This window comes from Rana temporaria, chromosome 11 (assembly GCF_905171775.1).
Source record: "Rana temporaria chromosome 11, aRanTem1.1, whole genome shotgun sequence".
Taxonomy (NCBI): Eukaryota; Metazoa; Chordata; class Amphibia; order Anura; family Ranidae; genus Rana; species Rana temporaria.
Genome location: NC_053499.1, coordinates 135,757,297 through 135,901,475, shown reverse-complemented (window position 1 = coordinate 135,901,475; position 144,179 = coordinate 135,757,297). Strand labels below are relative to the sequence as shown.

General features: G+C 46.1%; 1 protein-coding gene across 1 annotated transcript; it reads left to right on the top strand.

Moving 5' to 3' along the window:
• Nucleotides 1-65,443: 65,443 nt before the first annotated feature.
• Nucleotides 65,444-143,160, top strand: VAT1L (vesicle amine transport 1 like). The gene is made up of 9 exons (XM_040329194.1): nucleotides 65,444-65,778; nucleotides 99,238-99,367; nucleotides 109,257-109,472; nucleotides 116,213-116,355; nucleotides 117,131-117,234; nucleotides 129,901-129,956; nucleotides 134,899-135,093; nucleotides 136,677-136,760; nucleotides 142,595-143,160. The coding sequence occupies exons 1-9, from the start codon at nucleotides 65,552-65,554 to the stop codon at nucleotides 142,691-142,693; spliced, it is 1,254 nt and encodes a 417-aa protein (XP_040185128.1). The 5' UTR covers nucleotides 65,444-65,551; the 3' UTR covers nucleotides 142,694-143,160.
• Nucleotides 143,161-144,179: the final 1,019 nt, after the last annotated feature.

Here is a 144,179-nt window from a genome sequence, read left to right as displayed (position 1 = left end):
TCTTCTACTCTTCTTGTTTTTTGCTTCTTCTCTTATTTTTTATAATAATATGTATGAGGATGATTTCCTTGGTTTATTACATCCTCAATCTGTTCTACTTTGGAAAGATATGTTTATATAAGCATATTTGTAGTATTCCCTCTTTCCCCTTGGGAATTTGAGTCGGTTGAAAATTTTGGGAATATACTTCCAAATACCGGTTTTATCCAGTTTTGATTTTTGGAGAGAGGATGGATTGTGGGAATTACTATACTTCTTCGACACAGATTGATCCCATTTGGGAGGTAGACATGTTCTTTACATCTATCCTTTTCGTAGATTCCAGATTTAATCTGGTATATGCGACATTTTATTTATTATATTAAATGGTATTAAGAGATTTGAGAATTCCTAGACATATGGGAATTTTTCTTCTCTTTCTTTTTTTTATTAGATATGTATTGTTACTTTGGATGATTTTATTCTTTATCCCTATTTACGTGATATTAAGCTTATAGGCTTGCTAGGTGTAGAGGGAGGATAGTAGATAGGGAATATTTGGTATGAAATGTATTCTATTAATTATATTTATAGATATCATTGATGTATATTCTGCTATTTTATTTTTATTGTATCTTATTTAAATTGAAAATAAACTTAAAACTTGAATGAAAAAAAAAAAAGAAATTAAGAAAAAATCTTTTTTTTTACAAAATTTTCGTTCTTTTTTCATTTATAGCGAAAAAAATTAAAACCGCAGAGGTGATCAAATACCACCAAAAGAAAGCTCTATTTGTGGGAAAAAAAGGACAACAATTTCATTTGGTTAAAGTGTTGTATGGCTGAGTTATTGTCATTCAAAATGTGAGAGCACCGAAAGCTGAAAATTGGTCTGGTTATTAAGGGTGTTTAAGTGCCCAGTTGTCAAGTGGTTAAATAAAAGAGGAAGCAATTCAAATGTAAATATACCAAATTTTTATTGGGTGTTTATGAAAGTAGAATTATGGACCTATACATATTTTTTCCTTTTCCAACTATATATATATATACTAGGATTAATCCAAGAGTCCTTTGGTAAAATCAATTGGCCAGAAGTGAAGATCTAGTGATCGTCTCACCCATTCGCTGACACACTTTTGACCAAGAGATTACAAGCCTGCCCACCACGGCAAGGTAGACTCTTCTAGGGCAGGATCTACACTGACTACACTAAGCTACCCTACTGGATGCTAGTCATCCTTTTTCTAATGTTGGGTGTAGGTCTGTAGTACGGCCTCATCCTATAATCTGTGTGTGCGATCTACTCTCTCCTAATTTGGTTGTGTGTGTGTGTACATCTATCTAAAGCATGGAGCGCTCAGTTTATTTACATCTGGACATCCTGGCCCAGATTCAGAAAGAGATACGATACGGTATCTCTGAGTTCCGCCGGTCGTATCTTTGCGACTGATTCAGTTACGCATAGATATCCCTAAGATCCGACAGGTGTAAGTGTCTTACATCGTCGGATCTTAGGCTGCAATTCCAGGCTGGCCGCTAGGTGTCGCTTCCGTATTTTTACGCAAGGAATATGCAAATGAGGATTTACACCGATTTAGAAACGAACGACCGCCCGGCGCTTTTTTTTTACGTCGTTTGCGTTCGGCTTTTTTCGGCGTATAGTTACCCCTGCTATATGAGGGGTAGCTAATGTTAAGTATGGCCGTCGGTCCCGCGCCGAGTTTTGAAATGTTTACGTCGTTTGGGTAAGTCGTTTGCGAATACGGCTGGACGTAATTTACGTTCACGTCGAAACCAATGACGTCCTTGCGACGTAATTTAGAGCAATGCACACTGGGATATTTTACGAACGGCGCATGCGCCGTTCAAATAAAACGTAAAAAACGCGGGGTCAACACATATTTAAGTAAAACACGCCCCCTACATCCCCATTTGAATTACGCGGCCTTACGCCGCAACACATACGTTACGCCGCCGTAACTACGGGCGCAAGTTCATTCTGAATACAGAACTTGCGCCCAAATATGGGGGAGCCAGGCTGATTTGTCTTGCGGCCCAGTCTACCTCATAAGACTGGCGCTACACTGGGGCTAGACGCTACAATCAGGATCATTGGTTCCCCTTCTCAGTGGTGTCTGGGGAACTCACCTGAGAGCTAGACGCTACAATCAGGATCATTGGTCCCCTTCTCAGTGGTGTCTGGGGAACTCACCTGAGAGCTAGACGCTACAATCAGGATCATTGGTCCCCTTCTCAGTGGTGTCTGGGAAACTCACCTGAGAGCTAGACGCTACAATCAGGATCATTGGTCCCCTTCTCAGTGGTGTCTGGGGAACGCACCTGAGAGCTAGACGCTACAATCAGGATCATTGGTCCCCTTCTCAGTGGTGTCTGGGAAACTCACCTGAGAGCTAGACGCTACAATCAGGATCATTGGTCCCCTTCTCAGTGGTGTCTGGGGAACGCACCTGAGAGCTAGGACGCTACAATCAGGATCATTGGTCCCCTTCTCAGTGGTGTCTGGGGAACGCACCTGAGAGCTAGACGCTACAATCAGGATCATTGGTCCCCTTCTCAGTGGTGTCTGGGGAACGCACCTGAGAGCTAGACGCTACAATCAGGATCATTGGTCCCCTTCTCAGTGGTGTTCTTTAATCCGAGGTATTAAAAGAAAATCTCTCTTATACCTATACATTCATACATTTATACATATATTTATACTATATATTTTTTTTTTTTTGTTTTTTTTTTTTTTCTTAACTACTATAAAACTACTATAATAATTATACAAGTATACTATAGGAATCATTACCATTTCATTACCCTGAAAGTCTTTAAAACTCTTCAAGGTCAATGATATATACATTACCATTTTGATCGACCTGAATGTCGAACCTGTACCTGAGCCTCTCCTCCATGTTGGTGAAAATGAGTGATGGCGGGGACAGATGAGTGAACGGGGGGGGGGGGCAGATGAGTGAATGAGGGGGGCAGATGAGTGAAAGGGGGGTAATATGGGGGGGAGTTGAGTGAACGGGGGGTGATGGGGGGGAGATGAGTGAATCACTCATCTGTCCCGTCCCCCCCTCACTCATCTACCCCCCATCATCCTCCCCCCGTTCACTCATCTGCCCCCCCCCGTTCACTCATCTGCCCCCCATTCACTCATCTGTCCCTCCCAATCACCCCCCATTCACTCATCTACCCCCCTTTCACTCATCTGTCCCCCCCCATCACTCATCTGCCCCCCCATTCACTCATCTGCCCCCCATCACCCCCCCCCCCAATTCACTTATCCGCGGTATTAAAAGAAAATCTCTCTTATCTATACATTTATACATATATTTATACTATATTTTTTTGGGGTTTTTTTTTTTCTTTTTTTTTTCTTAACTACTATAAAACTACTATTATAATTATACAAGTATACTATAGGAATCATTACAATTTAATTACCCTGAAAGTCTTTAAAACCTTTCAAGGTTAATGACCGGCATATTATCATTTTGTTCGTCCTGAATGTTGAACCTGTACCTGAGCCTCCCCTCGATGTTGGTGAACCACGTATTACCACTTTCATCAACCTCAATATCAAACCTGTACGCAGTCAGCTCTTCAAAGTCAATGAACCACATAATACCATTTCCATCATTGTAAAACTCAAACCTGTAAAATAACCTTCCAATAATGTACCACACATCACCATTTTCATCAGCCTCAGTTTCAAACCTTTCGTCAATCAAGTTGGCGATGTTGAACTGGATTCTGCGGTCCGGTTGGGGGATGGGAGCTCGGCACATTGGACAGGTTGCACTCTCCTCCATCCACCGTTGAATGCAGGCCATGTGGTATTCATGAGCGCAGGTGAGGATGGCTGTTTCTTCTCCAACCTGATAACCTACAAGACATATAGCACATGTTACCTGCTCCTCGCCACGCGGCTCCATGGCCGGCGGCGGTGCTGGGACATGTTCAATGGGCCTGACGCGATCTCTGGGCGAACGGCTCCTGGGTGGGGTCTCCTCTCGCCTCCGCCGACGTCGGGATCTGCATCTCCTCCGGTGGGCGGTTGGTGAGTCGCCGTCCCGACGTGATGGACGAGGCATTCTGAAGACCTGAAAAGGCAAAAAAAATCTAATTTTAATAAGAATATTATAATAAGAGTTAGTAATAGTGATAAATATCAATAAAAATTATACAAGTCGCGGTTATTCGCCGTAAGTCGCTGAAAATCGCAGTGAAATACAGGAGATAGCTCTCTGAATGTCACTCCGGCAACTTACTAAGGAGAAGTGAGCTGAGAGGTCCTCAGACTGAAGTGATCAACAACCTGTGACCAATCACAGCGCCTCACACTGAAGTAAACCCCTCACACCAACAGTCATATAACACAAACCCTTATCAATTTTATATCATTTTATTGATTTTACTTATAATTAAACATTTTTGGGTGATTTTAATGGTTATTATTGAATTTGGCCACAAGATGGCGATCTTCTCTCCTCTGGCTGTAATACCGATCCCCGCCATAGATGTCTCCTATCCCGAATGCTGTGTTTCTATGGTTTCATCATCAGCCATCGGCCATATTTATTACTGGATATCTCTATGAATGGTGAGGAGAGACTGTTACTGAGGGGGAGAGGAACGGTCCTGGGGGGCAGAAATGGCGGCTGGGGGGAGCAGAGCTGTGAAGGTGAGGAGGAGAGTCGGGGGGAGCAGGGGAGACCCCTAATCATCCCCCCAGCCCTTTAAGTGCCCAGCAGTGGGTCACACGCGCCGCCGGCGGCTTGCGCGCGACTGGGTCTGAATCTCCGTGACCACGGGACCCGATCGCAGCCGGTGTCCCGCGATCGGGTCACAGGAGCTGAAGAACGGGGAGAGGTGAGCGTAAACAAACCTTCCCCGTTCTTCTCTACAAGACATATAGCACATGTTACCTGCTCCTCGCCACGCGGCTCCATGGCCGGCGGCGGTGCTGGGATTTGTTCAATGGGCCTGACGCGATTTCTGGGCGAACGGCTCCTGGGTGGGGTCTCCTCTCGCCTCCGCCGACGTCGGGATCTCCTCCGGTGGGCGGTTGGTGAGTCGCCGTCCCGACGTGATGGACGAGGCATTCTGAAGACCTGAAAAGGCAAAAAAAAACAAATTTTAATAAGAATATTATAATAAGAGTTAGTAATAGTGATAAATATCAATAAAAATGATACAAGTCGCGGTTATTCGCCGTAAGTCGCTGAAAATCGCAGTGAAATACAGGAGATAGCTCTCTGAATGTCACTCCGGCAACTTACTAAGGAGAAGTGAGCTGAGAGGTCCTCAGACTGAAGTGATCAACAACCTGTGACCAATCACAGCGCCTCACACTGAAGTAAACCCCTCACACCAACAGTCATATAACACAAACCCTTATCAATTTTATATCATTTTATTGATTTTACTTATAATTAAACATTTTTGGGTGATTTTAATGGTTATTATTGAATTTGGCCACAAGATGGCGATCTTTTCTCCTCTGGCTGTAATACCGATCCCCGCCATAGATGTCTCCTATCCCGAATGCTGTGTTTCTATGGTTTCCTCATCAGCCATTGGCCATATTTATTACTGGATATCTCTATGAATGGTGAGGAGAGACTGTTACTGAGGGGGAGAGGAACGGTCCTGGGGGGGCAGAAATGGCGGCTGGGGGGAGCAGAGCTGTGAAGGTGAGGAGGAGAGTCGGGGGGAGCAGGGGAGACCCCTAATCATCCCCCCAGCCCTTTAAGTGCCCAGCAGTGGGTCACACGCGCCGCCGGCGGCTCGCGCGCGACTGGGTCTGAATCTCCGTGACCACGGGACCCGATCGCCGCCGGTGTCCCGCGATCGGGTCACAGGAGCTGAAGAACGGGGAGAGGTGAGCGTAAAGAAACCTTCCCCGTTCTTCTCTGTGGCTTGTCACTGATCGTCTGTTCCCTGTTATAGGGAACAGACGATCAGTGACGTCACACACCCAGCCACGCCCCCCTACAGTAAGAAACACACAATAGGACACACTTAACCCCTTTAGCACCCCCTAGTGGCTATCCCCTTCACTGCCATTGTCATTTTCACAGTAATCAGTGCATTTTTATAGCACTTTTCGCTGTGAAAATGACAATGATCCCAAAAATGTGTCAAAAGTGTCCGATGTTGCCGCCATAATGTCGCAGTCAAAAAAAAAATCGCTGATCGCCGCCATTAATAGTAAAAAAAATGATTAATAAAAATGCCATAAAACTATCCCCTATTTTGTAACATTATAACTTTTGCGCAAACCAATCAATAAACGCTTATTGTGATTTTTTTTTTACCAAAAATATGTAAAATACGTATCGGCCTAAACTGAGGGAAAAAAATGTTTATATATATATTTTGGGGATATTTATTATAGTAAAAATATTGAATTTTTTTCAAAATTGTCGCTCTATTTTTTTTTATATCGCAAAAAATAAAAACCGCAGAGGTGATCAAATACCACCAAAAGAAAGCTCTATTTGTGGGGGAAAAAAGGACGCCAATTTTGTTTGGGAGCCACGTCTCACAACCGCGCAATTGTCAGTTAGAGCGACGCAGTGCCGAATCGCAAAAAGGGGCCAGGTTACCTGCATAATGGTCCGGGTCTTAAGTGGTTAAAAGGGTTTACTGCAGGGCACATATTAACGCAAAAGGGGAAGCTGCCCCGGGCCCAGCTATTTTTGTGGGGTGCAAAGCAGCTGCCCCTTGAGCCCAGGGGTTGCTCATGGCTACAGGGGCCCATGCTGCCTCCCTATCATATCAGTGTAGCTGAGCGCTCTCCCCTCACACTGCTGCACAGAACACTACAGGTCTCGGGTTTGCTGTGCTATCACAGGGAAAAGGCGCAGCTGCAGGTCGTCTGTGCGCTCGCAACCTGCTGCCCCCCCCCCCCTTCCTGTCAGCAGCCAGCTCTGTCTAATCGCTGCTCGCTCGCTCTTCCCCCTCCCTCCAGCCAATGCTGTATCCTGGCCTAGGCCAACAAGGCCCAGGCCTAGGGCAGCACTTTGCAGGGGGCAGCACGGAAAGAGTCCCCGCTGGCTTGCCCTACACTGTTAGTGTAACACAAGCTGCTTCTAATTCTGACTGTCCTCTCATCCTGGACCACAAACCTTCCTCACTGTGCCCTATGTTTTCTGCTGCACCATTGGCATGTGATATCTTCTCAGTCCTCTCCATAAAATGATCAGAAATTTCTGCTGAATGTGGAACTATAGGCAACACTTTATTTTTCATTCTAGATAGAGTGGCGGGAGGGTTAGAGCCCCTGTCTGTTTATTGTTTACCATCCCTGTCCCATTGCAGAGATTTCCCTTCACTTCCTTCCCCATAGCCAAACAGGAAGTGATAGGAAATCTATGCAAATTAAGGGAATCCAATGCCCCTCCCCCAGGCCCAAGAACTAGTGTCCCCACTCTTATACAGAAAGGGGTGTGGCCTTGCCAGGAAGGGGTGGGTCATATTTAAATTAGGGGGTGCACGAGTTTAGTCAGGCCTAGGGCAGCACGAAACCTAAATACACCACTGCCTCCAGCTAAGCAGAACAAGCTGCCAATCAGAAGAGACCTGAGGGGCATGAATGGGACATGTAGTCTCAAGGAATGGCCTGTTCACAGAAGTCCATGGGGCCTGGACTCGGAGGAGGGAGCAACATCCACCAGGGCGGCGCAGTGTTATGGGGAGAGTTGGTGAGTGGTACAGTTACAACCCCCCCTCCCCCCCACGTGAGAGACTGAGCTGCTGAAAAACCACCAAGCGAGTACTATGTGGGGGAGACTGGAAGAGTGGGAGGACTGCCAGGATATAGACCTTGCTGCAGTGCCTACTGGAGATGCCACAGGCAACCGAGCAGTGAGCTGTAATGATGTGCTGTTATCTCGAGCAACCATTAAGTGGTAACCTATAGCAACCAATCACTGACCGGTAATGTGCAGGGACTTTTAGCAACTAAGCAGCCGTAATGTGCGCCGTTACATCTAGCAACCAGTTATTGAGTGGTAATGATGTGCTGTATCCTCTAGCAACCAATCTCAATGGCTGCCTGATCTGCTGTAGTAATCTGATTCTGAGTCTAGCTGCTCTCCTAGCAGGTGGGGAGCGAATTTGCATGACACGTGGGGTAGGGTTGCCACCTGTTCAGGATTCACCCGGACAGTTGGGGTTTGGAATCATGCGTCCGGGTTTCACACTGTCTGAGACCCGGACACATTATTCAGACCGGACTAAGTCTCCCCCTCCCCCTTCTCTCTCCTGCCTCTAAGTAAGTAGGCCAAGGTAAGTCAGGGTTCTTAGAGCACTCGTTACATCAGAGCTCCCCATTTGCACCAGAGGCCACAGTCCTCCCCCTTACATCAGAGTCCTTGCCGTACACCAGAGCATTCCTTACATCAGAGTCCCCAGAGTTCTCCCTTACATCAGAGTCCCCAGAGTTCTCCCTTACAGTGAAATGGTAACTCTGGGGATTCAGATTTAAAGGGGTAACTCTGGGGACTCTGAAAAAAAAAATTGACGTCCATTTTTCCCCACAAATAGAGCTTTCTGTTGGTGGTATTTGATCACCTCTGCGGTTTTTATTTTTTGCGCTATAAACAAAAATAGAGCGACGATTTTGAAAAAAATGCAATCGTTTTTACTTTTTGCTATAATAAATATCCCCAAAAAGATATATAAAAACGTTATTTTTCCCTCAGTTTAGTCCGATACGTTTTCTTCTACATATTTTTGGTTAAAAAAAAAATCGCAATAAGCGTTTATTGATCGGTTTGCGCAAAAGTTATAGCGTCTACAAAATAGGGGATAGTTTTATTCCATTTTTTTTATTAATAATTTTTTTTTTATTTTTTACTAGTAATGGCTGCGATTTTTATCGTGACTGCGACATTATGGCGGACACATCGGACACTTTTGACACATTTTTGGGACAATTGTTATTTTTACAGCGAACAGTGCTATAAAAATGCACGGGTTACTGTGAAAATGACACTGGCAGTGAAGGGGTTAACCACTAGGTGGCGCTGTAGGGGTTAAGTGTTCCCTAAGGCGTGATTCTTACTGTAGGGGGCGTGGCTTGCTGTGACACGTCACTGATCGCGTTCCCGATGACAGGGAACGCGATCAGTGACCGTGTCAGCTAGGCAGAACGGGGAGATGTTGGGGCAGATCCACAAACGAATTACGCCGGCGTATCTATTGATACGCCGGCGAAATTTTAAAGTTCCCGCGTCGTATCTTTGTTTTGTATCCACAAAACAAGATACGACGGCATCTGGGATCAATCCGACAGGCGTACGTCTTAGTACGCCGTCGGATCTTAGCTGCATTTTTTCGGCGGCCGCTAGGTGTCGTTTCCGTAGATTTCCGCGTCGAGTATGCAAATTAGCTAGTTACGGCGATCCACAAACGTACGTCCGGCCGGCGCATTTTTTTACGTCGTTTGCGTTCGGCTTTTTCCGGCGTATAGTTACCCCTGCTATATGGTGGCGTACTCAATGTTAAGTATGACCGTCGTTCCCGCCTCGCATTTTGAATTTTTTAAGTAGTTTGGGTAAGTCGTTCGCGAATAGGGATTTGCGTAGAATGACGTCACCGTCGTAAGCATTGGCTTGTTCTGGTTTAATTTTCGAGCATGCGCACTGGGATACCCCCACAGACGGCGCATGCGCCGTTCAAAAAAAACGTTGTTTACGTCGGGTCACGACGTATTTACATAAAACACGCCCCCATCACATCGAATTGAATTGCGCGCCCTTACGCCACCAAAGATACACTACGCCGCCGTAACTTACGGCGCAAATTCTTTGAGGATTCGGAAAAAAAAACATAAGTTACGGTGGCGTAGTGTATCTTAGATACGCTACGCCCGACGCAAATATGCGCCGAGGTACGTGAATCTGCCCCAAAGTGTTTACACTAACATGTCCCCGTTCTATGTCTCCGTGAGACGATCGCAGGTATGCCCACGGGCGCACTCACGGAGATCGCGGCGTGCGCGCGCCCACAACAACTGCTTCTTAAAGGGGCCGTATAGGTGCGTCCTTTTGCCTGTCCGTGACATGCTGCAGACGTATATCTGCGTGCAGCGGACGGCAAGCGGTTAAGGGTCAGTTCACACCAGACGCAGTTCCGTTCATTTCCGTGTGTTTTTTTTCTGCACAAAATGCATGCGCAGTGTTTTCCATGTATTCCAATGGCTGTGGTTGGCTCTAGTTCTCACCATGGAGTCAGTTTCTGCACCGGAATCTGATTGCATGGTGAGAACTAGAGCCAACAAGAGCCATTGCAATACATAAAACACTGCGCATGCATTTTGTGCAGAAAAAATGCGCACAAAACTGTACGGAACTGCGTCTGGTGTGGACTGGCCCTAATGCCGCGTACACACGATCGGTCAATCCGATGAAACCGGTCTGATGGATTTTTCCATCAGTTACCCGATGAAGCTGATTGGTGGTCGGTCTTGCCTACACACCATCGGTCAAAAAATGTGGTGACGTAAAACTCAACGACGTGCTGAAAAAAATCAAGTTCAATGCTTCCGAGCATGCGTCGACTTGATTCTGAGCATGCGTGGATTTTTAACCGATGGACGTGCCTACAAACAATCGTTTTTTTTCGTTATGTATCTAATTTTAACCACTTAAGGACCGCCTCCTGCAGATATACGTTGGTAGAATGGCACGGCTGGGCACAAGCACATACCTGTACGTCCTCTTTAAGTGCCCAGCCGTGGGTCGCGGGCGTGTGTCCGCGACCCGGTCTGAAGCTCGTGACCGCGGACCCGATCGCGGCTGGAGTCCTGCGATCGGTCCCCGGAGCTGAAGAACGGGGAGAGCTGTGTGTAAACACACCTTCCCCGTTCTTCACTGTGGCGCTGTCATTGATCGTGTGATCTCTAATATAAGGAAACGCGATCAATGATGTCACACGTCCAGCCCCGCCCCCCTACAGTTAGAAACACAGATGAGGTCACACTTAACCCCTTCAGCGCCCCCTAGTGGTTAACTGCCAAACTGCAATAGTCATTTTCACAGTAATCAGTGCATTTTTAATGCATTTTTTGCTGTGAAAATGACAATGGTCCCAAAAATTTGTCAAAATTGTCCGAAGTGTCCGCCATAATGTCGCAGTCATGAAAAAAATCGCTGATCGCCGCCATTAGTAGTAAAAAAATAATAATTAATAAAAATGCAATAAAACTATCACCCTATTTTGTAAACGCTATAAATTTTGTGGAAAACCAATCGATAAACGCTTATTGCAATTTTTTTACCAAAAATAAGTAGAATACGTATCGGCCTAAACTGAGGAAAAAAAATGTTTTTTATATATTTTTGGGGGATATTTATTATAGCAAAAAGTAAAAACTATTGCATTTTTTTCAAAATTGTCGCTCTATTTTTGTTTATTGCGCAAAAAATAAAAACCGCAGAGGTGATCAAATACCACCAAAAGAAATCCGTATTTGTGGGGGAAAAAAGGACGCCAATTTTGAATGAGGAGGAAAGAGGGACATTGTTCCAAATCGGGATCCCTGTGCCCCCATTGGGTAGTGTGTGCCCCCTGGCAGGGATCCCTGTGCCCCCATTGGGTAGTGTGTGTCCCCTGGCAGGGATCCCTATGCCCCCATTGGGTAGTGTGTCCCCCCTAGCAGGGATCCCTGTGCCCCCATTGGGTAGTGTGTGCCCCCATTGGGTAGTGTGTGCCCCCTAGCAGGGATCCCTGTGCCCCCATTGGGTAGTGTGTGCCCCCTAGCAGGGATCCCTGTGCACCCATTGGGTAGTGTGTGCCCCCTGGCAGGGATCCCTGTGCCCCCATTGGGTAGTGTGTGCCCCCTAGCAGGGATCTCTGTGCCCCCATTGGGTAGTGTGTTCCCCATAGCAGGGATCCCTGTGCCCCCATTGGGTAGTGTGTGCCCCCTAGCAGGGATCTCTGTGCCCCCATTGGGTAGTGTGTCCCCCTGGCAGGGATCCCTGTGCCCCCATTGGGTAGTGTGTGCCCCCTAGCAGGGATCCCTGTGCCCCCATTGGGTAGTATGTGCCCCCTAGCAGGGATCCCTGTGCCCCCATTGGGTAGTGTGTCCCCCCTGGCAGGGATCCCTGTGCCCCCATTGGGTAGTGTGTGTCCCCTGGCAGGGATCCCTGTGCCCCCATTGGGTAGTGTGTGTGATCACTGTGGGGTAAACACATATTGTAGATATCACATCAAAGCAATGGGCGGTGAGTGGGAGGCAGCAGGGGGCGGGGTCTATGTCAGCAGGAAAGCTGCTTTTGGTCCAACCAGAAAGGATCACAGTGACTGCACATGCTCTATGCGGCCCCCTGTATCCTAGCAACGATAAACACTGGCCGGCCAGGAAATCTGTGACATAAGGACGCCGTCCGGTCCAATCCGGATCCAAACACAGGATGGGAGACCCAATATAGATACCAGCCCAGGAGACTCTCATGGGGCCCCGACTGGTCCCGGGGCCCTCAGGTATGGTCAGTCCGCCCCTGGTTACATTCCATTCATTCATTTCATGTATAATAAAGTACATTTTGTATTTTTAGGTTATACTTTGTCATATATTGTGGGGCCTTGTTATTATGTCAGATTCTCAGATTCTCCTTCCTGCCGTCCCTTTTCTATAGGGATTGGGGGGGGGGCAAATATTCGAACTGGGGGGAGGAGGGGGGGCCCCTGTCATGTAGGGGGGCCCCTGTGAAGTAGGTTGTTGGGGGCCCATGTCAGGTCAGGTGTTTGGGGCCGCCATCAGGAATTATGGGGCCCCTTACACAGCTTCAGGCATGGGCCCCCTGGAGCAAGCAGAGAACCGGGGGGGGGGGAGGTGCTGCTGCCTCAAATTAAGAAGCGGGGGGGGGGGGGCTGCCATGATTTGAGAAGCAGGGGGGTGTATATATATATATATATTTAAAAAAAATGGTTACCATCTGGGGCCCTGGGGACCTCTGGGCCCTTAAATAAAAAGAAAATATATATATATAAAACAATATATATTGTGAAAAGTGATTTCTCTTCCCTCAGACCAGAAAGAGGAGAGAAAACACTGACAGGTCACATTACACAACAAGCCGGCCCAGCTCTCTATCTCCCCCCCCCCCCTCACACACACACTGACATCACCGCTAATGAGACTTACTGTGTCACCGATGGATGTAGGATGAAAAATCTGTCGAAGTAGTCTCCGATTAGTCCTCTGTGGGGCGCTGTACCGGTCCTGCGAGCAGAGCCTCCGCGATATCACTTCAGTCCATAGGAGTCTATGGAACAAAATGGCGCCGCTCCGCCGCCGCGTACAGGTATGAGTCATCCGAGCCCCGCCCCTTCCGCGAGTCCTTTCCCCCGCGTGTCCGTGCAGTGGACGCGAGGCTCCAATGCACAGTACAGAGATGACAGATACCTGGAGAGAGGATTCAGCTCCCTCCAGCCTCCAGCCTGAAGGTGGCAATAGAGAGCGCCGCTGTGCAGTGAATTAAGTCAGCCGTTCTGCCTCAGTCTCTCTCACATGACCGGAGGGAGGAAGAAAATGTTTCATACACAGTGTGTCTGTAAGTACAAGGGGGGGAGGGGGAGAGACAACTTACCTCACACCTTCCCTCTCTACTCCTCACACAACCCCCTCTCTTACTTACACCCCCCAGAAGACACCCCCTTCTCTTCCTCACCCCCTCCCTCTCTTCTTTTGACCCCCCAGACACCCCCCTCTCCACAGTGGTGACAATTGATGGCACAGTGGCTGCGTTTGATGGCATGGCACGGTGGCTGCGTTTGATGGCACAGTGGCAACAATTGATGGGCACAGTGGCAACAATTGATGGGCACAGTGGGGACAATTGATGGCACAGTGGCGATAAATGTTCGCACAGTTGCTGCATTTGATGGCATGGCACAGTGATTGCATTTGGCATGGCACAGTGGCTGAGTTTGATGGCATGGCACAGTGGCTGCGTTTGATGGCATGGCACAGTGGCTGCGTTTGATGGCATGGCACAGTGGCTGCGTTTGATGGCATGGCACAGTGGCGACAATTGATGGGCACAGTGGCGACAATTGATGGCACAGTGGCGACAATTGAGGGCACAGTGGCGACAATTGAGGGCACAGTGGCGACAATTGATGGCACAGTGGCGACAATTGATGGCACAGTGGCGACAATTGATGGGCACAGTGGTGACAATTGATGGGCACAGTGGGGACAATTGATGGCACAGTGGCGATAAATGTTCGCACAGTTGCTGCATTTGATGGCATGGCACAGTGATTGCATTTGGCATGGAACAGTGATTGCATTTGGCATGGCACAGTGGCTGAGTTTGATGGCATGGCACAGTGATTGCATTTGGCATGGCACAGTGGCTGAGTTTGATGGCATGGCACAGTGGCTGCGTTTGATGGCATGGCACAGTGGCTGCGTTTGATGGCATGGCACAGTGGCTGCGTTTGATGGCATGGCACAGTGGCGACAATTGATGGGCACAGTGGCGACAATTGATGGCACAGTGGCGACAATTGAGGGCACAGTGGCGACAATTGAGGGCACAGTGGCGACAATTGATGGCACAGTGGCGACAATTGATGGCACAGTGGCGACAATTGATGGGCACAGTGGTGACAATTGATGGGCACAGTGGGGACAATTGATGGCACAGTGGCGATAAATGTTCGCACAGTTGCTGCATTTGATGGCATGGCACAGTGATTGCATTTGGCATGGAACAGTGATTGCATTTGGCATGGCACAGTGGCTGAGTTTGATGGCATGGCACAGTGGCTACGTTTGATGGCATGGCACAGTGGCTGCGTTTGATGGCATGGCACAGTGGCTGCGTTTGATGGCATGGCACAGTGGCTGCGTTTGATGGCATGGCACAGTGGCTGCGTTTGATGGCATGGCACAGTGGCGACAATTGATGGGCACAGTGGCGACAATTGATGGCACAGTGGCGACAATTGATGGGCACAGTGGTGACAATTGATGGCACAATGGCTGCGTTTAATGGCATGGCACAGTGGTGACAATTGCTGGGCACAGTGGCGATAAATGATGGCACAGTGATTGCGTTTGATGGCATGGCACAGTGGCGACAATTGATGGCACAGTGGCTGCATTTGATGGCATGGCACAGGACATGTGTGGTCACCTTGGCATTCTGTAAGCACAATATTCATGTATCATACAACATGCTTGGTGGATCATGTCACAGCACAACTCCTTGGGGCAAAGTTAGTGTCACAACGAAGGGCTCTGTCACGCGGGCGGACCGTATGTCCGCTTTCTCACCCATCCGTTTCCGGATGAAAAAGGGACATACATTGGTCCCTATGAGATTGCGGGCGCTGACACCCGATCTCACCCGGGTCCGCAACCCTCAGATTCTGCAGACAGAGGAAAATCCTATTTCTCCTTCCGTCTGCGGATCGGGATCGGGTGAACACGGACTGACGGTCAGTGTTCATCCCATCCCCCCCCCCCCCCATAGGGGAGAGCGGAGATCTGACAGGGCGGTCCCTGAACAGTGTGCGGGGATCGCCCTGTCATCCGCCGGCTCAGCGGGGATCAGCGGAGGTTCACGGGGCGAATCATCACGGATCAGTCCCGTGTGAGAGAGGCCCGTCTCTAGTAGATGCTCTGCTGTACAGCCTCTGCATAGTGATTAGTGACGGCTCTTCGCTTTCCTCCTGCAGCACTTCTACGGGGATCACTTTCAGTGGTCTGTGGGCTCCTCGTGATGAGCGTCATCCTGGGGGAGGGGTTAAACACCTGCGATTTTTCCAGGTCGGGGAGATTTGTACATTTTTGCACAATGCCTTTAACTGTCACATTAAACTTTTCTCTTGTTAACCACTTCAACCCCGGACCATTTTGCTGGTCAATGACCGGGCCACTTTTTGCGATTCGGCACTGCGTCGCTTGAACTGACAATTGCGCGGTCGTGCGACGTGACTCCCAAACAAAATTGACGTCCTTTTTTTCCCACAAATAGAACTTTCTTTTGGTGGTATTTGATCACCTCTGCGGTTTTTATTTTTTGCGCTATTAAACAAAAATAGAGCGACAATTTTGAATTTTTTTTACTTTTTGCTATCATAAATATCCCCCAAAAATATATAAAAAAGCTATTTTTTCCCTCAGTTTAGGCCAAAACGTGTTCTTCTACATATTTTTTGTTTAAAACAAAATCGCAATAAGCGTTTATTGATTGGTTTGCGCAAAAGTTCTAGCGTCTACAAAATAGGGGGTCGTTTTATGGCATTTTTATTAATATTTTTTTTTTTACTAGTAATGGCAGCGATCTGCAATTTTTATCGGTACTGCGACCTTATGGCGGACACATCGGACGCTTTTGACACATTTTTGGGACCATTGGCATTTTTATAGCGATCAGAGCTATAAAAATGCAGTGATTACTATAAAAATGTCACCAGCAGTGAAGGGGTTAACACTAGGGGGCGATCAAGGGGTTAATTATTTTCCCTAGGTGTGTTCTAACTGAAGGGGGGATGGGACTGACTAGGGGAAATGACAGATCGCTGTTCATACATTGTATAACAGACGCTCAGTCATTTCTCCCCCTGATAGAATCGGGCGCTGTGTGTTTACACACGCGGCTCCCAGTTCACGCTCTGTCACGAGCGATCGCGGGTGCCCGGCGGTGATCGCGTCCGCCATGCCCTCGCATCAGCACCAGGGGTGCGCACCCTAGTGGCCGCAGAGCAACATTGCGATATATTACGCGATCTTGCGCAGCCGGGCCAACCTGCCGCAGTTTTGGCGGTCGGCAAGCGGTTAACCTCTTCACATGCCGCCCATAGTCATATGACATCAGCAGATGGGATCTCCCATCGTGGGTGGACGTCATATGACATCCTGGGCTTCCCGGCCAGCTAGGGGGTGCACGCGCCCGTGGCATCGCTCGGTGCCCGGCGGCCGCGATGTCTGCCGGGCACCTGCGATTGGCCGCAATCACGGCAGGACTGTGGATCTGTGTCTGTGTAAACATATAGATCCATATCCAGTCAGAGGTGAGGAGACCGATGTTGTGTTCCCAGTACAGAGGAACACAGATCGGTCTCCCACCCTTGTGAGTCCCCTCCCCCTACAGTTAGAATCACTCACTAGGGAACATTTAACCCCTTCAGCGCCCCCTAGTGTTAACCCCTTCCCTGCCAGTCACATTTACACAGTAATCAGTGCAGTTTTATATCACTAAGCGCTGTATAAATGTGAATGGTCCCAAAAATGTGTCAAAAGTGTCCAATATGTCCGCCGCAATGTCACGGTCACAATAAAAATCGCAGATCGCCGCCGTAAAAAAAAATGCAATAAATCTATCTCCTATTTTGTAGACGCTATACCCTTTGTGCAAACCAATTAATATACGCCTATTGCGATTTTTTTTTTTTTAACAAAAATATGTAGAATAATACGTATCGGCCTAAACTGAGGAAACGTTTTTTTTATATATATATATTTTTGGGGGATATTTATTATAGCAAAAAATAAAAAATATTGCATTTTTTTCAAAATTGTCGCTCTATTTTTGTTTATAGCGCAAAAAATAATAACCGCAGAGGTGATCAAATACCACCAAAAGAAAGCTCTATTTGTGGGAAAAAAGGGCGCCAATTTTGTTTGGGAGGCTCGTCGCACGACCGCGCAATTGTCAGTTAAAGTGATCCATCCATCCTGGTGTCTCTGCCTGTCACCCACACAGGGAGATATTTCTGCCCCCCGACAGTCTGGGTTACATTCCCACCTCAGCCCAGGACCTTCTGATTGCGCTCATCCTTTTTTCCCAAGTGTTTCTTACAATATGGGTACTGTAGGCAGGGGTGGTGCAAGGATTTTTGACACCCTAGGCGAAACCTAATTTTGCCGCCCCCCCCTCAAAACACACACGTTGGCTCCGCCCCTCACTAAAAAATTTGCGGCACCTATTTCTTCAGCCGTGGTCCACAGGCTTGCACCTGTGCCTCTGGACCTGACCCGAAGACAAATGGTGGATGGGACTAGCTCACTTCCTCACGCCAGCCGTGGTCCACTCTGCACGCCCCCCCCCCGCAACTCTGTCTCCCCTCAACCCCCCCCCCCCCCCACACACACACACACACACACACACATCAGTTCCTCTCTGTACCACCCTGCACATCTGTTTCCCCCCCCCCACACACACACATATTTGTTCCCCCTCTGTACCCCCCTGTACATCTGCCTCCCACACACATCTGCTACCCCTCTGTACCCCCCTGCACACCTGTCCCCCCAACACACACATATCTGTTCCCCTGCACACCTGTCCCCCCAACACACACACACACATATCTGTCCCCCCAACACACATGTCTGCCCCCCCACACACATATCTGTCACCCCCTGCACATCTGCCCCCCCCCCACACACATATCTGTCCATCTGTCCCCCACACACATATATCAGTCCCCCCCCCCCCCCACATACCAGTACCCCCCCCTGCATGTCTGTCTGCCCCCCCCCCCCACACACATATCAGTACCCCCCTGCATGTCTGTCCCCCCCACACACATATCAGTACCCCCCTGCACGTCTGTCTGTCCCCCCCACACACATATCGGTACCCCCCTGCACGTCTGCCCCCCCACACATACCAGTACTCCCTCGCACATCTGTCTGTCCCCCCCCCTCACATATCAGTACCCCATGCACAGCTGCCCCACACAAACACACACACACACACATATCAGTACCCCCCTGCACGTCTGTCTGTCCCCCCCACACACATATCAGTACCCCCCTGCACGTCTGCCCCCCCACACATACCAGTACTCCCTCGCACATCTGTCTGTCCCCCCCCCTCACATATCAGTACCCCATGCACAGCTGCCCCACACAAACACACATATATCAGTACCCCCTTGCACGTCTGTCCCCCCCACAAACACATATCAGTACCCCCTTCCACGTCTGTCCCCCCCACAAACACATATCAGTACCCCCTTGCACGTCTGTCCCCCCCACAAACACATATCAGTACCCCCTGCACTCCCCCCCCCCCCACACACACACATATCTGTCCCCCCCTCTCTCTTCCTCCCACCATTGCAGCCCCCTCTCTCTCCCTCCCACTATTGCAGCCCCCTCTCTCCCTCCCACCATTGCAGTTCTCTCTCCCACCATTGCAGCCCCCCTCACTCTCCCATATCACTGCAGCCCCCTCTCTCTCACCATTGCAGCCCCTTTCTCTCACCATTGCAGCCCCTCTCTCTCTCACTGTTGCAGCCCATCTCTCTCTCTCCCTCTCCCTCTTCCTTACTATTGCAACCCCTCTCTCACCATTGCAGCCCCCCTCTCTCTCCCTCTTTCTCCCACCATTGCAGCCCCCTCTCTCTCTCTCTCTCTCTCTCTCTCTCTCACCATTGCAGCCCCCCCTCTCTCTCTCTCTCACCATTGCAGCCCCACCCCCCCCCCTCTCTCTCTCTCTCTCTCTCTCTCACCATTGCAGCCCCCCCCCCCCCCTCTCTCTCTCTCCCACCATTGCAGCCCCCCTCTCTCTCTCTCCCACCATTGCAGCCCCTCTCTCTCTATTGCAGCCCATCTCTCTCTCTCTCTCTCTCGCTCTCTCTCACTATTGCAGCCCCACTCTCCCTCCAGCCATTGCAGCCTCTCTCTCTATTGCATCCCCCCTCTCTCTCCCCCACCACTGCAGCCCCTCTCTCTCTCTCTATTGCAGCCCCTCTCTCTCTCTCTCTCTCTCTTGCGCAAACCAATCGATAAACGCTTATTGCGTTTTTTTTTACCAAAAATAGGTAGAAGAATACGTATCGGCCTAAACTGAGGAAAAAAAAAAAATTTATATATGTTTTTGGGGGATTTTTATTATAGCAAAAAGTAAAAAATATTGAATCTTTTTCAAAATTGTCGCTCTATTTTTGTTTATAGCGCAAAAAATAAAAACCGCAGAGGTGATCAAATACCACCAAAAGAAAGCTCTATTTGTGGGGAAAAAAGGACGCCAATTTTGTTTGGGAGCCACGTCGCACGACCGCGCAATTGTCTGTTAAAGCGACGCAGTCCCGAATCGCAAAACCTGGCCTGGGCATTTAGCTGCAAAATGGTCCGGGGCTTAAGCGGTTAAAGCCCCTTTCTCTCTCACCATTATAGCCCCTCTCTCTCACCATTGCTGCCCCTCTCTCATGGATTTCTTTAAAAAAAAAGCTAACTTATGTATTATAATAAAATAATATACTGTAAATAATAATAAAATGTGAATGTATTTATTATAATAATACATGAATTTTTTTTCAGGTAAAAAAATTTGCATTTATATATTTTTTGCCTGTTCTCTCTGCATTGATCTCTTGTATCATGTTTGCAGTCTCTGACCATCTCTTGTTTCATGTCTGCAGTCTCTGACCATCTCTTGTATCGTGCCTGCAGTCTCTGACCATCTCTTGTATTGTGTCTGCAGTCTCTGACCATCTCTTGTATCGTGTCTGCAGTCTCTGACCATCTCTTGTTTCATGTCTGCAGTCTCTGACCATCTCTTGTATTGTGTCTGCAGTCTCTGACCATCTCTTGTTTCGTGTCCGCAGTCTCTGACCATCTCTTGTATTGTGTCTGCAGTCTCTGACCATCTCTTTTATCGTGTCTGCAGTCTCTGACCATCTCTTGTATCATGTCTGCAGTCTCTGACCATCTCTTGTATTGTGTCTGCAGTCTCTGACCATCTCTTGTATCGTGTGAAGTCTGCAGTCTCTGACCATCTCTTGTATCGTGTGAAGTCTGCAGTCTCTGACCATCTCTTGTATCATGTGAAGTCTGCAGTCTCTGAGGGAGTTTGGAGAGGAGTCAAGAGTGGGAGTGTCGCTGGGATGGGGATCATGGGAGAAGTCAGAGAAACCAGAGCCACCAAGCTGCAGCTGATTGACTGATCCCTGCAAGGTGCACCTAAAAGGAGGTCAGTGACAGCACCGCAAGGCCAGCCTAAGGGGGGGGGGGGGTCACTGATGTAAGGGGGAGTGAATACAATAATGTAAAGGGACTCTGATATAAAGGTTTCCCCCTTATATCAGTAACCCACCCCTTACCTTAGGCTGCTTTCACATTGAGGCGTTGGGGGCGTCGGCGGTAAAGCGCTGCAATTTTTAGCGGTGCTTTACCGACTTTTTTGCAGTGCTTTTCAGCCGCCAGTGGGCACTTTTAACCCCCGCTAGTGGCCAAAAAAGGTTAAAATCGCCCCCAAAAAGCGCTGCTGCTGATTTCAATGCCCCCCCCCCACGTTCCCAGATTTCCTGGGGTCCCCCTTGATGATTGACCACTTTTAACTGGCATTTGCATATATATAAAGCCCTATGTGATTTTTATATCTGTCTTCGGTATATATAATACACTCTTCAAATGTGCATAGTTTTCCCTTTCATGAATAAGAAAAAAATGACGTTATGCTATGTGGCTGGTATGACATTATTTCCAGGGCTGGTTTTTATTCCCAGTCCGGCCCTGCATCTCACTATTCCCATTTCCTACTCTGACACCCATCAGGTAATTCCTTTATTTAACTTCAAATTAATTTATTCAAATTTTAATTTATCACTTATTCTCAAACACTTTTATTACACTTAGATGCCCCACACATACTATGATGCCTTCATTTTTGCACCACAATTAAACATTATTCATACTCCCAGTATTATGTAACTGCAATAGAACATCACATTTAGCTCACTTTACACCATAGGTGCTCAACCTGTGGCCCTCCAGCTGGTGCAGAACTACAAGCCCCATGAGGCATTTCAAAGTTCATAGTTAGAAGCTTGACTCTCAAAGGCTGAGGCATGATGGGAATTGTAGTTTGGCAACATCTGGAGGGCCACAGGTTGAGCACCCATGCTTTACACCAGGGATAAGCAATTAGCGGACCTCCAGCTGTTGCCAATCTACAAGTACCATCATGCCTCTGCCTCTGGGTGTCATGCTTGATGCTGTCAGAGTCTCGCTATGCCTCATGGGACTTGTAGTTTGGCAACAGCTGGAGGTCCGCTAATTGCATATCCCTGCTTTACACTATCATGCTCATCACTTTGAGCTTATGCAACTGCACACCTTTTATCTTCCCTTCATTTTCTTTCCCAGATATTCCCAAGGCTATTTCCCAGCATCACCTACAGTGCCAGTGGGGGTGTTACCATCACGTTGGAGGTTCCATGTCGGGGTTCGGTTCCCCTCTGGGCTTTTCGTCCCCTCAGCTCCCGGGCGGGATGCAGGCTAATTTCCGCCGTTTTAGCGTCACCAGCACCTTGTTGCTTTAACCACTTCCAGACCTGCGCACGACGATGTACGTCCATTTTTTAAAGATTGATATCTCGGTGACGGCAGCAGCTGCTGCCACAACCGAGGTATCAATCTTTAGTGTGCGCGGTCTGGTAAACGATAACGGCGGTCTCCGCGGCGGATTCGATGCAAGATCGCCGTTATCGGTGGCGGGAGAGGGGCCCCTCCCCTCCCGCCGCTCTCCCGCGCCCTCCGCCGCTTACCGGAGCCGTCGGTAGCGGCCGAGGCGATCGGGACCGTTCGGCAGCTGAGCGGGGACGAGACTGAAGGAAAAATCTCCTTCGCCCGTCCCCATAGCTCTGCTGGGCGGAAGTGACGTCAAAACGTCAGTCCCGCCCAGCCTCTTAAAGAGACAATTTTTTTTTTTTGTCATTTGAAAAAATGACATTTCCAAATTTTTTTTTTATTTTTTTTTTGCATTTAAGCCCAAATATGAGATGTGAGGTCTTTTTGACCCCAGATCTCATATTTAAGAGGACCTGTCATGCTTTTTTCTATTACAAGGGATGTTTACATTCCTTATAATAGGAATAAAAGTGATAAATTTTTTTTTTTTTCAGTGTAAAAAGTACTAAAATAAATAAAAATAAATAAGAAAACAAAAAAATTTTTTTTTTAAAGCGCCCCGTCCCGACGAGCTCGCGCGCAGAAGCGAACGCATACGCGAGTAGCGCCCGCATATGAAAACGGTGTTCAAATCACACAAGTGAGGTATCGTTAGAGCGAGAGCAATAATTCTAGCCCTAGAGCTACTCTGTAGCTCAAAAAATGCAACCTCTAGAATTTTTTAAACATCGCCTATCGAGATTTTTAAGGGTAAAAGTTTGACGCCATGCCACGAGCGGGCGCAATTTTTAAGCGTGACATGTTGGGTATCATTTTACTCGGCGTAACATTATCTTTCACAATATATAAAAAAATTGGGCCAAATTTATTGTTGTCTTATTTTTTAATTCAAAAAAGTGATTTTTTTCCAAAAAAAAGTGCGCTTGTAAGACCGCTGCGCAAATACGGTGTGACAAAAAGTATTGCAATGACCACTATTTTATTCTCTAGGGTGTTAGAAAAAAAAATATATAATGTTTGGGGGTTTTAAGTAATTTTCTAGCAGAAAAAAACTGTTTTAGTCTTGCAAACACCAAATCTGAAAAACACCTAAGGTCTGGAAGTGGTTAATGTGTAAGTAGGAGGCAGGATTATCTCCTTCCTCCATCTTTTTATTGCTTTTTTTCCCTTATAATTTTTTCCTTTTTTTCATTTTTACCCCAAATTGGTGAGTTTTAAAAGTAGTTGATTGGCCCTTATGCGTACATAATATTTCTTTCAGATTATATGCATCGCTCCTGATGAGGCGATATAGTCGCCGAAACGCGTCGAGCCAACGCCATCCTAGATGCTATACGTTATCATATATGATGAGATCTAGCGAAAATGTTTTGTATTTGATATTGATATATTTTGATATATTTTATATATTTTATATTATGTCTTTAGATGGAGCCTGCTGGCCAAGATATTTTGTATAACTTGTGTTCATTTATTAAAATTGTTTTTTCAAACTGATCCATTGCTCCACTTATGTGCCTCATTCAAAGTCCCGAACCCGTTCCCAATTTTAAACTGATTTAGGGATGGAGACACTTGTCTAGGGCAGTGATGGCGAACCTTGCCACCCCAGATGTTTTGGAACTACATTTCCCATGATGCTCATGCACTCTGCAGTGTAGTGAGCATCATGGGAAATGTAGTTCCAAAACATCTGGGTTGCCAAGGTTCGCCATCACTGGTCTAGGGTGTCTCATTCAAAGTCCCACATTCCTTTGTCCACAATATAGACATTTATATAGCTCAGTTTTTTTTCCCCCCCTCATCGTTGCCTTCGCCGCCATTCATTCCCCCGTAGCGCCGGCGTTCTGTTTATTTGGCGATCAGATAACTGCGTTTAATGATTACTCGGCTGCATGCTGCGCACATGAGGCTCTCAGGCTTTTCTGCTCCGAGCTGTAAAAATAAAAACACATGATGGGACAAAGTTAATTATTGTGAGTGGAGCTGATATTCTGTGTTATACATTAAAGGATCTCACCTTTGTTATGACGGCAATTTTAACCACTTGAGATACGCGCTATAGACAAAAGACGTCTACAGCGCGGCTCTCAAGTGCCGAGTGGACGTCTTTGGACGTCTTTTTCTGTGCATTACCCGCGCGCGCCACTGTCCCGGCCCATCGCTGAAGAGCCGATGCGTGTACCTGGCGGCCGCGATGTCCGCCGGGTACACGCGATCGTCGGTGTCACAGCAGGGACGTGGAGCTCTGTGTGTAAACACAGAGCTCCACGTGCTGTCAGAGGAGAGGAGACCGATCTGTGTCCCTTGTACATAGAGACACAGCATCGGTCACCTCCCCCAGTCACCCCCCTCCCCCCACACAGTTAGAACACACCCAGGATACACATTTAACCCCTTCCTCACCCCCTAGTGTTAACCCCTTCCCTGCCAGTCACATTTATACAGTAATTAGTGCATTTTTATAGCACTGATCGCTGTATAAATGTGAATGGTCTCAAATTTGTGTCAAAAGTGTCCGATATGTCGCAGTCCCAATAAAAATCGCAGATCGCCGCCATTACTAGTAAAAAAAATAAAAATAAAATAATAATAAAAAATAATAAAAAAAAATCATAATTCTGTCCCCTATTTTGTAGGCGCTATAACTTTTGCGCAAACCAGTCGCTTATTGCGATTTTATTTTTAATTTTTTTACAGTTGCCTGAAGCCAAAAACCTGAAGATGAAAAATAGTTCTGGAGCTTTTTTTGTAGCTCAAATTGGATAGATTTGCGTGCTTTTGGCGCATTTTTATTCCCCTAGAAATGAATAAAAATGTGCTATTTGCCTATTTTTATGCATGATTGTCTGATTAAAAATATATATTTTTTTAAAGATATGAATAAATGAATGTAAAATAAATGCAAAGAACTAAAAATCTTTACAAATAAAAAAATGTAATCAATTACTAATATGTAGTAATACAAAAATAAATGTTAAACCCTTAACCTTAAAAAATGTAATTAAATAAATTATTATTATTAATAATAATAATAAACATGCAAACTCGACAAAAAATAAATAAAAAAATAATATTTTGTGTTAGGTTTAGCGTGTTTAGTTATTTATAAAAAAAAATATGGGTTAGGGGTTAATTATTTATTTTTATTTTTACATTGTTTATTTATTTATGATTATTTTAATTTATTTGTGTATTTATTTTACATTTAATTTATTTATTATTATTAACACCCTAACAAAAATAAATAAATAAAAATTAGCCCTGACCCCTTATCCTAACCCCAACCTCTAATCCTGACCCTAACCTAACCTTAACTCTAACCCCTTACACTAACAAAAACAAAATAAACACGCAAACTCGACAAAAAAAATGATAAAATAGTAATATTTTGCGTTAGGTTTAGCGCGTTTAGTTATTTATATATTTGTTTTAAGGGTTCGGGTTTAATTATTTATTTACTTTTACATTTATTGTGGTTATTTATTATTCATTTATGATTATTTGTATTAATTTGTGTATTTATTTTACATTTAATTTATTTATTATGATTATTATTAACACCCTAACAAAAATAAATAAATAAAAATTAGCCCTGACCCATTATCCTAACCCCCAACCTCTAATCCTGACCCTAACCTAACCTTAACTCTAACCCCTTACCCTAACAAAAACAAATAAAAATAATAAAATAAATAAAAGCTGATGAAAAAGCTAAAAAAACTATCATCAAATGATAGAACAGACGATCGTTTCCTCTATTCGCTAATAAAAAAAAATGCCAAAGCTCAAAAGATACTGAATAATAAGAACACTAAAAAATTGTCGGAAAAATGCTTTAAAGGCTCAGGTGTGAATGCAGCCTAAGACCCGGTTCACACTGGCGCGACTCGTCAGGCGACACAGCCGCCTGACAAGTCGCGTCCCATTGTAGTGAATAGAACCGTTCTAATAGGAGCGACGCAAGTCGCTCCGACTTAGAAAAAGGTTCTTGTACTACTTTGGGGGCGACTCGGGGCGATTTGCATTGACTTCTATACAGAAGTCATTTTGCAAATCGCCTTGGAAGTCGTTTTCAGGTCGCCTGGCCGAGTCGCCCCCGAAGTCGTGCCGCCCCTGTGTGAACCGGCTCTTAAGGCTAAACGCACCTAAATTTTTTTTTTTAACCCCTCAATACCGGCATGTTTCCTCATTTACAAATAATTGCGGTAAAAAATGACATCACTTTGGGATGTCCAGTTTTAAAAAAAAAAGGGATACATCTGTCTCTTTTTTTTGTAACTGACACATTCATGTGTATAGATTTGAATTGTCATATATGAGTATGACAGTTGGTCACATTTCTCTGCTAATAAGGAACTATTTACAATGAATATTATGACCACGTGGCAGTTGCAGTGAATGGTGGAAGATATCAGATTTTTTTAAAATAATAACGATCATTTATTTTTATTTTAAATAAGGTTAGAAAATGACATTCATGTGTTTCAAACAAAGCCGCCTCCATAGAAAAGTAATACAGTGGAACTAAACCCTTCTCTCCTCTCCAGCCAAGGAAGTTGCCATGGTGATTATTCCGTAGTTGCCATGGTGATTGTTCTGAGAGGAGAAACAAACAAAAACAACAACAGCCAATCAGCATGCCTCTCTTGGAACTGTGATGTCACAGCAATGCATACAGTAGCTGCCAAATAAAAGCAGAGCCGCCAGTAAGTTTCTCAGTAGATCAGTGGCTTTCGAAGCAAGCAGTACTCAGTACTGTGCTGTCTACTATTCTCTGATTAATTCGCAAAAAATTGCATTTATTGTAATTTTTTACAACTATTAACCAGTGCTACACCGCTCTGCTCATACAGGTAATATTTGTATCCACTTTTGTGAATATTTTTTTACACATTTTGCCTTTTTTTAGAATGGATGTTAAAAGGGAACCTGTTCTCATATTACCCACATCCAGGCATTTCCATATTCTGAACACACAATATAAGAAAACTCCCATTCACCTCTGTAGTTATAAGTGTTATAGAAGAATTATTGACAAGTGAAATATCATCTCCTCCCCCCTTTTCAATGGTGGAATAGCCTAATAGACTATAAAAGGTGGCAGGAGATGCTAATAGAGGTGGTCATCAATATTATTTGATTTCATTCTGTAGTATCAGCAGGGTTTAATTGTCATTGGTGATCTAGGACAGGATCACTTCTGGCTGGTATTCACAACACTTTAATAGGAATAAATGGATCTTTATTGCAGTCATCTGACAGTTATTTTCAAATGTCACCTGGCTGAGCTAAAAATAGCTGTTATGTTTTTCAAAAACAATGCGGGGGAGGGGGAAGACCAGGTTGACATTTAGAAATTCAGTCTGTAAATGACCATTGATCACCATGTTGTGAGAATATTTTGGAAGTACCACCAATAATGTGGGATGGGGGGGCGGGATTTAAATGCCACTGAACACCAATGTTGTCAGATTGTATTGGGCAGGTTCTAAGGAGGTGGTGACCACCGAGCATTGGAAATGGGGTGGGGGGGAGTTTAAAATACGATCACCATTAATTATGGGATTATGGGGGGGGATTAATATACCACGATCACCATTATTATTGGATTATGGGGGGGATTAATATACCACGATCACCATTAATTATGGGATTGTTGGGGAGGGGGTTTAAAATACCACGATCACCATTAATTATGGGATTAGGGGGGGGGTTTAAAATACCACGATCACCATTAATTATGGGGGGGAGTAAAATACCACGATCACCATTAATTATGGGATTATGGGGGGGGGGTTTAAAATACCACAATCACCATTAATTATGGGATTATGGGGGGGGGGGGTTAAAATACCACAATCACCATTAATTATGGGATTATGGGGGGGTTTAAAATACCACGATCACCATTAATTATGGGATTGTTGGGGAGGGGGTTTAAAATACCACGATCACCATTAATTATGGGATTATGGGGGGGGTTTAATATACCACGATCACCATTAATTATGGGAGGGGGGTTTAAAATACCACGATCACCATTAATTATGGGATTATGGGGGGGGTATAAAATACCACGATCACCATTAATTATGGGGGGGGGGGGTTAAAATACCACGATCACCATTAATTATGGGATTATGGGGGGGGGGTTAAAATACCACGATCACCATTAATTATGGGATTATGGGGGGGGGTTTAAAATACCATGATCACCATTAATTATGGGATTGTTGGGGGGGGGGTGAAGTACAGCTGACACCCATTAATTATAGGATTGTTTTGGGGTGGATTTAAATATTTTGGTGTTATCCATAACATCTAGCCATGCACAATGCAATTTGATCCTCCAGGGAACTTTCTTCCACTAATAATACATTTACACTTTGGCTTCAGTTGGGTGATTTTAGAAGGGTCAGCACAGCTTCATTCCTCCCAACCCCCCAACACTGGCAGCTTTCTTCATTTCCAATCAATTGTGCGATAAATGAGATCACCTTGGGGTGTCCACCTTCCAAAAGTTGCACCATTTTGGGGGTGTTGGCACTGCCCTGTCTCTACCCCTGACAAACACAACATACCAGGGTAAAAATTGCCACTTCATGATGCCAATCATTACAATCGCAGCAATATGAACTCCCCGCCCCCACCCACCGCCATGTAAATTAGGAGGTGGGCATTTGATGGTAAAAATCTACCACTTGTTTTTTCTGCCCCCTTTACCACCAGTGTGAACCAAGCCTTAGGGTAATAATAAAGAGTTGATAGCCAACATATAGTATATATTAGTGCATATTAGTTAATAATTATGAATGTTAATAGTAATATTGTATTATTCTTTATCCAGAGTGAGAAAGCGTCTTATCGAAGAAAGACTTCGTTGGATCAGATCATCATGACAATGCAGAATATCGCCAAGGTTGGAGCTGGTCTCCAAAACTTTGCCAACAACTGCTTTGTCAACTCCGTCTTGCAGTGTCTCACCCACACTGCCCAACTTGCAGATTACCTGCTCACCGGAGAGCATTCCCAGAACTGTAAGCGTTGCTCATCGCAACTTTATATCTCTCATAGATGTTCGGTATTTGTAGCTCCAAACAGACAACCTGCTGCTGCTCAGTTATTACTATTAATGGTCACTCTGAACTGCTATAGGGGTCCAGGGTTCCTAATAGTATAATGAGGATAAATGACTGATCAGCAGAAGGCTGTCACTTCTAGACATGTGCAATTTGTTTAGTTCTGAATTCGTTTTTTATCTAATTTTGACAAATTTGTTAATTCCGAAATTTCCAAATTTTTCAATTTCTGAATTTTTGGATTTCCGAAATTTCGAGTTTTCGAATTTCGATTTTTTTCGGTGACCCCGCCCGTATGACGTCACAGTCCTATCATGCCCCGGGTGACCACGCCCCATGCCTATATAAATGGTTGCGCACCGCTCACACAACATTACAGCGGGAGAGCTCGTTGAGTCAACATCGGGACAGGAGAAAGAGGGAAGAAGACGGCGGAGAAGATGGCGGTGAAGACCGGGCCCCCCACTAGTAAAAGAGCTGCAAGAAGATAGTGGAGGGGCTCGGCAGAAAGCACCGGAGAGCACGGAGAAGAGAGTCGGAAGAGACCCCCGGAGTCGGAAGAAGACCCCCAAAGTCAGAAGAGACCCCCAAAGTCAGAAGAAGACCTCCGGAGCTGCCTAATAAATTACTTAAAAAAAAAATGTGTAGTGTTTTTTTTCTTGACATTTTTCCCCCAGGTGACTGGGTAGGGGTACCATGTACCCCATACTCATTCACATAGGGTGGGGGGCCGGTATCTGGGGGCCCCCTTGTTAAAGGGGGCTCCCTGATACCGATAAGCCCCCCGCCCACAGACCCCGACAACCAACGCCCAGGGTTGTCGGGAAGAGGCCCTGTCCTCATCAACATGGCGACAGGGTGCTTTGGGGTGGGGGTCCGCAGGGCGCCCCCCTGCCCCAAAGCACTCACCCCCCCATGTTGAGGGCATGCGGCCTGGTATGGCTCAGGAGGGGGCGCTCGCTCGCTCGTTCCCACCCCTTTTCCTGACCGGCCGGGCTGCGTGCTTGGATAAGGGTCTGGTGTGGATTTTGGGGGGACCCCACACCGTTTTTTCGGCGTAGGGGGTTCCCCTTTAAATCCATACCAGAGCCAAGGGCCTTGTATGCTCTTGGAGGGGGAACCCATGCCGTTTTTTTATTTAAAATTTGGCATGGAGTTCCCCCTCGATCAGCAAAGCACAAGTCGCATGCCAAAGTCGGATCATGCAAGACGGCGTTCCGACTTTGATCCGACTTCAATGATATTCAATGGAGTGAAGTAGGATCAAAGTCGGACCAAAGTAGTACAGGGAGCATTTTCAAAGTCGGTCCAACATGTGTCGGACCAGTTAAGACGGCTCCCATAGGGAAACATTGATTTTCACACGTCATGCGTCATGAGCGCCCAATGTCGGAGCGTTTGTCGGACCAATGTGAACCCAGCCGTAAGGTGAAAAACCCTGAGGGTTTACAACTCCTTTAACATTTTGTGTGGAACTTGGTGATCTTAAGCACTCAAGAATGCTGGCCACGCAGGTTACAATGTAATTGTATGATCCCCCTTAGATGACAAAGGAGCACAAATAACCTGATTCTGCTTTTCTCATATGTGTATGTTTGTAACTTGTGTCTATTGTTGTTTCTTTTTTCATTTTAGGTCACACAGAAGGATTTTGCATGATGTGTGTGCTGGAGATACACACAAGCGTTGCTTTTGCCGAGTCGGGCCATGTCATCAGCCCCCAATTAGTGACAGACAACCTAACATGTAAGTACTTTGTCTGAAAAACTGTATACCATGAATGCCTAAGTGTTAGTTTTATTACCATGATCTATTTTCACTGATGATTAGGAGAAAGGCAGTGGTCTCCAAACTGCAGCTTGTGGGCTGATGTGGCTCTCTGTTTGCCTTTATCCAGCCTATCGGGCACCATGCCATCCACTGACACCAATGATGAGGCACCATTCCTCCCACATACACCAATGATGGGACACCATTCCTCCCACATTCACCTATGATGGGACACCATTCCTCCCACATTCATCTATGATGGGGCACCATTACTCCCACATACACCAATGATGGGACACCATTCTTCCCACATTCACCTATGATGGGACACCATTCCTCCCACATTCACCTATGATGGGACACCATTCCTCCCACATACACCAATGATGGGTCACCATTCCTCACACAGACACCAATGATGGGACACCATTCCTCACACATACACCAATGATGGGACACCATTCCTCCCACATACACCAATGATGGGACACCATTCCTCACACAGACAGCAATGATGGGACACCATTCCTCCCACATACACCAATGATGGGACACCATTCCTCCCACATTCACCTATGATGGGGCACCATTCCTCCCACATACACCAATGATGGGTCACCATTCCTCACACAGACACCAATGATGGGACACCATTCCTCACACAGACACCAATGATGGGACACCATTCCTCCCACATACACAAATGATGGGGCACCATTCCTCACACAGACACCAATGATGGGACACCATTCCTTCCACATACACCAATGATGGGACACCATTCCTCCAACATACACCAATGATGAGACACCATTCCTCCCACATACACCAATGATGGGACACCATTCCTTACACAGACACCAATGATGGGACACCATTCCTTACACAGACACCAATGATGGGGCACCATTCCTCACACAGACACCAATGATGGGAAACTATTCCTCCCACATACACCAATGATGAGGCACCATTCCTCCCACATACACCAATGATGAGGCACCATTCCTCCCACATACACCAATTATGAGGCACCGTTCCTTCCACAGACACCAATTATGGGGCACCATTTCTCCCAAAGACACCAATGATGGGACACCATTCCTCCCGCAGACAATAATGAGCGCCATTACTCACACAAATAGCAATGATGAGGTACCATTCCTCCTACGTACATCAATGATGAGTCACCATTCCTCCCTTAGACACCAACAATGGGGCATGATTCCTATCTTGAATTCTAACAATAGGGCACTATTCCTTCCACTAAAAGCAATGATGGGACACAGTTTGCTTCCACCAACACCACAGCGTTTTCTGATCCTACTAGCCACAGTCTGGCCCCTTCATAGCCTAAAGGACAGTAAACTGGCCCTTTCTTCAGAAAGTTTGGAGACCCCCTCTCCAAGCAATTGGCAGAACAATGCATGGCAATGCATGACAAAATGCATATTAGCATATTAACACAATGCAAATAAAAACTTTTTAATGGTTCATAAACGTATCCCTGTTTGCATACTTGTGGGGGGGAGGGGGGGTGACATCCCCTTGCCAGGCTCCCAAACACTCCTTTCTTTCATTGTACCCGTGGGTCTAATTCTTGTGTAAGTTTTACACCAGACAGTGTTGGAGCTTATACAGGGGCCCGCTCCCTGCCCGTACATGATGGCTTTCTGGCCCTGTGATCGACTGATCAGGCCTGTGCCCAGCATCTTAGAAAGAAGGGAATAAAGACAAAAGCTTCCCCATACTCAGAAGCTCCGGGTATTTCCAGTGGAAAAACAGAGTGGTGGGGGAGAGCAGTGAAAATGGACAATTGAACTTTGCTCTTTAAGTGTGCATAGTCATATATTATGATGTGATCGATTTATTAATATCTTTTTGCTTTATTGTTCCTTTTAGTTATTGCAGAGCATTTTGAGCTTGGACGCCAAGAAGACGCCAATGAATTTCTGACGTTTCTAATCGCCCAGTTGCGGACTTCATCCATCTACGAGTCTGTATTTCGCTCAAGGTAAGTATTATTGTTCTACACAACATTTGGGCTTCATTTTATTGCTACCTAGAGGGTGCTTGGGCACATCAGGATGGTTGCACATCGGGATATCAACCAAAAATGTCTAACAGTTCTAAGGGCCCTTTCACACGGGGCGGATCGGTAATGATCTGCCCTGTGAACCTCCGCTTGCTCAGCGGGGATCGCTCCATTGATCCCTGCTGAGCCGGCGGATGACAGGGCAGTCCCCACACACTGTGCAGGGACCGCTCTGTCATTCTTCTATGGGGGGATCGGATGAACACGGACCGTCTGTGCGTGTTCACCCGATCCGTTCCGCAGACGGATGGAAAAATAGGGTTTTCCTCCATCTACAGAACCGGAGGAAAGCGGAACCGGGCGAGATCGTTGTCAGCGTATGTTTATCCGCTGACATTCGCGATCTCAGAGGGACCAATGTATGTCCCCTTTTTCATCCGTACACGGATGGATGAAAAAGCGGACATACGGTCCGCCCATGTATAAGGGCCCTAACAAGCAGGGCCCTCTGATTCCTCCTGTTATGAATTGTATTGTAACTGTACTGTCTGCCCTCATGTTGTAAAGCGCTGCACCAACTGTTGGCGCCATATAAATCCTGTATTATAATAATAACCTGGCACCTAGAGCAGTGTTTCTCAGCCAAGGTTCCATGGAACTCTAGGGTAGGGTGACCAGACATCCCCAGTTTCAGGGGACAGTCCCCTGATTGAGGACACTGTCCCCGGACCAAGTCTGTCCCTGGTTTCTTCCCCAGGTTGGATTTAATAGGGGGCAGGGGCAATTTCAAAGACAATCAGTGCAAAATAAAAATAAAAATATTAGAATTACACCCCCACTCAGCCGTGCCTACTACCATAGGGGGGTTATAGTTTTCCCATTATCTGTGCCCCTTTCTGATGATCATGTGCTGGTCGGAGCGGAGGGAATATTTCTTCAGTTTCCGGCGCATGCCCATTCAGCTCCGCTCGCATGTTCTTCTGCCTTGGCTCAAATCCTGGCCAGCCACCTGCCTTCCCTGGCGGAGTGATCTTCCTCCGCTCCCCATCCAGTAGTAGCCGGGGCCCGAAGAGTAAGACTTGAGAGGCTGTGAGGCGGGCGGCGACGGGCAGAGAGTCGCTGATTGTTGCCATTACTAGTAAAAAAAAAATATGTCCCGGATTTAATTTTAAAAATCTGGTCACCTTACTCTAGGGTTGCTCCTGAGGTTATTGGGAGCATCCTTTGTGTATGTGCAGCTGCCCCGGCACTGACATATTTCCTCTAGGTTCGGCCTTGACAGCTTTCTACCGAGTTCAGACCGAAGCCATTCTCATCCACACGTCACTATAATAGAACAGCGATGTTTAACTGCATGTATTGTGATTATGTCCGCTTCTAAGAGTTATAGAATCAAATTGACTGTTTTTGTTTTCTGTTTTTTATCTTTTAGCTTTGACCAAACCAAGGACAGAAACATCGGTCTTATAGACCACATATTTTCCGGCACTCTACAAACACAAGGTAAGTTTGTGCATTACTATATCTCTAAGAATTCAAATTTCATTTTTTTGTCTAAATATATGAACAAAGCTAACTAAAAATGTTCTTCTGTTTCTTTTGCAGTGGTTTGTCAGAGTTGTCATTACGCATCCAACAGATTTGAGGAATTCCTGGACATCCCTCTGGAGATAAATGTAAATATCAGATATACATTTTATATTGTTTTATATTAGATTACATTTTATTGTATTATAATTAGGGTTGTCCCAATACCACTTTTTTAGGACTGAGTACGAGTACCGATACTTTTTTTTATGTACTCGCCGATACCGAATACCGATACTTTTTTTTAAATGTGTCCCCAAATGCAGCCATGTCCCCCCACATATGCAGCCATGTCCCCCCACATATGCAGCCATGTCCCCAAACATATCCAGCCATGTCCCCCCACATGCAGCCATGTCCCCCACATATCCAGCCATGTCCCCCCACATGCAGCCATGTCCCCCACATATGCAGCCATGTCCCCCACATGCAGCCATGTCCCCCACATATCCAGCCATGTCCCCCACATGCAGCCATGTCCCCCACATGCAGCCATGTCCCCCACATATCCAGCCATGTCCCCCCATATGCAGCCATGTCCCCCCATATGCAGCCATGTCCTCCCACATGCAGCCATGTCCCCCACATATCCAGCCATGTCCCCCCACATGCAGCCATGTCCCCCACATATCCAGCCATGTCCCCCGTACCTAAATGACGATGCCGCCGCCCCCGCGTTAATCACAGCGCGGGGAACAGATTACAGTCAGCTTTCATTTGAATACCTGGTTTCCCTGCCGCGCTGTGTATACAGACACTCCCCCTTGCTCGCGATTGGACAGATCCGTCCAATCCCGAGCAAGGGGGAGTGTCTATGCGCGGCGGGGAAAACAGCTATTCAAACGAAAGCTGACTGTAATGTTCCCCGCGCGGTGATTAACACGGCGGCTTTGCTGGGGGGCAAGTATTCTATTTAGGCATCGGTGGTATTTGCGGGAGTACGAGTACTTCCACAAATACTTGGTATCGGTCCCGATACCGATACTGGTATCGGTATCGGGACAACCCTAATTATAATTTAGCATTTTTAGATTTCCCTGTACATTGGCAGTCAAGTAACAATTTAGTATAGTTTTATGTATAATAAATAATTGTACTTTTATTTTGCTATTGTTGTTTGTCATCAGTACCGAGAAAGTCCAACCACTTTTCTAGGCAACCATTCATGGGTTAGGCGGTACTAGCAGCCGCCTCCCTTTGCTAGCCTAATCTTTTTCTCTATAACCTTCATGGATGATGGTACTATTTTATTCAATCACTAAATAATATTAATTGAGGCTATACTCATATTTTGGAATTTAGTAACTTCATTGGTCCATGGCACACCTATGAGAGTCCTCCTTCTCCCAGAACCAAACCGGCCATCACACCAAATTGGGCTGGTGGCAACAACAGTGACCCCTGATAGCTACTCACTGCTTACTTACTATGGGGATACCTGGAGTGCCCAGCTGGTTTGTTTGGCAGTAGGGTAGGGAGAAGCTATATTTTTAATACTAAATTGGAGGACAACATATTATATTATAATAAATTATATTTTGTTTTAAAAGTCATCACTCTTCTTATAGACAGTCGTTTCATTTTTCAGTAGAAATGAAATGATTTTGAAGCTCAGTTAAGTGAATGTTAAGACAATGTGCAGAGATGGTGACATTCACCGTTTCCTTACATGGGGTAGATGTTACAGTAAAGATATTTATCTTTATGTCCTGATCCACACTGTGAACCACCTTTGAATTGCACAGGAATTCACATCGCTTTCCTGTGCAATTCACATGTGATTCAGTGCGGTGCGATTTGAACCCATTCATTTTGCATGCACTAATTTTGGAAACGCACTGCAACCAGATTGCAAGGTTGTTTTGTACCATGCAATCTGGTGCAGGCAAATGCCAGCGTTTGGGGTGTCATTAATGTTGCACTGACACCTGCTGCGCATCGCAAGTGCATTGCGTTCTGAACAAGGTGCAGGAAATGTGCACTGTTTTCTCGCACTGTGTTCTAGTGAGACCTGGGGCTTAAAGGCTAAGTTCACCTTTGGAAGATGTTATATGTCCCACTCCTATTTAGGGTGAACACATAACATGTTCCAGCATCTGCATCCCCTCCCCCAATCCCCCCTTCCCTGTGACAGCGGGCAGGGGATCTTCTCCCCGCACTCACTGACACAATGTAAAAATAGCACGGCCATGCAGAGTTCCACCCACATGACCACATTATTCATTCACAGAGTCCTGTAAATGAATGAACTACAAGTACCGCCAGCCACCTCTACCGATGGCTTGTAGTTCTTAATGGACTGTGAGGGGGCTGGTGAACGCTCCCATACACTGTAGGTCATTAATTCTTCCTGCAGTTCAGTAACTGCCTGTCCATATCGGAGGTACAGGCAGACAGTCTACTGACAGTCTGCAGGATCCTGGCATTGCACTCGCTATCTGCTTATCACGGGTGCAATGCTTTTTAGACTCCGGTGTAAAAAAATAATAAATGCATATTGGAAAAAGATGTGAATTTATTATCTTTATTTCCTTAACCACTTACCCCCCGGACCATATTGCTGCCCAAAGACCAGAGTACTTTTTGCGATTCGGGACTGCGTCGCTTTAACAGACAATTGCGCGGTCGTGCGACGTGGCTCCCAAACAAAATTGGCGTCCTTTTTTTCCCACAAATAGAGCTTTCTTTTGGTGGTATTTGATCACCTCTGCGTTTTTTATTTTTTGCGCTATAAACAAAAATAGAGCGACAATTTTGAAAAAAATGAATATGTTTTACTTTTTGCTGTAATAAATATCCCCCAAAAATATATAAAAAAACATTTTTTTTCCTCAGTTTAGGCCGATACGTATTCTTCTACATATTTTTCGTAAAAAAAAATCGCAATAAGCGTTTATTGATTGGTTTGCGCAAAAGTTATAGCGTTTACAAAATAGGGGGTATTTTTATGGCATTTTTATTAATATTTTTTTTACTAGTAATGGCGGCGATCAGCGATTTTTTTTTCGGTATTGCGACATTATGGCGGACACTTCGGACATTTTTGACACATTTTTGGGACCATTGGCATTTTTATAGCGATCAGTGCTATAAAAATGCATTAGATTACTATAAAAATGCCACTGGCAGTGAAGGGGTTAACACTAGGGGGCGGGGAAGGGGTTAAGTATGCCTGGGTGTGTTCTTACTGTGGGGGGGGGGGGGTGGCCTCACTAGGGGAAACACTGATTTTCTGTTCATACATTGTATGAACAGAAAATCAGCATTTCCCCTGCTGACAGGAACGAGAGCTGTGTGTTTACACACACAGCTCCCGTTCCCCGCTCTGTACCGAGCGATCGCGTGTGCCCGGCGGCGATCGCGCCCGCCGGGCACACGCACGGGAGTCGGGGGCGCGCGCGCGCGCCTCCGGCGGCGCGCGTGCGCCCCTAGTGGCGGCTAAAAGGTAGGACGTCCATTTACGTGGTCTCGCCTAGGAGAGCCACCTTGTGGACGTAAAATGACGGTGCGGCGACGGCAAGTGGTTAAAGATGAACTTATCCAAAAGTTGCCAAATGTCAGGGATTGTCATGTTCATTGACCAGATACCCTCTTTTTATGAAAAACAATTTTTTTATCACTTATTATAAATATGAATAATGATTTTTTTTCCTTTTCTTTTTTGTTTAGTCCTCAAAAACGATTTTGGAATCTCTGAAGAACTTCACCAGAACAGAGAGACTGGAAGGAGACAACGCATACCGATGCAATGGGTAAGACTCTCTGATTATTCAGACTTATACATAAAGGGGCAGATCCACATACATCTGCGCCGGGCGCAGCGTATCTAAGATACGCTACGCCGCCGTAACTTATCTTTTTTTATTTTGAATCCACAAAGAATCCGCGCCGTAAGTCACGGCGGCGTAGTGTATCTCTCGCGGCGTAAGGGCGCGGAATTCAAATGGCTGTGATGGGGGCGTGTTTTATGTTAATACGTCGTGACCCGACATAAACTAGGTTTTTTTTTTAAATGCGTATCCCATTGCGCATGCTCGAAATTAAACCGGAACCAGCCAATGCTTACGACGGTGACGTCATTCGACGCAAATTCCTATTCGCGAACGACTTACGCAAACGACGTAAAAAAATTTAAATTGCACGTGGGAACGACGGCCATACTTAACATTGAGTACGCCTCAGAATAGCAGCTTTAACTATACGCCGGAAATAAGCCGAACTCAAACGACGTAACAAAAAGCGCCGGCCGGACATACGTTCGTGGATCGCCGTAAATAGCTAATTTGCATACTCAACGCGAATTTCGGGAATTTCGGGAACGCCACCTAGCGGCTGCCGAAAAATTGCAGCTTAGATCCGACGGCGTACGAAGACGTACGCCTGTCGGATCTAGCCGAGATGCCGTCGTATCTTGTTTTGAGGATTCAAAACAAAGATACGACACAGGAATTTTGAAATTACGCCGGCGTATGTAATTTCTTTGTGGATCTACCCCTACATATATACTGTAACTGTGGTAATGTGGGTAAAGCATTTCATTATATGTCCAGAGGCTACTCCAGTCCTGCTAATGACAGGCAGCATCTGAGCAGAACTTTTAATAAAAGACTAAACCCGAGAACTATGCTTACATTTAAATTTCTTGTTTCCTTAGGTGTTACCAGTTAGTGTCGGCTGAAATGAGGAGTACGATCGACAACACTCCGAACGTCCTGATCCTGACTCTGAAGAGGTTCAACGCGTTCAGTGGACGAAAGCTGAGCAAGGTAAGTCTTGATTAAATTATGGAATTCATGTTGTAAGGTCCCTTGTCGTTTTATATTTGGATGCATTAAAAATATATATTTTTTGTCTTACAGCAAATCAAATACCCTGAGACCTTTGACGTCGCTCCTTACACCTCGAGGCCTGATGACCATGTCAACTACAATCTGTATGCTGTGATTGTGCACAAAGGATACTTTTCCACAGAAGGACATTATTATGCCTACGTAAAGGTAAGGTACCCCAAATTCCCCCCAATATTATAAAAAAAGATGATTTATTTGAGGTGTGTTTGGTAATCTAATTATCTGTTTTTCAGGCTGGTGACGATCGGTGGTATAAGATGAACGACAGTGAGGTAACCCCATGCAGCATCAGCAATGTCCTACAACAACAGGCCTATCTGCTTTTCTACAAAAAGTAAGTCCTTTCACCTATCCAAGCCTCAAGCTCATTTTTTTTTACTTTAACGTTGCCATAACAATTTCTCTTTTTTTTATCTATTTCAGAGCACCAACTGAGCCTTGCCCACCAAAAACAGCCGAAAGCACCTCCGAAGCACCTAAAGCTTTGGAAGTGGAAGAAAAAGCAAAGGAACAACCTCTCAAGGACAATGAGAGACCCATTGTGCCAATACAATCTCTCATCGGGGGCACAACGGATACATCTGTTTGTGCCACTCAACAGGTTGATGGTCTACCGGACCCCCTGGGACCTGATAATCATCTACCTGTGGAAACAGAAGAGAAGAGTCTCCCAAACATAGAGACTGTACAGGAGGAGGAGAAGAAGAAAGTCAAGAAGAACGGTCTATATAAATTGTTCTGCATAACGTCCTCCACAAATGATCAGAGGGATGAGAAGAAGAAGAAAAATAAGAAAAAGTGCTGGCTTCTTAGATTGCTGAGCACAAAGTCATCCACCAATGATAACAGCAAAGAGAACAAGGAAGAGAAGAAGGGCTGGCTTCGTAAACTAGCCAGACGAAATTAATCAACAAATGACAAGGAGGAGAAAAAGAAGAGCTAGCTTCAAAAGTTTGCCATCCTGAAGTCACCCACAAAGAACGGTGACACATATAAGAAGACAATGCCCAGCGGGCTGTGAAACAGACACTCGCCAGTCTCCAGGTCTAGTGCCATGCTTACTCGAGCCATTGTTTTCACTGGTCTTTGGGACCGGGGACTGAAGACCAGTGGAATAAAAACGGCTCTGTGAGCACATCTCTGGATTCTGAGACTGGCGAGTGCCTCTTTATTACAAGTCAGCAGCTACAAAAAGTACAGGAGAAGGAAAAGAAAGTCAAGAAGAACTGTCTGTACAAAGTATTCTGCATAATGTCTTCCACAAATGATGAGAAGAAGAAGAAAAAAAGTGCTGGCTTCTTAGATTGGTGAGCCCAAAGTCATCCACCAATGATAACAGCAAAGAGAACAAGGAAGAGAAGAAGTGCTGGCTTCGTAAACTAGCCAGACAAAATTGATCAACAAATGACAAGGAGGAGAAAAAGAAGAACTGGCTTCAGAAGTTGGCCATCCTGAAATCACCCACAAAGAACGGTGACGCATATAAGAAGACAATGCCCAGGTCTAGTGCCGTGCTTACTCAAGCCATTTTTTTCACTGGTCTTTGGGACCGGGGACTGAAGACCAATGAAAAAAAAATGGCTCAAGTGAGCACAGCTCTAGATCCTGAGACTGGCGAGTGCCTCTTTATTACAAGTCAGCAGCTACAAAAAGTACAGGAGAAGGAGAAGAAAGTCAAGAAGAACTGGCTATACAAAGTATTCTGCATAACGTCCTCCACAAATGATCAGAGGGATGAGAAAAAGAAGAAAAAGTGATGGCTTCTTAGATTGGTGAGCCCAAAGTCATCCACCAATGATAACAGCCAAGAGAACAAGGAAGAGAAGAAGTGCTGGCTTTGAAAACTAACCAGACTAAATTGATCAACAAATGACAAGGAGGATAAGAACAAGAAGAACTGGCTTCAGAAGTTGGCCATCCTGAAGTCACCCACAAAGAACGGTGGCGCAGATAAGAAGACAATGCGCAGTGTGGCATGCACATGCTCTACGGGTATCTGGCTGTGAAACAGACACTCGCCAGTCTCCGGATCTAGTGCCATGCTTACTCGAACCATTTTTTTCACTGGTCTTTGGGACCGGGGACTGACGACCAGTGAAAAAAGACTGGCGAGTGTCTCTTTTTTAAGAAGTCAGCAGCTACAAAAAGTACAGGAGAAGGAAAAGAAAGTCAAGAAGAACTGTCTATACAAATTGTTCTGCATAACGTCCTCCACAAATGATCAGAGGGATGAGAAGAAGAAGAAAATGTGCTGGCTTCTTAGATTGGTGAGCCCAAAGTCATCCACCAATGATAACAGCCAAGAGAACAAGGAAGAGAAGAATTGCTGGCTTTGTAAACTAGCCAGACGAAATTGATCAACAAATGACAAGGAGGAGAAGAAAAAGAAGAAGTACCGGCCTCAGAAGTTGGCCATCCTGAAGTCACCCACAAAGAACGGTGACACAGATAAGAAGACAATGCGCAGTGTGGCATGCACATGCGCTACGGGTATCTGGCTGTGAAACAGACACTCGCCAGTCTCCGGATCTAGTGCTGTGCTCACTTGAGTCATTTTTTTTTTCCACTGGTCTTTGGGACCGGGGACTGAAGACCAGTGGGAAAAAAACGGCTCAAGTGAGCACAGCTCTAGATACTGAGACTGGAGAGAGTCTCTTTATTACAAGTCAGCAGCTACAAAGACTTTAATTTTTAGAAATATGACTGGAGCTTCTCTTTAAACACTTATCTGAGTTTTTTCTCAGTCCAGTACTGTCCCATGTGCAGCAGTGCTGTTCCTCCCTTTTTCCCATTCCTTTGGGGGGGGGCTGGAGGGTGCACATAGCCCAGCCATGGAGCGCACCATGTACCAGTGCAAATTTTTATCTTAACTACTTTTTAATGGGAGAGGGTCTTAAAAGTGGTTTCCTCTTTTTACAAATTACACTTTTTTTTGGTGGGGGAGCGGGTACCTAGTTTTGCCTAGGAGATCCGAGTGCAAATTCTCTGCCCCCCTTCTTCATCACAGGTCCCAGAAGACTGTGAGACCACACACAATGTGTAGCGGGCTGTGAAAGGGACACTCGCCAGTCTCTAGATCTAGAGATGTGCTTACTTGAGCCGTTTTTGTTTCACTGGTCTTCGGGACCGGGGACTGAAGACCAGTGAAAAAAAGCAAACAGTTTGAGTGAGCACAGCTCTAGATCCTGAGCCTGGCGAGTGTCTGTTTATTACAAGTCAGCAGCTACAAAAACATTCATTTTTAGAAATATGTCTGTGAAACACTTATTTGAGCTCTTTCACATGCAGCACGGCTCCACTTCATCTCCAAGTGACCCCTCAGCAAGCTGGCTGCAATGAGGAGGCACTCAATCCAGTGCTGTCCCATGTGCAGCAGTGCTGCTCCTCTCTTCCTACATTCCTTTGGGGGAAGGAATGAAGGGAGGGGGACGCACACAGCCCAGCCATGGAGCGCACCTGTATGAGTGCCTCCTCATTGCAGCCAGCTTGCTGAGGGGTCACTTAGAGATGAAGCGGAGCCGTGCTGCATGTGTCTACTCGTTTAGGAGTATGACGCTTTTTTCTATTTTTTTGGTGGGGGGAGCGGGTACCTAGTTTTGCCTAGGAGATCCGAGTGCAAGTTCTCTACCCCCTCCTTCATCGCAGGTCCCAGAAGACGGCGGGACCACTCACAATGTACAGCGCGGCACGGCACACACATGCGCAGTGGGCTGTGAAACAGACACTTGCCAGTCTCCGGATCTAGCGCTGTGCTCACTTGAGCCGTTTTTTTTCACTGGTCTTCAGGACCGGGGACCGAAGACCAGTGAAAAAAACGGCTCAAGTGAGCACAGCTCTAGAGCTTGAGATTGGCAAAAGTCTGTTTTATTACAAGTCTGCAGCTACAAAAACTTTCATTTTTAGAAATGTGACTGGAGCTCTTCTTTAAACACTTATCTGAGTTCTTTTTCAATCCAGTGCTGTTCCTCCCTTTTTCCCATTCCTTTGGGGGGGCTGGAGGGTGCACATAGCCCAGCCATGGACCGCACCCTGTACCAGTGCAAATTTTTGTCCTAACTACTGTTCATCGGGAGAGGGTCTTAAAAGTGGTTTCCTCTTTTCACAAATTACACTTTTTTTTTGGTGGGGGGGAGCGGGTACCTAGTTTTTCCTAGGAGATCCGAGTGCAAGTTCTCTGCCCCCTTCTTCATCACAGGTCCCAGAAAACTGTGGGACCACTCACAATGCGCAGCGGGTAGCGGGCTGTGAAACAGACACTCTCCAGATCTAGCGCTGTGCTCACTTGAGCTGTTTTTTTTTTCACTGGTCTTTGGGACCGGGGACCGAAGACCAGTGAAAAAAACGGCTCAAGTGAGCACAGCTCTAGATCCTAAGACTGGCGAGAGTCTGTTTTATTACAAGTCAGCAGCTACAAAAACTTTAATTTTTAGAAATGTGACTGAAGCTCTTCTTTAAACACTTATCTGAGTTCTTTCTCAATCCAGTGCTGTCCCATGTGCAGTAGTGCTGCTCCTCTCTTCCTGCATTCCTTTGGGGGAAGGAATGAAGGGAGGGGGGTGCACATAGCCCAGCCATGGAGCGCATCTGTATGAGTGTCTCCTCATTGCAGCCAGCTTGCTGAGGGGTCACTTGGAGAAGAAGCGGAGCTGTGCTGCATGTGTCTATGGATGCAGGCAGGCTGGCTCAGGAGTGTGATCTCACAAGTGCTGCTTGTCACATGATGTAATTCCAACATTGTCCATCTGAATAAAACAATTAGAGCACTGGTGCCCAATCTGCAGAGGGTTGATTCCAATTTGTTGGTATTCACGTGGTCAAACCCCTTTAACACCTCATAAGTTATCTATATACATATTTGTAAAGGATTTAGAATCTAACACTAACACTGTCTTATTTGCCCCATTTGGGCATTATAACCACTGAAGAATGCTATAAGTAAATTTGCATTTTGTAGAGTAGAGTAGGGACTGGCCAGATAGGGATTACTTTGACGCAGTTGGCCAGCTTAAGCATGCATTGCAATGTATGTGAACCAAAAATCCCTGTTTTTATGCAAAGTTATATGTGTATAGTAGTGTGTAGAGGGTTGATTCAGGTTTTTTTTTATTTATGTGGCCATGAACGCTTTTTGGTATTCATGTGGCCGGAGTCCCCCTAGCCCGACGCTCCAGATAGTGCTGGAAGGGCAGAGCTGACAGTCTTCACTGACAGTCACTGATCTCTGCTCAGAGCGGCAGAGAGAAGTGAGCGATCAGCCTTAGAACCGGCCGGAAACAGATAAAGCACCGAAAATCCCGCCGTGCGGGCACGCGCAATCTCCGTGACCGTGCCCGCGGGACCCGCAAACTCAATGTTTGCCGGCGGCCCGCAGTCATGTCACTGAGCTGCAGAACAGGGGGATGCCTGTGTAAACAAGGCATTTCCCTGTTCTGTCTTGTGAAAGGACACTGATCTTCTGCTCCCTGTCATCGGGAGCAGTGATCAGTGTCGTGTCACAAGTAGCCCAGCCTCCACACAGTTAGAATCACTCCCTAGGACACACTTAGCCCCTTCCTTGTCCCCTAGTGATTAACCCCTTCCCTGCCAGCGTCATTTACATAGTAATCAGTGCATTTTTATAGCACTGATCGTGTGCCCGCCAGCACTCTCCGTGACTGTGCCCGCGGGCCCTGTGAAATCAATGCTGCAGGTAAGTATGATTTTAAAAAAATCCCAAACTTGTCTGTTAATAGAAAGGGGAGATCAAGGAGTGGATGTTAATCGATCTCCCTACCGTCTACCAGGCGGCACCCGCCATGCCGGTCCTGGGTTGGCTGATGGGAGTGCAGAGTCTGGGAAACATGGTGGGAGTTTGTGTGTGGGTGAGGGATTGGAATGACTGTTGCCGGGTGTGTTACTGAAGAGCTGTCTGATCGCTTCCATCTTACACACCTTTGCTGCTGACGTGTGACATATATAAGGGGCAGCAAAAGGATCAAAGATGCGAAACAATGATAAAACGACAATTGCCTAAAAAAAATATATATATATTGTACAGTTACATATTTAAAAAAGTGGGTTTAAAATTCATGAATTGTGGTACCTCTCAGGGCTACTCCTGTTATACCCGCTACACATATATACTTAATAAGTATTATAAAATCTATCACAGTGACCCTCCTTGGTTCAGTACATTATTGCATGTAGCATGTGTTGGCTTCTAAATATGAAGCCGAGGCAGCCAACTTTGTTTAGTGACGAGCAAGTCAGCAAGGAAAATCTAATCTTCAATGAAAGTGATTGTAAAGTAAGTTTTTTTTTCTATAAAATTAACAAACATGTCTATACTTACCTGCTCTGTTCAGTGGTTTTGCACAGGGCAGCCCAGATCCTCCTCTTCTCGGATCCCTCTTTGGCTCTCCTGGCCCCTCCCTCCTGTAGAGTGTCCCCCCAGCAAGAAGCTTGATATGGGGGCACCCGAGCCGAGGCACGGAGCTCTGTGTATCCCTTCAGACACTGAGCCACGCTTCGGCCCCGCCCCCTCTCTTCTCATTGCTTTAATGAACTTTGACTGACAGCTGCAAGAGCCAATGGCGCCGCTGTTTTGTCTCAGCCAATCAGGAGGGAGCGTCCGACCGAAAGGCTGAGGAACTTGTGGGCATCGATGGATTGAGATGGGGCTCAGGTTAGTATTAGGGGGGCTGAGGGGAGGCTGCTGCACACAGAAGGCTTTTTATCCTAATGCATAGAATGCATTAAGATAATAAAAAAACTTCTGCCCTTACAACCACTTTAAATACAAACATTATGGCCCGGATTCACAAAGACTTACGCCGACGTATCTCATGATATGCCGCGTAAGTCCACGGATGCGCCGTCGTATCTATGCGCCTAATTCACAGTACAAGATACGCCTGAATTTTGGCTTCCTACGACCGACGTAAGTCTCCTACGCCGTCGTATCTTGGGTGCATATTTACGCTGGCCGCTAGGGGCGCTTCCATTGATTTACGCGTCGAATATGTAAATGAGCGAGATACGCCGATTCACGAACGTACTTAAGCTCGTCGCTGTAATCTACGCCGTTTACGTAAGGCGTACGTCCGGCGTAAAGATAAACCACCAAAAAGGAGGCGCATCCCATGCAAAGGTATGGGCGTCGGAACTGCCGTCGGATTTTACGTCATTTACATGAATGGGGCTGGGCGTAGGTTACGTTCACGTCGTAGGCATTGAGCCGGCGTATCTTAGGGGGTAAATCCGACGTGATTCTGAGCATGCGCGCATGCGCCGTTCGTTCAGCGCTTCATTTACATGGGGTCACGATTCATTTTAATACAACACGCCCACTACCTGCCTACTTTGAATTAGGCGGGCTTACGCCGGCCCATTTACGCTACGCCGCTGTAACTTAGGGAGCAAGTGCTTTGTGAATACTGTACTTGCCTCTCTATGTTACGTCGGCGTAGTGCATATGAGCTGCGCTAGGCCCGCTCAAAGATACGCCGCACTACGTGAATCTGGGCCAATGAAATTACTTGTCATACAGAAAAATGACTGTACAAAGTAGAAGACAACCCAAACCCAATGGAAATCGACATAAACATGTACCAACCACAGCCGCAGGTATGATGAATGCCACAAACCAAGCGCTAAAAAATTCCCTCTCCAGTTGGTGACCTCAAGAGAAGACATAAGGGGGATCAGTGACAGCCAAAGCTTTACTTCTAAGGGTCACCATACATGTTACATTCTGACCATACAATCTTTGTGCAATTAACTACCAAAACCATATAATATGAGGACCTACCTATTCTATCAATCTGTATCCAATTAGACAGGCCCTTGTACTACATACACTATATTGTAAGCTCCTTGAGGGCAGGGACTGATGTGAATGTACAAAACATATGTAAAGTGCTGTGTAAACTGACGGCGCTATATAAAGTACCTGTAATAAATAAATAAAAGTATTGGGACGCCTGTCTTTACACGCACATGAACTTTAATGGCCTCCCAGTCTTAGTCAACTCTTCTGGGAAGGCTGTCCACAAGGTTTAGGAGTGTGTCTATGGGAGTGTTTACATTGGCCCAGATTCAGGTACATTTGCGCTTTATTTGCGGAGGCACAGGGCAATGATTTTGCCCTGTGCCCCCGCAAATATTTTGCGCTGCCCTCGATTCACAGAGCAGTAGCTCTGTAAATTGCTAGGGCGCGCCGGCAAAATTGCCCGTCGCAAGCGCGCGCAATGTAAATGATCCCGCCGGGGGTGGGAATCATTTAAATTAGGCACGCTCCCGCGCCGAGCGTAGAGAGCATGCTCCGTCGGGAAACTTTCCCGACGTGCATTGCGGCAAATGACGTCGCAAGGACTTCATTTGCTTCAAAGTGAACGTGAATGGCGTCCAGCGCCATTCACGATTCACTTACGCAAACGACGTAGATTTTAAATATCGCAACGCGGGAACGTGGGTATCCTATAGCATTGGCTGCGCCTGCTATTAGGATGTGTAACCTTACGCAAAACCCGACGTACGCAAACTACGTAATTTGCGTACGCAGGGCTCGCGCAACGTTGTGAATCGGTGTTAGTATGCAATTTGCATACTATACACAGATCACAATGGGAGCGCCCCCTAGCGGCCAACGCAAGAATGCAGCCTAAAATCTGCGTGGCATAAGAGCCTTATGCCACGCAGATTTTAGGCTGCAGTCGGCGTAGCGATGTTCCTGAATCAGGAGCATTCGCTACGCCGGAGCAAGTAAGCAATTGCGCTGTGTAACCTATGGTTACACAGGCGCAATTGCTTCTTGAATCTGGGCCATTGTGATCCAGCGCTCATGGGGCACAAAGAGCAGGCAGTCTCTGGGCAGTTGCAAAAAACTGATTCTTTATTCAACCAAAATGAAGCTAAAATTTAGTCCTGAATGGACACAACTGAATATGAAAAGGAAAACTTGCAATGTCCCCTATACTGTGACAAAGTGCATGCGCGCAAAACGCGCCGTTAAGGCAACCCAGCTTATGCTTGCTGATCCACCACGATCCATCCACCACCTAGGAGCACATCTCCAGTGTAATTTGGCAATGTGACAGTTCTTCCAGCCGGCTGGTCCGTGAAGTCGGGACTTTACCAGTTATCCCCACCAGCGGGCAGCAGTGGAGATTTTCCCTGTGTGGAGGAACGTTCTGCGGCGCATCCATTCCACTCTGCGTCTGTCTCTCCGGATTTTGTGTCAGTGTCTCAGCGGGACTGACACACACGACACAGAGCTTCCTTCGCGGCTCCAGTCTCTGCTCCCTGCACGTTGGAGGCTCCTCCACATGCTGCCCCTCATGTCCCAATTGTGACTTTCACCATAGGGTGTTGGCGGCCACCTCCCTCTCTCTGCAATGAATGTATCTATCTATTGGTGATTAACGGGTGCAGGAGAGAGGGGGAGGCGCTCCTGCGCCCTCTATGGATGCACCACCACTGGATACAGTAGATAGATATACATAGCTCCCAACTGTCCCTGATTTCGAGGGACTGTCCCTGATTTGGAGCAATGTCCCTCTGCCCCTCATTTGTCCCTCATTTTGGTCTGATCTCTATAGATGTATATAAAATGCACTTTTTATCTATCAAAAAGTGTTTTCCAATGCTAAACCTTTTATCTGATTTCTAAATTGCTGCATTTGTAAATTCCAAAAGCCAATATAAAGGAATAATAGTGGTGGTAAAAAAAAACCCTTGTGGGTTTAACCAATCTTGTTTTTTTGTACACTCCTCCTTTAAGGGGGCGTGGTAAGGGGTGTGTCCTATGCTGGCATACTTTTGCTGATAGGCCCCCTCATTCCCATCTCAAAAAGTTGAGAGGTATGCCAGATGCCTCCATAAAGAGTACCTGTCACTGCCGATTACTGTTACAAGGGATGCTTACATTACTTGTGACTGCAAAAACAGTAATCGGAGGGAAAAAAATGGGACAGTGTAAAAAAAAAAAAAAAAATATGTGAAAATTATAATGAACCGCACACCCTACTAATATGTGAAAACATATATCAACATAAATACAACATAATCACAATCAGGTGCGATATCATAAACGACCACCAGATGTCTCTAGTGGATTAGCAAAATAATTACCATAAATAAATGTGCAATCTCGTAAAATTGTATATTTTAAAATGGACACTGCACTTTTATATGATTTTTTTTTTTTTTTATATATATATATATGTAATTTTTTGGACACCGCACCTTTTATCTCGATGGAGGAATCCAGGGGCAGCTATATGTATATGTGTATGCATTTATACACTTTGCAGCACAGGTGTCAAACACAAGGCCCGCGGGCCGAATCTGGCCCTCCAGACCATTTCATGTGGCCCTCGCACCCAGGGCCGTCTTTAAGGCAGGGTAAAAGGGGAAGCTGCCCTGGGCCCTGTCATTGTTTTGGGGCCCAAAGCAGCTGCCTCATACTTGCCAACTATCCCAGTTTAAATACCCTTGTCCCTTGAAGTTTTAGTCCTTTGCTGTGTCCTGATATCTCAGTGTGAAGTGCTGCTACTAATGCTGCCCAGCTCTGCCCTATTGTATACAGATGACTCACCTGCAGACCTGGTGTTTACATGTAAATAACCGTCACATTCATATGTAAATAGCTGAGCCTGACGGCATTCATATGTAAATAAGGGCAGCAGTCATATGTATATTATGCCCCTCTGCAGTGAAGAGATGATGTGCTGTAACCTCTAGCAACCAATCAGTGAGCAGTATTACTGTTCAGTAATCTCTAGCAACCAATCAAAAAGTAGAAATCATGTGCTGTAACCTCTAGCAACTAATCAGTGAGCCGTAATGTGTGCTGTAACCTCTAGCAACCAGTCAGCAAGTGATAATGATATGCCGTAACCTCTGGCAACCAATTGCAATCACTGCCTGATCTGGTACAGTAATTTGACTGATTTTAAGTCAGGCTGATATTTATTGTATGTCTCAGAGCAGGTGGAGAGCAAAATTGTATAGGGTGGGCCCCAAGAAATGATTTGCCTAGGGTCCAATCAACAATAAAGACCACCGTGAACGTAGCATGCATGGCTTGTTGGATGCCGTAAAGCGAGTATCTTGTTGCCCATCAGATGCATCTCCTGTAAGAACGTAAGGTGAGGGTGTTGAGACTGAATATTGCAATGCCAGGGCTCTTTTAAATTTAGGGCCAGATTCTCAAAGGCGTTACGACGGCGCAACACCATTAGCGCCGTCGTAACACCTCATCTGGCCCCGGGTATCTATGCGACTGATTCTCAGAATCAGTTGCGCATAGGTACCCATTAGATCTGACATGCGTAAGGCTGTTACGCTGTCAGATCTTAAAAGTAATTTTTTTTCCCGCCGCTAGGTGTCGCATCGTCGCTTTTCCCCGTCGTCTATGCAAATGAGGTAAGTACGGCGATTCCCGAACATACGCGAGGTCGACGCAGCGAATTAACGTCGTTTGCGTAGCGTACCCGACGCGTAAGGTTGCCCCTGCTAATTAGCAGGCGCAACCAATGTTAACGATGGCCGTCGTTCCCGCGTCGAATTCAATAAAAATTACGTCGTTTGCGTAAGACGTCCGTGAATGGCGCTGGACGCCATTTACGTATACATCTAGGCAAATGACGTCGGGGCGACGTCATTTAGCGCAATGCACGTCGGGTAATTTACCCGACGGAGCATGCGCAGTACGCTCGGCGCGGGAGCGCGCCTAATTTAAATGGTGCCCGCCCCATTTGAATTGGGCGGGCTTGCGACGAGCAATCTAACGCTACACCGCCGCAAGTTTACAGGTAAGTGTTCTGAGAATCAGGATGTAAACCTGTAGACCTGCGGCGGTGTAACGTAGATCTCATATATTACGCTGCCCAGGAGCAGCGCGAATGTATGAGAATCTGGCCCTTAGAATATAGACCCCTGAGGTTCCAGCAGATAATGTTAAGTTTTGATAACATAAGTGTAATTCCAAAAGACACCACTAGATGGGAACCTAGTTATACAAATGGAGCCCAGAGCCATACATAGCCACTTGCAGTGCTGAAATACATACATAAGACATGCTTATGAAGCTGCATTCACACCTGAGCATAGCGGCTTTGAGCGTTCTTTCAGCATTTTTGGCGCGTTTTATGCGTGACTTGCACAGGTTTTTGAGCTTTGACATTTTTTTTATTAGCCAGTACAGAAAACTGTCAACTGTTGCATCATTTGTTGCTACGTATTTCAGCTTTTTCCTTTGCTTTTATTTTTTAATTATTATTAGTACTCATACAAATGCTGCAGAAACTGATACCTTTGAGGTAAAAAGAGAGCTGGTTCTCTCTTTTTTTTTTATATATATATTCTTTATTTATACTCAAAGGAGGTACAGGTAGCACATTACATCTCTTCCATTAACCGCTTAAGCCCCGGACCATTTTGCAGCTAAATGCCCAGGCCAGGTTTTGCGATTCGGGACTGCGTCGCTTTAACAGACAATTGCGCGGTCGTGCGACGTGGCTCCCAAACAAAATTGGCGTCCTTTTTTCCCCACAAATAGAGCTTTCTTTTGGTGGTATTTGATCACCTCTGCGGTTTTTATTTTTTGCGCTATAAACAAAAATAGAGCGACAATTTTGAAAAAAATTCAATATTTTTTACTTTTTGCTATAATAAAAATCCCCCAAAAACATATATAACATTTTTTTTTTTCCTCAGTTTAGGCCGATACGTATTCTTCTACCTATTTTTGGTAAAAAAAATCGCAATAAGCGTTTATCGATTGGTTTGCGCAAGATTTATAGTGTTTACAAAATAGGGGATAGTTTTATTGCATTTTTATTAATTATTTTTTTTTTACTACTATTGGCGGCGATCAGTGATTTTTTTCGTGACTGCGACATTATGGCGGACACTTCGGACAATTTTGACACATTTTTGGGACCATTGTCATTTTCACAGCAAAAAATGCATTTAAATTGCATTGTTTATTGTGAAAATGACAGTTGCAGTTTGGGAGTTAAACACAGGGGGCGCTGTAGGAGTTAAGGATCACTGTGTGTGTTTACAACTGTAGGGGGGTGTGGCTGTAGGATGGACGTCATCGATCGAGTCTCCCTATATAAGGGATCACTCGATCGATGCAGCGCCATAGTGAAGCACGGGGAAGCCGTGTTTACATACGGCTCTCCCCGTTCTTCAGCTCTGGGGAGCGATCGCGACGGAGCGGCTATAAACGAATAGCCGCGCCGTCATCCCGGATCGCTCCCCGAGGGATCCCGCTCGCCGCACGCAGCGGAGGGGGTCCCGATCGGACCCCCCACCCGCTAGAAGGCAAGGGCGTATATATACGCCCTTCTGCCTGTCCGTGCCATTGTGCGGACGTATATAGGCGTGCGGCGGGCGTTAAGTGGTTAACTTTATACATAATTCATTTCTCATTGTTCCTCCATTTAACTCACATACTCACATAGTCATGATTAAGCACTAGCAAGAGTGCGAAACTAGTCGGCTGTCCTGGTTTATGGTTGTTGTGATTATGCATGTTCCTGCTTGAAAATAAAAGACAACTTTTTTGAAAAGTTATTTCGGAGTGCGGCTGTCCATCTCCTTCCTCCTATTGCTAAAGTGCCGCACTAGGCCCAGGCCAAGATACATCCCTGCTGAGAACCCAGCAAGAAAACTGCCATGGAGAGTTGGCCGGGAATCCTGGCCGTGTGTATGCTCCATCGGCACTGCCTCGCAGTGTTTCCCATAGGTAAGTAGTAGATGGGAGTCCCGACGGGAAAATAGAGAGCAGGTTCTCTATTTTCCCGCCCGGATTCCCGGCTGTTTTCCTGACGGGAAAACTGTGAGGAAGCATACACACGTCCAGTTCTCCCGGCCAAAAGCTCTCCTGGCAGTTTTCCTGCCAGGGAAACCGGTCGTGTGTACGAGGCTTTAAGGCTCATTCACACTTGCTTGGGAGGGTCATGTACTGGTTTCCACAGTAACTGTAGATCACTTTAAGCACTTGCCGCCCGCCAATGACATATTGACGTCGGCAAAGTGGTTGTAGAATCCTGACTGGACGTCATATGACGTCATTGCGGCGATCGTTGTTGCAGGGTGTCAGTCTGACACCCCGCAACACCGATCTCGGTAAAGAGTCTCTCACGGAGACTCTTTACCATGTGATCAGCCGTGTCCAATCACGGCTGATCACGATGTAAACAGGAAGAGCCGTTGATGGCTCTTCCTCACTCGTGTCTGACAGACGCGAGTAGAGGAGAGCCGATTGGCGGCTCTCCTGACAGGGGGGGTTCGCGCTGATTGTTTATCAGCGCAGCCCCCCCCCTCGGATCGCCACACTGGACCACCAGGGAAGCCCACCCTGGACCAGGGAAGAGCAAAAAAAAAAAAAGGGGGCAAAAAAAAAGTCTGGGAAAAAAAATAAAAAAACATAAAAAAAAAATATGCCAATCAGTGCCCACAAATGGGCACTGACTGGCAACATGGGTAAATCAGTGCCGCCCCACAGTGTCCATCAGTGCCACCCCACAGTGTCCATCAGTGCCACCCCACAGTGCCCATCAATGCCCAGTGCCCACCTATCAGTGCCCATCTGTGCCACCCATAAGTATCCATCAGTGCCACCCATAAGTGCCGCCCATGAGTGCCCATCTGTGCCACCTATGATTGCCCAGTGCCGCCCATGAGTGCCCATCAGTGCCGCCCATGAGTGCCCATCAGTGCCGCCCATGAGTGCCCATCAGTGCCGCCTATGTGTGCCCATCAGTGCCGCCTATGAGTGCCCATCAGTGCCGCATACCAGCGCCGCCAATCAGTGCCACCTCATCTGTGCCCGTCAGTACTACCTCATCGATGTCCATCAGTGCCATCTCATCGGTGCCCATCAGTGCCGCCATATCAGTGCCCGTAATTGAAAGAGAAAACTTACTTATTTACAAAAAAAATTAACAGAAATAAATAAAAACGTATTTTTTTTTCAAAATTTTCAGTCTTTTTTTAGTTGTTGAGCAAAAAAAAATAAACGCAGAGGTGATCAAATACCACCAAAAGAAAGCTCTATTTGTGGGAAAAAAAGGACGCCAATTTTGTTTGGGTACAGTGTAGCATGACCGCGCAATTGTCATTCAAAGTGCGACAGTGCTGAAAGCTGAAAATTGGCCTGGGCGGGAAGGTGCGTAAGTGCCTGGTATGGAAGTGGTTAAGTAAGAATTCAGAGTACCAAGTGCCATGGCACGTGCACTATAGAAATAATTTGGCGTGATGTTTGCCATGGTAACTGTGTATCGCTGAAGTAAGGATTCCATGTAGTACTTGTCATAGTAACTGCATATCGCTATAGTACTGTACAAATTCCATGCTAAGTGTATCGCTATAGTAAGAATTTCCTTTGCTGGTTGCCATGGCAACTGCATCTCGCTATAGTAGGAATTCAGTGTAGCAGTTGGCAATATGAAATCTTCCAAAAGATTTGTAGGAAATGAGTTACGTTATCTGTGTCATTAAAACTTTTTATTGGCACCACGATTGAGCGCGAGGCGGTAGTTGGGGATTCAATTTAAATGGAACTTCTATAACATGTGGAGTTTGGAAATTCTGCGGCGCAGTAGCTAGGGGTGTCATTTTGCTGCGCACATGATCATGGGGGTCGTGAGTTAAGCTTCTTCCAAGCCCAAATTTCCTTTTTTACATAAAATAGTAAATACAAAAATAAATAACATGTAAACTATTGGAACAAATGATTAGAGAACGTATACAAGAAATTGCTGATGAAAATAGCGACACTGGCCCAGATTCAAGTAGAATTGTGCGATATTTGCGGGGGAGCAGGGCAACGATTTTGCCCTGCGCCCCCGGAAATATTTTGCGCTGCCCTCGATTCACGGAGCAGTAGCTCCGTGAATTGCGAGGGCGCGCCGGCAAATTTGCCCGGCGTAAGCGTGCGCAAGTTAAATGATCCCGCCGGGGGCGGGAATCATTTAAATTAGGCGCGCTCCCGCGCCGAGCGTACAGCGCATGTTCCGTCGGGAAACTTTCCCGACGTGCATTGCGGCAAATGACGTCGCAAGGACGTCATTTGCTTCTAAGTGAACGTGAATGGCGTCCAGCGCCATTCACGTTTCACTTACGCAAACGCCGTGAAATTCAAATTTCACGGTGCGGGAAGGCCGCCTATACTTTAGCATTGGCTGCCCCTACTATTAGAAGGGGCAGCCTTGCGCTAAAAGTAGCCGTACGGAAACTCCGTACCTGGCTTGTGCGGGGCCCGCGCAAGCTTGTGGATCAGTGGTAGTATGCAATTTGCATACTACACGCTGATACACAATGGGAGCGCCCCCTAGCGGCCCCCACAAGAATGCAGCCTAAAATCTGCGAGGCATAAGAGCCTTATGCCGCGCAGATTTTAGCCTGCAGTCGGTGTAACAAGGTTCCTGAATCGGGAGCACTCGTTACACCGGAGCAAGTAAGCACTTGCGCTGCGTAACCTATGGTTGCGCGGGCACAAGTGCTTCTTGAATCTGGGCCACTGGTGGTAACCAACACCAGGGGTGGACTGAAAACTCATGGGGCCCCCGGGCAATAGGAGATTATTTGGCCCCCGGGCAATAGGAGATTATGGGGCCCCCAGGCAATAGATTATGGGGCCACATATTATACACACACACATACAGTATACATACACAGTATACACACACAATATACACACACAGGGGCAGATCAACGTAGATCAGCGCTTCTCTCCGCCGGGCGTAGCGTATCTAAGATACACTACGCCGCCGTAACTTTTTTTTTTCGAATCCTCAAAGAATGTGCGCCGTAAGTTACGGCGGCGTAGTGTTTCTTTGGCGGCGTAAGGGCGCGGAATTCAAATGGATGTGATGGAGGTGTGTTTTATGTAAATACGTCGTGACCTGACGTAAACAACGTTTTTTTTTAACGGCGCATGCACCGTCCGTGGGGGTATCCCAGTGCGCATGCTCGAAATTAAACCGTAACAAGCCAATGCTTCCGACGGTGACGTCATTTTACGCAAATCCCTATTCGCGAACGACTTACGCAAACGACGTAAAAAATTCAAAATTTGACGCGGGAACGACGGCCATACTTAACATTGAGTACGCCACCATATAGCAGCTTTAACTATACGCCGGAAAAAGCCAAACGCAAACGATGCAGTCGTATCTTGTTTTGTAGATACAAAACAAAGATACGACGCAGGAATTTTAAAATTACGCCAGCGTATCAATAGATACGCCGGCGTAATCCTTTTGTGGATCTGCCCCACAGTATACATACACACAGAATACACATACACGCACTGAAAATGTACTGGAGAGGCGGGGCAGCAATAATCTTGGGATTTAAAAAAAAAACACAGCTTTTTACATACTGTCCCTGGTTTTACTGAGGCTAGCAACCCCGATGGGGCCCCCTAGTGGCCAAATGGTCAGTCTGCCAATGACCAATACAGATTCATGAAGATCCCTTCTTGCCAAACCAACCTGTTAACATTCTATGAGGAGGTGAGCTGCGATTTGGATAGAGTAACGCCTGTGGATGTATTGTATCTGGATATGTTTGTTCTGGCCTGTTCTATATATCAGTGGCTGTAGGAATGACTGCTTCCCAATGGCTGCTCCAGAGATGTATTGGAAGTTAGTGAGGAGAAGTCTAATCAGCAGCTGAATATTCATACAGCCCTGGCCAATCCCTGGGGAGAAGCGTCCAGATGGTGACTGGGAATCTGTATAAATTCTCGTGCGCAATTTTAAAGCGGCTGAGATTGACTAAATTGTAGTCTTGCCTAGGGCGTCACAAAACCAAAATACACCACTGATTTGGCTGTTAGACCACTTTGTATATGTTTTTTTTTTTCAATTACATATTTAGCTGTGTGCCTTTCAAATTGAATATTCTGGGCCAGAATATATGAATATATGTATCTCAGGAAACACCGTCGTATCTCTGTTTTTTGACCCGGGTATCTATGCGAGTGATTCCTAGAATAATTTTCGCATAGATACGGCCAAGATCCGACAGGTGTAAGTGACTTACACTGTCGGATCTTAAATGTAATTCGCCGCTGGCCGCTAGGTGGCGTTTAAGTTCAGGTCTCATTTGACTATGCAAATGAGCCTGATACGCCGAATCCCGAACGAATTTGCGTTGCGTAGTCGTCGCTTACGTCGTTTCCGTAGGCGTAAGGTTACCCCTGCTATATGAGGGGTAACCTTACGCCAGTCCGCCATATGCCATGTTAAGTATGGCGTCGGGTCCGCGTCGTCTTTTCCCGTCGGGTACATCGTTTTCCTAAGTCGTTCTTGAATACGACTTTACGTCAATGACGCACACGTCGGCGTCATTGACGTTTTCCGTCGTGAGCTGGAGCATGCGCACTGGGCTATTTTTCAGCCCGGCGCATGCGCAGTTCAATCGACGCGGGGGCACGCTTAATTTAAATACAAGCCGCCCCCTTTGAATTACGCGGGGATACGCCGGGCCATTTAAACTACGGAGCAAGTGCTTGAGGAATACGGCACTTGCTCCAGTAAGTTGCGGCGGCGTAGTGTAAATGGCTTTCGCTATGCCGCCGCAGAATGTACCAGAATCTGGCCCTTTGATTTCTGCATAAGCCTATTAGCGGATGGATTACTGTAAGCCTAAGGCCGGGTACACACGGACAAACATGTATGGTGAAAGCGGTCCGTCGGACCGTTTCCACCATACATGTCTGCCAGAGGGCTTCTGTACGATGGTTGTACACACCATCGTACAGAAGTCCGCGCGTAAACAATACGCGGGGCGTGTCCGCGGTGTCGCCGCGTCGATGACGCGGTGTCGCCGCGACAATGACGCGGCGACGTGGGCGGCCCGCCTTTAAAATGCTTCCACGCATGCGTCGAAGTCATTCGACGCATGCGAGGGACGGCGGGCGCCTGGACATGTACGGTAGGTCTGTACTGACGACCGTACATGTCCGAGCGGGCTGAATTCCAGCGGACTGTTTTAAAACAAGTCCAGGAATATTTGTCTGCTGGGAAAAGGCCCGGCGGGCAAATGTTTGCTGGAATTCGGCCCGCTCGCGCCCACACACGACCAAACATGTCTGCTGAAACTGGCCTGCGGGCCAGTTTCAGCAGACATGTTTGCTCGTGAGTATGGGGCCTTACACATTACATTTTCCCTTCAATCATATACAGTATGTCACAAAAGTGAGGACACCCCTCACATTTTTGTAAATATTTTATTATATCTTTTCATGTGACAACACTGAAGAAATGACACTTTATGTAGAGTAGTGAGTGTACAGCTTGTATAACAGTGTAAATTTGCTGTCCTCTCAAAATAACTCAACACACATAAATGTCTAAACCGCTGGCAACAACTGTGAGAGCTACAGGTTCAGGTCTGGCCACTTACCTGCAATGCAACAAAAAAAGCGGCACTAGGGTCATCAGTTCGAATCCCGACCACTGCACTACCTGCCTGGAGTTTGCATGTTCTCCCTGTGTCTGGGTTTCCTCCCACTCTTCAAAGACATGCTGGCAGGGCTGTCTTAATGAGAGGGCACTGCCCAGGGGCCCTAACTGCATGGGGGGCCCCTGCACTTTCCCCGAAGCAGCTGGTCCTTGAGCCCACACTGCCCTGAAAATGGGGGCCCCATGATGGCACTGAGAGTGATAGATGCAAAGGGGAGGCAGTCTACCTCCTACCTACTTAAAGAGGAGGTTCACCCTAAAAACGACTTTCTCTTATTACACTGGCCCCCCACATTACAATACGATTATGCCTATTAGTTTTTTTTTTAAGCTGTACATACCTTGGTACAGCTATTGACCCGTGGCTTCCGGGTTGCGAGTCCCGTGGGAGTGGGCGTTCCTAACATGCTGGTGATTGACGTTTTGACCAAAAACGAGCTCCCCCCCGTCACGTAGGCCGCGTCACGATTGGCGAAAGGAGCCGAACGGCGATGCGCAGGCGCAGTATAGCGCCGACTCGCCGTTCGGCTCCTTTCGCCAATCGTGACGCGGCTTACTCGACGGGGGGAGCTCGTTTTTTGGCAAAACGTCAATCACCAGCATGTTAGGAACGCCCACTCCCGCGGGACTCGCAACCCGGAAGCCACGGGTGAATAGCTGTACGAAGGTATGTACAGCATCAAAAAAAAACTAATAGGCATAATCGTATTGTAATGTGGGGGGCCATAAGGGAAAGTCGTTTTTAGGGTGAACCTCCCCTTTAACCACTTGCTTACTGGGCACATAAACCCCCTTCGTTCCCAGGCGAAATCTCAGCGTCCGGCACTGCGTCGCTTTAACTGACAATTGCGCGGTCGTGCGACGTGGCTCCCAAACAAAATTGGCGTCCTTTTTTCCCCACAAATAGAGCTTTCTTTTGGTGGTATTTGATCACCTCTGCGGTTTTTATTTTTTGCGCTATAAACAAAAAAAGAGCAACAATTTAAAAAAAATATATTTTTTTTTACTTGTTGCTATAATAAATATCCCAATTTTTTTTTAAAAAACTATTTTTTTTCTCAGTTAAGGCCGATACGTATTTTTCGACGTATTTTTGTAAAAAAAAAAAAAAAATCACAATAAGCGACTGGTTTGCGCAAAAGTTATAGCGCCTACAAAATGGGGAACAGAATTATGATTTTTTTTATTATTTTTTTTTTTACTAGTAATGGCGGCGATCTGCGATTTTTATTGGGACTGGGATATTGCGGCGGACGTATCGGACACTTTTGACACAAATTTGGCGCCATTCACATTTATACGGCGATCAGTGCTATAAAAATGCACTAATTACTGTATAAATGTGACTGGCAGTGAAGGGGTTAACACTAGGGGGTGAGGAAGGGGTTAAATGTGTAGCCTGGGTGTGTTATAACTGTGTGGGGGGAGGGGGGTGACTGGGGGAGGGGACCGATGCTGTGTCTCTATGTACAAGAGACACAGATCGGTCTCCTCTCCTCTGACAGCACGTGGAGCTCTGTGTTTACACACAGAGCTCCACGTCCCTGCTGTCACCGCCGTGTCACCGACGATCGCGTGTACCCGGCGGACATCGCGGCCGCCAGGTACACGCATCGGGTCTTCGGCGATGCGTCGGGACAGTTTTTACCCGCCGCGCGCCACCCAGTGGCGCGCGCGGGTAATGCACATAAAGGCCGTTTTTAAACGGCCACTTGGCACTTGAGAGCCGCGCTGCGGACGTATTTCGTCTATAGCGCGGATCTCAAGTGGTTAATGTCTGTTTACCTGCACCGTCATCATTGTAGGGGCCCCAGAGCCTTACTTTGCCCAGGGACCCATGATGCTATTAAGACGGCCCTGCATGCTGGTAGGTTAACCACTTTCAACCCCGGAAGATTTGTCTGCCCAATGACAGGGACATTTTTTGCGGTACGGCACTGCGCTGCTTTAACTGACAATTGCACAACGTGCAACATTGTACCCCTTGCGCTATAAACAAAAAAAGAGTGCCAATTTTGAAAAAAAAAACACATCTTATACTTTTTCCGTCTTACCTCATTGGTAGTCAGGTGGAATTGAAATTAAAGTGAACTTTTTATACTTTTGTATTTGAAAAGTGCTGTGGTGTAGTAGACGGGGTGTCATTGTGTTGTGAGCATGGTCAGGGGTTCTTCTGACCAAGTAGAACAATTATTAAAAGATGGATCTCAAACTACTGCTAATTTTTGGGCAAAAAAGAAACCAATTCGCCTATATAAGACGGGGTACCTCCTCAACTGTATACATATAGCTGGATTCAGGTAGGGCGGCCTAATTTTGACATAACGTATCGTATTTACGCTACGCCGCCGTAAGTCAGAGAGGCAAGTGCTGTATTCACAAAGCACTTGCCTCCTAAGTTGCGGCGTAGCGTAAATGGGCCGGCCTAAGCGCGCCTAATTCAAATGAGGAACAGGGGGGCGTGTTTTATGTAAATGTTCGTGACCTGACGTGATTGACGTTTTTAACGAACGGCGTCCATACTTAACATTGGCTAGGCCAGCTTTTTGTTCGACTAACTTTACGCCGGAAAAAGCCTTTACGTAAACGACGTGAAAAAATGCGCCGGGCGCACGTACGTTTCTGAATCGGCGTATCTAGCACATTTGCATATTCTACGCCGAAATCAACGGAAGCGCAACCTAGCGGCCAGCGTAAATATGCACCCTAAGATACGACGGTGTAGGAGACTTACGCCGCTCGTATCTTAGCCTAATTTAAGCGTATCTGGTTACCAGAATGCGCTTAAATTTACGACGGCGTAGATTCAGAGTTACGACGGTGTATCTACTGATACGCCGGCATAAACGTCTCTGAATCTAGCTAATTGTATCAAAGGGAAAAAACAAGAATGGGGAAAGGGGAAGTAGTCAATTGGAGGACCAAACCATGGTATTCATTAGACATGTGCATTCGTTTTCGTCCAAATGCATTTCCGTCCGAATTTCAGGTATTTTCGTTATCGTTTTAACAAACGAAAACAAACGCACAGAATACGAAAACCGAAAGATCCGACATAAACAAATGCGTTATTTTCATTTTCATTGGTCGAATGTGCCTAACCTTAAAGGGGAGGTTCACCCTATAAAAAATTTCTGACAGCCCAGTTCTGCAAATAAAATGACACTGACCTTTTTTTTTTTTTTTCCTGTAGATAGCGTTTAGCCGTGGAATTCACCGCGGCTTCCGGGTAGGGAATCCCGCGGGAGTGGGCGTTCCTATTGACATGCCAATTGATTGACATGCTAAACGACGGCGCACACAGCGCGTCACAACTTCCCGAAGGAAGCTCGGGTCGGCTCGGCTCTATTCGGCGCCTGCGCACCGACGTTCGGCACAGATTACATACCCGGAAGCAGCGGTGAAAATACGGTATGTACGGCAATGAAATAAAAAAAAAAAACAGCCTAATGTCATTCTGACAACTCGGCTTAATGTAATGTTAAAAAACATTTTTTTTTGGGTGAACCCCGCGCTTTAACTATTACTATCAATGTAGGCAGCATGCTGGAGACACACAGTGGTATGGCCTTGGTTCCCTACTAGTAGATATTTTGTAGAGCCCTCTATTTGGGGATTGGTCCTGGAGACATGTGATGGAGATGAGGACAGACATATGATGAAGATGATGGAGATGAGGGCAGACATATGATGAAGATGATGGAGATGAGGGCAGACACATGATGGAGAGGATGGCAGACTAATGATGGAGACGAGGACAGACATTATGAAGATTATGGAGATGAGGACAAGTGTAGATGATGGAGATGAGGGCAGACATAATAGAGATGAGTACAGATGTAGATGATGGAGATGAGGGCAGACATGATATAAATGATGGAGATGAGGACAGACATGATATAAATGATGGAGATGAGGACAGACATGATATAAATGATGGAGATGATGGAGATAGAGGACAGACATTATATAAATGATGGAGATGATGGAGATGAAGACAGACATGATGTAGATGATGGAGATGAGGACAGATGGAGAAGATGCTGATGGAGATGACAATGTTGTAGATGATGGAGAAGATGAAGATGAGGACAGACATGATTATAAATGATGGAGATGATGGACAGACATGATGTAGATGATGGAAATGATGGAGATGAGGACAGATGGAGATGACAATGTAGATGATGGAGATGATGAAGATGAGGACAGATGGAGAAGCTGACGGAGATGACAATGTAGATGATGGAGATGATGGAGATGATGAAGATGAGGACAGACATGATATAAATGATGGAGATGATGAAGATAGAGGACAGACATGATATAAATGATGGAGATGATGACAGATGGAGAAGCTGATGGAGAGGACAATGTATTGTAGAATAGATGATGGAGAAGCTGATGGAGATGACAATGTACTGTGGAATAGATGATGGCGGTGAGGACAGATGGAGAAGCTGATGGAGATGACAATGTAGATGATGGAGATGATGAAGATGAGGACAGACATGATATAAATGATGGAGATGATGAAGATAGAGGACAGACATGATATAAATGATGGAGATGATGGAGATGAGGACAGATGGAGAAGCTGATGGAGAGGACAATGTATTGTAGAATAGATGATGGAGAAGCTGATGGAGATGACAATGTACTGTGGAATAGATGATGGCGGTGAGGACAGATGGAGAAGCTGATGGAGATGACAATGTAGATGATGGAGATGATGAAGATGAGGACAGACATGATATAAATGATGAAGATGAGGACAGACATGATGTAGATGATGGAGATGAGGACAGATGGAGATGCTGATGGAGATGACAATGTAGATGATGGAGATGCTGATGGAGATGACAATGTACTGTAGAATAGATGATGGAGATGCTGATGGAGATGACAATGTACTGTAGAATAGATGATGGAGAAGCTGATGGAGATGACAATGTACTGTAGAATAGATGATGGAGATGCTGATGAAGATGACAATGTACTGTAGAATAGATGATGGAGATGACAATGTAGTGTAGAATAGATGATGGAGATGCTGATAGAGATGACAATGTAGTGTAGAATAGATGATGGAGATGACAATGTAGTGTAGAATAGATGATGGAGATGACAATGTAGAATAGATGATGGAGAAGATGCTGATGGAGATGACAATGTAGAATAGATGATGGAGATGATGGAGATGACAATGTAGAATAGATGATGGAGAAGATGCTGATGGAGATGACAATGTAGAATAGATGATGGAGAAGTTGCTGATGGAGATGACAATGTAGAATAGATGATGGAGATGATGGAGATGACAATGTAGAATAGATGATGGAGAAGAAGCTGATGGAGATGACAATGTAGTGTAGAATAGATGATGGAGATGCTGATGGAGATGACAATGTACTGTAGAATAGATGATGGAGATGACAATGTACTGTAGAATAGATGATGGAGATGACAATGTAGAATAGATGATGGAGAAGATGCTGATGGAGATGACAATTTAGTGTAGAATAGATGATGGAGAAGATGCTGATGGAGATGACAATGTAGAATAGATGATGGAGAAGATGCTGATGGAGATGACAATGTAGTGTAGAATAGATGATGGAGATGACGATGTAGTGTAGAGTAGATGATGGAGAAGCTGATGGAGATGACAATGTAGAATAGATGATGGAGAAGCTGATGGAGATGACAATGTAGTGTAGAATAGATGATGGAGAAGATGCTGATGGAGGTGACAATGTAGAATAGATGATGGAGAAGATGCTGATGGAGATGACAATGTAGTGTAGATGATGGAGATGCTGATGGAGATGACAGTGTAGTGTAGAATAGATGATGGAGAAGCTGATGGAGAAGACAATGTAGAATAGATGATGGAGATGCTGATGGAGATGACAATGTAGAATTAATGATGGAGAAGATGCTGATGGAGATGACAATGTAGTGTAGAATAGATGATGGAGATGACGATGTAGTGTAGAGTAGATGATGGAGAAGCTGATGGAGATGACAATGTAGAATAGATGATGGAGAAGCTGATGGAGATGACAATGTAGTGTAGAATAGATGATGGAGAAGACAATGTAGAATAGATGATGGAGATGACAATGTACTGTAGAACAGATGATGGAGAAGATCTCCACACTGAGCCTTTAGCCCCAATATTGACATACAGCAACACTTCCAGGCTGCTGCGCTGTGTGTGGATTAGGAGCGCAGCAGAGTCCGGTTGGCATTGGCCCAGAGCTGGGCACGGCGCCCGTACACTGCGCATTACGGTAGCAGAGAGGAGCATCGCCCGGAGCCGCAGCACAGCCGAGCATCCCATTGAAGAGCGGGGAGCCGTGCCCGCAGCCATGGCCAAGGAGCGGCCGGAGAAAGCCGAGGAGACCGAGCAGATGATAGAGAAGGAAGCCGAGAAGGAGGCGGCCGAGGAGGCGGCGGCGGCGGTAGGAGCCTTGGATGGCCGGGACATGAGAGCCGTGCTCCTCTCCGGATTCGGGGGACTCAACAAGCTGCGGGTGGCACGGAAAGTGATGGCGGAGCCGCAGGAGGGAGAGCTGAAGATCCGAGTGAAAGCCTGGTACCCCCCTTCTCTATACTACCCATCCCCTCCCCCCCAGAGTAGGACTACAAGTACCAGCCATGCCCTGCAGGCAGATGTGCTCAGGCTTTGCTGGGACTTGTAGTTCCTCTGTCTATGGCAGTGTTTTGTAGAACTTATCCAGAGGTCAGACATAGAAGGGTTAAAGCCCCGATGCATGCATGACCGCAGGCGATGCAGCGACGCATGCAATTCACATGAGTGTCAGCAAGTCCTAATCTTCTAGAAAACCTGCGACTTGTTCGGGGTCGCTCCACTTTTCCACACCTACGTCTGAAGAAGGCGGTCGCTGGGCGTGTCATAAAAGTCGGGAGAAAAAGTCGGTGCCGGGTTGGGGGCTCCTCAGCTTGGCAGGTATAGGGGGCCAAATGTGGCCCCTGACATCTCCGGAGGGCCGTATTCAATATATGTAGATCGTTAGCGCCTGCTTAAATTCGTTTTTTGTAGCTTCGGGGGAGGTCGTCATGAGTCAGCGGACGCTTATTTTGTGCGTTGACGTCGTCCATGTACAGTAAGGCTGCATTTATATCTGCGTGTTCTGGAAACGCACAAAAAAAAGTGCTTAATGCAACCATTAATGCCCCCCCCCCCCCCCCGGAGGCAGCTGGCCAACGCACATTTTGTCATACGGCATAATGCAATAAAACAGGTCAAAGCTCTGCGCCCGAAAAATGCGCATAAGCTTCTCTAGTGCATCTGTTACGTGTAAGAGAATCCATTCAGAGGAATCGGCCACCCTTTTGTGTCGTGGAGTAAAAAAAAAAAAAATTGGGGCACATTCCCTCCCCGCCCCTGGGAGTTGTCCTTAGAAATCAATGGCAGTGCCCGTGTGGACACCGATACTTGTGCAATCACGCATGCACTTCCCCGTCCATGTTCTCTGTTGTTCATATATACACATGCGCACGTTTATGCAAGTACCTGCGTTCACCTACGTGTGGCCATTGATTTCTACGTGCGGCCATACGTGGGACCTTTGGCTCCCGGGCCAGGAAACACCCAAATTTGACGTTCTAAGGAACCATGGGCCAGATTCAGAGACAATTACGTTACGCTGCGGCGGTGTAACGTATCCCATTTACGTTACACCGCCGCAAGTTTACAGCGTAAGTGCCTGATTCACAAAGCTCTTACCTGTAAACTTGCGGCGGTGTAACGTAAATCCGCTCGGCGCAAGCCCGTCTAATTCAAATGGGGCGGGCACCATTTAAATTATGCGCGTTCCCACGCCGAACGTACTGTGCATGCTCCGTCGGGAAAATTACCCGACGTGCATTGCGTTAAATGACGTCGCAAGGACGTCATTGGTTTCGACGTTAACGTAAATGGCGTCCAGCGCCATTCACGGACGATTTACGCAAACTACGTGATTTTTCAAATTTCGACGCGGGAACGACGGCCATACTTAACATTGGCTAGTCCACCTAGAGGGCAGCCTTAGTTTTACGCGGCGTATCTCGACGGAAACTACGGAAAGTTAGAGCGGCGGGTAATGCGGACGTTCGTGAATCGCCGTAACTAGTCATTTGCATATTCTACGCCGACCGCAATGGAATCGCCACCTAGCGGCCGGCCTAGAATTGCATCCTAAGATCCGACGGTGTAAGTCAATTACACCTGTCGGATCTTAGGGCTATCTATGCGGAACTGATTCTATGAATCAGCCGCATAGATACGACAAGCGAATCTCAGAGATACGACGGCGTATCAGGAGATACGCCGTCGTATCTCTACTGTGAATCTGGCCCCAGATACCTGTGTGCGGGAGGCCATATACTTTGTGACACACTCCCATTGACTTCTAGTCATTAAACGCAGAACAAAAATACATGCTTGTATTTTTCGAGCGCCGTTGCATTGCAACGCTGAGATGGGACCAGACCCTATCTATAGCATGAGTGGGTATGACACGCGTGTTTCGGCGTGCCGCGACGCAAACCCAACTGTGTAAAGGGTCGTCGACACTAGCATTAACCCTCTAAATTGAGATCTGCAGTGGATTGCTTTTCAGAGGAAGTTTGACGTTGTGTTTTAACCCATACTGCCTGTTTTAACTCCTAGAAGCCCACACCACCGCACTGCAAATGTGTGTATTGCACCCGGTTGAGGGGCAGTTGTGGCCCCATTTACTTGCATGAGTTGTGATTAGCAGGAGGTACTGCCCACCAAACGTGACGTGTGGTCCATGTATGCGGTGGTCGGCAAGTGGTTAATGGTGTTTCCATGATCTTTGTTATACTGGCCATACACGGTACAATCTGATTGCAGGATCTCTACAATCACCTTCACATTTATATTGCATTTAATGTGTTGAAGTGTGTGGGATTTATGCATTACCGCAGTAAGATGGTGTGAAGGGGCTCTTATGCCTGGGTCACACCTATGGGATTTTTTAGCAGAAACGTACTTCAGTCCATTAAGCATTGTTTCCTATGAGACACCTTCATATCTATGCGTTTTTAAGCCGCGGTGTCTTTGGAAAGGGTCAGGGCCAGTTCACACTGACTTGTGCTAAAATGTATGAACGATACAAGTACATTTCCATTCTTTAGACGCATTTTACTTTCAAAATATTTATTGGAAGTTTTACAAATAAAAAGAAAACAAGATCAGTACAAAAGTACAATAGTCAGCAAAACAAATAAGCAAAATAAAGAATAAATAATAAAGAATAATAAAGAATAATAATAATAATAATAATAAAGAATAAAGAATAACAATACAAGTCCCCAAATAATGAATTCAATAACAATTCATGCTGGGATCGATGTCCTTCCTCCCGATACATTGATAAGGCTTCTGGAAAGTATTCACAGCACTTCACTTTTGCTACATTTTGTTATGTCACAGCCTTATTCCAAAATGGATTAAAGAGGAAGTAAACCCTGATTGGTGTTACTTCCTCTTTGTTTCCCTGTAAAGGTAAAGCATAATGGACTACTATGCATCACATAGTAGCCCATTATGTGACACTTACCTGCAGGAGAAGCCCGCTATGTCCCCGTTTTCCTCGCTAGTAGCGAGCGTCCATTCTTCACCCCTCTTCCTTCTAGGCCAGCAAACTCCGGCTCTGTGAGTGGCTGGAGTTGCGTGACGTCGCATGACATCACTCCCGCGCATGCGCGAGGGAGCCGGCACTCACGGCATGACCTTAGTTAGGCTGCTTTCACATTGGGCAGCGGAGGTGCGGTGACAGTATAGCCGAGCTATTTTTAGCGCCGCTATACCGTCGTATTTACCGCGATATTCGGGCGCTAGCGGTGAGGTTTTAACCCCCGCTAGCGGCCGAAAAAGGGTTAATACCGGGCAGTGTTACCGCGGTATTACCGCGGTTTCCCATTGATTTCAATGGGAAGGCGCGGTATAGGAGCGGTAAACACTCCGCTCCTATACCGCTCCAAAGATGTGGCTAGCAGGACATTTGGAGCGGTCCTGCTACTGCACCGCTTCAGTGTGAAAGCCTTCGGGCTTTCACATTGAAGCCTGCAGGGCATGATTTTTTCATGCGGTATAGCAGCGCTATTTTTAGCGCTGTACCGCATGAAAAATGCCTCAATGTGAAAGGGGTCTTAGGGTTGGAGTTGGGGTCAGGGTTAGGGTTTCCCATTGAAGAGACGAGAATCCCGGCCGGCTTTAATCTAGGCTTACCTGTAGGTTAAAGTGGTTGTAAAGGGTTTACAACCACTTTAACTTCATTATTTTCCTCAAAATTCTACAAACAATACCCCATAATGACAACGTGAAAGAAGTTTGTTTGAAATCTTTGCAAACTTATTAAAAATAAATCCCCACAGCATGATGCTGCCGCCACCATGCTTCACTGTAGGGATGGTATTGGCCAGGTGATGAGCGGTGCCTGGTTTCCTACAGACATGACGCTTGCCATTCAGGCCAAAGAGTTCAACCATTAGACCAGAGAATTTGGTTTCTCATGGTGTGAGAGTCCTTCAGGTGCCTTTTGGCAAACTCCAGGCTGGCCGACATGTGTCTTTTACTGAGGAGTGTCTTCTGTCTGGCCACTCTACCATACAGGCCTGATTGGTGGAGTGCTGCAGAGATGGTTGTTCTTCTGGAAGGTTCTCTTCTTTCCACAGAGAAACTCTGGAGCTCTATCAGATTGACCATCGGGTTCTTGGTCACCTCCATGACTACCGTGTTTCCCTGAAAATAATCCCGGGTCTTATATACGTTTTGGCAACAAAAGACATAGTAGAGCTTATTTTTGGGGTAGGTCTTACCATGTCTTCTCTCCCCCCCTCTCTCCCTGCCTGTCCTAGTGTGAACTGAGTTAAAATGCTTGTAAAAACCTATAATTCACTCTATTACGGTAGTATACAATGTGTGTTTCTGCAATATAATTCTGCCAAATATATAGCGCTGCTCTGTTTTTCTGTGACCTCTTCCCCGCAATTTTATTATAGAAACACACACATTGTACATTATATATTACAGTAATAGAGTGGATTATAAAGCATTTTAAACTAGGGCTTATTTTCGGGGTAGGGCTTATATTGCAGCTCTCCTGGAAAATAACGCTAGGTCTTATTTTCGGGGTAGGTCTTTTTTCGGGGAAGACCTTCTCTCTGATTGCTCAGTTTGGCAGGGCGACCTGCTCTATGAAGAGTCCTGGTGGTTCCATACCTCTTCCATTTACAGATGATGGAGACCACTGTCCTTATTGGAACCTTGAATGCTGCAGACATTTTTCTGTACCCTTCCACCGATCTGTGTCTCGAACCAATCTTGTCTCGGAGGTCTACAGACAATTACTTGGACTTCATGGCTTGGTTTGTGCTCTGACATGCACTGGTAACTGTGGGACCTTATATAGACAGGTGTGTGCCTTTCCAAATCATGTCCAATGAATGGAATTTACAACAGGAGGTGGACTCCAATCAAGTTGTAGAAACATCTCAAGGATGATCAGTGGAAACAGGACGCACCTGAGTTCAATTTTGAGCGTCATGGCAAAGGGTGTGAATACTTATGTACGTGGGATTTTTTTTATTTTTATTAAATTTACGAAGGTTTCAAACAAACTTCTTTGGTGTTGTCATTATGGGGTATTGTTTGTAGAATTTTGGAGGAAAATATTGAATTTAATCCCTTTTGGAATAAGGCTGTAGCTAGAGGTCAACCGATATATCGGCCGATTTTTGGCACTTTTTAATTAATCTGCATCGGCCAATTGTGCTGAAAAAAAAAAAAAGCTGATGTAGAACTTCAGCGCGACTTGCAAACAGCTTCTGTATCATAGAAGTCAATGCAAGTTTCCTGTGTAGACTTGTCTCTGGGCAGACTGCCAAGTGTGAGAAAAGAGATACAATGTTGCTACTTATCAATGGACTGAACTCTCGTGTGTAGAAGTTCTCAGTTTAACCATTTAAAGACTTATGCCGCGTACACACGATAATTTTTCGGGTTCTAAAAAATGATGTTTTTCAGGCTCTAGAAAAAACGTTTTTTTCAACCCGATCATTAAAGCGGCCTTGCCTACACACGATCGTAAAAAAAAATGCTCTAGTAAAGCGCGGTGACGTACAACATGTACGACAGCACTATAAAGGCGAAGTTCCATTCGGATGGCGCCACCCTTGGGGCTGCTTTAGCTGATTCCGTGTTAGTAAAAGACAATTCGCGCTTTTCAGTCTGTTATAGCGTGATGAATGTGCTTACTCCATTACGAACGCTAGTTTTACCAGAACGAGCGCTCCCGTCTCATAACTTGCTTCTGAGCATGCGTGGATTTTTCACGTCGTTAAAGCCCCCACACGATCATTTTTTACAACCCGAAAAACGACAACGTTAAAGCGGGAGTTCACCCATTTAAAAAAAAAAAAAAAATCTCCCCTTAGCTTCCTGCTCGTTCGGTCTAGGGGAATCGGCTATTTATATTAAAATAGGTGCAGTACTTACCCGTTTTCGAGCTGCATCTTCTTCCGTCGCTTCCGGGTATGGGTCTTCGGGAGCGGGCGTTCCTTCTTGAGTGACAGCCTTCCGAGAGGCTTCCGACGGTCGCATCCATCGCGTCACTCGTAGCCGAAAGAAGCCGAACGTCGGTGCGGCTCTATACTGCGCCTGCGCACCGACGTTCGGCTTCTTTCGGAAAATCGTGACGCGATGGATGCGACCGTCGGAAGCCTCTCGGAAACCTGTCAATCAAGAAGGACCGCCCATTCCCGAAGCCCATACCCGGAAGCGACGGAGAGGATGCGTCTCGTAAACGGGTAAGTACTGCACATATTTTAAAATAAATTGCCGATTCCCCTAGTAATAACGAGCAGGAAGCGAAGGGGGAAAAGTGCCCTCTAAGGGTGAACCCCCGCTTTAAAAATGCTAGAGCATTTTTTTTTTAATGCTCGTGTGTGGGCAACGTCGTTTTTATGATGAAGTTGGAAAAAACTTTGTTTTTTCTAGAGGCTGAAAAACGTATTTTTTTACATGCTGAAAATCGATCGTGTGTGCGCGGCCTAATATATCGGCCCCAAAAAAAAAAAAAAAAAACGGCACCATCGGTCGCCGCAATTTCTAAATATCGGCATCGGCCAGAGAAAAACCCATATCGGTCGACCTCTAGCTGTAACATAACAAAATGTGCAAAAAGTGAAGCGCTGTGAATACTTTCCAGATGCACTTTATATACACATTGGAGACCACCCATCTGTCACTAGACTGTGCATGTAAAAACGCAATACCATCATGCACTGGGGTCGTCAAACACACAATAGAAGAAAAGTAAAAGAGAAGAAAAGGAACAAGAGAAGAAAGGGAGCAAGAAGAGGTCCGGACCAGAGTCAAAGGAAGCATCCGATTCCTCAGAAGCAGAGAAACCGATGTTACCGTACAATAGTTCACACTTCCCAGATCTGTTCACATCTTCCTCAGAATGCTAACAATTATATTCATGGAACTTAACCATTTGCCGCCCGCCAATGACAGATTGACGTCGGCAAAGTGGTTGTAGAATCCTGACTGGACGTCATATGACGTCCTCAGGATTCTATGCCGCTGCGCGCCCCTGGGGGGGCGCGCATCGCGGCGATCGTTGTTGCGGGGTGTCAGTCTGACACCCTGCAACACCGATCTCGGTAAAGAGTCTCTCACGGAGACTCTTTACCACGTGATCAGCCGTGTCGAATCACGGCTGATCACGATGTAAACAGGAAGAGCCGTTGATGGCTCTTCCTCACTCGCGTCTGACAGTTGCGAGTAGAGGAGAGCCGATCGGCGGCTCTCCTGACAGGGGGGGTTCGCGCTGATTGTTTATCAGCGCAGCCCCCCCTCGGATCGCCACATGGACCACCAGGGATGCCCACCCTGGACCACCAGGGAAGGGCAGATGAAAAAAAAAAAAGCTGAAAAAAAAGCTGAAAAAATAAATAAAAAAAGGCTGAAAAAAAAAAAAAAAGCATTTAAAAAAAAAAGATGCCAATCAGTGCCCACAAATGGGCACTGATTGGCAACATAGGTAAATCAGTGTCGCCCCAGTGTCCATCAGTGCCACCCCACATTGTCCATCAGTGCCACTCTACAGTGTCCATCAGTGCCACCCCACAGTGCCCATCCATGCCCAGTGCCCACCTATCAGTGCCCATCTGTGCCACCCATAAGTAGCCATCAGTGCCGCCCATGAGTGCCCATCTGTGCCGCCTATGAGTGCCCAGTGCCGCTCATGAGTGCCCATCAGTGCCGCCCATGAGTGCCCATCAGTGCCGCCCATGAGTGCCCATCAGTGCCGCCTATGTGTGCCCATCAGTGCCGCCTATGTGTGCCCATCAGTGCCGCCTATGTGTGCCCATCAGTGCCGCATACAAGCGCCGCCAATCAGTGCCACCTCATCTGTGCCCGTCAGTACTACCTCATCGATGTCCATCAGTGCCATCTCATCGGTGCCCATCAGTGCCGCCATATCAGTGCCCGTAATTGAAAGAGAAAATTTACTTATTTACCAAAAAATTTACAGAAAAAAATAAAAACGTATTTTTTTTTTCAAAATTTCCAGTCTTTTTTTAGTTGTTGCGCAAAAAAAAAAAATCGCAGAGGTGATCAAATACCACCAAAAGAAAGCTCTATTTGTGGGAAAAAAAGGACGCCAATTTTGTTTGGGTACAGTGTAGCATGACCGCGCAATTGCCATTCAAAGTGCGACAGTGCTGAAAGCTGAAAATTGGCTTGGGCGGGAAGGTGTATACGTGCCCTGTATGGAAGTGGTTAATCCTTGTGAGTTTTTTTCCTGCCTGCGCCAAGGATACAGAAGGTTGTTTCCAGGATTTGGCAAGTCACCTTTGCCCCTAGTAAAATAAATAATGAATATCAAACTTTGGTTAGTCGCATTTTAATGCACACTGACGTCTGTTGACATATACTATATTACCAAAAGTTTTGGGACACCTGCCTTTACACGGACATGTACTTTAACCACTTAAGGACCGCCTCCTGCCCATATACGTCGGCAGAATGGCACGGCTGGGCACAAGCACGTATAGGTACGTCCTCTTTAAGTGCCCAGCCGTGGGTCGCGGGTGCGCTCCCGCGACCCGGTCCGAAGCTCCACCCCCGCGGACCCGATCGCCGCTGGAGTCCCGCGATCAGTCCCCGTAGCTGAAGAACGTGGAGAGCTGTGTGTAAACACAGCTTCCCTGTTCTTCACTGTGGCGCCGTCATTGATCGATAGGGAACCACAATCAATGACGTCACACCTACAGCCACGACCCCCTACACTTAGAAACACACATGAGGTCACACTTAACCCCATCAGCACCCCCTGTGGTTACCTCCCATACTGCAATTGTCATTTTCACAATAAACAATGCATTTTTAATGCATTTTTTGCTGTGAAAATGACAATGGTCCCAAAAATGTGTCAAAATTGTCCAAAGTGTCCGCCATAATGTCGCAGTCACGAAAAAAATTGCTGATCGCCACCATTAGTAGTAAAAAATAAAAAAAAAATAATAAAAATGCAATAAAACTATCCCCTATTTTGTAAACGCTATAAATTTTGCGCAAACCAATCGATAAACGCTTATTGCGATTTTTTTTACCAAAAATAGGTAGAAGAATACGTATCGGCCTAAACTGAGGAAAAAAATTAAAAAATCATATGTTTTTTGGGGATATTTATTATAGCAAAAAGTAAAAAATATTGCATTTTTTTCAAAATTGTCGCTCTATTTTTGTTTATAGCGCAAAAAATAAAAAATGCAGAGGTGATCAAATACCACCAAAAGAAAACTCTATTTGTGGGAAAAAAAGGACGCCAATTTTGGGAGCCACGTCGCACGACCGCGCAATTTTCAGTTAAAGCGACGCAGTGCCGGATCGCAAAAAATGGCCAGGTCCTTTACCTGCCTAAAGGTCCGGGTCTTAAATTGGCATCCCAGTCTTAAAGGGATACTAAAGGTTTGATTAAAAAAAAATAACAAACATGTCATACTTACCTCCACTGTGCAGCTCGTTTTGCACAGTGTGGCCCCGATCCTCCTCTTCTGGGGTCCCACGGCGGCGCATTAGATAACCCCCTCTGGGAAACTCTCTCCGAGGCTGTTACCTTGCAGGCGCGCTCCTGAGTCATAGACACGGCCGGGGAAAAAAACGTTGGTTTTCCCGACGGGATTCCTGGCAAGCTTTTCCTGCCAAGCCGTGCATGCGTCAAAGGCTTATCGAGCATGCGCGGTTTACCTTTGGACAGGTAAGCATACAGACAACCGGTTTTCTCGGCAGGAAACACTCTGCCGGGAAACCCGACAAGAAAATAGAGAGCAGGTTCTCTATTTTCCCGTTGGGATTCTTGGATGTTTTCCTGATGGGAAAACTGCTAGGGAGTATACACACGGTCGGGATTCCCAGCCAAATGCTCTTCTTGCAATTTTCCTGTCGGGAAAACCAGTCGTGTGTACGAGGCTATACACTCGGCGTCCATAGACGCAAAGTGTATGACTCGTCCCCGCCCTCCAGCGCCGCCGTCATTGGATTTCATTGACAGCAGCGGGAGCCAGTGGCTGCACTGCTATCACTCTATCCAATCAATGCCAGGACTCTGTGGAGAAGAGGACGCCGGGGACATGCAGAGCAGGTGAACTGGCTCAGATAAGTAAAACGGGGGGGGGGGGGTTGGACCATCTCTGACCATCTCTTGTATCATGCCCCTAGCCTCTGATCATCTCTAGTAGCATGTCCACAGTCTCTGACCATCTCTTGTATCATGCCCCTAGCTTCTGACCATCTCTTGTAGAATGTCTACAGTCTCTGACCATCTCTCGTTGCATGCCTGCAATTTCAGATTTTCTGCTGTTGCATGTTTGCAATCTCTAACCAACTCTTGTAGCAAGCCCACAGAAGCAGTGATCTCTAGATTTGGTCTCCAGTCTATGACTGTCTTCTGAAGCATATCCCCAGCCTCTAACAATTCCTCTGGCTCGTTTGCAGGCTCTGACCATATTGTGTACTATGTCTGCAGTCTCTGATTATCTCTTGTAGCCTGTTTGCTAGCTCTGACCATCTCCTGTTGCATGTATGCAATCTCTGACATCTTTCTGTAGCACTGAATATTATATGTGGCCCTTTGGTGATATCGGGGCCCACTATATCAAAAAACATTGACCATCACTAGTTGAATGCACTTTCTAGGGATGGAATTGTTGAGTGTCCAGTGCTGTGAGTGAAAGGAATGTAATGGTTTCCTTGGCCTCACCCCCCCAGCTCTTGTAATAGCGAATCGCACGCGCCGTTCCTGTATTACCTTATTAGAGATGTTTGCTGCCAGATAGGACACAACCTCTCTGATGGCTGTGCCGGAGGCCAGGATGAATCGGTAAAATTAGAACAGATGAACATATTTTTCTTAATTCACAGTTGAACTGTCACCATTCCGCGTTTTGTGCTCCAGTTATTTCTATTAGTGGTATTGGGCTTTTTTTGTAACCACTTGCGTCCCAGAGCGTCTTTTTCGTTTTGGCGATGTCTCAGTTCTGCATGCTTCATCTCAGGTTCTAGTCCACCCTATCAAATTATACATTGTTTTTTTGGGGGGACAGATAGGGCTTTAATTTGGCATAAAAGTTAGAATCATATACTTTTAACCACTTCAGCTCTGGAAGGTTTTACCCCCTTCATGACCAGGCCATTTTTTGCTATTTAGTACTGTGCTACTTTAACTGGTAATTGCGCGGTCATACAACACTGTACCCAAACAAAATGTATATATTTCTTTTCACACAAATAGAGCTTTCTTTTGGTGGTCTTTGTGTTTTTTTTTTTTTTTTTTTAAATAAAGGAAAAAAAAACAATATTTTCTACTTTCTGCTATAAAACATATTCAATAATAATAATAAAAAATATCAAATTCCTTTATAAATTTTGACCAAAATGTAATCTGCTTTGTGTCTTTAGTTAAAAACAAAACAATAAGAGCCGGTTGACACAGGGGCAACACGACTTTGTGCGCGACTTTGCGAGGCGACTTGAGCGCGAACCACAGCGCGACTTGGGGCGACTTACAACGCGACTTGAAGTCGCCTCCAAGACAGAGGACTTTGCCAGTGGCTTATCATGAGGGGGAACTCCATGCCAAACTCCATGCAAAAACCGGCATGGGTTCCCCCTCCAAGAGCATACCAGGCCCTTAGGTCTGTTATGGATTTTATGGGGAACCCCCTACGCAGAAAAAACGGCATGGGGGTTCCCCTAAAATCCATACCAGACCCTTATCCGAGCACGCAACCCGGCCGGTCAGGAAGGGGTGTGGGGACGAGCGAGCGCCCAACCTCCTGAACCGTACCAGGCTGCATGCCCTCAACATGGGGGGTAGGTACATTGGGGCAGGGGGGCGCCACCCCCACCCCAAACCACCTTATCCCCATGTTGATGAGGACATGGGCCTCTTCCCGACAACCCTGGCCGTTGGTTGTCGGGGTCTGCGGGCGGGGGGCTTATCGGAATCCGGGAGCCCCCTTTGTAAATGAGTATGAGGTATCGTACCCCTACCCATTCACCTGGGGGGGAAAAGTGTCAAGAAAAAAAAAACACACTACACAGGTTTTTTAAGTAATTTATTAGGGAGCTCCGGGGGTCTTCTTCCGACTTCCGTTTTTTTGGCGTAGGGGGTTCCCCTTAAAATCCATACCAAACTTAAAGCGGTGGTTCACCCTGATTTTACACATTAGGTCTATGCAATTAGTAGGCAATGACAGTAACCACACCATTTTTTTTTTTTTTTTTTAAGTCCTCCTTACCTCCTTTTCAGCAGCCGTCTGTGTCCTGTCACTCAAAATCCCCCGCGGGAAATGGGCGTGTAAGTCCATTCTCCCCGTCCTGTCAATCAATCTCTTACACTCCTCCGGAGAAGCGCTGGACAACGGGGCGTGAGCTTGTGACGCCGGCCGTTGTTTTGGCATCAGTGTAGTGTTGACGGCGACGCTCGCCGTCAACACTGCACATGCGCGGGATAGAGCGGTGAATGCTGGGAGGCCAGCATTCACTGTATCCCGGAAGAAGACCCTGGTATGCTCTTGGAGGGGAACCCATGCCAGTTTTTTGTTTAAAATTTCCCTCAAGATTCGCACCGCACAAGTGTGAATCCAGCCTCACAGAATAATCAGCTCTGTGGGGGGGAGGGGTTTGCCTGAGAAAACTAGTTTCTCTTCCTGTAAAGTTGCTTTAGTTAAGACGGTGATCCGACTTTGGAGGCAACTTCCATTGAAATCAATGGGTACAAGTCCCACAAGTCATGACAAACAACAAGAACATTTGTTTACGTCCTATCATCACAAAATAGAACATAAATACCATCCATATAATATTTTGTGGTGCTCTACATGTTTCGCGGGTTTGTATTAGCCGCTTCTTCAGGAGCTTTCTATGATCGGATAGCATGTCCGCGACCCACGGCTGATCACTTAAAGAGGACGTACAGGTACATGCTTGTGCCCAGCCGTGCCATTCTGCCGACATATATGTGCAGGAGGCGGTCCTTAAGTGGTTAAGAGGGAGGTTTTAGGAAAAAAACTTTTCACGGCCCCCTGCGTATAACACACAGGCACAGTTTAACCTCATCCTTCCATTTTGCTTTTAAATGTCCTTATTTCTTCTGAGAAATCCTCACTTCCTGTTCTGTCTGTAACTCCACACCGTAATGCAAGGCTTTCTCCCTGGTGTGGAGTGTCGTGCTCGTCCCCTCCCTTGGACTACAGGAGAGTCAGGACGCTCTCTACGTTGCAGATAGAGAAAGGAGCTGTGTGTTAGTGGGTGTCCTGACTCTCCTGTAGTCCAAGGGAGGGGGCGAGCACGACACTCCACACCAGGGAGAAAGCCTTGCATTACTGTGTGGAGTTACAGACAGAAGAACAGGAAGTGAGGATTTCTCAGAAGAAATAAAGACATTTAAAAGTAAAATGGAAGGATGCGGTAAGTGAAGGAGGACTGCACTAAGGTAAAGGAAGCTATTTAGGGAAAAAAATATTAACTTTACAACCCCTTTAACCACTTAAGCCCCGGACCATATTGCTGGTCAAAGACCAGGCCACTTTTTGCGATTCGGCACTGTGTCGATTTAACAGACAATTGTGCGGTCGTGCGACGTGGCTCCCAAACAAAATTGGCGTCCTTTTTTTCCCACAAATATAACTTTCTTTTGGTGGTATTTGATCACCTCTGCGGTTTTTAGTTTTTGCGCTATAAACAAAAATAGAGCGACAATTTTGGAAAAAAATATTATTTTTTACTTTTTGCTATAATAAATATCCCCCAAAAACATATAAAAAAACTATGTTTTTCCTCAGTTTAGGCCGATACGTATTCTTCTACATATTTTTCGTAAAAAAAAATCGCAATAAGCGTTTATTGATTGGTTTGCGCAAAAGTTATAGCGTTTACAAAATAGGGGATAGTTTTATGGCATTTTTATTAATATTTTTTTTTTACTAGTAATGGCGGCGATCAGCGATTTTTTTTACGGTACTGCGACATTATGGTGGACACTTCGGACACTTTTGACACATTTTTGGGACCATTGGCATTTTTATAGCGATCAGTGCTATAAAAATGCATTGATTACTATATAAAAATGCCACTGGCAGGGAAGGAGTTAACACTAGGGGGCGGGGAAGGGGTTAAGTATGTTCCCTGGGTGTGTTCTAACTGTTGGGGGGGTGGCCTCACTAGGGGAAATGGCTGACCGCTGTTTATACATTGTATGAACAGAAGGTCAGCATTTCTCCCCTGACAGGACCGGGAGCTCGCTCTGTAACGAGCGATCGCAGGTGCCCGGCGGTGATCGCGACCGCCGGCACGTGCGCGGGAGGCAGGAGCCAGCGGGGGCACGCACGCGACCCTAGTGGCCGCTTCGAGAGCCGACGTAGTGCTACGGGCTCTCGCGCAGGAGAGCTGACCTGCCGCCATAGAACTGTGGTGGCTGGTCGGCATGTACCGTATTTATCGGCGTATACCGGGCACTTTTTTGCCCTGAAATTCAGGGCAAAATCGTGGGTGCGCGATATACGCCGATACCCGCGCCGGGTTTGAACTACTGCGCCAGCATTTACTGAGCGCAGTACACTCGTGTATAGTCGGGCAGGCTCGGCTCCTCTCGCAGTCACGTCCTGGACGTACAGGACGCACAGGACGTGACCGCGAGAGCAGCCGAGCCTGCCCGACTATACACGAGTGTACTGCGCTCGGTATATGCCGGCGCAGTAGTTCAAACTCAGCGCGGGGATCGAGCGGGGAGGACACCGCAGATGGACGCCGGACCCGACAAGGACACCACCGAAGCCGCAGACGGACGTCGGACCCGACGAGGCCGCCGATGGACGCCGCCGCGCGAGACACCAAAACTGTAAGTACTAAAATCTTTTTTTTTACAGGAATTGCGGGTCCACTTTATTGGTGCACGCTATACGCCGGAGCGCGCAATACCCCCCGATAAATACGGTAGTTAATTTATAGCACAAAAAAAAAAAAAACAGTGGTGATCAAGTACCATCAAAAGAAAGCTCTATTTGTGTGAATAAAAAAAATAATTTTAAATGTAATTAATGTACAGCGTTGCATGACCCCGCAACTGTCAGTTAAAGTAACAATGCCAAAAATAAAAAAAATGTCCTGGTCATAAGGAGGTTAAATGTTCCGAAGCTCAAGTGGTTATATAACAGTGTGGTGTTGCTGTGACAGATTCTATTCTCTTGCTAAGTCTTTAGCTTTTCTGAAGAACATTGAACTCTTGTTATAATGGACATACTGCAGTAAATTGCGCCGCAGCTCTGAGCAGCCACTCGGCTATTCGCAATATGCACGATCCTGCGAAAGCTAACCTGTAATTGGCTGCTGTGGTCAGCGCACATGATTGGTCCTTATACTGTCAGTAGACGGCCCGTATCTTTAATCATAATGTCATCTTACAGCCTGGATGTCATTTTGCAGCTTTTTCCCATCAACCTACAAATTGGATTGTCGGCCTGCATTTTCTAAGCTAATGATTTTCTGTTATTTTTTCCCGCTTCTGTGGGGATTGTTTGCGTTTTGTGACTGGAATTGAAAAGACAGTTACAAAGTGAGGGAACAGCATTGCTAACCATGAGCTTAATGGACACTTTGATATTTTAATTTTCAGGGTGTTATGTTACCATGGAGACCGGCTCCCGAGTCATGTAAAAACGCAATATTTCTGAGCGCCGCCTACTCTTCATCACAGGATTGTTTATGAGGTGCCACATTTATTGGATGGAAAGGGCATAATAATAATAAATTAGCAACCATTCTGATCTTTGGGGAGTGTTTAATCACTTCGCGCCCACGCTATAGACAAAAGACGTCTACAGCGCGGTGCTCAATTGCCGGGAGGGCGTCCCTGGATGTCCTCCTGTTTACTAGTTCCCTGCACGCATCAGGGGAAAATCTGTGCCCGCCGCGTCACGTGGGTGCCGATGCGCGTGCCTGGTGGCCACGATGTCCGCCAGGTACCCGCGATCGGCATTTACAGCACCAGGGACGTGGATCTCTGTGTGTGTAAACACAGAGATCCACGCCCTGTCAGGGAGAGGAGACTGATGGTGTGTCCCTTGTACATAAGGACACTGATCGGTCCCCTCCCCCCACAGTAAGAATCACTCCCAGGGAACATATTTAACCCCTTGATCGCCCCCTAGTGTTAACCCCTTCCCTGCCAGTCACATTTATACAGTAATTATTATTATTATTATTATTATTATTTAGGTACTTATCGTATTTATCGGCATATAACACGCACAGGCGTATAACACGCACCTTCATTTCAAGAGGGAGGTTTCAGGAAAACAACTATTTTTAAATAAAGAACTTTGAAACAAAATAAGGGTCAGTGCCCATCAATGCAGCCTGATCAATGCCCATCTGCAGCCTCAAAATTGCCCATCAATGCAGCTTGATCAATGCCCATCTGCAGCCTCACAATTGCCCATCAATGCAGCTTGATCAATGCCCATCTGCAGCCTCACAATTGCCCATCAATGCAGCTTGATCAATGCCCATCTGCAGCTTCACAATTGCCCATCAATGCAGCTTGATCAATGCCTATCCACAGCCTCACAATTGCCCATCAATGCAGCTTGATCAATGCCCATCTGCAGCCTCACCATTGCCCATCAATGCAGCTTGATCAATGCCCATCTGCAGCCTCACCATTGCCCATCAATGCAGCTTGATTAATGGCCATCTGCAGCCTCACCATTGCCTATCAATGCAGCTTGATCAATGCCCATCTGCAGCCTCGCCATTGCCCCTCAATGCAGCTTAATAATGCCAATCTGCAGCCTCCTAATTGCCATGAATGCAGCCTGATCAATGCCCATCTCAGCGCCGTCAGATACATACAGCGAGAATCAACTGTTTACTCAGTGGCCTCTTCAATACTAAGTCCCGCCTCCATAGCTGTTGAGTCAGCTGTCTGTCCCCTCCCCCATGCTCCTCTGTCGTCCCCCTGCTCCTCCGGTCCTCCCAGGTGAGCGCTGCAGGAAGGGAGAGGAGGTGAGCGCTGCAGGAAGGGAGAGACAGAGGAGCGGAGGGGGGCGGCGGTCCGCTGTCACTGAAGCCGGCCCACTGAGCCATCGGCCCACCGGGAAACTCCCTGTAGTCCCAATGGCCGGTTCATCCCTGGGCTTACCTGTAGGTAAAAATGGTTGTACAAGATGTACAACCGCTTTAAATGGACATAATTACCTAATAGTGGACACTGGCAGGTGGGGATAGGCTGGGCAGGATTTGCTCTCCCTGCCGCCCCGAGGCCAGGTTCCGCAATGCACCCCCTCCCTGCCAACCAAACTACCCCCCCCCCCCCCCCCCAAATCAACGGAGAATGGCAACCGGATGGCAGGGGTGGCACGGTTATTTCAAAAACAATTTTTTTTTCACTTTTTTTTATTTATTTGTAGCTTGTCGCTTACTTTTTTTTATTTTTGTATAATTTTCTTATTATTTTTCTTATTCTTTACTTTTTAATTACTTTTTTATTTTATTAATTTAATTATTATTTCTTATTATTTTTTTTAGCATTTTTTTTTTACTTTTTTGCTATCATACAGGAGAAAACAATTCCCTGTGTGATAGCAATTGGAGGTGACAGGTTCTCTTTATTGACCCTGTCACCTCCAAAACAGGAGTCCTAGCACTGTGCTAGAACTCCTGTCACAGCTGAGATGGGAAGAGCACAGCTCTCCCCTCTCACTGTGTACATCGGCAGCAGGGACAGGAGACAGACTCGGTGGCGACGGGGGAATCCATGCCACTGCCGCCCCTTGGCGCCCTGCCGCCCCAAGGCCTGGCCTCAGTGGCCTTGTGGGAAATCCGGGCCTGGGGATAGGCACTACTTTCCTGAAACCTAATACCGTTGGCATTGCTCCACTTGAGCCCACAGAAAAGAAAGGTAGAACCAGGACGCTATCATGGCGGTTGTACTACGGCAGGTTACCCCTCAAATACGTAACGCCTTCTACTCGGCGTAAACACAAGCCCCTGTGTAGGAATCACTTCCGTTACTTTTGTTAAACACATAGCGATGCTGAGGATATAGTATGCTAAGAGGTATTCCAGCTATTTATTCCGGCTCATGTGATCATTCTGCTTACTCACTTTAATCTGGGTAACTGTCGCCATAGCAACAGTAGCATTTGTGTCAGGTTTAATGTTGGCGAATGTCTCTTTACCCTTTTGTTGTATTATTCTGGGCAAAAAGCCAGAAAGGCGCATTTCACATTGCATCTTTAGTGACGTTCTTTGAAATAAACATAATAACTGCAATCGCTCTTAAACAAAAATTTCAGCAGAAATAATGAGCACTTTGTCTGCAGACTCGTTTCTGCTTATTTTTATGTCAGGAGATTCTGTAGATCAGCGTTCTATTTAAATGCATATTTATAAGAGGCTATGACTGCGTGGCGAAGGTTATAGCGATCGGTAACTCTCCATTTAATGTGCAAGTATTTGAAAGTATGGTAAAGCTTTGAGGAAGTTTTATCAGTGGCGGCTGGTGCTCCAAATTTTTGGGGGGACGCAAACAAACTGAAAAAAAAAAAAAAGAAATTCATGAAACGCAGCCACTGTGCCCAATCAAACGCAGCTACTGTGCCCATCAATTGCCGCCACTGTGCCCATCAGCAGAGGTGTCTCTTTAACTGGTTGCCGACCGCCGCATGTATATGTATGTCCACAGAATGACAGGAAAAGGGGGAAGGCAGTCTTTTGCCCCCCTTTTCCTCATGGGAAAGCGTCGGGTAAAAACAGTTTTCAGGTTCCCTCAGGGTAGCCTCTGGCTCCCTCAGGGGAATTTGGCGGGCTCATTTGCCCTACTGGTGACCTCACTGCGGGGAAATTCGGCGGGCTCATTTGCCCTACAGATGACCTTGCATTTCAGGGTATTTTGGCGGGCTCATTGCCCTGCAGTTGACCTCTAGTCTGGGGTAGAAAGCCCGGGAAAATCCAGTTTGAGCTGGTAGGAACAGCCCGGCTTTAGGGGCTATTTAAGCCGGAGTTCCGCTAGCTCAGACTCATTCGCCTCAGAAGACTAGGAGCTGTGGTGTTCTTTTCTCCCACCCCTTTTTATATATATGATATTTTGTCGCGGTATTTAGTATGTGGTAGTGTCACCTTTGTTTTAAAAAGAAAAAAAAGGACTAGCTGTATATTTATCATATTTATTTAATTTATTATATTTATAAATAATGATTATTATTTATTAGCTTACGCTTTTGTTTTTGTTTAAAGCTGGGTAATTTTATTGGCAGCCTGAGCTGTAGTGGCTAGGCTAGCTTTAAGGCTTAGTTGAATGCTTTATTTATTCAATTTGTTGAAAGTAGTTTTTAACAATATTTGAAACCAATATTAAAATACCGCGGCCTTTAACATCCAACAGTTGTCTTCTGTGTATTCATTTATTTTAAAGTATTAAGGTTTATTTCCCGTCTGCTTTCCCATGTCACGTACAGGCATATGGGCGTACATGTACGTCCCCGCCTTTCCGCGTGTCGTTTGGGACCCCCCCCCCCCCTAACATGCGGCAGTCGGAAACCCGCGGGGAGCGATCCGGGATGAGGGCGCGGCTATTCGTTTCTAGCCGCCCCCTTGCGATCGCTCCCCAGAGCTGAAGAACGGGGAGAGCCGTATGTAAACACGGCTTCCCCGTGCTTCACTGTGGCGGCTGCATCGATCGAGTGATCCCTTTTATAGGGAGACTCGATCGATGACGTCAGACCTACAGCCACACCCCCCTACATTTCTCCTTCATGGTCCCAAAAATGTGTCAAAATTGTCCGAAGTGTCCGCCATAATGTCGCAGTCACGAAAAAAATACTGATCGCCGCCATTAGTAGTAAAAAAAATAAATAATAAAAATTCAATAAAAATATCCCCTATTTTGTAAACGCTATAAATTTTTCGCAAACCTATCGATAAACGCTTATTGCGATTTTGTTTACCAAAAATATGTAGAAGAATACGTATCGGCTTAAACTGAGGGAAAAAAAATTATATATGTTTTTGGGGGATATTTATTATAGCAAAAAGTAAAAAATATAGATTTTTTTTCAAAATTGTCGCTCTATTTTTGTTTATAGCGCAAAAACTAAAAACCGCAGAGGTGATCAAATACCACCAAAAGAAAGCTCTATTTGTGGGGAAAAAAGGACGCCAATTTTGTTTGGGAGCCACGTCGCATGACCGCGCAATTGTCTGTTAAAGCGACGCAGTGCCGAATCGCAAAACCTGGCTTTGGCATTTAGCTGCCTAAAGGTCCGGGGCTTAACCGGTTAATTAGGCAAATTAGGTGGTCGTCTAAGGCCTCAAACTCACAGGGGCCTCGCGGCCGCCTAACTTGCCCAATGCATTACCCCAGTTTTGAGGAACAGGGGACCTTAAAGCGGAGGTTCCCCCTCAATACAAACTGCAGCTTATTAAGACCGGCACAATACATACATGGAAAGTCCGCTATCGATAATTTGTTTAATTATTCAAATACCTTGATTCAGGAGACAATTCAAGGCACTTCCGGGTATCCCTCCCGCGGGAGTAGGCGTGTCATTACATTCCAAGCGCCCCAATGTCTCCTGGGAGCACAGCGTCAAGCTTCTCTGGAGACGAGAGATAAGACAGATTGACGAAATATCGCGGGATTTTAGTCATCACGTGACCCATGAAGCAGGTCCTGTGATGATGGGAGATCGAATTCCTGGAAACATTTGCTTGTGGGCTTCATGCTGCCCACATGCAAAATGGAAACGGCATGAAGAGCATTTTATAAAGTCAGATTTTATGCCAACGGAGTTTGCGGCACAGTAGAGACATAAAAGAAGTGAGTAATATTTTTTTAACATAACAAGAGTTTAAGGAACCAAAAAAAAAAAAAAACGTCAGGACTGCTGTGCTCAGGCAGAGTTAAGAGCCCTGGCTCAGGAGAGGGGCCGCCAGCGTCCCTAACAACCAGTGAATATCGGTGACACCACCCCTTGTGACGTCAGTGACCCAGCATTCCCTCAGTCAATGATGTCACAAGGGGGCGGGTTCACCCGGTGACATCACCGGGTGGCCCCCGCCCCTTAGTTATTAAAGAGCAGGATCTGGGGGCCACCTTGTTAAAGGGGGCTTCCAGATTCCAATAAGCCCCCCTGCCCGAAGACCCCCCACAACCACCGGCCAGGGTTGTGGGGAAGAGGCTCTTGTCCTTGAATTATTTTTCCTATCATGGGCGTAAGTCGACCCAATGTCAAGTTTTGCCTAAGGCCTCACAAAGCTTAGAGCCGCCTCTGCCCATCAGACGCAGCCACTGTGCCCATCAAACGCAGCCACTGTGGCCATCAAACACAGCCACTGTGCCCATCAATTGCCGCCACTGTGCCCATCAGATCTGTCCTGCCCATTGCCCACACATTTACACCCATTGCTGCTACAATCTCTTTTGCAGGATGGGAATTGTATTTTGTTACAAATAGGAAATAACGCCAGTGCTTCTCTACTACTACCTCCTGGTGCCAGGGCATGGCTGCGATTTCTGAATGGAAGAGATGACATCAGAAAAAATGCACTATATTACCAAAAGTATTGGGACACCTGCCTTTACACGAACATGAAGTTCAATGGCATCCCAGTCTTAATCCGTAGGGTTCAATATTTGAGTTGGCCCACCCTTTGCAGCTATAACAGCTTCAACTCTTCTGGGAAGGCTGTCCACAAGGTTTAGGAGTGTGTCTATGGGAATGTTTGACCATTCTTCCAGAAGCGCATTTGTGAGGTCAGGCACTGATGTTGAACGAGAAGGCCTGGCTTTCAATATTGAACCCTATAGACCAGGGGTGTCAAACTGGCGGCCCTCCAGCTGTTGCAAAACTACAAGTCCCATAAGGCATTGCAAGGCTAACAGTTACAAGCATGACTCTCACAGGCAGAGGCATGATGGGACTTGTAGTTTCGGAACAGCTGGAGGGCCGCCAGTTTGACACCCCTGCTATAGACTAATAGCCAGATTCACAAAGAGTTACGCCGGCGTATCAGTAAATATGCTGTCGTAACTCGGAATCTGCGCCGGCGTATGTTTAAGTGTATGCTTAAACTGAGATACACTTAAACCTAGCTAAGATACGTCAGCCTGCGCCGTCGTATCTTACCTGTCTAGTTCCGCCGGCTGCTAGGGGCATGAACGCTGATTTACGCCTAGAAGGCGTAAATCAGCGAGATACGCCGATTCACGAACGTACGTGCGCCCGTCGCAGTAAAGATACGCCGTTTACGTAAGGCGATTCCCGGCTAAAGTTAGTCGAACAAATAGCTGGCCTAGTCAATGTTAAGTATGGCCGTCGTTCCCGCGTCGAAATTTAAAAAATTTACGTCGTTTGCGTAAGTCGTCCGTGAATGGGGCTGGATGTAATTTACGTTCACGTCGAAATCAATACGTCCTTGCGGCATACTTTGGAGCAATGCACACTGGCATATGTCCACGGACGGCGCATGCGCCGTTCGTAAAAAACGTCAATCACGTCGGGTCACGAGTAATTTACATAAAACATGCCCCCCTCATCCTCATTTGAATTAGGCGCGCTTAGGCTGGCCCATTTACGCTACGCCGCCGTAACTTAGGAGGCAAGTGCTTTGTGAATACAGAACTTGCCTCTCTGACTTACGGCGGCGTAGCGTAAATACGATACGCTACGCCGCCTTAAAGATGCGGCGGTCTCTCTGAATCCAGCTAATAGTGTATATCTCATTCTGGCTTTACTCACATTTTTACAAAGATATACAGTATATATATATATACAATTTGTTTTACTGTAATCAATAGGAGAGATGTTAGCATTGCCTACTTCATGCACACAAACACAATTTTACAGTAACTGTCTGGAAGCACAATACTCTTGATGATACAAATGGCCCAGTTCTGCTCCAGTGCTTCAATTCAAACACATTCCCAGCAAACCCTCCCTCCCCTGACACCATTTTTCTCTTGGTGTCAGGAAAACTTGTTAGATGTGACTCATGCTGATGGCAGAGGAATGAAGCAGCAGACAGACATGTCAATGAATGCTCTTAATTGAGAGAAGTACACACTGTAGAGGGACATGCGTTGTTCATATTTAATGTCTCAGCTTTGCAACCACTTTATAGTTTAAAGCCACATCGCTCGTGGTGATTGGTCACATTCAGTTGGACCCGTTCTGCTCATTCAGTTCTAATAAATGTCAGGAACAGAGAGGACAATTGGTTCACAGGAGGCATTAAAGAGGTCACCTATGTCAAAGCGGAACACCCGTCCTTAATCGCTTCCCGACCGCCGCACGCACTTTTACGTAGACAGAATGGCATGGCTGCGCAAATGGGATATATATATATACGGGCACAACGCTCCGTGCCCGCGGGAACCGTGCACTCGATGTCCGACGGTGTCCCGCGATCGGGTCACAGAGCTGAAGAACGGGGAGATGTCAGTGTAAACACAACATCTCCCCGTCCTTCCCCTGACATGTCACTGATCGTCTGTTCCCTGTCATCGGGAACAGCGATCAGTGACATGTCACAGTAAGCCACCCCCCCTAACAGTTAGACACACTCTGTAGGTCACACTTAACCCCTTCACCGCCCCCTACAGGTTAACCCCTTCACTGCCAGTGTCATTTTTACAGTAATCAGTGCATTTTTATAGCACTGATCGCTGTAAAAATTACAATGGTGTCATATGTGTCCACCATAATGTCGCAGTCATGATAAAAATCACTGATCGCTGCTATTACTAGTAAAAAAATATATATTAATGAAAATGCCATAAAACTATCCCCTATTTTGTAGACGCTATAACTTTTGCGCAAACCGATCAATAAACGCTTATTGCGGTTTTGTTTACCAAAAATATGTAGAAGAATACGTATCGGCCTAAACTGAGGAAAAACATTTTTTTTTTACATATTTTTGGGGGATATTTATTCTAGCAAAAAGTAAAAAATATATTTTTTTCAAAATTGTCGCTCTTTTTTTGTTTATAGCGCTAAAAATAAAAACCAAGGTGATCAAATACCACCGAAAGAAAGCTCTATTTGTGGGGAAAAAAGGACGTCAATTTTGTTTGGGAGCCACGTCGCACGACCGCGCAATTGTCAGTTAAAGCGACGCAGTGCCGAATCACAAAAAGGGGCAAGGTCCTTAAAGCGGAGGTTCCGCGGTTCCTTGTTTTTTTGTATTTGGGTGCATTTAATGTGCTTACAGATACAAACTTAGCACTCACTTGGTAGCCGCTTAGCACCTTCTCCCATCTTTTTTCGTTCAAATGAAGAAGTTATAAAAACCGATCCTGGACTTTTCCATCTTGCTTGTGGGCATTGTGAAGCCCACAAGCACAGACTTCCGGGTAGTGGTGATGCATTCACTGCAGCATCTCGCGCCCTCGTCACGTGACCCGCTTTTTGAGTCAAGAGACAAGTGAGATAGCGCCAGATTTGGAACATTAGTGGTACAGATCGTCTCCTGGGGATAATGACAGTTAACTCCCAGCACACACTGCGGCGCCGGGGAAAGGGAGAGATACGCCCACTCCCGCGGGGAATGAAACCCGGAAGCCACATAGAATGCAGATTCTAAAGGTAAACATTGACCTACGAAAAAAAAACAAAACTATTGATTGCACATCTATGTATGCTGCTGCCATGAGTGAGACGAAGTTGATATTTAGGGTGAACCTCCGCTTTAACCTGCATAATGGTCCGGGTCTTAAGTGGTTAAAGTTGTAAAGGCAGGTGTCCCAATACTTTTGGTAATATTGTGTATATTGGCTACGAAAAAAAAAAAAATTTAGGGAAAGGAAATATGGGTTACAGGAACTAGACTGGAGTTTTTAATGAAGTAAGTAATAAAAAAATGAAATTACATTTCTTACAGCGAACTCATTATATACCATTCTTTGTCCAGCTATACGGAATGACGCACACGCGGGTCAGCTCAGTGTATCTGTGTCATTTCAATTACCTTTGATGCCAAAAGATACAAGCACGACTGTCTTTTAGGATAAAATTGTGTGAATCATATTCCTGGTAGGAAATCAGATGCCACCGATTTATACGTAGTGTGTAAATGCCATGCAGAATGAGTCATATTCAGCCCTAATAAAAGGCCTAGATGGGCGCGCTGTGTCCCTGCTGAATTATCGCCGCCTCGGCTTGTTTGCTGGGAATGTGTTTGAATTGAAGCACTGGAGCAGAACTGGGCCATTTGTATCATCAGGAGCATCGCACTTCCACACAGTTACTGGAAAATGGCGTTTGTGTGCATGAGGAACATGCGAACATCTCTAATCCTGATAACAGTAAAGAAAAAAAAATGTAATAATAATATATATATATCTTTGTAAAAATGTGAGAATAGCCAGAATAAGATACACGTGTCAAGGGAATCTAATACAGATACAATAGTGTATCTATCGGTGGGCGTAACGTATCTCAGATACGTTACACTGCCGTAAATTAGGGCGCAAGTTCCGTATTCAGAAAGAACTTGCGCCCTAAGTTACGGCGGCGTAACGTATGTGGTCCGGCGTAAGCCCGCCTAATTCAAATGTGGATGATGTGGACGTGTTTTATTTAAATTAATTGTGACCCCACGTATTTGACGTTTTTTACGAACGGCGCATGGGCCTTTCGTGAAAGAATCCCAGTGCGCATGCTCGAAATTACGCCGCAAATCATCAATGCTTTAGACGTGAACGTAACTTACGTACAGCCCTATTCGCGAACGACTTACGCAAACAACGTAATCGACGGGAAATTTGACGCTGGCCCGACGTCCATACTTAAAGCGGAGGTTCACCCATAGCTTACACATTTTCCCCTTAGATTGATGCTCGTTTTGTCTAGGGGAATCGGCTATTTGTTTTAAAATATGATCCGTACTTACCCGTTTACGAGATGCATCTTCTCCGCCGCTTCCGGGTATGGGCTGCGGGACTGGGCGTTCCTATTTTGATTGACAGTCTTCCGAGAGGCTTCCGACGGTCGCATCCATCGCGTCACGATTTTCCGAAAGAAGCCGAACGTCGGTGCGCAGGCGCAGTATAGAGCCGCACCGACGTTCGGCTTCTTTGGGCTACGAGTGATGCGATGGATGCGACTGTCAGAAGCCTCTAGGAAGACTGTCAATCAAGAAGGAACGCCCGCTCCCGAAGACCCATACCCGGAAGCGACGGAGAAGATGCATCTCGAAAACGGGTAAGTACGGATCATATTTTAAAACAAATAGTCGATTCCCCTAGACACAACGAGCAGGAATCTAAGGGGAAAATAGAAAAAAAAAAGCAATTGGGTGAACTCCCGCTTTAACATAGGATACCCCTCATACAGCAGGTGTAACTTCACGCCGGAAAAAAAGCCTAACATAAACTACGTAAAAAAATGCGCCGGGCGGACGTACGTTTCTGAATCGGCGTATCTACCTAATTTAAATATTCCTCGCGTAAATCTACGGAAGCGCCACCTAGCGGCCAGCGTAAATATGCAGCCTAAGGTACGACGGTGTAAGAGACTTACGCCGGTCGGATCTTAGGGAAATCAATGCGTAACTGATTCTATGAGTCAGTCGCATAGATACGACCCCGGAACTCAGAGTTACGACGGCGTATCCGGAGATACGCCGTCGTAACTGCTATCTGAATCCGGCCCTCGGTATCTAAATATAAAACTAAAACATGTAAATAGGTCTGGGTTAGAGCTGCACGATTCTGGCCAAAATGAGAATCACGATTTTTTTGCTTAGAATGAAGATCACGATTCTCTCACGATTCTCACGGCGTAAAATCTTTATATATAAAAAATGTGGGAGAAGTCGCCCGGGGAGGCGCTACATCTCCAACATTCCGGGGAATGCGCAGGGTTCATATTGTGAAGCCTGTGTGGGGTGAAATATGCTCTATGGACAATCTTAAATTGCACCAGCCTGTCTCGAATTGAGACCAAAGTGCGGAAGGGGAGGTCCCACACGTCATCCCAGTCATCAGTATCTAACGTAGGGATGTCACCCTGCCATCTGGATCGCAGCCCATCCAGAGGAGGGAGAGACACAAAGATCAAGTATGAGTACAAGTGCGAGGTGGGTTTCGCATCGCAGCAAAACCTAAGTGTTCTCTCCAACTCCGACTGGGCCACGATGCAGGACGACAGTGGGAACTGTGCCGTAAACACATGTGACAATTGGTGGTATCTAAAAAGATAATGTGGGGGTAGATTAAATGTAGACACAAGCTCTGCAAAGGGTATCAGCTTATTTTGCGAGACGATGTGCAAGATCAATTTGATACCGCACCTCGACCACGCGATCCAAAAAGCTTATAAAAGTGGTCTAAGGTTGGGTTCACCCAGATAGGGGCATTGGGGGAAACCTCGGTGAGTTTGCACTTTTCAATGGCCAGTCCCATCCTCCACGCCTGCAGAGTGGTAAGCATGGAAGGGGTCAGGAGGTATGGCGCGCGGGGGCCCCAAACAGCAAAAACTGAAGGGCCTCCAACGATCCGACCACCGAGGCCTCCAGGGCAGTAGAGGTGTTCGTCCCGTCCGGCCGCAGTCACCAGACCGCAGTCACCAACTGAGTTGCTAGGAAATACTTGTAACAATCGGGGAACGCCATTCCCCCCTGCGTCCGCGGCCTCATCAGAGTCGCTAGCTTGTATCTTGGCAGAGAGGGGCCCCAAATGAAAGAGGAGAAAATCTGGTTCAATTTACAGAAGAAGGACTTGGGCACCCACTGCGGGGAGTGGCGGAAAAGGTATATAAGTTTGGGGACAATTTTCATCTTAAAGCGGTGGTTCCCCCTTAAAAACAACTTTTTTTTATTCCACTGCCCCCCCACATTCCATCACGATTAAGGCACATATTTTTTTTTTCCTGCTGTACATACCTTACTACAGCATATTCACCCGTGCATCCGGGTTGCGAGTCCCGCGGGAGTGGGCGTTCCTCACATGCTGTTGATTGACGTTTTGCCCAAAAACAAGCTCTCCCCCCGTCGCGTAAGCCGCGTCACGGTTGGCGAAAGGAGCCGAACGGCGAGTCGGCGCTATACTGCGCATGCGCATCGCCGTTCGGCTCCTTTCGCCAATCGTGACGCGGCTTACGCGACGGGGGGAGAGCTCGTTTTTGGGCAAAACGTCAATCAACAGCATGTGAGGAACGCCCACTCCCGCGGGACTCGCAACCCGGATGCACGGGTGAATATGCTGTAGTAAGGTATGTACAGCAGGAAAAAAAAAATATGTGCCTTAATCGTGATGGAATGTGGGGGGGCAGTGGAATAAAAAAAAGTTGTTTTTAAGGGGGAACCACCGCTTTAATAAGATTAACCCTCCCCAAACAGACAGCGGGAGATTACTCCAAGCCTCTTCTCCGATGCAGCCAGCGAGTTGAGAAGCGGGGTGAGGGTCCGAAGATGACTTCTCACCAGGTGGGGCCTCTAGTAATCTGGGGGGCCCTCCGCAGCTTTGCGGGGCCCTAAGCGGCTTGCATAGTGAGCCTATAGGGCGGATCGGCCCTGAGCGGAGAGCAGGACATCTTATATTTCAATAGCTATGTGTTCCCCGCCGTGGTCAAATCACCCGCTGATCAACTAGATGGCGGTGGTGGTGGCGGGGGGGCTCTCTTTGCCTACACAGTTGGCCACTGGGGACAGACAAAAGGCTGCATTTTCGGACACAATTGGGGACACAAGGCTGCATTTTGGGACACAAGGCTGCAATTGGGGACACAAGGCTACACATGGCTGCATTTGAGGACACAAGGCTACATTTGGGGACACATGGACACATTTTAAAAAAAGTATCGTTAATCGATATCGGCGAGTACTTGAAAAAAAGTATTGGTACTTGTACTCGGGCCTAAAAAAGTGGTATCGGGACAATACTATCGAAGATTCCGATGAATTCCATCAGAGTTTAGATATAGAACATGTTCTATTTTTCTCCGATGGAATTCCGTCAGAATTCGGATGAAATTTGCCTGATCGTGTGTACGCGGCATAAGTGTAGCAATATGGTTACATTTAATGAAGGTACAAAATTTAGCAACATATTGCTACACTTAGAGGCGCCTCTCTTCTCTTTTATACTCTGGAGCTCCTGCTGGATTTTGCTTCTAATCCCCTTGGGGTGGCTTCCATTTGTGAATGGACATTTTATGGTTACATCACCGATCACATTGCTATAATCTTTTTATATGGACTATAAACTGAAGGACATGTGAATAAATGGTTGTGGAACAAATCATTTGAGTTTCCATCATTTCTTATGGGGAAATTCGCTTTGATATACAAGTGCTTTGGATTACAAGCATGTGTCTGGAACGAATTATAGGTGGTTAACACAAGCAAACCCACCTCAGCATGGTAAAAGGGTTCATAATTGCGAATATCCTCACATGAACCTTCTCCTATTATCATACCGCGCAGACGCTTCCGATTCATTCTAGACACGTCCCTTGTGATTGCATTAGCCCACATGAAAAATATTTCTGGACTTTTGAAGGAATACACAAGTGAATCAAAGGGCGTCTTATCAATTTGCATGGAGTTGCTTTCTGTAAGCCATGCTCTAAAATTCCTCTACCGTATCTCTGTCCTAATGCAATGCAAATGAAGTAAAATGTCTGACTAGTCATCCCTGAGGATCTTCTCTGATTATTCCTGCATTATTTACAGAAGCCAAAGCACAGCCATCATATACGGGGTTTATGTCCCTTTTTGCATTGGCAGCTTTACAACTGTCATGTATTCCTTCGACTTCTAATGGACTGTTGGCAGTGCCAGTGTAAAGTCAACAGAGCTCAGTATAGACCACTACATGGGATGTATGTGTCTTTCTCTACTGCTGGAGGACCAGAAGCCTTTCTGCTGTCTATTCATATTTAACTTTCCCATGGAGGCATTTAAAGCAGAATGTTTAATTATTTCTGAGTATAAGGAAAGAGGCAGGAGGCTTTTAATGGCCCTACATAAAATTCAGCCATTGCTGTAGTCAGACTCCTGTAAAGGTGCTAATAGTCATCCAGATGTGGCTGAACATCTGATCCCCCCTGAGCCGCCATCTCTCTTGGCCACCAGGCAAGCAAACAGTATATGCGAGTTTAGCTAAGTTATCACTCTGGATAATGGCGATGTAGGAAGAATCACAAGTTGGGAACCAGTGGCGGCTGGGGGGCGCAAATAAACTGGGAAAAAAAAACATCAATTTCAGCCACTGTGCCCATCAAACACAGCTACTGTGCCAAATGCAGCTACTCTGCCATCAAACACAGCCACTGTACCCATAAATTGTCGCCACTGTGCCATCAAACGCAGCTACTGTACCCATTAATTGCTGCCAGTTTGTCCATCAATTGCCGCTACTGTGCCCCATCAAATGCTGCCAGTGTGCCCATCAATTGCCGCTACTGTTTCCCATCAAATTCTGCCAGTGTGCCCATCAATTGCCACTACTTTTCCCCATCAGATGCTGCCAGTGTGCCTATCAATTGGCGCTACTGTGCCCCATTAAATGCTGCCAGTGTGCCCATCAATTGCCACTACTGTGCCTTATCAGATGCTGCCAATGTGCCCATCAAATTCCACTACTGTGCCCCATCAGATGCTGTCAGTGTACTCGTCAATTGCCGCAACTGTGTGCCATCAGATGCTGCCTGACACTTACCTGTCTCAGAGCGGGTTTAGGGCGGTCTCCTGTATGTTCTCCATGTCTTCCTCCGTCCTCTCTTAGGCCTTGTACACACGGTCGGACCAAACCGATGTGACTGGTCCGTCGGACCGTTTTCATCGGTTCACCTCTGAAGTTGCCGTACGGCCTGATGTGTGTACACACCGTCAGTCCAAAATCCGATCGGGTCAGAACGCGGTGACGTCAAACACACGACGTGCTGAATAAAACGAAGTTCAATGCTTCCAAGCATGCGTCGACTTGATTCTGAGCATGCGCGGGTTTTGAACCGATGCTTTTCTGTACTAACCATTGGTTTGGTCCGATGGGGCAGCGGTCCATCGGTTTGGTTTTGAAGCATGTTTTAAATGAATGATCATACGTTTTTTTTTTTTGCATGCTAGTCTCCAGATCAAAAATGAAGAGGTTACTAAAGTAAGATAATTCTCGTACAACAGACTACAAATTCAGAAGTGATGTCATGTGTTGTATTGTATTTGTATTGTTATTTCGGATGAAAACTGTACTGATTAAACAAAAATCGTATCATCTGGTATCGTGGCAGCACAGTGGTGCAGTGAATAGCACTTTCGCCTAGCAGCAAAAGGTTCGCTGGTTCGAATCCCAACCACGACACCATCTGCCTGGAGTCTGCATGTTCTCCCTGTGTCTGCGTGGGTTTCCTCCGGGTACTCCGGTTTCCTCCCACACTCCAAAGACATGCTGGTAGGTAAATTGGATCTCGTCCAAATTGGCCCAGTATATATATATGTATATATGTGTGTATGACTGTGTGTCCCTAGCGTGTCATGATCCTACGGGGTAAAAATGACCGCACCAGCCAAGCAGATACTGGTTGGAAAAAGCGCCCAGAGGCGATTCAGTTCGCATGCGTTGCGCTATACAAGTCATTCATTCATTCATTCATTCATTCATCGTACGAGAACATTTTTCATGTTTGTCCCTTGAGAAAATTTTGGACGAAAGCTGTGTACTAACGATCAGATTGTCGTCCCTTTTGTTCTGGTGTAAATACTAGGGTTGTCCCGATACCGATACTAGTATCGGGACCGATACCGAGCATTTGCGCGAGTACTTGTACTCGCGCAAATGCTCCCGATGCCAGATCCGATACTTTTCATGAGAGCTGGGGGAAGAGCGGGGTGGTGACCCAGCGGAGAGCGGGCGGAGAGAGAGGTGGGGGGTAGAGAGCAGGCGGAGAGCAGAGTAAGAGGGGCGGGAGGCGGGTAAGTCGAATAGGCGGAGGAGGACGGCCGGGTACTGTCATAGGCGGACGAGGATGGGCGGGTACTGATTCCGGACTGTGATAGGCGGAGGTGGATGGCCGACACTGAGCTGTCCAGGTGCTTAACATGCGGCCTGCGCTCACCTTCTGGGAGGTGAAGGAATGAGTCCATATCGCTCGATCAGCCGCACTGTTCTCCATCTCAGCCGGGGGGGGAGCAGAGCTCTTCACCGGAGCCGGAGCCGTTACCTGCCGCACAGCATTGTGGGAGAGCCGATCAGCAGGTTGCTCCTTGTGCTTCTTCCTTCTCTGGAATGCTGGGACGGGACTGGCTTATTAGCACTAGACTCTTGTTTGGACAGATTTAAGTGAGTTATTCCTAAGAATTACAGACCTACAATGTAAAACGCCAAATTTCCATGCAAAATAATGGTACCGCTTTCAGCACCTAAAATCTGAAATAATCATACCGCCAGGGAGGTTAATGTTCATGTGCGTGTAAAGACAGGCGTCCCAATACTTTTCACAATATAGTGTATTTACCAAGAAAATTGGTGACTTGTTCAATTCCTATTCTTACCGGCTGTATATGGTAAAGACCGGCATATATAGGCCCGGATTCACAAAGCACTTGCGCCGACGTATCTGGAGATACGCCGCGTAAGTGCACATATGCGCCGTCGTATCTATGCGCCGTGCTCACAAACTGAGATACGCCTAAAAATAGGCTTCATCCGACCGACGTAACTTGCCTACGCCGGTGTATCGTGGGCGCATATTTACGCTGGACGCATGTGGCGCTCCCATTGATTTCCTATTCAAATATGTAAATGAGGGAGATACGTCGATTCACGAACGTAATTGCGCCCGGCGCATAATATACGCGATTTGCGTGAGTCGTACGTTCGGCGTAAAGTTATTCCCCATTTATGAGACGCAACCCATGCAAAGTTATGGACCAGGGAACACAAGCCGTCGTATCTTTTGTTGTTTACGTTGTACGTGAATATGACTAGGCGTAGGTTACGTTCACGTCGTAGGCAGGTATTCGGCGTATCTTAGGGAGTAGTTCCGACGTGATTCTGAGCATGCGCACTGGATGCGCCCACGGGACGGCGCATGCGCCGTTCGTTATTCGTATCTTTATGGCGCTCGGCCCATCATTTGCATGGGGTCACGCCTCATTTTCATTTCTCACGCCCACTTCAACTTACGACGATTTACGCCTAAGAAACCCAGCGCAGATTTGGTGGCAAGTGCTTTGTGAATCCAGTGCTTGCCTCTCTGCGCTGCGTTGGCGTAGCGTAAAGAAGATACGCTACGGCGGCATAAATATGCGCCGCTGTCTGTGAATCCGGGCCTATGTGTTTCTCAAGAAAGGAAAATTTAGCAGGACACACCACAAACAATTTATGGTTTGAGTTCCATTTCAATCTTGTAATGAAAGTTGAATCTTCTTGCTTTCACTGGACCGGTTGTGATTATCTCATTTGTAATAATCTGATTTCTTTTCCTTTTTTTTCCTGTGTAGTGGTCTGAACTTCATTGATTTGATGGTCCGACAAGGAAACATTGACAATCCTCCGAAGACTCCACTGGTCCCTGGTTTTGAGCTATCTGGGATAGTTGAGGCTCTTGGAGCCAATGTGACCGGCTTTGAGGTATTATTTTATTTATGTCAGATATAAAAAAAAAATTATGCTTTCTTTATAAAATAAGAAAATGTATTAACCACTTAACCCCCGGACCATATTGCTGCCCAAAGACCAGAGCACTTTTTGCGATTCTGGACTGCGCCGCTTTAACTGACAATTGCGCGGTCGTGCGACGTGGCTCCCGAGCAAAATTGGCGTCCTTTTTTTCCCACAAATAGAGCTTTATTTTGGTGGTATTTGATCACCTCTGCGGTTTTTATTTTTTGCGCTATAAACAAAAAAAGAGCGACAATTTTGAAAAAAATATTTATTTTTTTACTTTTTGCTGTAATAAATATCCCCCAAAAATATATAAAAAAATATATAAAAAAACATTTTTTTTCCTCAGTTTAGGCCGATACGTATTCTTCTACATATTTTTCGTAAAAAAAAAAAACGCAATAAGCGTTTATTGATTGGTTTGCGCAAAAGTTATAGCGTTTACAAAATAGGGGGTATTTTTATGGCATTTTTATTAATATATTTTTTTTACTAGTAATAGCGGCGATCAGCGATTTTTTTTCGGTACTGCGACATTATATCGGACACTTTTTGGGACCATTGGCATTTTTATAGCGATCAGTGCTATAAAAATGCATTGAACAAAACATGATATTCAAGCGCACTCCCTGTAGATGTCTAAGGTTCACAAAAAACTAGTATTACTTGGAATGGGAATAGGGGCCAAGAAAAATGTTGAAGAACTGAACTGTAAAATAAACAAAATTGAAGCTGAAAAATGAAGATAAAAATAAAAATAAAAATAAAAATAAAAGTGTGAATAAAAATAAAAATAAATATGAAAATAAAAATGGAGATAAAAATAAAATAAAACTAAAAATAAAAATAAAATAAAGAAAAAGAAAAAATAATAATAAAATGAAACTAAGACTAGAGTCTAAAGGAAGCCAGTGCTACAAAGTGGATATTAAAGTCCATCAATTGTCCATGGCATTGTATGACTACTTTACTATTGCCTTGCTTTGGATGGCTGCCAGCTGACAGATGAAGTGATCTGTATAGAAGCAAAGAAAAGACAAATGCAGCGCCTTCTAAGCGTAGCAAGCTCGTTTAATACTGGTAATATGTGTAAAAAGCTATAAAAAGCCTACTCACAAACACAAATGAATATAGGCAAGGTGGTTGTAAGAATCATCCGCATGGTGTAGCCGGTGTGCGTACGATGTCCTAATGCAGGCAGCGCGGTGATGTTGTTCTCTGAAAGGCAGCCGCTACAGGGACCAAGACGCTCTCGGAACCTTCACGCTGGAATCAGGTATCCACTGCGGACTGCAAGTGACGTCACTTCCGGATGCGGGAGGTGAACGCGTCTTGGTCCCTGTAGCTGCTGCCTTGCAGAGAACAACATCACCGCGCTGCCTGCATTAGGACATCGTACGCACACCGGCTACACCATGCGGATGATTCTTACAACCACCTTGCCTATATTCATTTGTGTTTGTGAGTAGGCTTTTTATAGCTTTTTACACATATTACCAGTATTAAACGAGCTTGCTACGCTTAGAAGGCGCTGCATTTGTCTTTTCTTTATAAAAATGCATTGGATTACTATAAAAATGCCACTGGCAGTGAAGGGGTTAACACTAGGGGGCGGGGAAGGGGTTAAGTATGTCCCTGGGTGTGTTCTTACTGTGGGGGGGTGGTCTCACTAGGGGAAACACTGATCCTCTGTTCATACATTGTATGAACAGAAGATCAGCATTTCCCCTGCTGATAGGACCGAGAGCTGTGTGTTTACACACACAGCTCCCGTGCCCCGCTCTGTAACGAGCAATCGCGGGTGCCCAGCGGCGATCGAGCCCGCCGGGCACACGCACGGGAGTCGGGGGCGAGCGGGGGGCGCACGCGCCCCTAGTGGCCGCTCGAAGAGCCGATGTAATATGACGGGCTCTCGCCCAGGAGAGCCGACCTGCCGCCGGCTGGTCGGCTAGTAGTTAGAGCATACAAACGTCAGATATCATTTGACATGTGGGTGTATCTTTAGCCAAAACATCTTTTTTTTTTTTTTTTGCTAGAGTAGAGAACAGTTATGCCACGTACACACGATCGGAAATTCCGACAACAAAACCGTGGATTTTTTTTTCCGACGGATGTTGGCTCAAACTTGTCTTGCATACACACGGTCACACAAATGTTGTCGGAAATTCCAAACGTGTGTACGCGGCATTAAAACCCTTTTCAGGTTTTTATCACTTTATGAATGCAGCCGCCATATTTGCATGCTGTCTGGTTCTGAAAGCTTTCGCACCATCACAGGCAGTTGAGTGATTTTGCCCCAAAATGACTGGGTGTTGTATACTGCTGCTCATGATCCCCTAATCCAGAGGTTCTCAACCTGGGGGTCGGGACCCCCTCGGGGGTCAAATTACTATTTTCCAGGGGTCACCGAATCCTGGGCTGTTCCTGAAGCCCGCACTTCTCTCCCTGCCTTTTCGCGGCCGCCCAGCAGGACTGTTCTTGGAGCCTGCAGCCTTCCCCACTCTGCCTCTTCGCAGCCACCCATTTAGTTCACCGCATGGGTGGGGGGAGAGACTAGAGGTCAGCTGACTGATGAGGAATGTGAAGGGGGAGGAGCCGGAAGAGACCCCATCTCCTGTTTTTGGCATAGGTGTCACTGCTGCGAGACACTACATAGCTGGAGACACGGTGGGTAACACTACCAGGCTGTGATTAGAGTTGCCATTAAAAGTCCCCATTGCAGTTCTCAGATTAGCAGATGACCTTGATCAAGAGCCCCTAAGTTGACTGATCAGAACTCCCACCCAGCACTGCCACTGGTACCCATCCCCCCCGCCAGCACTGCCACTCATCCCAACTCCCCGCCATCCCAATTCTCTACAAATAGAGAATACATGGAAGGGAGAGGAAAAGGGGGAGAAAGAAAGAGAGAAAGAAAGATGGGGGGGGGAGAGAGAAAGAAAGATGGGGGGGAGAGATAAAGAAAGAAAGATGTGTACTTCATTCAATTAAGAGCATTCATTGATATTTCTGTCTGCTGCTTCATTCCTCTGCCATCAGCATGAGTCACATCTAACAAGTTTTCCTGACACCAAGAGAAAAATGGTGTCAGGGGAGGGAGGGTTTGCTGGGAATGTGTTTGAATTAAAGCACTGGAGCAAAACGGGGCCATTTGTATCATCAGGAGTATTGTATTGTGCTTCCAGCCAGTTACTGTAAAACAGTGTTTGTGTGCATGAAGTAGGCAATGCTAACATCTCTCCTCCTGATTACAGTAAAAAAAAAATGTATATATATACTGTATATCTTTGTAAAAATGTGAGAATAGCCAGAATGAGATATACACTCTATTACCAAAAGTATTGGGACACCTGCCTTTACACGCACATTAACTTTAAAGTGGTTGTAAACCATAAAGAACTTGGCACACCTGTAGCCTCAGTTCTCCTCTACAAGTGTGCAAAGTTTGCTGTCAGGGGGACCTACGGCCGGGGAGCACCAATTTTTCAAAGCCGGGCGCCCCTTCCATAGACTCCCATGTTAAACTTAAGTCTAATGATGGACACAGTGAGGCATAGGCACAGTGGGGCATGGGCACAGTGAGGCATAGGCACAGTGGGGCATGGGCACAGTAAGGCATGGGCACAGTGAGGCATGGGCACAGTGAGGCATGGGCACAGTGAGGCATGGACACAGTGAGGCATGGGCACAGTGAGGCATGCACATGGGCACAGTGAGGCTTGGACACAGTGAGGCATGGGCACAGTGAGGCATGGGCACAGTGAGGCATGGGCACAGTGAGGCATTAACATGGGCACAGTTAGGCATGTATACAAGAACAAGTCTCCTGCGCTCTGATATTTTATAGAGAGTACTATGAAGTGGTGCAGTTCAATTAAAAGTTATCATCTAGAGTCTTGCAGCCCTCCTCAGAATCGTGGGAATTCATGAAACTATAAAAGAGAAGAAAGAGAGCGGAGGGCGCACCGACCTAGTGTGATACTGATAAAATTTATTTATTCCAATAGTAAAATCAATGGTTATACTCACAAAATTGGAGTTAAAAACAGGCTTTAAAAATAAGTACAGCAGATGTCCAGCATCGTCAGTGGAACACGAATAATCGTTTGAACCAATCAGTAGATGTAAAAGCTGACGCGTTTCGGGGGCGTACCCCTTTCCTCAGAGCTAACGTGGTCTGCAGTGGGTTGTTCCACTGACGATGCTGGACATCTGCTGTACTTATTTTTAAAGCCTGTTTTTAACTCCAATTTTGTGAGTATAACCATTGATTTTACTATTGGAATAAATAAATTTTATCAGTATCACACGAGGTCGGTGCGCCCCCCCCACAGTTAGGCATGGACACAGTGAGGCATGGACACAGTGAGGCATGGGCACAGTGAGGCATGGTCACAGTGAGGCATGGGCACAGTGAGGCATGCACATGGACACAGTGAGGCATGGGCACAGTGAGGCATGGGCACAGTGAGGCATGCACATGGGCACAGTGAGGCATGGACATGGGCACAGTAAGGCATGGACACAATGAGGCATGCACATGGACACAGTGAGGCATGCACATGGACACAATGAGGCATGCACATGGGCACAGTGAGGCATGCACATGGGCACAGTGAGGCATGGACATGGGCACAGTAAGGCATGGACACAATGAGGCATGCACATGGACACAGTGAGGCAAAGTGAAGCACAGTGAGGCATGCAGATGGACACCCTAGGTTTATACTCGAGTCAATGAGTTTTCCCAGTTTTTTATGATAAAATTAGGTGCCTCGGCTTATATTCGGGTCGGCTTATACTCAAGTATCTACGGTAAGTCTGATGTTAAAATAAGCAGAACAGAAAAGAACAAGTTAATCAGTCCTGGTCCTGGGTACTTACATACTTCAGAGTATAAGAGTATGTGGTATGGGTAAGGCCAGGGTCAGCAAAACGACTTTCTTCTTGATTGCATTTATATCATGTGTCATTATTCTATACACAATATGCACCGTTATAATGGATGATATGCATTTATATTTATGCATCAATAATCATGTTTCAATTACTCAGACCTAACCTGTCAACAACCTAATCCAAAGTCCCAACTTCCTTTTCTTTGTTCATACAAACCAGGGATGGAGTCACAGACGTGCTTCATTCAAAGTCCCAAAAATCGCCCATTTTTTTCGAACTTCGTCTTCACCATGCCTAGAAGCCGTAGATCGGCGTATCTTTGCACGGGCGTAACGTATCCGATTTACGTTACGCCTCCGCAACTTAGACGGGCAAGTGCTGTATTCTCAAAGCACTTGCTCCGTAAGTTGCGGCGGAGTAGCGTAAATAGGCCGGCGTAAGCACGCCTAATTCAAATTTGGAACAGGGGGGCGTGTGTTATGTAAAATAACCATGACCCGACGTGATTGACGTTTTTCACGAACGGCGCATGCGCCGTCCGTGGACATATCCCAGTGTGCATTGCTCCAAATACGCCGCAAGGACGTATTGGTTTTGACGGCCCCATTCACGGACGACTTACGCAAACGACGTAAAATATTCAAAATTCGACGCGGGAACGACGTCGATACTTAACATTGGTACGCCACCATATAGCAGGGGTAACTTTACGCCGGGAAAAGCCTAACGTAAACGGCGTATCTGTACTGCGTCGGCCGGGCGTACGTTCGTGAATTCGCGTATCTAGCTGATTTACATATTTCTAGGCGTAAATCAGCATAAACGCCCCTAGCGGCCAGCGTAAATATGCAGTTACGACCAGACGGCGTAAGAGACTTACGCCAGTCGGATCTAATAGAAATCTATGCGTAACTGATTCTAAGAAACAGTCGCATAGATACGACGGAACAACTCAGAGATATGACGGCGTATCTGGAGATACGCCGTCGTATCTCCTTTGTGAATCTGGTCCTAAATGTTTTCTGCCATGTAATTGGCTGATTAGAAATGTGTGTTACCAAGCAATTGAAGAGGTGCACCCAATAAAGTGCCCGGTGAGTGTACTTTGACACTACCTGAGGGGTACGTTCACATTGGAGGCAGGTTTGAAATCGTGCGAGTTTCATTGCGAGTTCGGGGACGATTTGAAAGACATCTGTGTGGGTTCATCAAATCGCACGTATCAGAAGTGGTGTTAGCAGCAATAGGCTGCACTTTTGCATGCGGTTTGACATGTCAAATGGCTACGATGTGAGCAGGGGGTGGGGGGTTGGGGCGAATGGTTCTCTTTCGGGAATATACAGTAGACATTTCTAACCTTTTTATTAGGGTTATCCCGATACCGATACCAGTATCGGTATCAGGACCGATACCGAGTATTTGCGGGAGTACTTGTACTCCCGCAAATACCCCCGATGCCTAAATAGAATACTTTCCCCGTCGCCGCCGTATATCGCAAATGCGCCACTGCCGCCTTAATCACCGTGCGGCGAACATTACAGGCACCTTTAGTTTGAATAGCTGTTTTGCCCGCCGCGCCTTATATAGACACTCCCCCTTGGACGGATCTGTCCAATCCCGAGCAAGGGGGAGTGTCCTTTACACGGCGTGGCAGGGAGAACAGCTATTCAAACGAAAGCTGCCTGTAATGTTCGCCGCACAGTGATTAACGCGGCGGCGGCATCATCATTAGGTATGGGGGACATGGCTGCATATGTTTGGGGACATGGCTGGATATATGTGGGGGGACATGGCTGCATATATGGGGGACATGGCTGCATATATGTGGGGGGACATGGCTGCATTTATGTGGGGGGACATGGCTGCATTTATGTGGGGGGACATGGCTGCATTTATGTGGGGGGACATGGCTATATTTATGTGGGGGGACATGGCTGCATATATGGGGGACATGGCTGCATATATGGGGGACATGGCTGCATATGTGGGGGGACATGGCTGCAATATGTGGGGGGACATGGCTGCAATATGTGGGGGGACATGGCTGGATATATGTGGGGGGACATGGCTGGATATATGTGGGGGATATGGCTGCATATATGTGGGGGACATGGCTGCATATGTGGGGGGACATGGCTGCATTTGTGGTGGGACATGGCTGCATTTGTGGGGGGGACATGGCTGTATTTGTGGGGGGGACATGGCTGCATTTGTGGTGGGACATGGCTGCATATGTGGGGGGACATGGCTGCATTTGTGGGGGGGACATGGCTGCATTTGTGGGGGGGACATGGCTGCATTTGTGGGGGGGACATGGCTGCATTTGTGGGGGGACATGGCTGCATTTGTGGGGGGGACATGGCTGCATTTGTGGGGGGGACATGGCTGTATTTGTGGGGGGGACATGGCTGCATTTGTGGTGGGACATGGCTGCATATGTGGGGGGACATGGCTGCATTTGTGGGGGGGACATGGCTGCATTTGTGGGGGGGGACATGGCTGCATTTGTGGGGGGACATGGCTGCATTTGTGGGGGGACATGGCTGCATTTGTGGGGGGGACATGGCTGCATTTGTGGTGGGACATGGCTGCATATGTGGGGGGACATGGCTGCATTTGGGGACACATTTAAAAAAAAGTATCGGTATTCGGTATCGGCGAGTACATAAAAAAAAAGTATCGGTACTTGTACTCGGTCCTAAAAAAGTGGTATCGGGACAACCCTACTTTTTATAAAGCCTATGAAAGAAGGACTGCCTGTGCTTCAATCCTAGGACAAATCTGCTTATTGACGGGTAACGAGGAAACGATTTATTAAAACGTTTCCCACGCGTCTTCTTTTGGTTGCAATGTGGAAAATATTTGCTATGGGATTGTGCACAGTAGAGCTTGTCAATAAATACGCCTTCGCAGTGATTGAGTCGTCTCATTAACCAAGCCGTCAGTGTGGAACTTTCTAGACCATCGGTAATCAGAGGAAAGGAGCTCGGAGAAGTGTCAGTAATTAGGGGAGAGGCAGGAGAAGACATCGGGTGCTCCTTTTTCAGTTATAATTAAAGTCAGACACATCTTCCTTCTCCATAGCAACCTTCTTGGTAAAACGAATTGCGGCCGCTCGCGGCAGGGCGGTAATTAAAAACGTGACCACAGAGCACATCTGACCTTTCTGCTGCAGAGCCAACAAGGGGAAGCGGCATTACGATCTTTTCTGCTGCTCAGAAGTCAAGTCTATAATCCTTCGTACAATTAGATCTGCGCTACAAGAATAAAGAGGCATCAATCACAACAAATGAGACTCTGATAAAGACACCTTTAGCTGCTGCAAATCTTCTGGGAAGTCGAGATAATACAAACAGAGAAGGAAAAAGTCCCACTTGTAGACTAATATTGAGACTATTCTCCAGGGGGATATAAAAGACTCAAGTTAACATGAGACTAAACAAACAGGCCCGGATTCACATACAGCAGCGCATATTTATGCCGCCGTAGCGTATCTCCTTTACGCTACGCCGACGCAGCGCAGAGAGGCAAGCACTGGATTCACAAAGCCAGTGCTACCAAAACTGCACTGGGTTTTCTAGGCGTAAGCCAGCGTAGGTAGAAGTGGGCGTGAGCCATGCAAATGAGGCGTGACCCCATGCAAATGATGGGTCGAGCGCCAGACAGATACTTATAACGAACGGCGCATGCGCCGTCCCGTGGACGCATCAAAATCAGTGTATTCCAATGAGGAACAAGAGGGGGTGGGGCTCAGGTGCCCCCGTAGCAAGCTGCTTGCTGTGGGGGAACTCAATAGGAAGGAGGGGCCAGGAGCGCCAAAGACAGACCCGAGAATAGGGGGATCCAGGCTGCTCTGTGCAAAACCACTACACAGAGCAGGTAAATATAACATGTTTGTTATTTTTTAAACAAACAAACAAAAAAGACTTTAGTATCACTTTAAATACATTAACAAATTAATGCCAAACCCCAGCTAATACTTTCATAGGCAGTTACCTATTTTTCCTTTTGGGATAAAGATTTTATTTAAACAAATAAAAGCTGACCATTTTAAGCACCACTGTCAGTGTTAAAGCGGTGGTTCACCCTAATGAAACATTTTTTTTTTATAGCATTAAATTAGGCATAGTAGCGCGAGCTACAGTATGCCTGTATTGATTTTTTTAGCCCGGTACTCACTGTGCAATCCTCTATAGAAGATTCCGACTCCCCGCGGGGAATGGGCGTTCCTATCAAGAGGGAGGATGATTGACGGCCGGCTATGGCACGTCACGCTTCTCCGGAAATAGCCGAAATAGGACTTGGCGCTTCACGGCGCCTGCGCATAGTCTGTGCGCAGGCGCCGTATAGCGCCGTGAAGAGCCGAGACCTGTTCCGGCTATCTTCGGGGAGCGTGACGTGTCATAGCCGGCCGTCAATCATCCTCCCTCTTGATAGGAACGCCCATTCCCCGCGGGGAGTCAGAATCTTCTATACAGGATTGCACAGTGAGTACCGGGCTAAAAAAATCAATACAGGCATACTGTAGCTCGCGCTACTATGCCTAATTTAATGCTCAAATGTTGTTAGTGTGGGTGAACCACCGCTTTAAATGGTCTGCCTCGTCCCTCTAACTGCAAGAGAGCGTTATCTGCTGAAAAACAACAGACTTACTGGCTTGATCTCCAGTTGAAAAAATAGAAGAACAGGAAATGAATGCAGCCATCACATCTAAGAATTGATAAGCTGCAATATAATAAATGTTTTCTTATGTGTTTAATACCTCTTTAATACAGCTTACACACGTTGAAAAGATTCCCTGAGCACTATGGGAAAGCACAGAAGGTATTTCCATGTATGTTTCTCTATCTCTGATTGAAACCTCCTGATATGGCAGTGCAGAAGATTAGAAAATGTGTTTACTTTGTATCACTGGTCTGTAAATAACCATTCTGTGTTATATATTTTTTTACTCTAGATTGGGGACAGAGTCATGGCCTTTGTCAACTACAACGCATGGGCAGAAGTGGCCTGCACCCCCGCAGAGTTTGTCTATAAGATCCCAGATGGGATGAGCTTCTCAGAAGCAGCTGCCTTCCCTATGAACTTTGTCACAGCCTACATGATGCTCTTTGAGGTGGCCAATCTCAGGGAAGGGATGTCTGTCCTTGTCCACTCTGCTGGTGGAGGAGTGGTAAGTGATTTGTTTAATGCCCAATTACGGGGAAAAATCAAAGTTAACTTGTACGTTGTATATGACTTAAAGTGAAAAAATAAAAAAGAGGCGCCTCTCGTATAGGACTTAAAGTGATACTAAACACACAGGCCCAGATTCACAGAGAGCAAGGCGCACATTACGCTGCCGTAGAGCAAACACCGTACGCCACGCCAACGTAGCGCTGAGAGGCAAGCATTGCATTTAGCAAGCCAGTGCTCCCAACGCTGCACCAGCGTGGTGTGGGTTTCGAAGGCGCACGCCGGCGTAGGTGGAAGTGGGTGTGACCCCATGCAAATGAGGCGTGACCCCATGCAAATGATGGTCTGAGCGCCAGACAGGTACGTATCACGAACTGCGCATGCGCCGTGAAGTGGACGCATGCACAGCACCCCCCTGCGCCTGCTCAACTGCCTAAGCTACGCCGGATCACCGCGTACGCCGTGAACATAACGTGCGCTCAGCCAGACACACGTTCAATGCACAATACGCCGGCTTGTGTTCCCTGGTGCAGACCTGTGCATGTCAGTTGCATTCATGGCAATGGTAAGGCTGCATTGATTGCAATGGTGAGGCTGCATTCATGGCAATGGTGAGGCTGCATTCATGGCAATGGTGAGGCTGCATTCATGGCAATGGTGAGGCTGCAATGACAAGGCTGCATTGATTGCAATGGTAAGGCTGCATTGATTGCAATGGTAAGGCTGCATTGATTGCAATGGTAAGGCTGCATTGATTGCAATGACAAGGCTGCATTGATTGCAATGGTGAGGCTGCATTCATGGCAATGGTGAGGCTGCATTCATGGCAATGGTGAGGCTGCATTCATGGCAATGGTGAGGCTGCATTGATTGCAATGGTAAGGCTGCATTGATTGCAATGGTAAGGCTGCATTGATTGCAATGACAAGGCTGCATTGATTGCAATGGTGAGGATGCATTCATGGCAATGGGAGCACGTTCTAGTTTTTTTCTTGTTTGTAGTCTTTGAATAGGCAAGGTTAGGCTTTTAGTATTAAGTACCGTGAGAATGAACTCCTGATCCTCCATACTGCAGATACATAAGCTGTTCCAGTCTTACAATTTCTGCTTGCTGTATTTTGATAAAGACAGAATTTTTATCTCAGCAGCCCCAATCCAATCATCTTCACTGTTTCACCGGTTTAATGCCCTTTTCTGCCACTGGATCCGCCTGCTCAGCAGGAGATTTCTCCCGTGATCCCCGCCAAGCAGGCTGATGACAGGTCAGTGTCCACTCCAATTATGCAGAGTGCTCACAACACACAGCCTGCTTTTCTCTATGGGTGGCCGGCAGGGCCGTCTTTAATATGGTTTGGGCCCAGGGCAAACATTTTTTTTGGGCCCCCTTCCAGCTTATTTTGGGCCTGGCTGGTTCACATGCATGTGTTTTGGCGGCCCTCATTTGTGCAGGCACAGCAGCCCATTGATTTGAATGGGCTGCCATGCCTGTTGTATATAAAAGAAATAAAGAAATATATAAAAAAAGTTTTTTTTATATAAAAAAAAGGGGGGTTGTCATCCGGGGCCCTAGGGACCTCCAGACCTCTAAAAAAAAATTGGCCCTTTAATAAAAAATAAAATAAAAATATATAAAAAAATATATATTTTTTTATTTAAAAAAAAATAAAAAAAAGGGGGGTTGCCATCTGGGCCCCCCTAAAAAAAAAATTGTCTCTTTAATAAAAAATAAAAATATATTAAAAAAATATTTTTTTTTTTATTTAAAAATAAATAAGAAAATGGGGGGTTGCCATCTGGGGGCCTCCGGGCCCCTGGGGACCTCTGGACCCCTAAAGAAAAAGGGGGTTGCTTCAAAGGGGGTTGCTTTGGGCCCCCAACAGTGACAGGGCCTTGGGCAGCTGCCCCTGTTTGTCCTATGGTAAAGACGGCCCTGGTGGCCGGATGTAAATGGACCACCTGTATGTTTATATCCGACTGTCATCCGATCGGAACCGATAGATGGGGAATGGATCCCCCATCTGTTTTTGGAAGAAAGGATTGGATCTGATGTCAGGGGGTGCCAAGGGACGCGTGTCTGTTGATATTTGCCGCTCCATAGATTGCAATGGAGGGTCCGATCAGAACAGTGTAAAAGTAAAAATAAAAGTAAACATTTTTTTTTTTTTAAAGTGCTCCATCCCTCCGTGCTCGCGCGCAGACGTGAGCGCATACGTCGCGCAAGCATATGTAAATGGTGGTCAAACCACTCATGTGAGGTATCACTGTGAATGTTAAAGTGGAGTTCCACCCATAAATATAACATTACATCAGTAGTTTTAAAAAAATGTCATTAGTCCTTTAAGAAAAACATTTTTTTTTTAGATGCCTCCTAAGTGTTGTTGCTAGGCAGAATAGTTAATCTTCCCACTTCCTGCACCTAGGTGCTTAAGCTTCCTAACCTACACCGCACAGACTCCTGGGAATGTAGTGGGTGTAACTTTCCAGAAGTCTGTGCACTCCCCAGTCTCAAAGAATCATGTGACTTGGACAGTACAGGTGCTGAAACCTGATCTGAAACCTATTACATTGCTTGTGCAGCACTGAGCATGTGCGAGATCTGCAAGGCTGAAATCCAGGAAGTCATACAGTCTGGCTTCACGATGCCCACACTTGAGATGGCCCCAGTCAATTTCTATTTTATAAAGTGTCTAAATGCTGTAACAACCTAACAAAACGGACCTTAGTTTACAGACTAACTTTACTAGAATACATTAAGCTTGTGTATTACAGGGGTATTTATATATAAAAAGTGAAATTGTGGCCGGAACTCCGCTTTAAAGTGAGAGCAATAATTCTAGCACAAGGCCGCCTCTGTAACTTTAAACAGGTAACCTGGAAAAAAAGAAAATGCCCGAAGTCTAAAGGGATCGGCACATATTAGAAAGGGGTCAGAGAGATTGGGAAGAAGCCCCAAAGGAAAGAGAGCAAAAGAATGAGGAGAAGGAAAAATAACAAACAAAACATTAAAACCAAAGGGGGGGGGATAGTAGTGGGAGGGTAAAATACCCACAGGCTAGGATCTAGGCTCCACCCTTATCTAGGATGCGCCCAGAACACAATAGAACTGCAGGGGAGATCGCTGTACTAACATTGGATAGTTGGTACAGCGGCTCTTCCTGAACTGTCCGTTTTTTCCTACGACCCCACTGGGCAGAACGAAAAATAAAACGACGGCTGTGTACGAGGCTTTAAGGGAAGGTTGGACTTCAGTTTTAAACTGTTTAGCGCCAGCCCAAGCACAAAGCCCTTGGAAGTAACTGTGTCTGAATGAAAGGCTGAGATCTTAATTCTACATTCTCATTCTTGTCATTCCGTAGAACACATAATGAGATTTGGGAGGTTAGTTCTTTGCTGTGGATAATAACGCGGAGCGCAATGCTTAGGCATACCAGAGTTACTAAGCCTTTGGGATTACGTGGAAACAAGTGGAAGTGAATGCCAATGCTGGACATCAAATGACTCCGTTACTTCATTTCTATTCATTCGCTCTGGAAATACTCATTTTATTTTCTATCAGTGCACCAGTTTGGACAGGAAATTGGGCATAAACACATTTCCATAATGGTAATAAAATATTGACAAAAGTCATTGAAATCATTTCTTTGCTTTTTTTAAATAGCTGAACTCAATGCGGTAAATATATAATGAAGTAAAGTCCAAGCAAAATAACTTTTTATATACACTATATTACCAAAAGTATTGGGACGTCTGGCTTTACACACACATTAACTTTAACCACTTAACCCCCGGACCATATTGCTGGTCAAAGACCAGAGCACTTTTTGCGATTTGGCACTGCGTCGCTTTAACTGAAAATTGCGCGGTCGTGCGACGTGGCTCCCAAACAAAATTGGCGTCCTTTTTCCCCCACAAATAGAGCTTTCTTTTGGTGGTATTTGATCACCTCTGCGGTTTTTAGTTTTTGCGCTATAAACAAAAATAGAGCGACAATTTTGAAAAAAAAAGAATATTTTTTTACTTTTTACCATAATAAATATCCCCCAAAAATATATAAAAAAAAACATATTTTTTCCCTCAGTTTAGGCCGATACGTATTCTTGAACATATTTTTCGTAAAAAAAATCGCAATAAGCGTTTATTGATTGGTTTGCGAAAAAGTTATAGCGTTTACAAAATAGGGGGTATTTTTATGGCATTTTTATTAATATTTTTTTTTTACTAGTAATGGCGGCGATCAGCGATTTTTTTTCGGGACTGCGACCTTATGGCGGACACTTCGGACACTTTTGACACATTTTTGGGACCATTGGCATTTTTATAGCGATCAGTGTGATAAAAATGCATTGGATTACTATAAAAATGCCACTGGCAGTGAAGGGGTTAACACTAGGGGGCGGGGAAGGGGTTATGTATGTTCCCTGGGTGTGTTCTAACTGTAGGGGGGGTGGGACTGACATGGGGAAATGACTGATCTTCTGTTCATACATTGTATGAACAGAAGATCAGCATTTCTCTCCCTGACAGGACCGGGAGCTGTGTGTCTACACACACAGTTCCCGGTCCCCGCTCTGTAACGAGCGATCGCGTGTGCCCGGCGGCGATTGCGCCTGCCGGGTGCGAGCGGGCACGCGCCCCTAGTGGCCGCTTTTAGAGCCGACGTAGAGCTACGGGCTCTCGCGCAGGGGAGCCGACCTGCCGCCTAACTACTTCCTGGTGGTCGGTGGCCTGACCCCTGACTTGGACAATTATTCCTAAACTACTGCCATAGTGCTGATCTATAAGGATATAGATGCCTCCTGCATGTATCCTTACCTGTCAAATGTCTCCCCTCTGTCTGTTATAAGAACTGAAAACTGTAGATTCTGTGGGTGGGTCTGTTGTCTGGAGCTCGGTGGGTGGAGTCGTGATGTCAGTACACTCCCCGCCCTTCTCTACACTCCCCTTGTCAACATGCATTTTCTCCTATGTATTCCTTACTCTAAATTATGCTATGATCACCAACATCCAGTTAAAATCCAGAAAAATAACCACATGACTTCAGACAAGGAGTGGGGGTGGGATTTAAAAAATAATGCCTGTCTCAGGCAAGTGCATGACATATGTAAATAACCTGTCACTCACAGCAAGGGGGAAGAACGGACTAAAGTTTTCTCCTGTTTTGTCCTTTTATCTCACTGAAAAAAATAAAAGACGATTGTTCAGAGCTGGATTCACTCTTTGTGGCAAGACTGGGCACAGATGATAGGAAATCTTATTCTCTACATTGTGACATCAAAAAATAAATAAAAACATTTCGGGGTTATATCCAATTTAACCACTTCCCGCCCAGTCAATAGTAAATTGACGTCCGGGAAGTGGTTGTGTAAGCCTGACTGGACATCTATTGACGTCCAGCGCCTGTGTGGGCGCGCAGCGCGGCAATCGGTGATGCGGGGTGTCAGTCTGACACCCTGCATCTCCGATCTCGGGAAAGAGCCTCCGGCGGAGGCTCTTTACCACGTGATCAGCCGTGTCCAATCACGACTGATCACGATGTAAACAGGAAGCGAGTAGAAGACGAGCCGATCGGCGGGTCTCCTGACAGGTGGGGGTTCGTGCTGATTGTTTATCAGCGCAGCCCCCCCTCGGATGCCCACAATGGACCACCAGGGAAGCCGCCAGGACCACCAGGGAAGTGGGCAACAATAAAAAAAACAAGAAAAAAAGAGAATAGATGCCAATCGGTGCCCACAAATGGGCACTGACTGGCAACATGGCCACTGACACAATATGGGATAAACAAGTGATGCCCAGCAATGCCATCAGTGCCACTCCTCAGTGTCCATCAGTGCCACCTCTCAGTGCCCATCCATGCCCAGTGCCCACCTATCAGTGCCCATCTGTGCCACCCATAAGTGCCGCCCATGAATGCCCATCAGTGCCACCTATGAGTGCCCATCAGTGCCGCCTATGAGTGCCCATCAGTGCCACATACCAGCGCCGCCTATCAGTGCCGCGTCATCGGTGCCCGTAATTGAAGAAGAAAACGTACTTATTTACAAAAAAAATGACAGAAAAAAATAAAAACTTTTTTAGTTGTTGCACAAAAAATAAAAATCGTAGAGGTGATAAAATATCACCAAAAGAAAGCTCTATTTGTGGGAACAAAATTATAAAAAAATAGTTTGGGTACAGTGTAGCATGTCATTCAAAGTGTGACAGCGCTGAAAGCTGAAAATTGGCTTGGGCAGGAAGGTGCGTTAGTGCCTCGTATGGAAGTGGTTAATGGCATCCCAGTCTCAGTCTGTAGGGTCCAATATTGAGTTGGCCCACCCTTTACAATTATAACTGTCCACAAGGTTTAGGAGTGTGTCTATGAGAATGTTTGACCATTCTTCCAGAAGCACATTTGTGAGGTCAGGCACTGATGTGGATGAGAAGGCCTGGCTTGCAGTCTCAAAGGTGTTCTATTGGGTTGAGGTCAGGACTCTGCGCAGGTCAGGCAAGTTCCCCCACACCAAACTCGCTCATCCATGTCTTTATGGACCTTGCTCTGTGCATGGTACGCAGTCATGTTGGAACAGGAAGGGGCCGTCCCCAAACTGTTCCCACAAAGCTGGAAGCATGAAATTGTCCAAAATCTCTTGGTATGCCGACACCTTAAGATTTATAAAGAGAAGATGTATATTTGTTCTTACATATTGTATATTGTATATTTTTTTAATCAGAACTCTATACTTTTCCATTTCCCTTTTTTAGGGGCAAGCAGTGGCTCAGCTCTGCTCAACCATTCCCAACGTCACCGTTTTTGGAACCGCTTCCGCTTTTAAACACGAGGCCATTAAAACCTCCATCAATCACCTCTTTGACAGAAACGCAGATTATGTGCAGGAGGTAAAAAGGTAAGATGACATTTCCCTGTGCCTTCCAATATAATGTCTGGACTGTTACTTTCTACACCAGCAAATAGATCCTTGAAGATGTGGCTGATCTGCCATATAATGGTAAAAATGTCTCCTCATCCAGTCTTTACCACTTCCCTACCGGTCACAGTATATATACGTTGTGGCAGGGAAGCGGTTATACCGGAATCATGGTTAAAGGCATGATCCCGGTGTCATTTTCTTTACAGCCGGCGATTCTCTTTCAGCTAAAAGTAATCCAAGCGGCTGGGCAGCCACTGGATTACTTTTACAGGTGGTGGAAGGGGGTCCCACACCCCTCCCACTGCTGATGCCTTTTTCGCCCCCACCCCCGAGCGATCGAGGAAGACCGCTATCGATGACATCTATCTCCGGTCCCACAGTGAGAGGAACTAAAGCTGTTCATTCCACTGTGTGACACCAGAACCGGCAAGCGACGGCCCTTATGTCACTTCCGCTTTTGGCTCTTTGTTTACCGGCCGCATAGCAGCCATTGAAGCAGCTGATCAGACCGATCAGCTGCATTGGAGCCCAAATAGACACCCAATCTATCCATAAAGAGGACCTGTCATTGCTATTGCCATCAAAAGGGATAAAGTTTACATTCCTCTTTTACTGCAATGAACGTTATCAAAAATGTTGTCAAAAAATAAATAATAAAATAAAAACAAAATGTTTTCAATTCAATTATCTCTACAGTACATGTTATATATTTATACCATTGATAATAGAAAGGACAACATATCTTTTCCAGAATCTCCCCGGAGGGTGTAGACATCGTTCTCGACTGCTTATGTGGGGAAAACACTGGAAAAGGCATCAGCCTTCTGAAGCCATTGGGAACATATATTTTATATGGTTAGTTGTATTTTTCAAATATTATACTGTATGTATCTTTTTAAATAAATTGTGATTGAGTTTATTGAAGATGTATAAGTTTATATACTCGAGTATAGGCTGACCTGATTATAAGCCGAGGCACCTAATTTTACCACAAAAAACGTATTAACTTGAATTTTGTAAGCCTAGGGTGGGAAATGCAGCAGCTACTGTAAGTGGAAAAGATGCCCATCTGCAGCCTCACTGTGCCTATTTGCAACCTCACTGTGCGCATTTCATGCCTTAGGCCGCGTACACACAGTCAAACAAAACCGATGAGAATGGAACAAGGTTCAGTTTCATCGGTCCAAACCGACCGTGTGTATAGCCCATCGGTCTGTTGTCCTTGGGTCCAAAATTTTAAAACACGCTTTAAGGCTGCATTCACATTGTAACGCCACGTATGCGGCATATTTTGCCGCGATTTGTTTAACTTTTTCTTTTTCCACAAATTATTTCAATTGCTGTCTATGCCCGAACGCCAATGCTGCCTGAAAAAAAGGGTACGGGACTTGTTTTCAGGCGTACGGCGTTCGGCGTGAGATGTGAACCATCTCATAGCAATGGAAATTCGCCCCTCCAGCGTATCGAGCGTCGCGCTTCAGGCGTTTTGTCGCTTAGGTGTGAATGCAGCCTAAAATCGAACTGATGACCCGCTGCCCGATCGGTCCAAACCGATGGTTAGTACAGAAAGCATCGGTTCAAAACCCGCGCATGCTCAGAATCAAGTCGACGCATGCTTGGAAGCATTGAACTTCGTTTTATTTAGCACGTCGTGTGTTTGACGTCACCGCGTTCTGACCCAATCGGTTTTTGGAACAATGGTGTGTACGCACATCAGACCATCAGGCCACTTCAGCGGTGAACCGATGGAAATGGCCCGTCGGACCATTCTCATCGGTTTGGAACGACTGTGTGTACGCAGCCTTACTGTGCCCATTGTATGCCTTACTGTGCCAATTGCATGCCTCACTGTGTCTATTGCATGCCTCACTGTGCCCATTGTATGCCTCACTGTGCCCATTGTATGCCTCACTGTGCCCATTGTATGCCTCACTGTGCCCATTGTATGCCTTACTGTGCCCATTGCATGCCTCACTGTGTCTATTGCATGCCTCACTGTGCCCATTGTATGCCTCACGGTGCCCATTGTACGCCTTACTGTGCCCATTGCATGCCTCACTGTGTCTATTGCATGCCTCACTGTGCCCATTGTATGCCTCACGGTGCCCATTGTATGCCTCACTGTGCCCATTGCATGCCTCACTGTGTCTATTGCATGCTTCACTGTGCCCATTGCATGCCTCACTGTGCCCATTGCATGCCTTAATGTGCCCATTGCATGCCTCACTGTGCCCATTGTATGCATCACTGTTCCCATCTGCATACCCGATCTCCCGCTGTTTAACGCAGTCAGTCGGTGGCCGTCCAGTGTAACAAAGCAAGCATTGCATGCCTCACTGTGTCTATTGCATGCCTCACTTTGTCCATTGTATGCCTTACTGTGCCCATTGCATGCCTTACTGTGCCCATTGCATGCCTTAATGTGCCAATTGCATGCCTCACTGTGCCCATTGTATGCATCACTGTTCCGATCTGCATACCTGATCTCCCGCTGTTTCACGCAGTCAGTCGGTGGCCTTCCAGTTTAACAAAGCCCTGCCTCTTCCTCGTCTGTAATAGGCAGAACACTCAAAACGTATTAACTTGAATTTTATAAGCCTAGGGTGGGAAATGCAGCAGCTACTGTAAGTGGAAAAGATGCCCATCTGCAGCCTCACTGTGCCCATTTGCAACCTCCCTGTGCCCATTGTATGCCTTACTGTGCCCATTATATGCCTTACTGTGTCTATTACATGCCTCACTGTGCCCATTGTATGCCTCACTGTGCCCATTGCATGCCTCACTGTGTCTATTATATTCCTTACTGTGCCCATTGCATGCATCACTGTGTCTATTGCATGCCTCTGTACCAATTGTATGCTTTACTGTGCCCATTGTATGCCTTACTGTGTCTATCGCATGCCTCACTGTGCCCATTGTATGCCTCACTGTGCCCATTGCATGCCTCACTGTGTCTGTTGCATGCCTAACTGTGCCCATTGTATGCCTCACTGTGCCCATTGCATGCCTCACTGTGTCTATTGCATGCCTCACTGTGCCCATTGTATGTCTTACTGTGCCAATTGCATGCCTCACTGTGTCTATTGCATGCCTCACTGTACCCATTGTATGCCTTACTGTGCCCAGAGCTTTTTTTCTCAGAAAATAGGTGCAGGAACTCAACCACGACCCCGTTCAGATTTCACAAACAGTAGGAGGGTCTTAAAGGGGCATTAAATACCAGGATTGCATTACATACAGAGTGCAGAGTTCAGGTGGGTTACACACAGAGTGCAGAGCTGTCACTTGTAAACACAGAAACCGGACTTCTGTGTTTACAAGTGATTGTGGTGAGCAGGCACCAAAGGGTCTGAGCCAAAGGTGGTGGAACTTAGTTCCCCCTGAAAAAAAGCCCTGACTGTGCCCATTGCACGCCTCAAACCTAACTAACTCTAAACCTACTCCCACCCCCATTCTAAGCCTAATCCATCTAACCCTGTAAAGAAAAGCTCTCTATACTTACCTATTCTGAAGCCGTTGTGGTCCGGTCTCCAGTTGTGTGCAGGAGAAAGCCGACAACGGATGGGAAATGCATGGGAAGTGACATCACCTATTGACTTACTATTGGGCTTCCGTTGTCGGCTGTCTCTCCTACACACTGAAGACCCTACAGCTCTGGGACCCGAGTGGAGCGGCTGCAGAATAGGTAAGTATAGTGATCTTTTCTTTATAGAGTTAGATAGATTATTCTTAGGCCTCGTACACACGATAGGTTAACCTATGACAACGGTCCTTCAGACCGTTCTCATCGGATGGACTGATCCTGTGTACGAGGCTTTGGGCCTTGTACACACGACCGGGTTTCTCGGCAAAGAACCAGCAAGAAAACGACTTCTTGCCGAGATTCCCGTTCGTGTGTGCGAGGCCTTCAGGTTTCTCGTCTGGAAATCAGGCCAGAATCTCGACGAGAAAAAAAGAGAACCTGCTCTCTTTTTTCTCATCGAGATTCTTGTCGGCCTGTTTCCCGACGAGAAACCCGAGAGTGTGTATACTTACCTGTCGCCGTGGAAACCCGCGCATGCTCAAAATGACTTTGACGCATGCGCGGTAGCTTCCACGGCATAGGTAGGGTGAAGCAAGATGGCGGCGACGGCATGGAATGTGACGAGCGCATGCTCGTCATACGCGATGACGTCACCGCGTTCTTTCCTTTCAAGAGAACCGCGGTTCTTTTGAAATGAAAGTCAGTACACTCCAGCGGCAAGAGTTTCTTGCCAGGAATCTCGTTAGGGAAAACTACGGGTTTTTCCTGACGAGATTCTCAGACGTGTGTACGAGGCCTTAGAATTGGGGCGGGAGTAGGTTCAGAATTAGGTTTTGCCTTTACTTCCACATTAACCAATGGGAAGGAGTATATTATTTAGCATGTGGATATGATCAGGATATTTTTTCTTTTGTTTGTTGGATGTTACAGCCTTACCATGCACTTACCTGACCCCCCTCCCATACGTACTTCAGTAATTAACTGTGAATAATTTTAAAATGAACAATATATTAATTTTCATTTCTGCTATCACTGCATAATTATCACATACATCACATCCCTCTCATTAACTCTCTCACCACCAGAGCTCACGTTCCTGGTTTTCCACACAGCTAAAGCAGTTGTAAACCACAGGTGATTTAAAAAAAAATCTCTGCAAGGCAATGTCATAATGTGCCAGTATGCATCTCATACTAGCACATTACGATAGACTCACTTGAGAACAAAGCACTGCAGCACCCCAATGTCACCGCTGAGGTGGCTGACATCTTCCCCCGGACTTCCTTCCGGGTTTGCGGCCTTCGGCTATATGAGTGGCCGGGGGCGCGGTGTTGTCACCCCCGTGAATGCGCATGGGAGACGGCAGCGGCTGTCTCGTCAGAAAGTGACGTTTCTTCACCGCCATCTTGCTCTGTTTACATGTTAAATTTTGTGGTCTGTGGACTGTTTACATGTTAAATTTTAAAAGCCGCAGCAAACCTTACATGCTTGCTAATGTGACAGAACACCTCTGATTTTAACATTTAGTTAAATGTGAAAATCAGAAGTGTTCTTCACATTAGCAAGCATGTAAGGTCAGCAGGTTTGCTGCGGCTTTTAAAATTTAACTTGTAAACAGTCCGTAGGATTTACAAATACTGTATTTAAAGCGGTGGTTCACCCATAAAAACGACTTTCCCTTATTACACTGCCCCCCCGCATTACAATACGATTATGCCTTTAATTTTTTTTTTGCTGCTGTACATACCTGGGTACAGCTATTCACCCGTGTCCTCCGGGTTGCGAGTCCCGCGGGAGTGGGCGTTCCTAACATGGCGGTGATTGACGTTTTGACTAAAAAACGAGCTCCCCCCGTCGCGTAAGCAGAGTCACGATTGGCGGAAGGAGCCGAATGGCGAGTTGGCGCTATACTGCGCCTGCGCATCGCCGTTCGGCTCCTTTCGCCAGTCGTGACGCGGCTTACGCGACGGGGGGAGCTCATTTTTTAGTCAAAGCGTCAATCACCGCCATGTTAGGAACGCCCACTCCCGCGGGACTCGCAACCCGGAGGACACGGGTGAATAGCTGTACCCAGGTATGTACAGCAGCAAAAAAAAAATTAAAGGCATAATCGTATTGTAATGCGGGGGGGCAGTGTAATAAGGGAAAGTCGTTTTTATGGGTGAACCACCGCTTTAAGCACATAAGCTCCGTTTTGTGTTGAAAATAACTGTGAAATCTAAAACTCCGTTGGGTGTAACAAGATGTCCGCTTGCCCCCTTCTCACTCAATCATTACTGTGCAGGAGTGTGGGGTGGAGCAAGATGGCGGCGAAGAAACGTCACTTCCTGACGAGACAGCCGCTCCTGGGTGTACCAAGATGGCCGGAGCTAGGCCGAAGCCGGGGACTTTCCTATGGCCGCACCCGAGTAGCGGTACCGCTCTATCGGCCCAATTTGCATTCCACGCTGGATCATCCACAGCCTGGAGATCGCGTGGGGGGGGGGGTGTGAATTGAGAATGCGATCTTTTCGCGATTAATTGTGCAGCTCCTCTACTTGAGATTGTGAACAATTTTAAAAGGTGTCTTGACTGAAAAAAAAGATACTTCCGTAATGCTCCCTGCATCCAGCACTGAGATCAGCTGTGTTGGCGAACCTGGAGGAATGGTGTTGTCACTACCCCAATACATATACTGGGCCAGATTCTCGTAGTTTGGCGTATCTTTGTGCGGGCGTAACGTAACCTATTTACGTTACGCCTCCACAACTTAGACGGGCAAGTGCTGTATTCTCAAAGCACTTGCTCCGTAAGTTGCGGCGGCGTAGCGTAAATAGGCCGGCGTAAGCCCGCCTAATTCAAATTTGGAACAGGGGGGCGTGTTTTATGTAAATGTTCTGTGACCCGACGTGATTGACGTTTTTCACGAACGGCGTATGCGCCGTCCGTGGAAATCTCCCAGTGTGCATTGCTCCTAATACGCCGCAAGGACGTATTGGTTTTGACGTGAACGTAAATTACGTCCAGCCCCATTCACGGACGAGTTACGCAAACAACGTCAAATTTTCTAATTTTGTCGTGGGAACGACGGCCATACTTAACATTGGTACGCCGCACTTACGCCACCATATAGCAGGGGTAACTTTACGCCGGGAAAAGCCTAACGTAAACGGCATATCTGTACGGCGTCGGCCGTTCGTGAATTCGCGTATCTAGCTGATTTACATATTTCGACGCGTAAATCAGCGTACACGCCCCTAGCGGCCAGCGTAAATATGCAGTTACGATCCGACGGCGTAAGAGACTTACGCCGATCGGATCTAATAGAAATCTATGCGTAACTGATTCTAAGAATCAGGCGCATAGATACGACGGCGCAACGCAGAGATACGACGGCGTATCTGGAGATACGCCGTCGTATCTCTTTTGAGAATCTGGGCCTCTGTATTTTGTGTTGAAAATAACTTTAAATAAATACATTTTTGAGAATCGTGATGTTCATTTTATGCAAAAGAATCGTGATATTCATTTTTCCCAGAATCATGCAGCTATAATCTCAAGGCACCCCATTCTGAAATGTAAAAAACTAAGGGCCAGATTCACATAGAACTGCGGCGGCGTAACGTATCGTAGATACGTTACACCGCTGCAAGTTTTCATCGCAAGTGCCTGATTCACAGAGCACTTGTGATGAAAACTACGCCGGCGGCCTCCGGCGCAAGGCGGGCCAATTCAAATGGGCGTGTGCCATTTAAATTAGGCGCGCGCCCGCGCCGGACCTACTGCGCATGCTCCGTTTCGTAATTCCCGTCGTGCTTTGCGCGCAGTGACGTCATTTTTTCGAACGGCGACGCGCGTAGCGTAATTCCGTATTCCCGGACGGCTTGCGCAAACGACGTTATTTTTTACATTTCGACGCGGGAACGACGGCCATACTTTAGACAGCAGTTTGCTGACTAAAGTTAGGGCACCTAACCCAACGACTAACTTTGCGACGGGAAACTAGACTAGCGGCGATGTAGCGAACGCGAAAATCCGTCGTGGATCGCCGTAACTCCTAATTTGCATACCCGACGCTGGTTTACGACGCGAACTCCCCCCAGCGGCGGCCGCGGTACTGCATCCTAAGATCCGACAGTGTAAAACAATTACACCTGTCGGATCTTATGGATATCTATGCGTAACTGATTCTATGAATCAGTCGCATAGATAGAAACAGGGATACGACGGCGTATCAGGAGAAACGCCGTTGTATCTCTTTTGTGAATCTGGCCCTAAATCGGTCATTTTACATAACTGAGCAACACCCATACACATAGGACACCCAATATTAGAGGAGATTTATTTTTACAAAACAAATACACCTTTCCACACTGGTACTGACTTTTATTCCAGTGTTCTGCTTCCCCCTCAGTTTCTCTCCTTCATTCAACTAACAAGACCTCAGTGCTGACGGAGAGCATTAAATAAGGATGTCTTCAGGCGCCAATGTCCTCCTCATCAGCCTATGTCATTATCGGTTGTTAGGACACCAGTGGTTAGCCAGCATGACGCTCTAGGTTGTACTTCTGCACAATCAAAACCTGTGGCTTTGTATAACAAAATAAAAGGCAGACTTGGTCCACCTGCTGGCTTGTTAAAGCGCTAGTAAACCGCAGTTGAAGGGAAAAAAAAAATCACAAAAGCACATAGTTACATAGTAGGTGAGGTTGAAAAAAGACGCAAGTCCATCAAATCCAACCTATGTGCGTGATTATATGTCAGAATTACCTTGTCTATCCCTGTATGTTGTGGTCGTTCAGGTACTTATCTAATAAAACTATCTAAGAAACTATCGATGTTTCCCGCTGAGAACACCGCCTGTGGTAGGGAATTCCACATCCGTGCCGCTCTTTCAGTAAAGAACCCTCTAGGTAGTTTAAGGTTAAACCTCTATTCTTCTAATTTTAGTGAGTGACCACGCGTCTTATTAACCACTTAAGACCCGGACCTTCGGCACTGCGTCGCTTTAACTGAGAATTGCGCGGTCGTGTGATGTGGCTCTCAAACAAAATTGGCGTCCTTTTTTCCCCACAAATAGAGCTTCCCTTTGGTGGTATTTGATCACCTCTGTGGTTTTTATTTTTTGCGCTATAAACAAAAATAGAGCGACAATTTTGAAAAAAAAAATCAATATTTTACATTTTTTGCTATAAATAAATATCCCCCAAAAATATATAAAAAAACACTTTTTTCCCCCCTTAGTTTAGGCCAATACGTATTCTTCTATCTATTTTTGGTTAAAAAAAATCGCAATAAGCATTTATCGATTGGTTTGCGCAAAATTTATAGCGTTTACAAAATAGGGGATAGTTTTATTGCATTTTTATTAATATTTTTTTTTTTACTAATAATGGCGGCGATCAGAGATTTTTTTCGTGACCACGACATTATGGCGGACAATTTTGACAAATTTTTGGGACCATTGTCATTTTCACAGCAAAAAGTGCTATAAAAATGCATTGTTTACTGTGAAAATGACAATTGCAGTTTGGAAGTTAACCTCTAGGGGGCGCTGAAGGGGTTAAGTGTGACCTCGTATGTGTTTCTAACTGTAGGGGGCGGGGCTGGACGTGTGATGTCATTGATCGTGTTTCCCTATATCAGGAAACACACGATCAATGACAATGTCACTGTGAAGAACGGGGAAGGTGTGTTTACACTCACCTCTCCCCGTTCTTCAGCTCAGGACACCGGCGGTGATCGGGTCTGCGGGTCCCCCAGCTTCAGACCGGGTCGCGTGCGGGCGGCGTGTGCGCGACCCCACGGCTGGGCTTAAAGGGCTGTGGATGTGCCCAGCCGTGTCATTCTGCCGACGTATATCGGCGTGAAGGGGTCCTTAAGTGGTTAAACTCCTTTCTTGTGGGGGTCACCAGTTTAATCCCTATTGTGGGGTCACCAGTATGGTATTTGTAAATTAAAATCATATCCCCTCTCAAGCGTCTCTTCTCCAGAGAAAATAAGTTCAGTGCTCGCAACTTTTCCTCATAACTAATATCCTCCAGACCCTTTGTTGTCCTTCTTTGTACTCGCTCCATTTCCAGTACACCCTTCCTGAGGACTGGTGCCCAGAACTGGACATAGGTGAAAAAACACAAACCTTTACAACCCCTTTAGGCTTTGACTAAAAAAAAATGGAAGCTGATTGATTTCTATGCAGATTTTGCACTCTGCAGTTTTAGTAAATCAACTCCATTGTGTAGTGTTAAGCCTCGTACACACGGGCCAGAATCTCGTGAGGAACAAAACGTGTTTCCTGACGAGATTCTTGGCAAGAATCCCTTGACGCCCCAGTGTACAGACGCTCCTTTCAAAAGAACCGCGGTTCTTTTGGAAGGCAAGAACGCGGTGACGTCATCACGTAGGAAGCTACCGCGCATGCGTCAAAGTCATTTCGAGCATGCGCGGGTTTCCACGGCGACAGGAAAACACTGCCGAGAATCACAACGAGAAAATAGAGAGCAGGTTCTCTATTTTTCTCGTTGAGATTTTAGTTTTCTTGACGAGAAACCTGAAAGCCCCCTACACACGCTCGGTATACGCGACAAGGAAACTCTGCCAGCAGTTTTCTTGCCGGTTCTTGCCGAGTAAACCGAGCGTGTGTACGAGGCTTAAGTATTGTGAGGCACTGTCACCTTACCCAGCAAGAAGCAGAGACTTGATTTGCTCAGATTGCTTATCCTCCTTCCTCCTATCTGGGTGCTGCTGGTCAGAGAATTAAATTGATACTTATACTATGAAGGATACATTTGATTATTATATTTTAGAGCACAATTGAACTTTAAATCAGCGAAATATAAGCCAGGCGCATCAAAACAAAAGATGTTCATTGTTTTACAGTTGACATTATTTATAAAGCAGCTATAGCTTGAGTGAAAAAAGCAGTTTCCAGTCAGCAGCTGCAGAGTGGGACCCCTGCTCTCTGTGGGTAAGCAGTGGTCTCTCTACAGAGCTCCAGTACTCCCCTTGCTGAGTTAGACCTGCAATCAGCAAAGCTTTATTTTCTTTTTTTTATATACAAATACATTTAGCTGTTTCAGCGTATAATTGTAAGTATTGATATCTATAGCAATGTGTTTGTTAGTATCCACATTTCTGTACAGGCAGTCCCCGAGTTTTGAATATCCGAGTTACGCACAACTCCTACTTACGAACGGAGGTGGTGTGACGTCACTGCCGGCTGCTTGTGCTACACACTAATCCCGGATTCCGCCGAGCAGCCATCTTGCAGCGCCGGACACATCCCACAGTGCTGTACTGCATGTCCACAAGAGCCACAAATAACACAACTGCACACATAGAAGCGCCCGGAACATCCCACATCACAGCACAGGTCGGAGTTACACTTAAAAATGTACAGTTCCGACTTACAGACAAATTCAATTTAAGAACAAACCCCTAACTTGTTTGTAACCCGGGGACTGCCTGTATTGTTAAATTTATATATATTTTTGGATATTGTTATGTATCTATCTTCTCCAGATATCATATTAAAGTGAACATCTTTACCCCCTGAAGAAGTCAATTTGTTGAAACGCGTTGGATTTTTTTGTATGCCTATTTTCACATTATCTAATTCGTATTGGGTCCACTTCCCATGTATTGTCAACTGGCACCACCATGTGATTTTTGTATTTTATACTTTTGCTTAATGATTTTCCTCTTTTGATATTTTTTAACATTGCTTAAAGCGGAGTTCCGGACACAATTTCACTTTTTAAATATAAATACCCCTGTAATACACAAGCTCAATGTATTCTAGTAAAGTTAGTCTGTAAACTAAGGTCCGTTTTGTTAGGTTGTTACAGCATTTAGACACTTTATAAAATAGAAATTGACTGGGGCCATCTTAAGTGTGGGCATCATGAAGCCAGACTGTATGACTTCCTGGATTTCAGCCTTGCAGATCTCGCACATGCTCAGTGCTGCACAAGCAGTGAAATAGGTTTCAGATCAGGTTTCAGCACCTGTACTGTCCAAGTCACATGATTCTTTGAGACTGGGGAGTGCACAGACTCCTGGAAAGTTACACCCACTACATTCCCAGGAGTCTGTGCGGTGTAGGTTAGGAAGCTTAAGCACCTAGGTGCAGGAAGAGGGAAGATTAACTATTCTGCCTAGCAACAACACTTTGAAGGCATCTAAAAAAAAAAAAAAAATTCTTAAAGGACTAATGACATTTTTTTTTAAAACTACTGATGTAATGTTATAATTATGGGTAGAAGTCCACTTTAAATAATTGTTTTATTTTTTTTACCTCTGCCTCTTTCGATTGTCCTTTCGGTATCGTATAGTCCCAATTCCCTCTCGCATACCCTTGTGAGTTTTCCTTATTCCAATCAACAAAGCTTAATTTTCCTGTTGATTGGAGATCTCTGGCTTTGACTCGGCAGGGAGTTCACCAGACTTTTGCAGGGAGCAGCATGCTGGCAGGAGACAGGCTTTTCTGCTCAGGCTGTAGCTGCCTTCTAAAGAAAACGAACTGTAAGGCCTCGTACACACGACCGTTTTCCTCGACAGAATCCATCAAGAAACTTGGTGGCAGAACTTTTTTGCCGAGGAAAACGGTTGTGTGTATGTTTTTCATCGAGAAAACTGTCGAGGAACTCGACGAGGAAAAAAGAGAACAAGTTCTCTTTTTCCTCGACGGGAGTCTCAATTTCCTCGTCGGGCTGGTTTTCAACGAGAAACACGTTCGTGTGTATGCTTAGAAACCCACGCATGCTCAGAATAAAGTATGAGACGGGAGCGCACCTTCGGTAAAAGTTGCGTTTGTAATGGAGATAGCACATTCCTCACGCTGTAACAGACTGAAAAGTGCAAATCGTCTCTCACCAAACTTTTACTTAACACGCAGTAACATGAGATTAGCAAAAGCAGCCCCAAGGGTTGTGCCAGTGGAATCCAACTTCCCCTGCCGTTGTATGTGTTGTACGTCACTGCATTTGAGAACGAGGGCCCGGATTCAGAGAGCAATTGCGCCTGCGTAACCATAGTTACGCAGCGCAATTGCTGACTTGCTCCGGCGTTACGAATGCTCCTGATTCAGGAACATCGTAACGCCGACTGCAGCCTAAAATCTGCGTGGCATAAGGCTCTTATGCCACGCATATTTTAGGCTGCATTCTTGCGATGCCCGCTAGGGGGCGCTCCCATTGTGCTCAGTGTATAGTATGCAAATTGCATACTAACACCGATTCACAATGTTGCGCGAGCCCTGCGTACGCAAGTTACGTCGTTTCCGTACGGCGTCTTTAGCGTAAGGCTGCCCCTTCTAATAGTAGGGGCAGCCAATGCTAAAGGATACCCGTCGTTCCCGCGTCGCGATATTTGAATGTTACGTCGTTTGCGTAAGTGATTCGTGAATGGCGCTGGACGCCATTCACGTTCACTCTGAAGCAAATGACGTCCTTGCGACGTCATTTGCCGCAATGCACGTCAGGAAAGTTTCCCGATGGAGCATGCGCTCTACACTCGGCGCGGGAGCGCGCCTAATTTAAATGATTCCCAGCCCCCTACGGGATCATTTAAATTGCGTGCTCTAGCGCCGGGCAATTTTGCCGGCGCGCCCTCGCAATTAACGGAGCTACTGCTCTGTGAATCGAGGGCAGCGGAGCAAATTTGCGGGGGCGCAGGGCAAAATCGTTGCCCTGCGCCTCCGCAAAAAAAGCGCAATTCTCTTTGAATCCGGGCCGAGGAGATTTGGTCTTGACAGTGTGTACGCAAAGAAAGCTTGTCAAGTTTCTCCACAAGCCTAACAAGGAACTCGTCGAGGAAAACGATGTTTCATTTACGACGAGTTCCTCGGTCGTGTGTACGAGGCCTAAGACTTTGCACGCCTTTTTTTTAAGCAACTGGATCGTATTTAGCTGATTTAAGGTTTAATTGTCTTGTATCTGGAGTTCATCTTTATTGTACATCCTGTTGTGAGATATCCTCTTTTATTCGATTTGTAATTTGTAACGTTTTTCCTTTTATAGGCTCATCCAATATGGTTACTGGTGAAACAAAAAGCTTCTTCAGCTTCGCTAAATCGGTAAGTGTCGTTGTCTCATGGGTTATAAATCGCAATTTTCAATTAGGCTGTTGTGTGCGCAAGCTCCAGAGAGATGAATGCAGGAAGCCTCACAAGTGTAAAATGCTGTAGATAAGATAAAGGTAAGGCTCAGAGCATAATATTGATCCGATCAATAAAACGCCAGGAAAGAAAATACACAAAAGCAAGGAATGAAAATTGACATCGGTACCCAATGCCTTCAATTTCTTTGATGCTATTATTGAGGTCTTCTCTTTTTCTTTTGCTTTTGCCAGTCATTTGTGCGCTATTATCGCCCATATAAGGTTTAAACCAGAGGTGTCCAAACTTTTTTCAAAGTGGGCCAGATTTGATTAAATGAATATGCGTGAGGGCCGACCATTTTGCCTGACATTCTTTAAACCATTAAAATTTGGTCTAAGTGTGTGTGTTCGTCCAAGCACTAATACACTGCCCTACAATAATTATTTTGCCTTTGTGGCTGTGGGTGGTGAAGAGATGAGCTTGGGTGTGTTATTTGGATATACCGTATTTATCGGCGTATAACACGCACCTTCACTTTAAGATGGAAGTTTCAGGAATTTTATATTTATTTTTTAAATAAAGAACTGTGAAGCAAATAAGGGGTCAGTGCCCATCAATGCAGCCTAATTAGTGTTCATCTGCAGCCTCACCATTGCCATGAATGCAGACCCACCGTTGCCATCAGTGCAGCCTGATCGATGCACATCTGCAGCCTCGGAGGGGACAGGGAGGGGGCAGGATGAGCGCCAACAGATTACATACAGGAGAATCTCCTGTTTACTCGGTGGCCTCTTTAATACGAAGTCCCATCTCCTATGATAGACAGAACAGTCGTCCAATGGCAGCCCACTGAGTAAATAGGAGATTCTCCTGTATGTAATCTGAAGGTGCTCATCCTGCCCCCTCCCTGTCCCCTCCGATGCAGCACCGATAAATACGGTATATATATTTTGTGGCCCTGGGGGGACATATATATCCAAATCACCAGGGGGGCCATACTAAACTGGAACGCGGGCCGGACTTTGGACATGCCTGATTTAAACAGTCACATTTTAAGAACTCCTCTAAAAATATTGGTTCACATGACACTGGCTTTCTGACGTATCAAAGACTCTACCAGTGGAATCCATAAAGAATGTCTACGACTAATGTTGCTGTAGACAACAAATTCATGACCCTGTTGGAAACAGAAATACGAATTTGGGTCGTAAACCGCAGTGTCCATTCATCCTCGGTGCAGCAGAGCTTCCAGCAGCTACAGCTGTCACAGGATATTCAAAGCTGGGTGGGCGGAGCCTGATAAGAATGCAGGGACACTAGTTCCCCTTCAGGTCCACTCCCTGTGATTGACAGCAGGCCGTGGACAGATCCATAGCCAATAGATAGCCTGCTATTGGCTATAGAATTTGCCCACTGTCTGTTGTCAATCACAAGGAGAGAGTGGGCCTGATGGGAACTAGTAGACCTTCATATTCCTAATAAGTCTCTACCCACTGTTAGAATCACTTCTTGCCAGGAAGCTGTCGATTGTGAAGCTGACAGTGTCCTTAAAGTGGAGGTTCACCCTAAAAAAGATATATATACCATTACATCCAGCATACTTCCGACATCTACAGTATGCTGGTATTTTTTTTTTTTCGCTGTACATACCTTCTTATAGTTCTTTTTCACCCGGCTTCCGGGTTCTCACTCCCACGGGGAATAGGCGTTCCTATGAAGAGGCGTAGATGATTGACGTGCGGATAAGGCGCGTCACGCGTTCCAAAAATAGCCGACCTGGGATTTCTATACGGCGCTATACGGCGCCTGTGCACAGACTAGGAGCCGTGTAGAGCTGACTGCGCAGGCGCCGTATAGACCCGAGTCCCAGTTCGGCTATTTTCGGAACGTGTGACGCGCCTTATCCGCACGTCTATCATCTACGCCTCTTCATAGGATCGCCTACTCCCGGCGGTAGTGAGAACCCAGAAGCCGGGTGAAAAAGAACTATAAGACGTGTAAGGGGTTAGCTCGGTAGCGGGGTGTGTGACCCCTTGGATGGGTTCACCACACACTGAATTTATACAGACTGGCAGTCGAAGACGGTTGAAAACAAAGGTTTTGGTTTATTTTTCCATCTTGCTGGAAAAACAATTGCAAGCATCCAAACAGCATAAACAAAATCAAACATAAAATAAATCCTAGCCACTTTGGGCGTCTACCTTCCACACAGGAATGAAGTCTATGAAGTCTAACACAGCCTACTGCTGGGTAGACAGTGCTGTATGTCATACAGCACAAACAATAGTCTTTTGATTTTTATCACACAGAAAAATCAATGGTCTCCTCACCTCCTCAGGAGACTTTCAGTACGCTGCTCTCCTACTCACAAAGCCTTAGGAATGATGCAGGCTTCAGTGGTAATCCTTTGGGTTACCTATAGAGGCCTTAATTGCCTCATTCTGAACAGCTGAAGTTTTTTCAACAGCCTTTAGCCTTTCTCTGGCTACGTTTGTAGCCGACGCCCGATAACCATCTGTGTATCGTCTAAACAAGGCAGAAATGTATGTCCCATCAGTGACAACACCCACAGATTTACCTGACTTCCTGTCACAGACGGTATGTACAGCGGAAAAAAAAATACCAGCATACTGTACAAGTCGGAAGTATGCTGGATGTAATGGTATATAATTGTTTTAGGGTGAACCTCCACTTTAACAACAAGTGTCAAGCGGAGAGGGAAGTAGGTAGCAGCGGCAAACCGCCTGATACACAGCGTACAGAGACAGGCACTGTGCTTGTCTCTGTACACCAAGTTAAGCCTTGTACACACAAACGTTTTTCTCGGCAAGAACCAGCAAGAAAACTGCTGGCAGAGCTTTCTTGCCGAGTAAACCGAGCGTATGTACGAGGTTTCTCGTCAAGAAAACTGCCCAGAATCTAGACGAGAAAAATAGAGAACCTGCTCTCTATTTTCTAGTCGTGATTCTCGGCAGTGTTTTCCTGCCGAGAAACCTGAGTGTCTGTATACTAATGAAAAAAAGAAATGTTCCTGGACTGCCCCACTCTGATAGGTGATTTATTGAAACAAAATGAACAAAGGATAAAATACAAAGCTGTATAACATCCAAAAATTCATGCAACACTGCAATCAATGGTAGAAAGTAGACATAGGGGACAAAAAAGCTAACATGTTTCACATCATGGATAGATGCTTAGTCATAGCTAAGGGCTTGAGCAGTACTCTTTTCCATTGTCTGTATACTAACCTGTCGCCGTGGAAACCCGTGCATGCTCAAAATGACGTTGACGCATGCGCGGTAGCTTCCAAGGCATAGGTAGGGTGTAGCAAGATGGCGGGGACGACATCGAATGTGACGAGCGCATGCTTGTCGTAGTCGATGACGTCACCGCGTTTGTGCATTCAAAAGAACGGCGGTTCTTTTGAATGGAGTGTGTGTACACTCGGCCGGCAAGAGAATCTTGCCAAGAATCTCGTCAGGAAAAACAAAAGACCGTCTAGGTACGCCTGTCAGTTTTGTCGGCGGACCTGAACGCCCGCTCCATGCATGCCTATGGAGCGCCGGATATCAGCGGAGACATATCCGCTGACATCCCATCCAATCCGCCAAAATCAGACGGATGGCTATACGTCCCTATCCGTCCATGGCGGATCGGATCGGGTGAGATCTGATGAAACCGGACATGCTGTCCGTTTTCATCAGATCTCTCCATAGGAGACAGCGGTGCTGCACAAGCCCCCCCCTCCTGCTCAGGGAGCAGAGAGGGACTTGTCATCCACCGGCTCAGCGGAGAGATTTCCCGCTGAGCTGGCGGGACCTGGCGTGTGAAAGAGGCCTAAGGCCGGGTACACACGAGAGGATTTAACCGCGGAAACGGTCCGGGGGACCGTTTCCGCGGATAAATCCTCTGGCGGATTTTGATCTCATGGTTGTACTAACCATGAGATCAAAATCCCCGCGGAATTCCATCCGCGGTGACGTGTCGCGCCGTCGCCGCGATGATGACGCGGCGACGTGCGCAACGCTGTCATATAAGGAATTCCACGCATGCGTTGAATCATTACGATGCATGCGGGGGATGGATTCGGACAGATTTATCCGGTGAGTCTGTACAGACCAGCGGATCAATCCGTTGGACTGGATTCCAGCGGATAGATTTCTTAGCATGTCAAGAAATTTTGATCCGCTGGAAATCCATCCCCGGGGACGAAAATCCGCGGAAACAGATCCGCTGGATCGTACACACCAGGGGATCTATCCACTGGAGCCGGTCCGCGGATCAATTCCAGCGGATCGATCCTCTCGTGTGTACGGGGCCTAAGAGTGCTATACTAAAGGATCTAGAGTCCAAAGATGTTTATACATGTAATTAATGTACAAGTGGAACCTTGGATTACGAGCATAATCTGTTCCAGAAGAATGTTTGTAATCCAAAGTACTCGCATATCAAAGCGAGTTGACCCATTGAAGTCAATGGAAACGAAAATAATTAGTTCATCATTGACTTCAATGGCATGCAATACCGCATGTGGCCAGAAGTGGGGGCCTCGGCTAAACTCAGAAAGGCTTGAGTTTTTCCGAGCATTTCCGAACAGCGCCAATCAGCACTGTTAAGCTCTGCTCGGCTTCGCCTCCCCCCCACCTCGGGCCAAACGCAGCATTGCACACCGCTTTTGCTTGAATCCTGCTCGTTTTGCGAGACAACACTCGCAAACCAAGTGAGCTTTTTTTAGAAATACAGTGCTTGTATTGCAAAACGCTCGTTAACCACGTTACTCGCAATCCGAGGTTCCACTGGTATAGTCTATTAAGCCATGAATAGTTGCAAGCTTGAGTCTTGCAGTTACATTTCAAGTCTGTTGCATTGTGACATATGTGGAAGTTTTCCCGGATTGATGCGATTTTTCCTTTTTCAGTGGTGGCAAGTGGAAAAAGTCAATCCCATCAAGTTATATGAAGAGAATAAAGTGATGGCAGGCTTCTCTCTCCTGAACTTACTCTTCAAGCAAGGACGGGCCGGAGTTATCCAAGGAGTAGTAGATAAACTCCTCACTTTGTTTAATCAGAAGAAGATCAAGCCCCTGGTGGATTCATTATGGGCCTTGGAGGAAGTATGATACGCGTTTCTAGTCTACAGCTGAAATATCATTCTTTACAAATGTCTGCTTTTATGGCTATTGTTATATAAGGGTTCATGCACACATAGCTTTGTTATGCCTATTATATGCCTACTATGATTTTCTGGCATTTTTTGTAAAAAATGCATATACAATTATTTAACAATCATTTGGTCTCACGGAGATTCACAATTGAATATGTAAATATTACAAGGTTAGAAATAGAAAGGCATAATACAATGAGAAAAGAACATGTACACAATGGCCCGGATTCAGGTAGAATTGCCCCTTATTTGCGGAGGCGCAGGGCAGCGTTTTCGCCCTGCGCCCCCGCAAATTTAATGCGCTACCCACGATTCACTGAGCAGTAGCTCCGTAAATTGCGTGTGCGCTGTGTAAACTTGCCCTGCGTAAGGGCGCCTAATGTAAATGATCCCGTAGGGGGCGGGAATCATTTAAATTAGGCGCGCTCCCGCGCCGAGCGTAGAGCGCATGCTCTGTCGGGAAACTTTCCCGACGTGCATTGCGGCAAATGACGTTGCAAGGACGTCATTTGCTTCAAAGTGAACGTGAATGGCGTCCAGCGCCATTCACGAATCACTTACGCAAATTACATAAAAATCGAACGTCGGGTATACTTTGGCATTGGCTGCCCCTGCTATTAGAAGGGGCAGCCTTACGCTAAACACGCTAAACACAGCTTCCCCGTTCTTCACTGTGGCGGCGTCATCGATCGTGTGTTCCCTTTTATAGGGAAACACAATCAATGACGTCACACCTACGGCCACACCCCCCTACAGTTAGAAACAGAGATGAGGTCACACTTAACCCCTTCAGCGCCCCCTTGTGGTTAACTCCCAAACTGCAACTGTCATTTTCACAGTAATCAGTGCATTTTAAATGCATTTTTTGCTGTGAAAATGACAATGGTCCCAAAAATTTGTCAAAATTGTCCGAAGTGTCCGCCATAATGTCGCAGTCACGAAAAAAATCGCTGATCGCTGCCATTAGTAGTAAAAAAATTTTTTTTTATAAAAGTGCAATAAAACTATCCCCTATTTTGTAAACGCTATACATTTTGCGCAAACCAATCGATAAACGCCTATTGCGATTTTTTTACCAAAAATAGGTAGAAGAATACGTATCGGCCTAAACTGAGGAAACATTTTTTTTTTATATATTTATGGGGGATATTTATTATAGTAAAAAGTAAAAAATATTGAATTTTTTTCAAAATTGGCACTCTATTTTTGTTTATAGCGCAAAAACTAAAAACCGCAGAGGTGATCAAATACCACCAAAAGAAAGCTCTATTTGTGGGAAAAAAAGGACGCCAATTTTGTTTGGAAGCCACGTCGCACGACCGCGCAATTGTCAGTTAAAGCGACGCAGTGCCGAATCGCAAAAACTGGCCAGGTCCTTTAGCTGCCTAAAGGTTCGGGTCTTAAGTGGTTAAAGGACGGCACATTTAGACTTCACATCTGCCAATCAGTTTTTACATATTATACTTATTTATACAGTCCATGGAATTGTCCCTCTATGTTCTTCATATTCGTTTTACTTTGTATTGATTACAGGTTAAGGAGGCGATGCAAAGAATTCATGACAGAGGCAACATTGGGAAACTTATTTTAGATGTGGAAAAGGCTCCAACTCCTCTGGTTAGTATACCCTTTCAGTAGTTTGGGGTTTATCTAACGTACCCGTATGTTCATCCAGTCTCCTTTGAAAGTGATTGTACATGCAATTTTTTTTTTTTTAACCACTTGAGACATGTAGGACGTCCTGGGACGTCCTCGGCTTTGTGCAGCTGCAGGCATCATTCAGATATCGCCGTCTTCAGCCGGCGATTCTGTGCACCAGAAGAATGATCAAAGCGGCGGTTCCGCCGCTCAATCGTTCTTCTAGGCAGCGGGAGGGGACGTCCCCCCCCTCCCACCGCCATCCGGTGCTTCTCCGGGCTCTCCCGTGCCATCGGGGTCGGGAGAGCGAATCGGCCGGCGCTCTTTGGTGAACCATAGAGATGACTGGTGACCAGACGGTCACAGTCATCTCTAGGACCGTCGGAGGACCGGGCGCGACGTTATGACGTCACGCCCGGTACCCGGAAGTAAACAAAGCCGCAATCGCGGCTGTCGGCATGTAATCTGTGATTTTTTTTTTCATCGATTTCATGCTTGTAAGCCTGGAGGAGAGATGTGGGGTCTTATTGACCCCACATCTCTCCATAAAGAGGACCTGTCACACTGATTCCTATTACAAGGGATGTTTACATTCCTTGTAATAGAAATAAAAGTGATCAAAAAAAAATTAAGTAAAAAAAAAAATGTAAAACGCCCCTGTCCCGGTCGCTCGCGTGCAAAAGCGAACGCGCATGCAAGTCCCGCCCACATATGTAAACACCGTTCAAACCCCACATGTGAGGTATCATCGCGTGCGTTAGAGCGTTTGCAACAATTCTAGCACTAGACCTTCTCTGTAACTCAAAAATAGTAACCTGTAAAAAAAATGTAAGCGTCGCCTATGGAGATTTTTAAGTACCGAAGTTTGGCGCCATTCCATGAGTGTGCGCAATTTTAAAGCGTGACATGTTAGGTATCTATTTACTCGGCGTAACATCGTCTTTCACATTATACAACAAAATTGGGCTAACTTTACTGTTTTGTTATTTTTTAATTCATGAAACTGTTTTTTTCCCTAAAAAAAGGCGTTTGAAAAATGATTGCGCAAATACCGTGCGAGAAAAAAAGTTGCAACGACCGCCATTTTATTCCCTAGGGTGTCTGCTAAAAAAATTTTATAATGTTTGGGGGTTCTGATTAATTTTCTAGCAAAAAAATTGTGATTTTTACATGAAGGAGAGAAGTGCCAAAATAGGCCTGGTAACAAAGTGGTTAATAACAAATAGGTTGGCGGCCCCAAACGTCCTCTTCTCGAGTCCCCCATCAGCTCTTCTGGGTCCTCACCAGTAGGTGCCCCCTTTTTTTTTCTCAGAAAATAGGTTCAGGAACTCCCCCTTCTGAGTCACTTCTTGGCTCCACCCCTTACCTATCTCTGAACACCCTCCCCTGGATCCATCCACTACCCACCCCCCAGTACTGCCCCTTTTAGAGAAAACAGAACAATCATAGAGGATACAGAAGTATCACTTTGTGGTGTTAAGTAATGTGTATAAAATTTGTTATTAATGCCAAGAAAAGCAGTAGTAGATCCCCTGCAGCCAGCAGCAATAGGCTCTCCCCCGGCAACAACCCCCAGCAACAGTGGACCCCAACAACATTAGACCCCATAGCAACAATAGATAACCCAGCATCAATCGGCTCTCCAGCTGCCATCAACAATAGCTCCCCCCTCCTCCAACAGTAGATGCCTCCCAACAACTCACCCCCCCCTAGAAACATAAGCCCAACCAGCAGCAATATATCCCCCACCAGCAACAGTAGACCTCTCAGCAACAATAGACTGCTACACACATATATATATGCCCTCCAGCAGCAATAGATCTCCCAGCAGCCAGCAACAATAGGCCCCTCCCTCAACAGTAGATCCGGTTCAGCAACAATTGACCTCCCAGCAACATAAGTCCCCCAAGAACAATAGACCTCCCCATCAACAATAGACCACCATGGAAAAAAAATAATAGATTCCCCAGCAGCCAGCATCAATAGACCCTCCAGCACACCCCAGCACCCCTTGCCATTACATACATTTAGTGCTGGAGGTGCCAGAACTGTGTTGCCCCGCAGGGGTTCCCGCTGAAAAAAAAACCCTGAATGATGTATTACATGCTGTTCATACTCACTTAGTCACTATGAGATTCCTTTTCTGTATTCTGCAAAATACCTGGTTGATCCTTCTGTTCATGTCCCCAATTCAGCTAGGGATTTTGCAGCTGTGTTGGCATCTCTGGACATGCTCAGTTTTCAGTTAGTTTCTATGCTGAGCATTTCCTCCCTATCACATCTGAGCAGCCCATGTGACTATAGAGTGACACATGGATGCGGGCGTATACACAGTAGTAAATGCCCACTTCCTCCCTCCTTTCTCCTCCATGCCCACTAACCAGTTAAACACAATGGGCGCGGGATCTTACATGTAGATCAATGGAGGCTTCACCTCCCTCTGATTCTAAGACCCAGGCTGCGGGGAAGTGACACAGCCTGTGACTGGTAGAAACCCACCCACACCATGTTACTTCCACAAAATAATAAAGATTTAATTTCAAATATATATTTGTATCCCAATTTAAAACAGTTTTTCTTATTTATTTTTACTCTGTATTCCAAAGGCTGTTTTTTGTTTAAGAACTTTGTATTTCAAGCGTATAAAGGAATACAATAAAGACTGGACAAAAAGGCTCTCAAAGATGTAAGAACAGATGACCATGACAAATTACACTTTTTTGTTAACATGTTACCAGTAGCAGAGGACTAGAAGCTCCTCCTGCTTATGTTTCCCTGCAGACAGGCTGGGAAAGAGCTTTGTCATGTGACAGCTGTATATCGCTAAGGAAAAAGGTACTTGGATTTTTTTTTTTTTATTAAAATAATTACAGGGCCATCATCCCCATACAGAAATAGAAGGGACATTGGCCCAGATTCAAAAAGCAATTGCGTCTGCGTAACCATAGTTACGCAGCGCAATTGCTTACTTGCGCCGGCGTTTCGAATGCTCCTGATTCAGGAACCTCGATACGCCGACTGCAGCCTAAGATATGACTGGCATAAGGCTCTTATGCCATCGTATCGTAGGCTGCATTCTTACGATGGCCGCTAGGGGGCTTTCCCGTAGTGGTCAGCGTATAGTATGCAAATTGCATACTAACGCCGATTCACTACCCTACGCGAGCCCTGCGTACGCAGTTTACGTTGTTTCCGTTCGTCGGGTTTCGCGTAAAGGCTGCTCCTGCTATTAGCAGGGGCAGCCAATGCTACGTATACCCGTCGTTCCCGCGTCGCGAAGTTAAAATTTTACGTTGTTTGCGTAAGTGAATCGTGAATGGCGCTGGACGCCATTTACGTTCACTTTGAAGCAAATGACGTCCTTGCGACGTCATTTGCCGCAATGCACGTCGGGAAAGTTTCCAGACGGAGCATGCGCACTACGTTCGGCGCGGGAACGCGCCTAATTTAAATGATCCACGCCCCCTACGGGATCATTTAAATTACGCGCCCTTACGCCGGGCATTTTTGAGGAGCGCCCACGCAAATTACGTGGCTACTGCTTCGTGAATGAAGAGTAGCGCAGATAATTTGCGGGGGCGCAGGGCAAAAACGGTACGCTGCGCCTCCGTAAGAAGTGCGAAGCGGTACCTGAATCTGGCCCAATGTAATTTAAACAGCGTGTGTTTAGTATCACTTTAAATTTGTCCCTTGACATAATGATGTCCCATGGAATAATCATTAACATTATTAGTGCACAAAGGACCAAGTATTTATAGAGTTTTGCAGAGGAGTGAAAGTGTTTTTTCTCTTGTTTGGCGGTCTATATAGCTAATGCATTTACAGCAAACAGCATGTGGCCCCCGGTAGTGCATACTAGCAGAATTGTTTACTAAAATAATCACAATACAAAGTTTGAAGCTTATGCATCGTCATTTATGTGTCTAAATTCCTCCTGGTCCAACTTGCAGCAACATTGCTTCCTATGTGGGCTGTACTGTGCCCCCTACCCTGCAGCAGTAATCTTTCAGTGTTACAAGGGTTAATACAGCCGCCTGGCCTGTCATAGGCACTTGTCAGGAGCGCTGAGTGTGCCCATCTGCTCCCCTCTTTTATTCATCTGCCTATTCTTTCATAGAGTGCTTTTTATTCCTGGAAGCTATTATACAATTTCTATGTCCGATCCAGCACCATTGTTTTAACCTCTGCGGCACTGGAAGAATACCGCTGCGGGGGTATTGGGGGGGGGGGGGGGGCAGAGGACAAAATATTTCAATTAAGAGGGCAGCCACAAACACAAGGGACACTTCTCATTCCATGTCAGTACCACCCCTTCTTAGGCATGAAAACACCCTAATCAAGGTTCTTACTATAAGCCTACATTAATTCAGGTTCTCGAGAACATATCCAATGTACAGTTGTATTCAAAATTATTCAACCCCCACTGAAATTGATTGCTTTGCCCAGTTTGACATTGATTTTGATCATTCAGTCATCCTGCTTACAATTAAATCAAAGAGGCACGTGTAGGTCAGACAAATATAACATAACATTTATAATGAAATAACCACACATGTCTTTTCTGTGCTCACATCATTATCAGTTTTATTCAACCCCCAAGTGACATTCAATCTTAGTACTTAGTACAACATCCTTTTACAGTTATAACAGCTTTTAAACTTGAAGCATAGCTTGACACAAGTGTCTTGCAGCGATCTACGGGTATCTTCGCCCATTCGTCATGGGCAAAAGCCTCCAGTTCAGTCACATTCTTAGGCTTGCGCACTGCAACTGCTTTCTTTAAGTCCCACCAGAGGTTCTCAATCGGATTTAAGTCTGGTGACTGCGATGGCCACTCCAAAATGTCCCAGCCTTTAATCTGCAACCATGCTCTAGTGGACTTGGAGGTATGCTTGGGATCATTGTCCTGTTGAAAGGTCCAACGTCCCCCAAGCCTCAGGTTTGTGACGGACTGCATCACATTGTCATCCAATATCTCCTGGTACTGAAGAGAATTCATGGTACCTTGCACACGCTGAAGTTTCCCTGTACCTGCAGAAGCAAAACAGCCCCAAAGCATGATTGACCCCCCACCATGCTTCACAGTAGGCAAGGTGTTCTTTTCATCATAGGCCTTGTTATTCCTCCTCCAAACATAGCGTTGATCCATGGGCCCAAGCACTTCTAATTTTGTTTCATCAGTCCACAGAACACAATCCCAAAACTTCTGTGGTTTGCCCACATGACTTTTGCAAATGATGCTTCCTATGGTGTCTCTTGGTATGTTTAACATCTTTGCAATCTTCTTATAGCCATTGCCCTTCCTGTGAAGAGTAATCACCTATTCTCTTGTCTTCCTGGACCATTCTCTTGACTTCACCATGTTTGTAACCACACCAGTAAATGTCTAGAAGGAGCTGAGTATCACAGTCATTTTAAAGCTGCCTAATTGGTGCTTATTAGGCTTTATTGCTGCTCCCTGACATCCACAGGTGTTTTCAATACCTGATTGAAAACACTTCAATGAACCTCTGTTCTTCAGAGTGGTAGTCTTTAAGGGGTTGAATAATTGTGTAAATGAAGAATTCACAAAATAAACATTTACTACTGTATTACAAAACCAATTGATGTCATTTTAGTTGCATATGGTTCTTTAAGAAGTCCTTGTAGGATTTCATTCTGAATACAATTACAAATGTACACTAAATTCCCTAAAACCCTTTACAGCATTGGGGGGTTGAATAATTTTGAACAAAACTGTATGACTCCTCAAGCAGCCGAGTGGGTTTTGTGATCATTACCTTGATTCTTATTACACTGTTATATTATCACAGATGGCCAATGACAGTACCGAAAACAGTGAGGCAGGAGAGGAAGAAGAAGACCATGAAGGAGACACTGAAAACAAGGAAAGGATGCCTTTCATTCAGTGATGGTTCTTGGGAAGATCTGAAGACTGGAAATCTATCCTGCGCATCAGTGAACAAACTTGCTGTAGTACAGTGTGTGTTGTATTTGTCTGCAGTGAGCTGAGCTACTGTATAAACTGTTGAACAATGTTATGTCTAACATGGCAGTAAATAGACTTGGCAGCTTTTAGTAGGGTTAGTATCACGTCAGAATGGCATATGATGCCTTAAAGCAGACCAGGTATTGTGGTCTTATTTAAAAGTAAAAAAAATAATAATATCCTCTTTCGTTCTAATAAAATTAAATACATGAATTGCTAGTGCTACTGTTGGGTCCACCATATGGACCTGTGTTCAGTGTTGTCGTATTTGAGTGGCCTCAGGCTGCATAGAGAGTAGTTATTCCTCAATCTTCTTTCTTTAACCACTAGGGGTCTCAAACTGGCGGCCCTCCAGCTGTTGCAAAACTACAAGTCCCATGAGGCATTGCAAGGCTGACAGTTAAAAGCATGACTCCCTCGGGCAGAAGCATGATGGGATTTGTAGTTCCGCTACAGCTGGAGGGCCACTGTTCTGTCAAATACTCCAACCCAGGAACACAAATTGTCTCTGGACAGCCGCACTCTGAACTAATTGTAGCCTTTATTAAAAGAAGGACAGCACTACAAGTCACAGCAAAGTAAAATAAAACCCAACCACTGATGTGCTTCGCACTGAAACTAGTGCTTAGTCATAGCTTGATCGTTCTAAGGCCTCGTACACACCACCCAACATGTCCGATGAAAACGGTCCGCGGACCGTTTTCATCGGACATGTCCGCTGGGATCATTTGGTCTGATGTGTGTACACACCATCAGACCAAATTCCCCGCGGACAGAATACGTGGTGACGTGGCGGCGACGATGACGCCGCGACGTGCGCGCACCAGGAAGTTTAATGCTTCCACGCATGCGTGGGATTTCGGGCCAGCGGACATGTCCGGTGAGTCGTACTGACCATCGGACATGTCCGACGGACAGGCTTCCAGCAGACAAGTTTCTTAGCATGCTAAGAAACTTTTTTGTCCGCTAGGCCGGGAAACTGTCCGGTCAGCCCTACACACGACCGAACATGTCCGCGGAAACTGGACCAGTTTCAGCGGACATGTTCGGTCGTGTGTACAAGGCCTTACAGGTGACGGGAGGGGACATTTTTTTTTCTTTCATTCAGCTGTCAGCTGAGAAGCCCATTGACTAAGCACTAGTTTCAGTGCAAAACGCGTCAGCAGTTGGGTTTTATTTTACTTTGCTGTGACTTGTAGTGCTGTCCTTCTTTTATAAAGGCTACAATTTGTTCAGAGACAATTTGTGTTCCTGCTTTGCTAAGTGCATTGCCTGCACCTGAGTTGTCTGCAGCGGGGGATGTTCGTTTGGGTTCCCACCTGGAGCGGCTATTCCCTTTTCCAATACTCCAACCCGTCAGAAACTCCAACCACGTCACTTCCGGTTTCTTTAAAACATCAGTAATTGGA

Coding starts and splice junctions, on each gene's coding strand:
- VAT1L (XM_040329194.1), top strand. CDS start 65,552: ATGGCCAAGGAGCGGCCGGAGAAAGCCGAGGAGACCGAGCAGATGATA. Junction 99,368..109,256: donor CCAATGTGACCGGCTTTGAG/GTATTATTTTAT, acceptor TTTTTACTCTAG/ATTGGGGACAGAGTCATGGC. Junction 129,957..134,898: donor TCTTCAGCTTCGCTAAATCG/GTAAGTGTCGTT, acceptor TTCCTTTTTCAG/TGGTGGCAAGTGGAAAAAGT.